At 38.9% G+C, this 123,183-nt stretch overlaps 2 protein-coding genes across 2 annotated transcripts; one reads left to right on the top strand and one right to left on the bottom strand.

Annotated features, from left to right (window-relative positions):
* The first annotated feature begins 1,036 nt into the window (after positions 1-1,036).
* On the top strand, positions 1,037-43,305 carry xpo5 (exportin 5). The gene is made up of 33 exons (XM_079855098.1): positions 1,037-1,288; positions 2,518-2,639; positions 4,154-4,226; positions 4,318-4,455; positions 6,626-6,808; positions 6,959-6,985; positions 10,395-10,580; positions 16,989-17,065; positions 17,358-17,387; positions 17,490-17,583; positions 17,675-17,758; positions 17,866-17,991; positions 18,081-18,171; positions 18,964-19,092; positions 22,965-23,035; positions 23,125-23,280; positions 25,149-25,190; positions 25,273-25,362; positions 25,604-25,803; positions 25,911-26,010; positions 28,394-28,575; positions 28,720-28,820; positions 30,501-30,597; positions 30,723-30,859; positions 32,208-32,305; positions 32,755-32,801; positions 34,344-34,447; positions 34,537-34,596; positions 37,292-37,392; positions 37,483-37,590; positions 37,983-38,120; positions 39,239-39,403; positions 42,927-43,305. The coding sequence occupies exons 1-33, from the start codon at positions 1,187-1,189 to the stop codon at positions 43,074-43,076; spliced, it is 3,609 nt and encodes a 1,202-aa protein (XP_079711224.1). The 5' UTR covers positions 1,037-1,186; the 3' UTR covers positions 43,077-43,305.
* A 21,367-nt stretch (positions 43,306-64,672) lies between these two features.
* LOC307149066 (exportin-5-like) lies at positions 64,673-122,924 on the bottom strand. Its single transcript, XM_079855099.1, has 33 exons — positions 122,737-122,924; positions 115,946-116,067; positions 115,124-115,196; positions 114,893-115,030; positions 112,777-112,965; positions 112,612-112,638; positions 109,982-110,167; positions 102,141-102,217; positions 101,003-101,032; positions 100,808-100,901; positions 100,645-100,716; positions 100,428-100,553; positions 100,248-100,338; positions 99,260-99,388; positions 97,129-97,199; positions 96,885-97,040; positions 94,460-94,501; positions 94,288-94,377; positions 93,857-94,056; positions 93,651-93,750; positions 87,223-87,404; positions 85,257-85,357; positions 84,709-84,799; positions 84,411-84,546; positions 81,518-81,616; positions 77,573-77,619; positions 69,501-69,604; positions 69,351-69,410; positions 67,558-67,640; positions 67,355-67,462; positions 66,709-66,846; positions 65,940-66,104; positions 64,673-65,174 (listed from the first exon to the last, which is right to left on the bottom strand). The coding sequence occupies exons 1-33, from the start codon at positions 122,848-122,850 to the stop codon at positions 65,103-65,105; spliced, it is 3,513 nt and encodes a 1,170-aa protein (XP_079711225.1). The 5' UTR covers positions 122,851-122,924; the 3' UTR covers positions 64,673-65,102.
* Positions 122,925-123,183: the final 259 nt, after the last annotated feature.

The raw sequence follows: 123,183 nt of genomic DNA, 5'->3' as shown, positions 1-123,183 counted from the left end.
TCCAGTGGACAACAAAAACTTTACCATACAACAAATGGCTCCTACACCAGTGCCATTCACCATGTAGAAAATAGTAGGCTACTTAGTAGGCTGTGAAAAAGTGACCGATTTTAACCGCAACTTCAGTGTCTATTTATAATGAAGGGGTCGGAACACTTCAGATTCTAGAGTATTTGATTGGACAGAAAATCTGCTGAGAAGCTGAAGTGCAGAGTGACGTTTTCAAAATCATTGATCCTTGGCGGAAGTGAGAGGTAAGTTTTTAATGCAAATTTTGTCATTGTTTTGGAGCACACTAGGGCTAACACACATTTCACATTTCATGGGGACTTTAATATTAACAAGAATGCAGCTAAACTTGTAGATTTGTGCCTTTAAAAACAAACCAAAAAAAAAAAAAAAAACAATATCAAATGTTTTTGCAAATATGACGTAACAAAGTATTTCTAAAATAAAATCAAGCGATCTGGCATGTTTGAAAACGAAGTGAGATGATTTTTTTTGACAGTCACACACATCCGAACATTCACTGGTATACCAGTGAATATATATATATATATATATATATATATATATGAAGAGTTCAGATGCAAAAGCCTCTAAGTGCCATCTGAAATTTTCTTCTATATTGATCATTTTTATCAAGCTCGTATATTTAAGTTCAATAATTTCACTTAAATGGCAATGCAAATGACCTATTAATTGTCATTTAAGTGAAATTACTGAACTTAAATATACGAGATTGATAAAAATGATCATTCTAGATGAAAATTTCAGATGGCACTTAGAGGCTTTTGCATCTTAAATCTTCATATACTTATATCACTTTATATAGGCCTAATGAATTACGATATACAATTGTTGAATATTATTTAAACTAACAGTGGTATTTATATATTTGTAAGAATGTCGCTTCAATAGAAAAGAGACAGAAAAACGCATATTCATGCGAATAGCCAATATAAAACTAACGTGGCGCTTGTCAATAACATTAAAAAACTACAATCCCCAGAGGGCACGGAACTTCCGCCATCTTGATTAAGGCGGTCCACAGACAGCAGAGACCTACCACGTTTTGTTTAATGCACATCCATAGAGGCTGAACTAAGTAGCGAGCGAAGCGTGCAGTAACATTTTACTAGTCGACTGGTGTTTTACATTCCGTCTGCTGGACGTGCTTAAAGCCATGGCCGAACCGATACGTGCTTTGTGCGATGAGCTTATAAAGGCTGTGAATGTGATGATGGAGGCAGAATCCAGTCAGACATACCGCCTGGAGGCCCTTAAGGTGAATTATCCTCTATCAAATACAATAAAAGGTTATTATGTATGTATTGATACGTAAATCCATATTGTGGAGGTCACATTTGAGTTTTTTTTTTTTGGGAAAATCCCGTTTTCATTTCATTCATGTTTATTCAAACGATCAAGTCGTAAACTTATTTTGTTTATGTTTATATTCTTATGTGTTGCTTTATAATGCTAACCTTATCGATATCAATCAAGAAGCATAAAGAAGGTTGCACTAGGCGACATTGTGTCAATGAGTATCTCTCATAGCATACATAAAATATTGGATGCACATTCACTTGATCATACATCAAGGGATGCAGCAGAACGGATACACACAATGACATGGATGAATATTATTGTCATTGCAAGACCAAAACTTATAAATAATTAAATAAAACAAACATTGCTGTCTGCGGATCAACACGTTACACTAGACCAGGGGTTCTCAACCAGGGAACCGGGACCCAATAGGGGGCCTCAGCAAACTTACAAGGTGGTCACAGGATCACTTAAACTTATTTAAATTGAAATATTATTATTATTAAAGAAGTTACTGATATTGATAGTATCCATATATTGAAATATTATAGTTAAAGGGTTAGTTCACCCAAAAATGAAAATTCTGTCATCGTTTACTCACCCTCATGTCGTTCCAAACCTGCAAGACTTTCGCTCATCTTCAGAACACAAATGAAGGTATTTTAATGAAATCTGTGAGATCTCTGTTCCTCCATTGACAGTTATGCAACTACCACTTTGATGCTTCAAAAGATGCTTCAAAGTTCTTAAATAGATCGCAAACCTAATCCATATATGAATTGAGCGGGTAAGTCCAAATTTTCTGAAGAGACTCGATCGTTTTATGTGATGAACAGATTTAATTTAGGCTAAGTGGTAGTTGCGTAGCTGCCAGTGGAGGGACAGAAATCACTCGGATTTCATCTAAAAGATCTTCATTTGTGTTTTGAAGATGATTGAAAGTCTTGCGGGTTTGGAACGACATGAGGGTGAGCAAATGATGACAGAATTTTCATTTTTGGGTGAAGTAGGCTAACCCTTTAATTGCATATGACTGTGCTAAGAACTTTGTTTATAAAACAAGTAATTTAAGGGAGATTTTCTGTTCTCTGCTGTATTGAACAGTCACCCCAAAACTGAGGTACATGCTTATCTACTAGATCTTGTTGTTAAATGTTTTAATCGTTTTTTTTGTTGTTGTTATAGTTTATTGAAGATTTCAAAGAGAAAAGTCCCTTCTGCGTTGAATGTGGACTTCAGTTAGCGGAGAAATCACAGACGGCAGTGGTCAGACACTTTGGGCTGCAGATACTGGAGCATGTAGTCAAGTAAGTGTCTAAAACACTTTTGTGTTTGTGTGTGTGTACATCAATAGCTAGCCTATGTTTCCATCCCAAGTTAAGAATTTAATTTTTGTGCAAAATTAATGTAGCATGTAAAACAATTGCGAATAAAGCACTATTTCTACCCCATGTGTGCAAGATAATAAAATCGTCACTTCCTGGGCAATCGGTGAAGCCGCTGTGGCTTTTTTTTGTATATCATAAATAACTTGCAGGCGAAATGCAATAAAGGCTGTCATGCTATCTTGCGGTCAGATGCTGTTTTTTGGAAACGCAATCGCGCGATACGCTCCTTGGCAGGAAATATAACCAAACCATTCCAGAGTTTCCCACAGGATTTTGTGAATCTGTTGTAGGTGTAGGCTACACCTCTGTCCCTCTAGTGGGGTCCAGGGTCATGCCTACCGTAAGAAAATTTTGTACATTTTAAAGTTAAATTCATCAATCTGGTGCACTTTGACAGTTCAAAATTAAGAGCTCCAACCCATATTCAGTGTGCAAATTGAACACAGAAAAAAGTCAGTGCATTGACTTATACCTGACTTTAAAGGGGACTCAAACCTCTTTTTAGTTGTGATATAGTGTCTGTCTACATTACACTACACAATAATAATAATGTTGTTATAATATTATTCCTATGACAGTAATAGCCATATATTGTAAAACAAATGCACTGAACAATAAATTGTCCTTATTTCTTTACATGCATGAGAGAAACCTGTGAGCTTTTAGTTTGACGGAAAATAAGTTTACAAAGTTTACAAACGCGAAAAGTTGAAGCGAAATTCTGTTTTCATCAACAATGCAAATGTGAAAGTAATGCATAACTGCGATCCCAAATGCACGCTAAACTCAGCACATGAACAGATAGAGTTCACTGCATTCATTCACTGTGAATTGAGATGCAGCGCAAACACAGTCCTTTGATTAAGGACACAAAGGCTTTCGATTTGGTTAGTTTGACAGCAATGGCGCAAAACACGGCATTAAAGACCTTTTATGATATTATGAGAAGTTAGATAATGAATGGGATATTACGCCACAGTCTAGTTAATGAATGGGAAGCACTAAAATCTGTTTGTGGCTGTCAATGTTGATATTGTGGCGGGGCGCCACAAATAAATCTATGTATGGGAAACACTGCATTCTGATGACTGACTTTTGCTCGGGTGTTTCAGAACCACCAAACCAACATTTGAGATGCTGCGCGATGTGATTGGTTCGCTGGTTAGTCCTGTTATCCAATCACATTCTCTGTTTAGGCAGTGTCACGCAAGTTAGTGTGTCAAGGGATTTAATCAGTAAATGTTTTTCCTTCATAGTTTATATACATGTCGTCTTATTAGATAAAAAAAAAAAACAACAACATCCGCCTCAGTTGAGTGTATGAGTTTTTTTTATGCACATTTTTTCCATTCAGGGTTTTTTTTAATGCGATATCCCAAAATGGGTGGATGTGAACATTGAACACTAAACTGAACACATTCTTCTATGAACAGGTTTCAGTGGAATAACATGGCACCACAAGAAAAGCTCCGGCTGAAGAACTGCACTATGGGCCTGTTGTCAGATGTGAGCATCTTGGAAGTGTCTACTTAATTATCTTATTGCATGCTTTATGAAGATTTCTTATTTTTTTATATGGCTTAATGTTCTGTTTTAGGGTACACATCCAATTCTGCAAGAGGAATGTCATGTTAAGGATGCGCTCTCACGCATAGTAGTTGAGATGATCAAGAGAGAGTGGCCGCAGCACTGGCCCGACATGCTGAATGAGATGGAGACCCTGGCTGCTATGGGGGTATCAAGAGTTTTGGCTTGATGTTGTAGGACAGGTCTGCTTCAATCCTGCTCCTGAAGTTATGCCTTCCTGTCAGAGTTTAGTTCCAAAAAATACAAAGTGTGCACATCCAAAACCCAGAATTGGGCTAATTTAATTGCCGGATAAAACAAGAAGAATGGATTTCCACACTGTCTACAAGATCTAGAAAGTTTATTAAAAAACAGAGTTTTTTTCTTTTGCACCTTGCTTTAAAATTCGGTAATTCGGAAGCAAAAGTAAATCTGAAAATTATGCAAATGTGAAAAAACATATGCAGAGATGGAGTTCACTACATTCATGCACTGTGTACACCGGAAAACACCGGAGCACGAGATGATCACATGAGCAAAGCGTGCACTTCGTTTTGAAACAATCAGCACAAAATGCCTATACTTATTTAATTAAATTGCTGTTGTTTGTGATTTGGTAAGGGCACAATGTCTTATTGTGCTTTCAATTTTACTTTGTTTGACTTTGCCAATGCAATGGTGCAAAACAACGTTAGAGACTCTTTTTGTTATTATGAGAATATTTCAAAGATTTTCGGTTCATTATGGAAATCTGGCAGCACAGATTAGACTATAGCGGCCCGCCAGGCTCTAGGTAATTAGGTGAATGTGATTTAACCAAGTACAGTGTGTTCGTGGATCAGCATCTTTGTTGATCCTGGAACAACATTCCAATCAGCCAATCAGATTTGAGGGACAAGTTTACAGTTTGTCAAGTTTAGACTTACAACCAGGGTTAGGTGCTTCTACATCAGTGTTATTCAACTATTATTTCCCTCTGATTTTAGGGTTATGGTTAGGTTTAGGGGTTGGGATAAGGTTAGGACTAGGCCTACATTTCAAAATGCCTCTACTTGATCCAGGAAAAGATATCTTACTTGACAAAATCACGGTGACCAGGCAGGTAATTAATAGGAAACACTGAGGTAGTAGTAATGCTACAGAAATTGAATAGTATTATATAAAAATAAAAGCTTGCATAGTCTTCACCGTATGCATTAAATGGACACTGATCCTTATAACCACTATGGATATTCAGTTAAGAGCAGTGAGTGATTCTCTCTTTTCTACTTCTATGAAGTCCCAGAAAATCAAAGAATAAATCAAGACCTACAATTTATTAGTCAGGTAAAACATGTATTATGCCAATTACATGATTAATCAATTTGAAAATAATAAATATTAGGGAACAGAAGGTCATTTGGATGAAAGACCCTGGGAAGGGAATCCCCTCTGTAGTGGGCAAAGTACGTCTAAACACTCAACTTTTATGATTGATTCTCGATCTGTAGGCATGAAACCATTGTACCAGTTGCTCTGAGACTTTTCAAATGATCCAACATCAGCGTGAAAATCCACTTGCTTTCACGTAGAACACTGTATTTTGTATATAACCATTTTGAGTGAATGGAGGAAAGGGAGGGAATGGGGAGAAGGAGCAATTGTGAAGGAAGGACAGGTGAGAAAGAAGCTTCAAGTGAATCAAAATAAATATTGTTTAGATTACACAATAAAAAAATAAACAATAGAAACAAAGGAAAATAAACGTACATTAGCACACATCTGCAATGATTGGTTAATTAACAGATGGCGTATACAAATCAATGAGCAGCTAATTGAAGAGAAACTAGGGCTGAGCAAATAGCATCTTATTAAGGCAAACCAGGAAAATAATTGTAAAAAATGTCACTAATAATAATAATAATCTTTAATTAACTTACAGTATTGGAGAACATGGAGAAAACATTGGAGAAAAAAGTCAGAATTGTGAGATAAAAGTTGCAATAAATTTTTTTATTTTTTATTCCATAAGCTCCCATTGACTATTGCACAGAATATGAAGAAAATTAAAAGCTTTGGGAATCAGATGGACACGACAGGCCTAATCCAGCCAACAAAATGTTCTTTAATTATTGTTATTGGCAAAATCTTATATTATTTGAGATATAATTTGTCAAATTTGACACACGTGGTTGAAACTAAACTCTACAGAAATCTTCAGGAGTCAGTGTGAGAACATTCTGTTGATCTGCTACTTGATGTGCATTTTGCGTGCAGATCAAGTAAAGATTAATTAAATAATGACAAGTAAAGTAATCATTGTCTATTTGAATAAACAATCACATTGTAATTCTCTTTAGGATGCTCAGACAGAACTTGTAATGCTTGTCCTGCTGCGGTTAGCTGAGGACGTGATCACATTTCAGACATTACCCACTCAAAGACGGCGAGATATCCAGCAAACCCTTACGCAGAATATGGACAGCATCTTCACCTTCCTGCTTGGCATTCTGCAGCTTCATGTTAATGAGTACAACAAGTTGGTGAGTTCTTCAAAAAATTCATGATCACGTGCAAAACATTTTTAAATGATTTGTGTGCTTTTTCGTGTGCACCTTTTTGTGTCTGGTGCATGTAACAGAATATTGCCACGTTCATATGATCTGAATGGATTTATTCATGTTGTTTTCTAGAAATGTGTTGCTGGTCTGGAATTGAAGGTGAGTTGGGCTATTCAACTTTATTTATCAGGTTTTTTTTTAAGGGATTAGTTAGGGTGATCGTACGTCCTCTTTTTCCCGGACATGTCCGGCCGGGATTTCGAGATCACCCAAAATGTCTGGGATTCGGCTTTTGCTTTCTACAGTCGCCATTCATTATGTTTACATTATTACATTATTTGACACTGACACGTACATGCCAGCTTTGCAGGTCATGCATTCTGCTTTTCATGGATCCCGACCGAGATGAAAACACAGGAATTTTCTTAGCAATGCTAAAACGCACATCAACCGATCACTTGTTTAGCGTTCATGTAAACACTACATTCAGAAGATTCACCTATCGGAATGAATTCAGTCCGATTGAAACAAAAGGTGTGCATGTAAACATAATGAATGGCGACTGTACTAAGCAAAAGCAGGAAAAAGAGGATGTATGGTCACCCTAGGTTAGTGCTGTTCTTATTAGAGGCGAAATATCTAGGGCTGGACCCGAATATTCGTTCGGTGGGTTGGTATTCGATTTGAAAATTTGACATTCGAATATTAGTTTTTTTTTTTTTTTGCACACCTGGGATCCCCCGAGAAACGGTTCTCATTCGCGCTTGAATAAGGCCGGCAACACACTGGCTGCGTGGCGTGAGCGTCTCAGCTGCGTGGCATGTCCGTTTTTATTTCGGCTCCCATGTTAACAGGTTGGAGTTTGCACACTGCCTGCGTGAGAAACGCGTGCATGCTAGAAATAGAACCGACGTGTACCAGCAACAGGAGTATTCTCTGGCTAGAGCGCAGAACAGCGGAGTTTGTGTTTTGGGTTAAGCTGCGTTGCTTTGACATTGTGGAAAATAGAATAATAGAAACAAAATGTATTAGCCTTTTTACCCGTTATTATCAATCTAAATTAATCTTGTTTTTAATTTAACGTAATTTCGTTTTTCTTTATTTAAATTTCGTTTTTTCTTTATTTAAATTTCATTTTTTCTTTATTTAAATTTCGTTTTTCTTTATTTAAATTTCGTTTTTCTTTATTTAAATCTACCCTTTACTGTGTCAGTTATTTGTTAATCAGAAAAATATTAGACTACCTTAAAAGTATTGCTTAATTTAACAGACCTGTGTGTGTGCATTTTATATCACTAGTGCAGTGTCCGTTCTCGGAGCATATAAGCCCTGCCCGCGTGAGGTGCGCCGCTTCCCGATCGCGCTGTTCTGTAGTTTACTAAAAGTTTATTAATTCTGAATGTGTTGCGTCTCGCGTGTCCATCTATATTGCACCAAATGCGACACTGCATGCACTCCCTTGTGAAGTCGATTGGATGAACGGTTCTCGAAATAATAAAAATGCAAACGGACAGACAAACACATAGAGATTCCTGCCTTTATTAGAGAGAAGAATATGTTCAGCACCCTCTCTCCGAAGCTTCGAATATTCGATGTTCATTACTACCGTAGCTTCAAAGCTCAAAAAATGGTATTCGGACCAGCCCTAGAAATATCAAAGGTTCATCTAAAGATGTACAGTGTGAAACATGGATAAAGATAACCCAGGGTTTAGACTGACCAAAGCTTAAATGAAAGTGCTTGAACACAGAGACCCTAAGTTTCAGTTTTCAAGAGGCAATTTCAAATGTAGTCTGTTGAAAATCTGAGATCTGGTCAACTCTTCTACATCTAACAGTGTTTGCACAGAGTTTGGAAAATGCTTTATTTCAACCTAGCCTGACTACGTCAGACTTCTTACTTCCGCTCAATTTCATTTCGCTTCTGTAGTCAGTCTGAGACAGCGTAATAGCTTTCCGTTTTCCTCCGGCCTGAAAACAGCCGGGCCAATCAACGAACAGAGGGCGGGCTGAGAGCCGTGACGTAGACACTGATTGTACTGTGGATGCGTAGATTTTTACTAGATTTTAGAAGTCGTTCACAGCCATGTTCACTCCGGTATTTCGCTCGATTGTTTTGTTTTCGCATCATACATGTGTTTACAGTGGAAGTTAGATGCGGCTGGGCATGCACATAACACACGCCATAACCAAACGTTATGTGATTGGCTTACGGGTAACCAATGATTTTAAACTTCAGACAAGCGAGAGAGAAAACACTTCTCTATTATGCCATTCCAGACTCTGTCTATGAAGCAAAGCAAAGTAGCAGAGTTTGGTATTACCAGGCTAATTTCAACCATTTTTATAACCGATATTCAAACCGTTAGGTTCATCATTGAAAACACGTTTTTTCCCTTTAAGAACGTCCAGTGTGATTTAAAAAAAGAAAAAATACATTATTAAAGGAGTCAAGATTTTACTCTTTTTTTTAAATAATTTTTTCTGATTTGAACTTTGAAACTGTCATAATTTAGAAATAAAAGGCCATTTCTACCCTGTATTTACCTTACCTAGGCAAGTATAATGTTAATGCTGAACATTTCAGTTTTCAGAATTTTTGTGTAAGGGGAAAGAATGTCTGTGTATATATTCAGTAGTCAGCATTTGAAGTGGATCAAAACCTTTCATCAAAGTTATACATGAATTTGGAACAATACCCGTTCTTGTCTTAGGACAACTTTGAACTTTTGTGATCCTCTTCAAATGTTGACTACTGTGTGTGTGTGTGTGTGTGTGTGTGTGTGTGTGTGTGTGTGTGTATATATATATATATATATATATATATATATATATATATATATATATATATATATATATATATATATATATAACATTTTTTTTATTCCCTTCAATTTGGTGTTGATTATCTCTGCTGAGGGGCCAGAGAGGAGCCTGTTATTTTCACAGATAGAAGTCCTCTATTGTAGCGTTCTGCTCTAAAAATTAGTTTTCGATTCTGTTGGTTACAGAGCTAGGGATAGTAGAATTTTCTTTTCATGCATTTTGAGAAATGAACATATGTAAAATAAGAATAACAAATTATAAAAAATAAACAGTATTGTACAGTAATTATGTTTATGATTGATGTGTTCTCAAATTCTTGGGTTACAGGAATAATTTATTTAACAGACAAAAGCCAAGTGGGGGAACTTGGCTTTTGTCCGATTTTGCAATATTACCATTTTGAATTGTTCTTGTGTTCGTCAGATATGAACCAAATTTGGCTCTGATGACCTTAAGACTGTAATTGCTAAAAGCTATTAAAAGCTTTTCAATATATCAAGCTGTTCTCATGTAATGCGTAAATCCTTTATGGCATCTTTCCATCAAATGTGTTTGAGACTCTCATGCTTGGCCCCATAATTGCTTTTTGCAGTTATTGTATTTAAGTTCTTTAAAACAAATTTTTTTCAACATTTGTAATGCTTTCTGAAAGTTTCTTAATGTAATCTATCTGCTCTACATTCACCATCTAGTAGTGTATTTGTCTGATGAAATTACCTCTGATTTTTGTCTTTTACTCCCAGACAAAAGCTCACTGGCGAGTTGGTGTGGCCACTCTCAACACTCTGGCTGGCTACATTGATTGGGTTGCTCTGAGCCACATCACCAATGAAAACTGCCGTCTTTTGGAGATCTTGTGCCTGTTGCTTAGCGAACCCGAGCTTCAGTTGGAGGCTGCAGAGTGTCTGCTAATTGCCATTAGTAGGAAAGTGAGTGACCGCTGCATTTACATTATACTACATTACCTTTTCAGCTGCTTTTCTGAAATAAAATTTTCCACATTTATTTATTCATTTATTTATTTACACCCCCAAATACAGAAAAATTGGGACATTTTGTAAAATCAAGAAACAGTGATGAGTTAATTTCTCTAAAACCTTTATTTAACTGACAAAAGTACAGAGAAATGATTTTCAAAGTTTGCACTGACCAATTTATGTGTTTTGTAAATAGGGTTAGGGTCATGCTTCCTCTGCTGTGGGACTCCACTGCACCTTTTCGGCCTGGCTTTTCTTTGTTTGGTCTGTGAGGGGAGAGGCCAAAGAGGAAAAGCCCAGTATAAAACAGCGATAGTACCCTGCCAACCCCAGAAATGCATGTCCCTGTTTCTTGGACATGGGCTAGGGTAATTCATGGATTGCTTTTTCTCCTCTTGTTCATCCTTCTCTGCTAACAGGGCCATGGCGTTGGGGGCTGCGTCCCAATGCTTCAAGAGGTCAACACGATAAATCCGCTCTGGCCTTAGTTTCCCAGGTTGGCGCAAACGGTAGTTTACAGGTCCGACCCGCTCCATGACAGTGTAGGGACTTGCAGGCAGGAACTTGCAGGCAGTGTCGGGGATCAAGACTCACGAGGTTGCCGTCCAAAGAGCAATTCAAAGGGGGTGAAACCAGTGGAAGCATGCTTTCCTGATTTCAAAAAGCACATACGGCAGCATCTGGTCCCAATCACGACCATCCTCTTCAGCATCTGCTTTAACATCCTATTAAACCGCTCCACTGAACCATCAGTCTGTGGATGGTAGGTTGGTAGGTACATCAGCTGTGGACTGAGGTTTGAAGATGTTTCACCTTTAGCAATTTGCAGTGGTCGGCCATTATCCAGGAGACGAAGTGAGTCCTTGGTCAGTTAGGATCTCTGTAGGAATCCCCAGCCGGCTACACAACAGGAAGAGTTCTTGGGCGATGACTGCTGCTGTTGCTCATCTGAGGGGGATGGCCTCCGGGTAGTTGGTAGCATTGTCAACAATAACGTGGAATATGCATGTGACCCCGAGCTGACTTGGGCAGCGGCCCTATGAGATCCATCCCAATATGCATGAACGGCACGTCAATAACAGGAAGCACTCGCCAGGCTCACCGGCTTGGGTTTGTCATCCACAACACGTTGCGCCCCTCCGGATAGACGGATCAGCTCTCCCCCCGGAATCTCTGGTGAAGGACCGCCTCTGACAGCTCTACTGCCTCCATGGTGCGGCGATGAGGGCGGGACAAAGCACGTAACAGCCGGTCCACAGGGACTCTCTATACCACTTCCTCAGCAGAGGCTTGGTCGGGCAGTAGCCAAAGTTTGACCAGTCGGGCAAGCTGGGCAGCCTGGACATGTACGGGGACCCTGGGTTCAAAGTTGCACTCGTGCACTTTCTGAGCCGCGAACACCAGAGATAGTCCTACCCGGGCGAGGATCTCCCTCTTCAGTGTGTCATGGTCTGCGCCATCCTCGAGGGGAGAGAATAATATACTCGCTGAGGCTCACCAGTCAACAGTAGGGCTGCAACAAACGATTATTTTGATAATCGATTAATCTAACGATTATTAGAACGATTAATCGACTAATCGTCGATTATTTCGCCGACTAATCAGTACGTTTGGAACGATTATTCAGCCTTTTCAATTAGTTAAAACACTGAGTTATACATATTCTAACTATAATATAAAAAAAGAAAATCACTTTAGCTTTTGAAATGGTTGTTTTGGTGAACTTTGAGCCAACTAAACAGGTCATTCTCTTTAAGTTTTCAGATTTCTGTCCAACTCAAATCACACACAAATGCTCTAAGCATTGGTTAAATATTCTGTTCTCTTTCAATAGAAAAAAAATTATCAGCTGCATTACAGATAAACTTAAACTGGAAACAATTATTATAAGAATAATTTTTTTTTTTTTAAATTGACATGACAATTGAGCTGAGCTGACAGAGACATTCTCATTCACCTTTTAATTTACAGTATAAAACATTAACTGACGTGATATTCTTCATAACATCTCCTTTTGTAAGTCTTCATAAATATGGAATAACATACAGGTAAGTGATAAGACTGTAATAACGTTACCTAATAGAGTTACAATAATAAAAACAGCCCTGACTCCTAAGCTCGATCAAGCTTTATTCTATGCAAAAATAAATCATCACATTACTGTAATTATATTATTATTGTTAATATTATTGCTATTATTAGTAGTATTGCATTATCTAATAAAGAGATTTACTGCTAGTTATTTAGCTCCAGCTGGAGAACATTCACCTCTCACCGGCTCATATTGTGCCGGTGTGTTTCTTCTTTAAGTGCTTTAACATGCATGTTGTGCTCCCGTGAAAAGCCAGTTCCGCCTTGCATGTATTGCACACGACAGTATTCTTGGTTTGAAGTTTTGTGAAACTTTCACACACCTTGCTAGTTCGGATTCATTTGCACTCCGTCATAATTCGCGCTGTGTTTTCTTCTACCGCAATAGCATTTGTAATGGCTGCATTACACTCTACCGCTACAGCGCCGTAGCGGTCAAATCGCGATATTGCAGGCCCTTACATTAGGTCACGTGAGATCAAACGACTACTCGACAACAAAGATATTTGTCGACAATTTTTTATTGTCGACGCTGTCGACAATGTCGACTAATCATTTCAGCCCTAGTCAACAGCGGGTCCAGCAGGCCCACTCACGGTGGCCCCATCGTTCTCAAAGCCGCAACAACCTCAAAAGCCGCGTCATCCTGGTCTGTCATTTTGCGAGAGAATTTGCAGTGCTGAAGCTCTTGGCTCGGGTGGTGTAATCCAGGCGGTGGTCTCTGTTCTTAGGCACACAAGCTCCCCAGCCACTTGATTTTGTCCAGCAACCAACTGTTCTTCTGCACAGAGACCTCAGCAAGGGGGCGGACTATTTCTCCCTCGCTGGGGAGGGAAGCTGCCTCTGGGGTGGCTTTTTGTCGCTGATCTGCTGCCCGCATTCTCCACCAGTGTGCGGGCCTTGGGGAAAAAGGAGAGCAAACATGTAAGTTGTTAAATGCGAAGGGGGTGTGTTTATTTCTTGAGCAACAGTGAGGATGAAAGGAGTGTTGATGCTCTTGTGCTTCTGTTGTGAGTGTGCTGGAGAAAGTGGAGCTAAGATAGCAAACTTCACCCAGGCAGCAGGGAGTTGGCTTGACCAGCAGAGAGTTCTCTCAAGGCTTCCAGGTTCCTTCTCAGTCATTCTCTGCAAGAGAAAAGGGTAAACGGAAGGCAAACAGAGTGGGTGTGGGGTGAGAGTCTGGACTTTTCAAACCTGCAGTAAAAATAATTCAAATCCTCAAGGCCCTGATATACTTCAACAAAATTGAAGAACAAACTGATGTGACATTTTGAACAAAATTTCCAGAAAAGTTTGCTTGGGCTGGTAAAAACCTTTGTACGACCATTGGTACGTGGCGATTACATAATAGGTAAGTGTGCGCAAAGCCTCAGCCTCCTTTCATGAGGAAATCTTTTCTGCTTCGTTTCTTCTTTTCAGTCTGTCATGGTCAGACTTGCTGTTTTCTTAATGTTGTTGTGTGTTTATTAGGGTTAGGTATCGAGTTTGATACTTTTTAGGCACCGACCGAATTGCCTCGATACCATCGGGTATCAAAAAATGTGTCGTTCGGTACCAAATTTTGATGCCTAAGGGGTTCATATTCATATTCTCTAAGCTTTTCACTTTTCATATGTGTCATGTCACTAGTTTGTGTATGTTGTGTCAGTGTAGTATGTTGTGCATGTGTAGACATATATTGGAGAAGTTTCTTACGGAGTTCTTCATAATTAGAAAACTTTCTATGTACCAGTGTCAGTTCTGGCCCTTCTAACATCACAGAGACAGTTACAGTGAATGGTTATTTTGACTCGACAGGATCATGTATTGGATAAGGTATTGGTGGGTGTGAGAGTTCTCAATTTTGGATGCATGTCTTTAAACTTAAGTGAATTTAAAACAGTACATGCTTGCTTAATATAATTCGCAGTCTCTTAATTAACAGTAATAACTGTTTGATCATAGCCTCAAGCTCATAGCCTCAGCCTCAAGCAAGGACTCACTTGACATGAAAGTTTCAGTGTACTCAAAGCATCCATCACTGTCCTCCAGATCCAGTTCCTATGTGTCTTTCACTGGTATCTGCCAGTTGACCTTGACAATGCAATAAAGTTCATCAGCAGGTAAGGTTACTAAGTCTTTCTTGATGTCCCACACCAGCCGCTTCCTAGCAGGATCCTCCATGATGTTGCTCTCTGACATCCCTCTGGACCCTGGATGCAGCCTCAACCTCTGGATGCAGATAGCCATTCGCAGATCGTCTTTCACTCGCCTCGTGTCTCGTCGCGCATTAACGCAGCAGCCACTAGCCCCAACGCCCCCTGGTCCCAACGGTTTTGAGATGCTTGGATCAGTCTCCTTGTGACGCGTGGAGCTGGTCCTGGAAGAGCCCCCACAAATCTGTTGAAGACCTCACTCTGGGGGTCAACTCAATAGATGAGACTGTTTTGTTTTTAGTAAATAAAGGAGAGTGAGGCAAATGCGTGTCTTCAGTAAACTCAGAGGACTGCTTGACTGATCACACACTATTGTCTCTCTCTCCTTTATCTACTTAAAGGCACATTATCGTCTGTTGAGTTGACCCCAGAGTGAGGTCTGCAACACTTGCATAAACTGAGATGCTCCTTTTACACTCTATCACGATACCCTCACATATGACCAATTCACCTGGTAATTGTGGACTGTTTCAAAGCAGTTTAACTTTGATATTATCTAAGCTTTTCACTTTTATTTGGCCTCTGTCCCACCTTTTTTTAGTGTGTAGCAGACATCAAAATCTAAATTTGTTTATATTTACAAGACACTTAAATTGATCAGTGAAAACTTTGATTTTTTTTTTTACTTTTGTCAGTTAAATGAAGGTTAAAGAGAATTAACAAAATCACAGATTCTTGTATTCTAGTACACTAACACTTTTCACTTGCATACATGACATTGGAAAGTGTGAAATGTAGCTTTTAATAAGCCCATATACCAAACAAGTCCACTTGCTTTTTTTCTGTTCTTACTTGAGTTTATATCTATTTATTGTATTTGAACTGATCTGCTAACTCTTTATTGTGATGCTCCCCCATTCTACTGAAAAGTAATTTTGCAAGTACATGTCAGCTTATTCTAACCCTAACCCTGCAGTGTACTAATACTCTACTAACACTCTAATGGGAGTTAGTAAACATGTAGGTGTAACGTTACTTATAGTGAACAGAATGTGTTAAAGGGACCATCAAAATAAAGTGAAACCGGACACTTTAGTTATGTGAGGTAACAATGTTATAATCAACCTTAACTGGAAAAAATCTTTTTAAATGTGTTGTAAAAGGCAAATATAGCTGTACTGATGTTTTTGGAAGAACTTGCTAATGGTGGAAAATGGACTGCTAATAACTAGCAGCAGGGCTTGAGATTAACAGTCATTAAACAAGGAATATTTTGATAGGAGACACCACCTATATGGGGCTTCATTAACTAGTTCTTCCATCAGGCATGCATAAAACAAAATACAATGCAAGATACATTATACAAGACATAACAATAATCATCATACACACAATGTACTGGGATGCACGTTCATTTACAGCTCAGTATGTTTATAAATGAATGCAGGAAAGTCTATTTTATGTGTCTTTCCTTTTGACCTGACTCAAAATGACTCTGCATACTTTTAAGTTGTAAAACCATGGCAATCAGAGGCCTGGTTCTATTATTTTGTGGTTTGTGCAGACACCTTAGCACCTTGTTTGGTGGTTGTTGAGGGTTTTTTAAAGATTATTTGTTCAATATAACAGACACTTGCGTCTAATTTGTCTCAGTCGTTACAGTGCTAATTTGAGTTATTTTTCGCTGCTTATTGTTCTTAAATAGTCAAATACACACAAAATAATGTGAAAAATGCCGGTCTTGGCGAGTATTCATGCAAACACCGTCAGTTATGTTTTAAGTGAACGTAAACAGTTGAGATAGAAAATGCATGCATAACAGCATAATAGGTCCATGTGTCTGGTCTTAAAGTGAAAGCAGTCTAATATACCTGCTGCCAAATTATGAGATGATATTAAAACATCTATATGGCAGTTTCTCCGCATTGTATCAATGTTGTGGCCAGAGAAAATGCTGAGAAGCAAGTAACTTTGGAAAACCACTAGCCACATTGGTTGGTGAGCAAAAAAGTTAATGTCAAGACCTGATTAACACCGCTATGTTATGTGAAGTTAATTGTAGTGCTATTTAGTGTCAAGAGTTTAAGTGATCAGTTGAAGTGTTTTTGATTGAGCAAATCCTTTACTTCCACAGGGGAAGTTAGAGGAGAGAAAGCCATTTATGTTACTCTTTGATGAAGTCGCCATGAACTACATCCTGTCTGCTGCACAGTAAGTAAACGTCTTAAGTTTATTCTAAATCAGGGTTCCTCAAATCTGGCCTTGGAGGGCCACTGTCTTGCAGAGTTTAGCTCAAACCCTGATCAAACTCACTTGCCTGCAATTTTCTAGCAGCTCTGAAGACCTTGATTAGGTTGTTCATGTGTGTTTGATTAAAGTTGAAACTAAACTCTGTAGGACAGTGGCCCTGCAGGAACAGATCTGAGGAACCCTGCTCTAAATGACTCTAAATGATACTGTTCGAATGACTGCATAATGCTGTTTGGATTTTATTTTACTATAGGTCGGCAGATGGTGCAGCTCTGTGTAACCAGTGAGTTTACATTTTTCTCTTAAAAACCAACACAGGCTTAATTTAGAACAACTGAGTTCACTCCTGTTAGTTTTAACCAAAACCGTCCGTCGTCCAATTCAGATCATCGGGTGCCGTCGTGGAAAGAAGATACACTTTTTTGAAGAGGCTGTGTCAGGTTCTCTGTGCCCTGGGTAGCCAAATCTGCTCTCTAGTGGTGAGGTGGTCACATGAGCATCACTGTTGTGTATCATTTATCATTTTTTCCTCTTATGAGAAATGCAGAATATTTTTATTTTTCTCTTCAGGGTTCAGATGTTGGAGTACAAGTTCCTGTTAACCTGAATAAATATATGGAGGCTCTTCTTGCCTTCACTACACATCCCAGCCAGGTTGAACTGCATTACAGCTACTCAGTGAAACTCATTGGTCAACCAAGAATTGTTACTAAATATTGCATTCCATATTTAATCATTTATTTGTGTATTATTCAAAACAGTTTCTGAGGTCGTCCACGCAAATGACCTGGGGAAACATATTCCGACATGAAGTTTTATCGAAGGATCCTATAATTTGCCAAATGACCATAAAATATTTAAGATCAGCAAGGATCAATCTTGTGAAAGTAAGTGCTGTATATCCCAGACACAGAGCAGTTTTGAGTAATTGCTATCATACTTAATCATACTTAATTGCTCTGTTTTCCTTTTACAGACTGGATTTCCCTCCAAGAATGATTGTCCAGGTTGTGAATTCTCCAGAGTGGACTTTGATAGTGATGAGGATTTCACCTGCTGCTTTAATTGTGAGTTATTATTGGTTAGTAACTAGTAATTTTCCCAATCCTTGCCAATCAAATGCACAGATGATATCATCAACCCAGCAGTTCATATGTCGATCTAAAAGTTACAGAAGCAACTTTTGACAACTTTTCACCTTTATTTTTATGGCTCTTTATACAATACGGATTGTTTCAAAGCAGCTTTACAGTGATCAATGGGAAAATGATTCAATGATGCAAACATTGCTCAAATTGGCTGTAAAGCAACTCTAAAAAGAAAGTGTGTCATTGTTCTGCTGAAGTCAGTTCAGTGTTGATTCAGTTTCTGTGTAAAGATCATCAATTATTAAATTAGTTCAATTCGGCTATAAATCAGCTCTTCAGTAAACAGTGAAGTCATCTTCCAGCTCAGTTCTCATCAAATAGTGTCAGTGCAGTCAGATCAATCTGTAGCTTGTTTCACCACAGGGAGTGTGTGTGTGTGTGTGTGTGTGTGTGTGTGTGTGTGTGTGTGTGTGTGTGTGTGTGTGTGTGTGTGTGAGAGATTAAAGGTTATTGATTTTGTACCTTCTGATGGTACCAGCTGGTTCTGCCCATTCACTGACTGTAGAGGACAGGAGAGAACATGAACTTGTAGGCGGATGATGAATATGATGTGATTGAATTTGATGTGGTTAGGAAAATGAATAACAAAAAATCCCACACCAACCAGTGCATGCCCTGTGTGATGTATAAAGATATGGCAGAAATAAAATGGCTTGAATCTCAAAATTATCATTTTTTTAAAGATTAATTTTTCTTTTTCGGTTTAAACAGCTTTCAGGGCTCATCAGGGGGAAGCAGTTCGTCTGGCTTGTAAAATTGTCCCTTTTGAGGCCTTTCAAATTGCAAGGGAGTGGGCGCAGTATCAGATCAACACACCTATAGATACTGGGAATACAACACGTGAGTATTGTTACTACACTTTCTTTATGGTAGGTACTCTTTAATCTGCCAGAAGTTTGTGCTGTTTTTATAAATGTGCTGCTGCTTTCTGATTTTTTTTTCTTTTCTTTTTTCTTTACTTTAAAAAAATTTGTAACAGAGTAGAGTCTAATGTAAGTCTGGTATTTGTTATCTAGTCATAGCCAATACAGCCTGTGCATAGCACTTCATCTTTTATAACAAAATATTTTGTCCAAATGTATTACACAACAGGAAAAAGTTGTTCTTTTTGTTGCTTTAAGTTGATGAAAACGTAATGTGTTGCACTTTTTGCTTCAGATGCGGCCGTTCTCTGACCATTTGCGTTTTTTGTTTTCGTTCCTTGAACCGATTCAGAGCCCTGCTTCATTGTATTGGAAACATTATTTTAAGGCAAAGATTACATAATGAGGTAGAATTCTGAATTTCTGACAAGAATTAGACCTGTTTTTCAGACACACAGCTATAATCATTTAACCTCAGGATATGCCAGGTTCCAAACGTTATTTAAAATTTATCCAAAGAATCACTGTAGATCAGAAAAACATTTCATAAACTATAGTCCATCACATTTCTTTTTGGTTTGTGAGGCCATCATACAAGTTATATACAATATACATCTGTGTCCTTTTGAACAAATTGTCAAAGAGTGTATCAAAAATATGTAAGCTTCTGCTTTATCAGAGTGGTCAGTCTTTTTTTTTTATCCAGTAAACTATGCACATTTGAACTCTTTGACCCATCACTAGGGCTGAACGATACATCGAACTTTCATCGTCATCGCGATATGAACTCGCGCGATGAACACATCGCAACAGACAGCCTGACACGATGAATAACGCCTGGTTCAGATTACAAGATTTTTGTGTCTGTTACGATAGTCACGGTGTCAGATTACACGATTTTGACTCCTAAAATCTTGTCGTGTCATTGACAAGAAACATGTCAGACTACACGTTGCTTTCCGACCAGTCATCGCGTGCCATCACACGCACACATTCACTCGCAAACATTCACTCGCACGCACGCACATAGACGCACACACACTGCTCGCTCGCTCACTCACTCACTCGTGCGCGCACACACACACACACACACACACACACACAAGCTCACTCGCGCGCGCATACATACACACACACACTCACTCACTGTCCCTCGCTCACTCACTCACTCACTCACTCGCGCGCGCACACACGCGCACACACACTCGCTCGCTCACTGGCGCACACACACACTCACTCACTCGCACATACTCAACCCGGCGTGGAGGACCGTTAAAAAATTTAACATGCTTTCTGTCGTGATGTCTTGAAGCATCGCAGACGCGACGTAGGTTGTCGCCCACTATGACACACTATACGAGATGAAACGATCGAATCTTGCATCCCGACGCCTGTTGTCGTTTACGAATCCCCACGACACCCTACATCAAACGGATCGTTCCAAAATCGCACTAAAATCATGTAATCTGAACCAGGCTGGTAATAAACGTTTGACCTATCACGCAAAGAACCTATTAGAGCACTAAGACATGGGAACAGTATAGCTAACATTCACATTTGAATATTTATCGCAAGGCATATCGTCATCGCAATATTAAACAATCTTATCGCACATCGCAGCTTTTCCTCATATCGTGCAGCCCTACCCATCACCCTTGCCTTGTCCTACACAATTTCAGTATGTGGTCAAATTTATAAATTTGGGATTATTCTATGTACATACACTGATCAGCCACAACATTAAAATCACAGACTGGTGAAGTGAATAACATTGATTATATTGTGTCAATGGCACCTGTCAAGTGGTGGGATATACGGTATTAGGCAGCAAGTGAACAGTCAGTTCTTGTATTTCATGTGTTGGAAGTGAGTGACTCTGACAAAGGCCCCACAGTGATGGGAAGATGACTGGGTCAGAGTATCTCCAAAACAGCAAGTCTTATCTCTGGTACACTTATTCCTCTTGTCCCTTATTTTGAGCTGTCCCCGACGAAAGATGACCAATCGTGGCGATTTTCTGTGGTCGTGGCTCCTAAACTGTGGTCCTACGTCATACAGTTAGAGAGGTTTAAAGACGCCCTTTTCCCTAGCCACAACTGCATCCATGTTCTTCTCTTTCGCTTCTTCCTATTTCTTTTAGCGCAAATAAAAAACACAATTGCCAAAGTGTGATTCATCTTGCTATATCTGCGACCTTTGTCTACCACTAGCACATGCTGATGACATTTTATTATTCTATACAAACTTGTAGCCTACGATTCAATAGGTGTCATCATCGTTAGGGCTGTTGGAACGAATTCCGAAATTCGAATATAATTTGAATATTTAAAAAATCAATACTATTCGAATGCTGAAGTTCCTATTCGAATATTGCTTTTTTATGTATATTTAAAAAAAAAATGGAATCTTGCCTTTCTCCACTTCTTGGCTTACACGCATGTAAAAATTAAATGCTTTTGTTTCGTCTGATGAACAATAAAGTTTTTGAATCGTAACGCAATTGTGCACGTTATCCACACTGTATCATCATAAATCGCGGAGAGCAATGTCTCCACGGAAACGGCAATTTGACTCTCAGTCCACACTACAACGCGAAGACGGCGTTTTCAAATGTATCCACTTTGGAGTGCGTTTTCACAGGTTTCATTAATAAAAACGCGGTCTCAGTGTGGACGGAAGGCCAAAACGGAGAGAAAAATATACGTGTTCAAGTGAAAATGAAATATCGAATGAAATATCACTCCTCAACTAGCAACCTGAGGGAACACCTGACAACGTTACACCCTGACAAGCTAGGCGATCTGTCCGAGGAACCGGCGCTAAAACAGGCAAGAATGAGTTATTTTCTGCCTCTCTCATCTCTCATCACGGCACGGGGCTTACCAGCTGTCCGCCAAAAGGCGTTAACAGACAAACTGACACGGTTTATCTGTGAAGATATGAGACCGATCAACATCACGCATTGGCGATCTATAAGACTGTGTCGTAAATATTAGCCTAATAATAGATTGAATTTGAACATTTAGTATTCGAATATTATTCGAATATTAAATAAAATAAGGAATGGAATTCGAATAGTATTATAGAGGAAGATTGACAGCCCTAATCATCGTACAGTCTACATACATGTCGTACAAAAGTTAATTATATCCATGCCATACAGTGTGTTTTGTGATGATCTTATAGGATTGCTGAATTATGCATTATGGGGTTTTCCCCAGTATTCAGTGGTTGGTACCTACCAAAATTGGTGCAACAAAGGACAACAGGTGAACTGGCATCAGGGTCATGGCTCATTGATGCACAAGGGGAGTGTCAGAACTGGTCAAACAATCCAGTCCATTGAGGCCCCACTTCGCAATTTGCAGGACTTAAAGCATCCGCTCCTAATATCTTGGTCCCAGATACCACAGGACACACTCAGATGTCTTGTGGAGTTCATGCCTTAACACATCAGAGCTGTTTTGGCTGCATATTGGTTTTAATGTTTTGTCTGATCAGTGTACCCATGTCATAATGCTTTGATTCCTTGTGGAATGAGATTGAGTTTGATTTACATTCTGAAATGAACAGATTCTCATTCATGAGGAGGCGCCTCATTTGTTTACAAATGTTCATGTTCATTCATTTAGTTCATAGACTTAAAACACAGATGTTCACAATTGAAACACCATTATACAAGTTGAGCTCCACTGATGTCGTTTGCCACACACAATAATCGACACTTCTAAATCGATACTTGTGTATTACCTTAGAATGTTCCTTTAACATGCCTACATTTGTGTCTTATTATTGTCTGTTGAAGCTAAGATAGAGAAGGTTCTCTGTTCTGCTCTGTCCCCTTCACAGTTCAGTGGGATGCCATGACTTTCTTCACTGAAAGTGTATTTGGACAGCTCTTCAAAATCCTCGAAAAAGAGGCAAGACCATCCAATTTCTTTCATGGTGCAGCAGTGAGGGATTTAAAGCAGATCTTATCATTGAGACTTTTTTTTTTCCACTCCTCTAGAAACTTCCCATAGATGAGGGCATGGAGCTGCTGCAGATGGTTGTAAACTATGAGACAAGAGATCCTCTCATTCTGTCCTGTGTTCTTACCATCATATCCACTCTCTTTCCCTTCGTCAAACACCAACCTCACTTCCTGCCTCAAGTACTCTATAAGGTAAGAGATATAATCTGGTGTTTCAAAATTGTAAATCTCTTAGGTCTGGTCATATTTACTGTTGCACAGCAATATTTTTGCTTACTTTAAGAGCTAATGCACCGACCCATTATACTGTTACTCGTGTTTCCGTCTCAATTTATGTTCACTTAAAAAAATAACTGACTATGTTTACGTGAATGCTGGCCCAGACCGGCATTTTTACAGTATTTTGTGTGTATTTGACTGTTTAAGTGCGACAAGCAGCGAACTTTAACTTTAACAATTTAGCACTAAGACTTAGTGCTTTATGTGTGTGCACTTTGGGTGTGAGAGCAAAATCTGCGGGAATGAGTAAAATTATGTGCAATACACCCAATCCCACACCGAAATTCAAGCCCTGTAACACCAACAATTTTCATCCGGAGTAAATTAAACTTTCATCCGGAGTGAGTTTGGGGAGACGGGTTTGTCTCAACTCGCTGTCGGAGAGGTGAGAGAGCTAGAAAGCACAGCTGGTTTCGTGTATCTATTCTGCATTTCAGATATTTCAGTGTATATATATATCGAAAAATCTATATTTTTGACAACACTACATTGCACTTAGTTTATTATTTCAGATGCCTTTTAAAAGACTACATTTGAAAAATGTATATATTATATATAAAATTCAACCTGGCTAGTAGGAGTTACTGCGTTACACGCCACTGCTGAAATCCACTAGCCTGACGTCGTCATACTCAGATTCTAGTCAGAATGTGAGTCTGATACTGCTCCATTGGGCTGTGATTAAGGGGCGTGTTTCAGCCGAACCAGGAAAGAAAATGCCTCTGCACTCAATTGGATAGACCAACAACCAATCAGTGCAGCGGAGTAAGTGACGTATGTTCTTCATTCATCTTTCCGATCGACAAATGCCTTGATCGCGGTTCTCTGTTCCTCTTTTAATTAATGCGCTGTCGATATCTTCTATAACAGACGTGATAGTGGAATCTACACATGATGTTTCATAAATAAAGTTCGGGTGGAGCACGTTCAAATAATCAATCCAATCAACTTGTCATCAAACAATTACCATGTCTACTTTATCAGCATGAGAGGAAGCATATATTTATTCACTCTGTCAACTCACCTAACATTCCTTGACAGTTTTCAGCATCCCTCCACTCACTTTTGGCTTGTTCTTCCACAACCTGGAATACGTGGGGAGTACTCTGGGTTCGGGCCGAATACCGAGCCTGGAGCCTCTCCTCGGACAGCACGCCAAATATGCATTTATTGTATCTGACTTATTTGGTATAAGTGTGAAATCGTGAAATATCAATTCTCCAGCGGCAGCCATTTTTGTTGTAAACGAATTCAACCCAAGCGCTCTTTGGTGACGTGGATGATTACGTTACAGTTGATCATCTGTCCATCATTGTATAAAGCCCGCCCTGACAATTTGATTGGTCCGAACAGCTTTGGTTCGAGCATAGTTGCTCCACAACGGATCAAGTCCAGACTGAACTTCCCGACCTAAAAATGTTGTGGGCGGGGCTAAGTTCGGCTGGCATCCAGGCTAGAAATCCACCTGCATTTGCCGGATTGGCTGGTGTTAATGTCAAGCACCCTGCCTGTGGTCCGGTTATACACTGCTTATGATCTAGAATCAATCAATCAGTAATATGTGAGTTTGAATCTTGTTCACAATGTTTTCTAACTCCCTGTATTCTCTCCCCTTCTCCCCAAGATTTTTTGTCTTCTCTCTGCTGTTGTATTTACATATTGTTTACCTAAGTCTTACCTAAAAAGTTATTTTTTATTATTAATAGCCTGTATGTGTTTTACTTAGTGCAATTATAGATACGTTAAAGACCTACCAACATCAATTTTGTTTCCTTTCTAAGATATTTCCTGCCATCACGTTTGAATTGGTTGAAGAACGCAAGGTAAGGTGCCCATACTTGTAAACATATCTGCATATCATTCTCTAATCAAACACTCTTGTTGACGTTCAGTGGATGTGTTCAGGCACCTCGAACGCGAGCTGAAAAGAACGTCAGAAGACATGCCTGTTCCTCCATCATTAGGATGTGTCGAGATTATTCGGACTTTATTCTGGTATGTTAAAGCATGCAGGTACAAAAAATTTTCCTCCACAATGCAAAACATGCTATTTAATAGTTGTTATGATTTGTTCTGCTCTTTGTTTTAATGCTGGAAAATGATTTCAAAACGGATAATTTTCAGTTTGATAACGCATGTCAGTCAGTTTGATGTCAGCCTTAAGTAATATTGATATATTAGCATTCTCTTTTGATATAAACGCTAACGATAATAGATTATTTTTCATGCATTGCAGCCATGCTTCGATATGATGTATGAGCATGTGAAGAGGTTGTTCTCAAATGAGATGCTGCTGACACAGATGGAGAAGTGTGCTCTTATGGAAGCCCTGATACTGATCAGCAATCAGTTTAAAGACTATAACAAGCAGAAAGCCTTCCTGGAGGAACTCATGGCACCTGTTACTGCCCAGTGGCTGTCAGAGGAGATGAGGAGGTATGAATGGATGCTGTTACCCAGACTGGCCTTTACTGAGTTTATTAAACAGATGTTGAAATTAATGAATTAATTTGTGATCCTTCTTTTATTTCTGTGTTGTGTAGTGTGTTATGGGATCCTGCTACCTTCTTGGCATATGTTGGTGCTGATCAGGTGATCAGTGACCCTGACACAGAGGACCAGATGGGTATCAACAGGTCACGGGTAGGTGTGCCCTAGGGATGCATGATATATTGAAATAAAATCAATATTGCTTAGTGTGATTATCAGATTGTTCAGGCTTCAATTTAATGAATTAAATATATGTGTTATCAGATTCAGAGTGAAACGCATAATTTACACATGTAGTTCATGATATGTATTTTTATATCCATGCATTTATATATGTATATCCATGTATTTTTGTGTCTCAGAGCATCTTCATTTACTGTGAATGAGACGCTTTGAGCATGTAAATGAACATACAGTGCCTTCACTCTGAAACCGGCATTTATTTATTTGCCAGCAACCCGTCAAAATGAAAGCTTGAAATCACTGAGCAGATTTCTTATCACTTTTGACCAATAGGTGGCGCTGTTACTGAGTAAATGTAGTATGGTCAGTGTGAGGAGACAATGACGCACAAAAAAGTTTGGTGTCAATATGCTAAAGTGTTGCGGAGTTAAAGCCTCAGAATCAGATTGGCACCATGCCTTCAAATTTGTTGATATTATTCAAGAACGATTTGGTAAATCAAAAAGCAGCTTTTTACCAGCATGGCCTGAAGATGATCTGAGCCCGTTTCGGTGAGAATTGGACTATATATTCAGCAGCTCGGGTTGTAATGGGCAGGTCATTCCATATCACCATATCACCCTGTAGCCCAAGACTGGTTTAACACTGAAGCTAAGCAGGGTTGAGCCTGGTCAGTACCTGGATAGGAGACCTCCTGGAAAAACTAGGTTGCTACTGGAAGAGGTGTTATTGAGGCCAGCAGGGGGCGCTCACCCTGTGGTCTGTGTGGGTCCTAATGCCCCAGTATAGTGATGGGGACACTATACTGTAACAAGCACCATCCTTCAGATGAGAAGTTAAACCGAGGTCCTGACTCTCTGTGGTCAAAATCCCATGGCACTTCTTGTAAAGAGTAGGGGTGTAACCACATTGTCCTGGCCAATTTCCTCTCCATTGGCCATTGCCAATCGTGGCCTGTTAATAATCCCCATCCATTGAATTGGCTCTATCACTTTCTCTCCTCTCCACCTGTAGCTGGTAAGTGGTGAGCACACTGGCGCCGTTGTACTGTGGCTCCTGTCACATCATCCAAGTGGATGCTGCACACTGGTGGTGGTTGAGGAGAGATCTCCTGATATGATTGTACAGCACTTTGGGTGTACAGTAGAACTTATGAAAGCACTATATAAATGTCTCGTTCATTCATTTACTCCACCAGCTTGAAACTGTCAAGGTAAAGGTCTGTGAAAGTGATTTTGTGCCTCTTTGGGATGGCACCTCAAAGTGCCATTCACTTGCAGAACGCAAGCTTCTGGAGGGCACGTAGTTCTGAAGTAATGAGTTTGGGTATAGGCCAGGGGTGTAGTGTCAGTAGTGGTTCTGTAGGGAAACATCAGAAACGTCAGTTTTATAGCATGCTCCTATAGGAAGGACCTGATCCTCCTAATGTTGTGTAAGGCAAATCTGCAGGCCCAGGTAATTCTAGTAATGTGGTCTGTGAAGTTTATCTGATTGTCAATCATAACTCCAAGGTTCCTGGCTGTCCTGGATGGAGTTATGGTTGACATACTAGCTGAATGGATGTAAGTTGTGATGAAGGCTTGGGTTGGCTTGGCTGAGACTACAAGCTGCTCTGTCTTCGCAAGGTTGAGTCCTTCATCCAGCAAGAAATCTCTGTCAGGCAGGCTGAGATGTGAGCAGCTACCATAGGATCATCTGGCTGGAATGAGAGATAGAGTTGTTTCATCAGTGTAGCAGTGATTTGAAAAAAAATATGTTTCTGAATGACAGATCCTAGTGGTGACATGTAAAATGAAGAAGAGTAGTGATCCCAGCACTGAGCCCCCAACTGAACTAGATGTTACATCTTAGACACTTCAACCCTCCAGAACACCCTAAAGGACCTATCTGAGAGGTAAGACTTGAACCATTGGAGTGTGGTTCCGGAGATGCCCTTCGTCTTGAGGGTTGACAGATGGGTCTGGTGGTTAACAGTGTCAAAAGCAGCAAACAGATCCGGCAGGATGAGTATTATTTGGAAGCTACGCTTTTGCCAGTCTCAGAGTTTCAATAACTGAGAGCAGGGCAGTCTAAGTTGATTGGCTTCTTTTGAAACTAGACTGGTTGTTGTCCAGGATGTTTATCTGTGTAAGAAAGGTAGAGACTTGGTTGACCACGACTCATTCAAATGTTTTAGAAATAAATGGAACACAGGTCTTGGAGACTCCGTGAGTTGAATCATGTGAGTTGAATAATATTAGGATGAGTTTGAAAATTAGTAGTGTTGGTGTGCTTCCAGGGACAGGGTTGGGAAACACTGGTCTAATAGATGTGAATATGAGTGGCTTTGATTGGCTTGTGTCTTTTATGGCAGATTAGTTTTTGTGTGTACACCATACTTGGAGTTGTGAAGCGTGCTCGGTGGCCTGCTGATCCTGAGGAGGCAAAAGCAGGCGGCTTTGTGATCAGCACTACCTCTGATGGGACCCCCATCTACAGAAACCCTTGTGCAGAGCCGGTGCAGGCCCTTCTGCCCAACCTTTTGGCCCTCATCAGGTACATTAGGTCATTTCTAGAAATGTTGCTTCCAAAATAAGACATTAGATAATGTGAAAATAATCATGTTAGCTTGTGTATATGTACTGTTTTTCTGCTATTGTAACAGTGCTTGAAGTAGTTTCATGTTCTTCATCCTTTCAGGACCCACAACAGCTTGTTCTTGCCAGAGAACGTCAACCGGCTTAGCAAGACCTTTACTAGAGTCTATGATATTATGGATATGGAGAAGAATTCCGTTTTAGGTAGGTTTCTAATTTGTCCTGTCCTGATACAAACACTATAATTCAGGTTTTGCTGTTACCGGTTAGGTCAAGTCACATTTATATTACACCTTATATTGCAGCTTCACAGTAATAAACAGGAAAAGAACAGTTACTGTTGCAGATTTCATCAATTATAAAACAAGTTCAATTCAGCTGTAAAGCAGCTCTACAGAAGACAAGTTAGTTATTCAGCTCAAGTCAGTTCAGTGTTAATTCAGTTCAGTAAAAGTGTTAGTGCTGCAAAGTTAAAGGGATCGTTCACCCAAAAATGAAAATTCTGTCATTAATTACTCAACCTCATGTTATTCCAAACCCATAAGACTTTTGTTAATCTTCGGAACACAAATAAAGATCTTTTTGATGAATCTGAAAAATTGACACATTGACTCTTCAAAAAGTTCATAAAAAATAATTAAAACTGATTCATATGAATTGAGCAGTTTAGTCCAAATTTTCAGAAGAGACACAATCACTTCATATGTTGAACAGATTTGAATTTAGGCTTTTATTCACATATAAACTCATACATCAGTTGTGGTAAATGGAAGCTCTAGCATGTTCGCTTGATGTGCGAGAACCAGTGAGGTTCATTCTTGTGTTACGCACTTTTGAGCTTCCGCAAGAACCAATGAGGTTTATTCTCGTGTGTCAAGCAGGTTCGGTTGATTTCACTGAAATGAAATTCTGTGAATTTCACTTCAGAAATTCAATTGTGAATTTAATTATGATTAAATTATAATCAAATTACAATGATTTCATTATATAATTTCACTATATGAAATATATATTTCATATATATGAAAAGTGAAATCATATATACTGTATTCATATATATATTTCACTTATATATTTCATATATGAAATATTCATGATTTATTTTTATGATTTAAAATAAATTATGATTTTTATGACTTCATCTTAAATTTATGATTTCACTTTCCTAACTTTAGTTGGTGTGTAATGTTGCTGTTTGAGCATAAACAACATTTGCAAAGTTACAACGCTCAAAGTTCAAAGCAAAGGAAGATATTTGCTTTTAAAGAAATAGTTTTTAAAGGACTACAACAAACGGCTGGTAGGGACTATTCCTCCTGGGTTAGTGACATCACCTAACCCAAAAATCTACATAAACCCCGCCCCGGGAACATGCAACACGGGGGTGAGTCAGTCCATGAGAAGAGGAAGAGTTGTTGTAGTACAGCACGTTTGGGAGTGTGCTCAAGCTGTCGCATTTGTCTTTTCACATGCAATACAATATGTAACACAAATGCAATAGCATGTCACTCTGTGGGCATCTTACAACAGTTCCCACACAAGCGATTTATAGATAATCATGACAGAATATGCTAATCAAAGACTTGAAGATAGTTAACTCCACATCAGCAACATAAATTCATCAACTAACCATTCAGAAATGTCCTGTTGCATTCTACATGTTGTCACGTCGTCTTGAGTCTCTTCATCATTGTCCGACTCCAGTTTAAACATAAAAGGCAGAACAGTATCATTATTCAGTTATTATGGAATATTATTATTCAGATTTTGTTCTCATCTACTAGTGTCAGTGCAGTTGAATTGATGGCATTACTGAATATTAATTGTCTTTTAAACACCAAACCCTGGTTATGTTAAAGAAATTACTCTTCTTGTTTCCTACAGGAATTCCTCAACAAGTTTTAGATTCCTACGACACTCCAGTGTACAGAAACATTGATGAGCGCATGCAAGGCTTCTTCTGCTCACTCTACGAAAACTGGTTGGAACAAAGTTCATTGATTCATTTTTTTTTTTTTTTGTTTGTTTAATATAAAAAAAATCTTCTCCAATGGTGTAATCTCACTTTTCTGGTCCTGTTTATTTTTTCTGTTTTTCTTTTTAAAGTTACCAACTGCTTGGGAATGTTGGTCCCTGCTTGCAACAAGACTTTTATGCAATAGAAGGCTTGGCAGAGCAGATTGTTGGTTCCGCCTTCATCCATCTAGACAGTGTTCCAGACCACAGGCTCCGTCCCCTAGTCCATATCCTTTGTATCATATTAATGTTTTTTTTTTTTTTTTTGCTATTAGTTATATATATTTCTACTAAAAAGTAGAGCTGCAGGGTTAATTAGTAAAAGATTGCGATCAAGATTCAAACACCCAAAAAATCTCATTCCTAACTGAAAGCGATTCGGCTCTATGTCTATCAAACCTTGTATAATCACAGCGAACAACAGATCTGCGTTGGCGGTGCCGCTGAACCAGAGTGAAAACAGTTGTCATGTATAGATATGAAAGTCTTTTCAACCACACAGTATAATTTTTCTGTGTTACAATAATCACAGAAGTACTGGGATAAAAGCTTATAGTTTGGATATGAACACTGATGTTTACTGTAGCCATCAAAATAGAGTAAATCACATTTTGAAAGTAATTGGCACTTCAAATGAAGATTGTATCATTTAAAAATGTATTTGTCTTTGAATCATTCATTCAAGAGATTCATTCAAAAATGGCAATTTATCCAGTAATGAAACAAGTTGAGTCTTTATGAGCGAGTCATTGAATCATTCATACTGATTTCGAAATTTGTCGGGAAAGGTCAGCAAGCTGGTATTCGAACCCGGGTCGCCCGAAGCTCAACATCGCTACATGTCAGTGTGCTGCCCACGAGGCTATCGGCGCTGACATTCAAACAGATTTTTTTAAAGTTATTCATTTAAATAAATTAAACCTAAAAAAAAAAAAAATAGACCACAGCAATTAACATTTTGTCAGAACCTCTAGTAAATTACATGTTATTTTGTTTAATTGTCTGATCAGCATTGTGGGAGAATCGCAATTTCTATTTCAAACAAAACAAATTGTGATTCTCAATTTATCCAGAATCGTGCAGCTCTATTAAAAATTCAGTAACATCTGCCGGTAACACTTAATAATAATGGTACCTAAATAATCATCTTAATAACTAAATTAATATATCACAATGAGCTTATGATCAAGAATGAATAAAGAACTAACCTTAACTACTGATTAGAGTCATTTTGATTCATACCTGAATAACGACCACCGTAACTACATGTTAGTACATGTTTAATAGTTAATGCACTAACTAACATCTAGGTATAAACTAAATCAAACATGCTCTATAAGAAAGAATGAGAAGTATTTGACGAATTAAACATGCATAGTTGCATATTATTGTCATGATTTAAACTCTTACCATTTGCAGCTTCATCATAAACATCACTGGATGGCACGGGATTAGTTCGCCATTATTTACACGGATCCTTTTTATCAAATGTAGATGATGCTAATTGTCATTGACTCATGAATGGAGTTCTGTAGGGTACAGTTTGTTTTTGTTGTTTTCCTTAATGTCTTTCACGTCTCTTCATGAAGCAGCTGGTCATGTCCTGTCCTCGTGAGTACTATGACAGCCTCCTCTGTCCTTTGCTGGGTCCATTATTTGCCTATCTACAGCAGGTAAACTTCACATCACACCCAATAAATGCCTCATTTAAATACTGATATTCTATGCCGCCTCTGCTGTGCAAAGATGTTTTGTTGATACTGATTTCATTTGATTGGTAATAACCCTATGTCTCTTTATTTATTAATTAAAAGTGAATTTATGTATACTTCTAATAAGGTTCAGAACAATTGCCTTTATAATGGTATAAAGGTGCTCCTGGAGAGAATTTAAGGGAGCAGAATCGTCCCTTAATAGAAAAGTTCATAATCCCATAAAATATTGAGATATCATTCTGTTTTCAATATTGCACAACCCTACTATGAAGTTTGAAGGTTGCACAGACACTTCACTGTTGTTTTATATCATTCAGTAATTTTGGGTATAGTGAAGCAACCAATATTGCTTGTAGCACAGGATTTGCCTAATGCTATCTCCTATTTATTTATTTCATTGAAAACAGAGACTGAGCTTTCGGTGGCAGATCGTCAACCAAAGGACCAGTCTGAGGTAAGATATTTTAGTGTTGGATAATGCAAAATTTTTGTGTGCAGTTCTGGCCATCGGTTCTTTTAACACCACTTTCTTCTCACACTTTTCGTGTGATACCCTTGCCTCGGGTGTGTGTAGTTTAGATTGAAAGAGAGGAGCTGCAGTTGCATAAGACTGACACAAGTTTTTATTCTCCGGATGACCTGACTGAAGCTCCATTAACACCACCAGTGACTTTGTAGCTGCATGTTGCTTGTCTCCGTACTTCAAGTCACTTGTGGCTGTTTGTTGTGCCGTCGCTTTAAAGTTTGTTTTTCATTGCTTTTGACCCATGTAACCTTCTAAAAACTGCAGTCTTCACTGCATAAATTATAAATTAAATATAAATTAATACTTTTTAAAACTACAAAAGTTATTCAGTCAAGAGCAGTGAGTGATTTTTCTTTTTCAGTTGTTCTTTGTATTGTCCTTAATGACAGACAGCAGCAGGTTTATTAAGCTGATGTCACTTTAAGCCCTGCCGCACATGCCGCGGATCTGACGCACATCCAATTTTCTCACAACTCTCTGTTCATTTAAGACTTTATTTAACTCATTTAAGACTGTGCTTGCGTGGATACTGGACAAAATGGGCATTTTGGCATACATTTTTTTTTTTGTCCATTCAAGCGCTGTCTGAAGGGGCACAAGTCGTGTGTGTCACACAGACAGGAGATTCACAGGTGCCCGCCAGTACACCACTGCGTTCTCTTTTGTGTCTTATCTTCGCTTGAATGGGTTAAAAGCATCTGCATGAATAGGAGTGTGGTCATATATTGTAACACTAGACAAAGGATGATGGGAAAAACAGATGCTGCATTAATTGTTAAATATTTTTTAACGCTTTAGACTGATATTTCTAATGCGTTCGTTTTGACAGCCCTAGTCAAAATACAGTGCCAAAAGGTTCCAAAACATCATGAAAATTTGACATATTCACTTTTCTTGACTGTTAAAATGTTCATTTTGCACGTTTCAAAATCCAATCAACAACAGAGGCACAGAAGCAAGTTTTTTTGAAACCCTTGTTTTTTCTTTCGGTAATCTGTTTCACACGGATGTGTGTCACAATACAGAAGATCTGTCACTACTTCTGTTTCATTGTGACTAAATAGTAGAATAGTATGTTTGCGTTGTCAAGCCAACATAATAATAATGTTTAAATGCAACATCAGTATGTTAGCTTTCCTAAGCCAACATAATATGTTTAAATACAGCATTAGTATGTTTTTTTTTTATCTCAAGCCAGCTTTGGTTACAGAAGTACAATCCAAAATTCACTGCAGTTAGACCTTCAAAGATTAAACTGGTCATGCATCATGCATCTGTTCAGTCAATATAATACGTTTTATTTAAATGTATTATGTTGGCTTAAGAAAGCTTTCTTGAGCCAACATAATACATTTAAATAAAACGTATTATATTGGCGTGAGAATGGAAACGTAAGTTTAAATAGAATATCTGTGTGTTGGCTTTGTCAAGTCAACATGATTATTAATAGTGTTGTTATTCATGTTTTAGTGCTCAGGAGGAGGAGGAGGCCTATGAGGAGAACCATGTGACTCAGGAAATGGTGGAGGAGCAGCTGTTACGGTTGGTCACGCGAGAGGTCATTGACCTTCTAAGTGAGTTTCCCTTATGCATGTGAAGCCTTTCAAGTTTGCTTCACTTTTTATACAAAATAATAACAAACACTTTGTAAATGTGTTTTCAGGTGTGACTTGCATTACAAGAAAATGTCCAGAGTTATCTGCAAACAAAGAGGACGCAGATGGTGAGTTAATGATCACATTCTCCCTGTATCTTGTGGTGGAAATTCAACAATTAAATTAAAGTCTGACCACTCATTGGTAAAAAAATAATAAAATGTATTTGTCTGAAATCACGATCCAGGGTAGTCGCTCTTACAACCAAAACACATCTCAGAGAGCTACAAAATGAGCTCTAAGCAAAACGAAGTAGCCTATTTATTCAGTAATTTGGTACTATAATGTGCTACAGAGTGAACAACACTGTGCATCACGTTGATGGTGGCTTCTGCTGCCTTTAGGAGACATCTGATTGTGAGCATTTGATTTTCAACTCGGATTACTGCACACTCACTCACGCTTATGTGTGTTTTGGAACTAATAATGTCTGCAACACAAGCGTAGGTTACTTTACTTTCTGAACACGTATGGACCAGAGTGTGAGTTGCTTTCATGTGCATCGTGCCACAGTTCCAGTGCAACCGACTCCAGCTCGGCTCGGCTCGGCTCGCTTTTCGCTCCGTTTTCCATTGCAGATAGTACCTCCACAATAGAACCTGGTCGTCATAGCGACGCCACAGGAAACTGCCGTGACTTAATCTTCTACGCGACACACACCCGCTACCCACACACACAGGACAATGGAGGAAATCGCGTCTGGCGCGTGCAATGACGACGCAGTGGATAGTGACGATTCTCTCTGACCAATCAGCAGTCTGCCGTGTTTTCACGTCACATTTTAGTATCGCCTCAGCTCGCTCAGAACCTCGGCGGAGGTGATACGAAAAAAAAGTATCTGGAAGCAGGTACAGGTACAACTTTTACACAGTGGAAAACCAAGCAAAGGTGAGTCGAGTTGAGGCGAGCTGGTACTGTGTAGTGGAAAAGCGCCATTAGATCGCCTCCTTCGGCTCCCTAGTCCACATGACAGCGGTCACATTACCATTTTTTTGTTTTTTTTCATATGAACCATGCACTGTTTCAGACTTAACTAGTAGTTTAAAAGCCTACTGATTACTGTGATGTGTTGGAAATTCATAAGCGAAGACCAGGAGACTTGGATGCATCTTAAACAGGATTCTTTATTGAGAATGTGCTGTTTCGTAGCTGCAGTCATCAAGGCCAACTAAGGCAGTGATACATTGTAGTTTAAATAGATTTTAGGGGGCAGTGCTTAGAAATGGATCCAGGTATAGGGATCTCCCAGTCACGTGACCCCTAGCCGTGTGTCAGCCATTTTGACGGTATACATCCGTCAGCTACTCACATTGGCTGTCTATGGACTGTCTAATGGCAATAGATCTATTATTAGGGGTGGGTAATATATTAGGGAGTATATTATTATACTAATAATATAATTATTAGTATAATTGTTTTATAATTAGCCTAAATATTGCAATACTTTGCGCTACAGTATTGATATAATTGCGTGCGCAAAATATCTCGATACTGAACAGAATCGAGTTTTCCTCCACCACTATTATTAGCTTCAGCTAACTCTTCACGTCATGTCATCGCACTTATTAGCATCACACAAATATATATCAAGTATACAAGAGGAAGATAGGAATCATAGATCCATATGAAGCACCGCAAGTTCTTTTTACAGGCATTTAATGTGTAGAAAAACTTCCTGACATTGAGTTCGGTGACATTTACAGCTGACGTTACCTTATTCACTTCCCATCACGCTACACCAGAGCTTCATTAAAAGCATACAAAAGCAGGCTATCGGTTGTCATGGACATGTTACAAAAACTGAATAGACGTAAAAAGTCAAGTAACCTTGTCTAATTTCATCTCAACTTTATTGTATATTTTACATGCACTTTTATTATTTGTTACATTTTTCTTCTTGTACCTTATATCACAAACAGTTGGAAGCCAAGCACCACCATCAGCGTTTTGCCTGTATATTGCCGCCAACACTTGTTTCTCCGTTTTGTTTCTTTCGGGATACGGTATAAAGATAGGCCTATTCCTTTAGTATGATCACGTATCTGATCGCATCCAACTGCACAGCATCGCTCGGGCATGATAGAATATCGCGACGAGCTGCAGGATCAATGTAGTTTATACCAGAGCCCGTCTCTGTTTATACTGTCTATGAGTATCACCGGCGGTTTAGCATTTTCTATTCCGTCAAAATGGCTGCTCCAAATGGCGTGACGTCACGCGGGATGTCCCTATAGGAACTTGCCCCAGACTCTAGAGCAGTGTTCTTCAACCCTGCTCCTGAAGGACCCCCAACACTGCACGTTTTCTTTGTCTCCCTAATCAAACACACCTGATTCAACTCATAAGATCGTTAACCCATGTGATGATGAGCTGATGAATTGAATCAGGTGTGTTTGATTAGGGAGACAACGAAAACGTGCAGTGTTGGGGGTCCTTCAGGAGCAGGGTTGAAGAACACTGCTCTAGAGTATAACCAGTCCTAATTCAATCAGCATAACTATTCAACGAATTCGACAGGGGCTCCAAGAGCCATTAAAGACAAAAGGTGAAAGTTTCATTAATCTGGCTCATTTGACTTGCAATAAAGCGAAGAGGAACTGGCAGAAACATCTTGCTAAAATCATTCCTTAACAGAATCATTCATCTGATGTCATCATCTTCACCTTAAATGCTAAATACAATGTTCTTCACCTTAGTTTTTCATGTGATGTTGTCAAGACATAGGATCAGCGGATCTTAAAAAGACTTTAATCTTCTGTTCAGGAGACGAGGAGATGGTGTCGATGGATTCCTCACAGGGGATTCAAATGAATACACCTACAGATGAGCTCTCAGAATTGGGCAAGTGCCTTCTCCGAAGTGAGGTAACTAAACATTTATTTGTGGGCTCCATCTGTTGACTTCTAGAGCTGACCTCTGAGATTAGAGTCATTTTTTTCTCCCCTTCTTTTCAGGATATTTATATGAACCTCCTGACTATATGTTTTAACTCCCTTTCCTGGAAGGACACTGTAAATTGTCAACGGACTGCTGGTTTGCTCTGCTGGACTTTGCTAAAACAGGTGCTGATTTTTCCTGTCTGTCTCTGTAAGGGATAGTTCATCCAAAAGTGAAAATTCTGTTATCATTTACTCACCCTCAAGTTGTTCCAAACCTGTATACATTTCTTTCTTCTGAAGATATTTTGAAGAATATGGGTAACCAAGTTTGGTGACACACATTCTTCAAAATATTTGTGTTCAGCATTCATACAGTTTTGGAACAAGGATGACAGAATTTTCATTTTTGGGTCAACTATCCCTTTAAAAACATTCATAATTCATCACAATATTTCTACAGTATCAGTCTGCAAATGAGGTTAGAATTGAATTCTAAAGATGCCAGCTATTTTAAATTTGAATCCTTTGCCTTATGAAAATACTATGTGTGTGTATGTGAATGAATTCTTGTGCAGGTGCTTGGTGGTAACCTGCTTCCGGAGGCTGTGACGTGGCTCTTCGCCAGTGTACTGAAGGGTCTGCAGATGCATGGGCAACACGAAGGCTGCAACGTTGCACTAACTCAGCTGGCCTTGCTCATCTACGAGGCTCTAGTGAGTCATTTCAGCTCAGCTATCATAGCTTGCATGTTTCTCAGTATGGGAAGCACATGTGTACATGTATTAATGCTGCACCACTGTAAAAAGTATACCTTTTTGCAAATGTTACCCAAAGCAGCTAACCTGCTGGAGATCAGTTGCATTCATCCACTGACTCGTACAGACTAGGAGTTGAATGACTTCATATTTTTTTAAGTTGGCATTTATGAGATTAAAGTTGAGTAGTCGCTGATGACGTCATTAATGAACAAATAAGCCTTGCGCTGAGACTCGAATGCGGGTTGCCTTGTGCACAGCTATGGCGTCTGACACAGTGCTGCCCACAAGGCTATTGCTCCTACACAACAGTTTATTTTTATCAGTTCTTTTGTCTTTGGGTCGTTATATTTCTCTTAGATTTCTGCTCGTTCTAAAACATATTATAGATAAAGTAGCACAGTAAATACATTACAGTACAAAACATTTCTGAGCTGCTGAATGTTTCTGTGTGCGCGATCTGTGTGTAATGTGTGGGCTACTGTCTGTATGTGTGCGCGTCACAATGCAGCAGTGCATTAGTTTAGAATGGTGATTAACTTGTGTGTACAATAAGCTGTTTAAAATGTGCATTCACCAATTTTGAGCATCCAGATGGTATAACCAAACATATCTTAAAAAAAAGTAAACATTACTTGTAATGTGAACAAATAGATACATTTGTATGATGATACATTTGTATGATGATGCTGTATTGAAGCGTCCATTGTAGCACATCTCAATCTCAATGTCCCATTCAAAAACAATAGTTTTTTTGTGAAGTATCATTCAAGCCTTAATTGTGTACACTCACATCCCCCTTTATCTCTCCATGTTAAAATGATGCTTCAACTCTCAGTGACACTCTCTATAACTATTATCAGTTTAATTTTCATAAAAGTCAGTGACGATCATGCTGATCCACGTAGATGGCATTGCAGCGTCTAACACCACTGTTTTATTGGTACTTCAAGTACACAAAGAACAGCGATGTTAACACTGAAGTACTACTGAATGCACCTTTAAATGACCATAGTAGTGACTGAATGCATCGGTAAGAAAATATAATTAATTTTCTTTCTGATATTTCTCTACAGAGGCCTCGATACGCTGAGCTGCGTCTTATCATGAATCAGATCCCTGATATCCAAGTTGATGCCCTGGAGCAGTTTGATCAGAAGGCCATCCAACCCGCTGTATCAAAGGCAGGAGAGAAGAAAAAGAAAGAGCAGTTTAAACGGCTCATTGCAGGCACTGTTGGGGTATGGATACTTTTAACATTTTTAAAAAATACATGCTCAATGTTAGAAAAAAATCATGGAATACACTTGTTTGATCACAAAGAATTTGATTTCAAGATGAATTCAAGTGATATATAATCTCTTGCCACTTTCATTATGGCTATTGCAGAAATGCTCAATTATATTCAAACTTAAATTAAACTAAGCACATAATTAATACCCGAGATTATCATTAGCCGCGTTTCCACTGTCGGGCCAGTGCGAGCCAGGGCTTTAATCGGGCCGTGCCGGGCTAATAGCCTCGGGCTAAAAGCACTAGGCCTGCGTTTCCACTGTCGGGCCAGAAGCTCCACAGCGCTTCATTAAAACACGCCCGTAACACGCCTCTCTGGAACAACGTCACACTAACCCATCATTTCACCAACAAATGGAAGTTTTATCAGAAAACTAATCAGAAATCACTGGAAACAGCGTTGAAAACAAACATGATAAAAGCGGCCGTTTGCTGGCATTTTTGTTGTTTACTTGAATATTTAAAACCCAAGCATCGATGTTTTACCTCAGGTTTACAATAAAAAGTGATACATTGATCATAATGAATTAATTTATGTCAAAACTGCACATTAGTCACTCAGAAATAAATTACCGTTAGATATATTTCACAAAAGAAAGAGGACACGCTTACTTCTTCAGTCGCGTCTGTTTCTGTTTATTTGGTAGTTACAGGACATAATACCGGTACATCACATTTAGAAAGAATGATAATTTCTACAAATATATGGCACCAAAAATACGACCTGAGGAGCTTTAGCACTCTCTCGACTCCCATACAGATATTTTCAGTCAGAGAAACAGAGGAAGCTCCCGAAAAAAAAAAGTTGCTTTATTTTATGATAGTCCGGTATAAAGAGACGAGACGTAATTTAGGCTACTGACAGATAAAATAAAAACATGATAGCCTTTATGATTGGTCTGATTTCTTCAAGCGTTCACTGTTTTTTTACTATGCGTATCTTCAAGCGTTTACTATGTTTACTATGGTAATGTTAGCGCACATAGTCTTTTGCATCACAAACAGAAGGCATTCAAACATGAACGCGAGTTAAATTATTTTAAAAGTCTTTAATGCTGACAGAATCATCCGTCGCTGCCGTCTCCAGACTCAGGTAAACTCCGCCTCTGTTCGTAACCACTCCTCTAGCCCGAGCTGGCCCGCTTTGGCCCAAGGTATTCGACGGGCCAGAAATCCTGGCCGTTGGCCCTGAGCAAGCCCCGATCAAGCCCCGGAAGTGACAGTGGAAACGCGACTGGCCCTGGCACGCACTAGCACGGCCCGGCCCTGGCCCGACAGTGGAAACGCGGCTATTGTCATTGGAAATACTGTCTGAATGTTCTTCTTCCCGGCCAAAACATCACAGAAATAGAAGAATTGAATCCCCTGTCATGGGAGTGGACGATCTTCACAAAATTTCATATCATGATCTTATAACAGACAATCACGATCTGATTCTCGATCTTACCAATTATGAGGTGTACTATGGAGAATATCCAGACTGCAACAACCCTATGGACTTACACATTTGCACAATTCAAAACACAGTATTGCATTAAACAATCAGTTGTCAAAATAGTTATTAAACTAGTGGTCGACCGATAAAGGTGGCTGATGGCCGATATAAAAATGAATTAAAAAAGAAATCTTTAAATTAAACACTTACTTTAGATTGACTTCTTGATTCTGGAATCATATTACAGTATTTTTCACAAGTAAAAAAATTGTTTGAAAAATATGAATATAAAGGACGTAAACACTGTAATCAACAGGGCACTCAGTAATCTAAGTTTGTGTGCACTGGGAATTATATTTTTTCTAATAAAAACAAGGTAACACAAATTTTACATACAGCACAGTGAAAATGACAAGAATATGACATAGCGACTAAATATACACTATATTGCCAAAGGTTTTGGGACGTCTGCCTTTACATGCACATGAACTTTAATGACATCCCATTCCTGATCCTTAGGATTTAATATAGAATTGGCCCTATATTAAACCTTTCCACAAGTTTTAGGAGTGTGTTTATGGGATTTTTTTTTACCAGTCTTCTAGAAAACGCATTTGTGAGGTCAGGCACTGATGTTGGACGTGAAGACTGGCTTGCAGTCTCCACTCTAATTCATCCCAAAGGTGTTCTATCGGGTTGAGGTCAGGACTCTGTGCAGTCCTTTTAAGTTCCTCCTCGTCAAACTACATCTATGTCTTTATGGACCTTACCTTGTGCAGTCATGTTGGAACTGGAAGCGGCCATCCCCAGGCTGTTCCCACAAAGTTGGGAGCATGATATTGTGCAAAATGTCTTGGTATGCTGAAGCATTAAGAGTTCCTTTCACTGGAAGTAAGGGGTCAAGCCCAAACCCTGAAAAACAACCCCACACCATTATCCCCCCTCCACCAAATTTACTCTTGGCACAATGCAGTCAGTCAAGTACCGTTCTCCTGGCAACTGCCAAACACAGACTCGCCCATCCAATTGCCAGACGGAGAAGAATTATTCGTCACTCCAGAGAACACTTCTCCACTGCTCTAGAGTCCAGTGACGGTGTGCTTTACACCACTGTATCCACCGCTTTGCATTGCACTTGGTGATCAGAAGTGGTTGAAAGTGATGAAAAGAGATGGATTAAAACATTGGGTGTAAACGGGAATGTGTCTCCCTCATCTACTTGTGATCCATTCGACCAAAATGCATCTTAATACCAGGTGTAAACAGGGCCAATGTGATCCAAAACAACATGAGGGTGGGAGTGGGCTGCTTTTACTTGGGCCTTTATGCAATCACCCAGAACACCCTAGCAACAATACAGCAATAAGCTAAAAACCCATAAAGTGCAACATTCCAGGTTCCAAAAGTAAAAACTCAATTCCTTTTCTCTGTAGGGAAATTGATTAACAATATCTTATCTAGAGACCCATCTGTTGTGAGCTCCAAAGGTTCTTAATCAATGGTTTTTGAATCCATTCAGTTTGCATCATTTCCACTAATAATTGTGTTTTACAGTGGAATTCATTGTGAAAAACTACATTACCCATGATGCTGTACTCAAAATTCCACAAATCAGAGTTGCAGAGAGCAAATCATGCCAAAAGAGCTCTGCGGAAAACGCCCACTCCCATGAAGCACCGCCAATCACATAATGGAAGTCGATCTCCCTACGCTCTCAAAATAATTAAATATTTTTTTTAAATCCCTATGGGAAAAATGAAAGGATCAGGTGATCATCCACTTGAACTCTGATGATATTAACCTGTATCGCTCAGCTCTAATCATTCATACAGTTCAACTCGCTAATAAAATAAATACAAAATATGAACACTTTTTTTATATTACAAAATTGGTCTTAAATTTGCATAGAAATGTTCCTGGTCTGCTGCAATGATAATAATATCTTAATTTAATCAAATGAAATTGCATATAATAAATCATTGTCAATCAAATGTCAACATTTTAATCAATTGGTCCATTTGTTTGTGTGCTGATAGAAACCCCTAGGACAGCAGTTCAAGAAGGAAGTACACATCCGAAACCTTCCATCTCTGTTTAAGAAGCCAAAGCCTACGAAAGATATCCTGGAGAACACTGATTCTGCAGGTCTGATCGCTCTGTTCTCTCCTGACCATGACCATTGCTGAGGGAACCACAGCTTTACAACACCCTCACTTCATGGAGCCTCTTGAGTGTAGTACAGTATCCAGTCTGAAAGGCCTTTTTAAGGCAATGCTGGTTTATTGAAATGAGGAAAGACAACAAGAACATTTGTTTCATTTAATTTGGGTGTACATTGTTTCTTTTGTATGGATCTATGTAATGGATCTGTATAATTGTTATTTAAAGAAAATTCAAATCTTGCTGTTGGAGCACCTCATAAAAAAAAAAAAAGTCTTGTTAATTATACAGTACCATATCTGTTCCGGGGATCTTATGTGCAAAACCAGCATCCAGCACTACATTCCAATAGGAGACAATGAGCTATTTTTAAATTAAATTACAAAATCAACACTAATTGGCATTTGACATGTCTGTGTACAGATTATGTAAAAAGTGTTGTGATTTATACTCTGCAGTTTTTAATAAATGTATACCTGGACAGTTTTCAGTGATTGTATAGACTCTTTCCTCAGTTGTTAAATATTTTATGCAGACTTCACATTTCACAATTGTGACAAGCTTGTTTATGAACATGTCGGTGCATCTGAGCATTTTAGTTTGCACAGCATAATAGATGGATAAAGACATTTTCCTCACATAGAATCCATGTAAAAAGGTAAATAATTAAATTGTATTTAAATTATAAATTAAAATTTAATTATTTTAACTTAATAAGGTTAGAATAAATTGCCCTTATCATTTTGTCATATTCTTAAATTAAATTAATAAATGTAGTTTATTGATAATAGATTGTAAGGATGACCCATTGGCCCAACGTCTGAATCCAATGGCATGGGTGAAGGTGCACTGCGTGTACTGCGTTTACTCGTGCTTCTGTTAAGTACACTTAATTTATTAGTTTAGTTTAGATTTTATTTTGTCTCTGTGCTTATGTGTCCTTAGAGAAATTGAAATTCTATTTTCTATCAGATGGTGCCATTTCTCAGGTTTGGCCTATGGAGAAAAATTCTCTTTTTTTCTGCTTTTGTTGCATTAGAGAGCACTGCAGGCTAGTTGAATACATGATACATCTCTAATTGTGTAGGTGTAGGGAGAAATGTAGTTTTATTTTAAATCTGACACTGCAGAAAAAAATAATACATCAAAGCTGATATTGTTGTTAGTCATTGACATATCTGAGACTGTAAGAATAGCCCCCAAATCTGCTTAGTATATGTCAAACAGGAAGAAAATACAGGTATTTGCGCTGGCTGAATTAACTTCATTTTTATTCATATCTTTCACATCTACTGCAGTCAGATTCACCCGTGTTAACTCTAAAGGAATCACTTACATGGCTGGGCACTTGTAATGACACATCAAGGATGTTAAGAGGCTAAAAGCAGGTTTAAAACTTGCCCCATTGAAGTCAACAGGGTGCAAATTTTAAAAAGAGGATAACATGATGTAGGCAACACCGATTTTTGTCGTTGTTCTCTGTACTGACAGCACTCCAAATTTACAAAAAAATGAGATCAATGTCTTAAGTCCATGTCCAACTCTAAATTGTAAGGAATTTATATCTTTGATTTCATAGTAACACTACAATAAGGTTCATTTGTTTATTATTCATGTATTAACTAACATGAACTAACCATGAGCAACACATTTGTTACTGTATTTGTTAATAATACACCTGTTAATTGTTTGTTCATGTTATGTCACAGTCAGTGCATTAACTAATGTTAACAAATACAACTTTTGATTTTAATAATGTTTTAGTAAATGCTGAAATTAAGATTAACTAAGATTAATAAATGCTCTAGAAGTGCAGTTCATTATTAGTTCATGTTAACAAATTTAACTAATGAAACCTTATTGTAAAGTGTTACTGATTTCATGATCGCTGTAACGACTGAGACAATCAGACACATAACTATTTGTTACATTTAACAAATAAGCTTCAAAGCCCACTCTTAGGAATGAAACATCCCCCCTAAAAGAGACAAGAGAGCAGGAAAGGTTTCAGTTGCCGGGGCGACGATCAGATAAGATGTTTTTATTGCTGTGAAAAATGTGGTCATGTGGTCAGGACCTCGGCCATAGGAACCTACAGACATTAAAACAGACTTTCTATCTATAAATGAGCATGCATCCCAGAACATTTTGTGAATGATTTACTGTCTTGTGCAATGTCTTTTAATACTATTATTTTGTTGATGCTGTCTATTTTACAATAGAATCAATGGTCACTAAAAAAAAATGTTTGGTCTCTATAAATTGGTACTTGAAGATCGAAATGATCGTGTATATGATATGTTGATAGTTGCACAACATATTAGTATTTCAAGAATCTTTCATAGTTTCTTCATCAGCTGCAAATGCAAAGGAGCACGCTTAAAACAAAGAGTCATAAATCCTACCAACAGAGGAATCTCCCGCTTGGAAATTCACCCTTTCTTATTGGTTGAGCCAACCCTGAAAGGTGGGACCTTTCTCAGGCTTTAAATGGTCGCTACCCAAGCTCTTCCTTCTTCCTCTTCTTCTGGCCTCTACTGCTGCTTCTTCGGGTTGATGTGGCAGGCCGTGACCCCAGCTTGCTATGCCTTCACTCTCCCAGGGGAGTCAGACTGTATTTTCTTCAATCCAACTCAGAAGAAAACTGCAACTTTACCATCACTGAATGGGCAACCATCAACTCTTCCGACTTCCTCACTCCTTGGTTGCCTGCGTGGCCTCTCCGGCCCAGGGCCGGCAGGTCACAATCTGCATGTACTCAGCCATGTGCTCATGGAGAGAGAGAAAACCTTCAACCAGAACAAAGTCAAACCAACCACTCAAGTTCACCAACTTTTCTTCATTCAACGGCGAAGAAATCGATCGAGGCTCATGGAACCATTAAATGTTTCCGCTGCAAAGGCCATGCAAGTATACATTTAATGAGGTACTCTGAAAATGATAAGCTGATGGTTCTTTTCATAGTTAAATGGATCTTTCCCATAGTTCCATTTCCAGCTTCCGGTTCCATTCTGTCACTCACCATTTTACCTATGCATCTATGTATGCGTTTAGTTTAGTTATATTTGTGATTTAGTTAATAAAACTTGTGCACAATATGTATTTGGTTCTGATTCTCTGCTTGCAACAAAGTTTATTTTACGATCTTTATCTTGTTACATGCTCTAAGCGCTGTACATGTTTGGAAAGAATTATTTTTCTGTGCCCATGAAAGATACGCTTTTCTATAATAAATAAATGAATAATCAAAAGAGTTTGTTGGACAAACTAATAAATTGGTTGTAATATTAATTTAGCTACATCAAGTTAATCCAATTAACTGACCCAAATATTCTTAATCATAACAAGTTATGAGTTCTATTAATATTTCCCCCTTGATCAAACTCATTACATAGCTAACACTTTAATGCATATTATACATACATAAAATTTACAACATAAACAAAATAAACATGAATTCCTCATAATTACCTTCTTGATTCTCACTGTTTTGTTTGGGAAAGTAAATAATATTTAGTAATATTATCATCATTTCCCTATTTTAGTTTGATGTGTTATTTTGATTTTGAAAAGTTAGGTTTATGTTGACAGTGTTAAACTCAATCCCATGGCAACTGACATCAGACAATTGCAATTAATGTCCTAATGTTTAGACACTGTCACACGCGAATGCCACAGCATGTCTACGTTCAGTAGCTTCTGTCGTCGTCAAAGTTGTGTTACTCGTTCAGATGTGGTGTGTAGCAAATTAGCTCAAACAGGAAATATGAATAATTATAATTAATTATAAATATGTGGATCAGTTAATCGAATTATCTTCATGTAACTGAATTAATATTAAATATTGCAAACTCTTCAGAAAGGATATTTTCCATGGCCACAGAAAAATAACTCCTCCTTAGCATGCAGCTGTGATCATATCGATAAATAGACATTGTTTTATAAGCAGACCAGAATCACTCGCATGAATGTGAACAGTTTTATTTAACTAAATCACGAACACATAACTAATTTAACAAATACATACAAACAATCATGCATATATAGGTAAAATGGAAAGTGAAAATGACTGAAAAACCGAAACAGAACAGGGGAATGAAGATGAGGATAGTCATTTAGCCTCCTGGAAGAACCATCAGTCATTTACTACAAAGCTCATTTGACTAACTAAACAGCGATATAGTATATTGTGCGTTCCTTGCATCTGACTTAGCTGTTGAAGAGTGTTCAGATACAGTCTCAAGAAGAAAGTTGTGTTAGCGCTGCAAAGTTCGATCCGATAGTGCTGAAGTTGTAATCGATTTCTTCCGTGTTGAATGAAGAAGCGATGGTGAACCTGTTAGTTGACTCTGAGCCACGTGTATGTCACAGGTCGGAGTGGGCCAAGCCAGACTGCACCCACCCCTGGAACCCGGGAACCACCTCGAGGAACGTGTCAAGGACCAAACAGACAAGGAAGTAAAGGAATAACAGTTTTCTTTATTAAGTAAAAAACAGTAAATTGGAAAAGTCCTAATTAAAATCTTCTTTCTTGCCGCCAGAGGGGGTTCGGTGGTCTTCTGGACCTTGGAGGGGGGAACAATCGTGGCGGGCCTGCGGCTCGTTGAAGGGAGATCAGAGGGATACTCGCGCCGTTTAGGTAGGTCACTGGGTAAGTTCTCTTTACAGGACTCAAGAGGAGGTTGTGGTTATACGGACCCCATTCGGGCTGGAACCAGGTAGGTATTCAGGTACGAGGGTGAAGCGAGTCACTGATGCTGCTCCAGAGGTAGGTACTCAGGGAACGGTTACCTCAGACTCCGACAGGACGCAGGTGAACATGTGACGAGCGGGCCGGGCCAGGAGAGGAAACGGTAAGTATACCCCGGTAGGCGTCTTCTACGCCGGGCAAGAGTAGAACGGGGGTTTTTAGCCAGGGCGTGAGGGGACCTTTAGACAGCAGGAGGACACTTCGATCTAGGTACGTACCACGGCTATTCCCTGGAACGACACAGTTAGCTGCCACCAACAGGTAAGGATACTCGGGTGGGGTTACCCCTTCCTCAAGGGGGAGGCGGAACTTAAGTGAGGCCCGTAGGAACCACCAGGCGGGAGTAGCCCTTTTGGACGGGAGCTCCCCTTAGGCTGTGCACTGCTACAATACAGCAGACTTGAACTGTTAGCAGTACATGAGGCGTTCAGATATATTACCTTCCTCTCCGAACAGGGGCAGAGGCTTGCAGCGAGGGCATGTGGAGACCACCGGCAGGACGAACACTTCAAGCAAGATGCTCTACTTCAACTGCACACTGTGACGATACAGCAAGGATTTAACTGTTCAACAGTATATGAAACATTCAGCTGAAATACCTTCTCTCTTTCTGAACAGGGCAGAGGCTTCCAATTAGGGCGTATGGAGACCCCCAGGCGGGGAGGACACTTTGGACGAGACGCTCCACTTCGGCGGTACACTGTAACGATGTAACAGGGTTTAACTGTTCAACAGTATATGGAATATTCAGCTGAAATACCTTCTCTCTTTCTGAACAGGGCAGAGGCTTCCAATTAGGACGTGTGGAGACCACCAGACGGGGAGGACACTTTGAACGAGACGCTCCACTTCGGCTGTACACTGTAACAATGTAGCAAGGTTTAACTGTTCAACAGTATATGGAATATTCAGCTGATATACCTTCTTTCTTCCTGAACAGGGCGGGGGCTTTCGATTAGGGCGTGTGGAGACCACCAAGCGGGGAGGACACTTTGAGCGAGACGCTCCACTTCGACTGTACACTGTAACAGTGCAACAGGGTTTAACTGTTCAACAGCATATAAAACATTCAGCTGACAGAGCCGGGTTGTCTCGAAGTAGTAAGTTGGACGCTTGATGTATCAAAAGCTCTTCCTTGGAGACAGCGGGTGAAAGACTATAGAGGGAGAGTGCACAGCAGACTACTTTTACTTCTTCACACAATAAACTTTTACACCATAACACAAACCGTGTGAGTCGTCACTTCAGGCACCACATCTCCACTCGCACGCCGTGCATTCGGGCCAGCACCCACCCACCGGTCTTTCTCCCACCGGATCAAATCTCGTCTTTTGCGAGGGCTCAACTTCTCTCCGAAAAAGCAGAAGACGGGTGCAGCTGTTGTCACATTCGGCAAAGGGGAGGACAAAAGTTGGAGACAGATCAACAATTCACTCGGTGTACCAGTTCACTCGTGCCACACACTTTCCAAACTCTCAACACCACTTCAGTGTTAGTGCATATAAACAACGAATCCAATACTCATCACTTTGCGTCCTTCCCACTGCTGACGATATTCCTTGGGTTTTCGCTGACAAATCCTTCACTCTCTTCTTTCTACTTTTCAGCTACGATCTTCGCCCGTTCTACAGCCCAGCCTCAATAGAAAGACAACCCGTCGACAAACACAGTATCTCACGGGAGGAGAACCACACTCACTGTCTGCTTCCTCTCTATTTTAAAGCCCCATCAAGATACGTGTCCCTCTCACAGCGCTCCCTGTAATCACCCCACACCTGCTGTCAATCGGGCAATTGGCCTTGCTGCCATGGCAACAGATTCGCAGTGCATAGAGACGGGTGTTCGCTGGAGATCTCTAAATAACACTGCATTCACAAGGACTTCTAGTCCCGTTCTGATTTTTGTCACACAGTGACATGTACCTTCCTCAACCATAACAATGTGTGTGGAGCCTGTCGACGCGAGTGCGGATGAGGTCTCATGTGAGCAGCAATCAGGAGCAGAAGCCAGCTTGCGCATACAAAAAGAGGAAACTTTGTGTTGGCTTTTAAAGTTCCACAGAGGTCATGATTTTGAATTTTGGCTTAACCAATGAGAAAGGTGCAATTCTCAAGTTCTTTTGTTTGAAAAGCTGACTTATTTGCATGACTGGAGTAAGCTGTCAGTTTGGGTCCATTTATACTCTGAAAAATATAACAAACACACACTGCATTCTATGAGAAGGTGATGTCCACCAAAGTGCGAGTCATTAAGAGAGCAGCCAAGAAAATGGAGTGCAACTAGAAGAAAACAAAATTAGAGGTATTTCGGATTTCATGGAAGGAGAGCTCGATTACTTACAGAGAGGCTTTAAAAGGCTGCTAGATCTGCTTATTTTTCAACCCTATTAGAAGAAAATAAACATAATCCTAGGTATTTATTTGAAACAGTGGCTAAACTAACTAAAAAGAAAGCTTCAAGCCCAGAAGTTTCCAAGCAATACAGCAGTAATGTCTTTATGAATTTCTTCACTTATAAGATTGATAATATCAGGGACAAAATTATAACTATGCAACCGTCTACTACAGTATCGCATCAGGCAGTGCATTTTAGTCTCCCTGAGGAAAAATTTGATTCATTTATTGCTATAGGAGAGGAAGAATTTTGCAAACTCGTTAATTCATCTAAATCGACAACATGTATGTTAGACACTATACCGACTAAGCTGCTGAAAGAGATGCTCCCAGAGGTCATAGATCCTCTTCTTACTATCATTAATTCGTCTTTGTCTCTAGGATACGTACCAAAAACCTTTAAGCTGGCTATGATTACCGCAACTTGATCCTACAGAATTAGTCAATTACAGGCCGATCTGTCTTTTCTGTCAAAGATATTAGAAAAAAGAGTATCCTCACAACTGTGTTCCTTTCTTGAAAGAAATGATATCTGCAAGGATTTTCAGTCTGGATTTAGACCGTACCATAGTACCGAGACAGCTCTCGTTAAGAGTCACAAATGATTTGCTCTTATCATCCAATCGTGGTTGTATCTCTCTATTAGTGTTACTTGATCTTAGTGCTGCATTTGACACCATTGACCACAACATTCTTTTAAATAGACTGGAACATTATGTTGGCATTAGTGGAATTGCATTAGCATGGTTTAAATCATACTTATCTGACCATTATCAGTTTGTAGCAGTAAATGAAGAGATGTCTTATCGATCACAAGTTCAGTACGGTGTACCACAAGGCTCAGTACTAGGATCGTTGCTGTTCACTCTGTACATGCTACCCTTAGGAGATATCATTAGGAAACATGGGATTAGCTTCCACTGTTATGCTGACGATACTCAGCTGTATATTTCTTCAAAACCTAACGAAACTTACCAATTCACAAAATTAACGGAATGCATAGCTGATATAAAAAAGTGGATGACTAGTAATTTCCTACTTCTAAATTCTGAAAAAACAGAGATTCTAATTATTGGACAAAAAACTTCCTCACGTAATAACCTAGAATACTGTCTAACACTTGATGGCTGCTCTGTTAAAGGTTGTATCAGCGATTTCAGGCCCAAACATAAATGATCACATTCATCTAATCTTTCCTAACGATCCGCTAGCTACCCGCCCCATAAGCAAGCCGTCAAAAAAACGCGTCTCTGTAGGCAGCCTAGGCTCTGAGATCTGCACACAAAAACAATTGGTTTCACCAACCACTCAAAACCAAAATAAATAGTGTTCCTTCCAATCACCGACAGGGGTGGGTGTTGTGGGGTTTTGCGCTCGTGCATGGCTGCCTATGACGGCTGCACGCGAAAACCTCACAACACCCACCCCTCGGTTAGGAACCTGGGTGTGCTCTTTGATACCAATCTTTCATTTGAAAGTCACGTGTGTAGTATCTGTAAAACCGCATTTTTCCATCTTAAAATATATCTACATTACGCCATATGCTCTCATTGACAAATGTGGAACAATTAGTTCATGCGTTCATGACATCAAGGCTATATTATTGTAATGCTCTACTGGGTGGTTGCCCTGCATGCTTAATAAACAAACTACAGCTGGTTCAAAACACAGCAGCTCGAGTTCTTACCAGAACCAGGAAGCATGACCATATTAGCCTGGTTCTGTCAACACTGCACTGGCTCCCTATTAAACATCGTATACATTTTAAAATATTGCTAATTACTTACAAAGTAATAAATGGTTTAGCTCCGCAGTACTTGAGCGAGCTCTTAGCGCATTATAGTCCTTCACGTCTATTGCGATCTCAAAATTCCGGCCAGTTGATAATACCTAGAATATCAAAATCGACTGCTGGCGGTAGATCCTTCTCCTATTTAGCACCAAAACTTTGGAACAGTCTTCCTACCATTGTCCGGGAAGCAGACACACTCTGTCAGTTCAAAGCTAGATTAAAGACACATCTCTTTGACCTAGCATTCACATAATACATTATAGACTTCTATAATTCAGTGTTAGGCTGCATAGATTAGGTCAGCCGGAACTGGGAACACTTCCCATAAATCCTGATGTACTCGTTACATCATAAGAAGAATGGAATCTACGCTAATTTTAGTGTCTTTGTTTATCCCGAGGTTTTCCCGCAGCCTGCCAGATCCAGGCCGTATCCAGATCTGACAAAGGACTTTCGCCTGGACCCGATGACAATGCAGTGCTGAAGTGCCAACTAGTCTCTCCCTATGGAGGATACCTTTACCACTCCAGATAAAGCGTTGACGGGAAAATTCGTTTTGCGTACCTACCCCGAAGTGACAAAATAAAATTCTGTATCAAAATTTATAAGGAAAGACCAGTACTTTGTTTGTAGGGAATTACAAACCTGCGCACATATATTCAAGCGCACATAACTATAGAACCAATTCTTAATGCGCATGTGAACGCCATCAGCGTTTCTCACAGGTTTGCGTTTAAAGTCTGTGTAGAGAGAATGGTGTCGTCTTAGCGGCCCCTAATTTAATAACAAATGATCGTTGCGACGGAAGCGAATCAATCAAAACTAACTTTAGCTGGAAAATAACTTTATTAAGGGCCTGAGTGTGCTCGTTGTACCACGGCGTTGGACTATTTTCTTTAATCTTCTTTAAGCGCAACGGAGCAACTGTGTCTAAAGTTCTGGAAAAGAGAGAGTTAAAAGTTTCTGTTGCAATATCAAGTTCTTCTAAGCTATCTGGGATGCTGAGATGATGAAACTGATTAGGAAGAATATTGATAAAGCAATCTTTAGTAGCAGAAGTGATAGGTCTAACATATTTATAACACGGAGTCGGCTTTGCAGCCTTGGCTAAATGTAATTTACATGAGACTAGATAATGGTCTGAGATGTCATCGCTCTGCTGCAGAATTTCAACGGCATCAACATCTATTCCATGTGATAATATTAGATCTAGAGTATGATTACGAGAATGAGTAGGTCCTGACACGTGTTGTCTAACTCCAATTGAGTTTACAATGTCTTTAAATGCCAATCCCAATGCATCTTTTTCATTATCTACATGTATATTAAAATCACCAACAATTAGTGCTTTATCTGCAGTCAATATTAATTCTGATAGAAAGTCCGCAAATTCTTTGATAAAATCTTTATGGTGCCCTGGTGGCCTGTATACAGTAGCCAACACAAATCTCAAACGTGATTTATCGTTTGCACTATATATTTTTACATTAAGCACCAACACTTCAAAAGAAGTATATTTAAAACTAGATTTCTTAGTGGTTTTGAAAATATTACTATAAATTACAGCAACACCTCCCCGCGTTTCAGACGAGGTTCATGTTTAGAACAGTAATCTTGCAAGGTGGACTCATTTAAAGTAATATAATTGTCTGGTTTTAGCCAGGTTTCTGTCAAACACAGCATATCTAGGTTATTATCTGAAATCATATCATTAACAATGAGTGCTTTTGAAGTAAGCGATCGAATATTCAGCAACCCAAGCTTTAGCATTTGCTCATCTGTATTATATCTGTTTTTTATTTGTTGAACATCAATTAAATTTTTAACCTTAGATGGGTTTGGACGTTTTTTAGATTTCCAAATTCGGGGAACAGACACAGTCTCTATATGATGATAGCTAGGTGAAAGAGGCTCTATGTGATGGGATTTATCTGACCTTGGTGATGCGAGGCCGCTAGCAGACAGTCGCTTAAGCCAGTCTGTCTGCTTCCTGACCTGGTGCCCAATTTGTCATTTTTTATCTCAAAGACTATGAGCCAAATTACTAGAGAGAAGAGCAGCACCATCCCAGGAGGGATGAATACCATCTCTTTTCAACAGGTCAGGTCTGCCCCAAAAACTTTTCCTATTGTCTATGAATTCTATATTATTACGCGGACACCACCTTGACACCGTCACAGGGTCCCGTGATGAGACGCATACGTCCGTTTCGGGACAATCGGACCATTCTGTCCACCGTCCATGAAACACCTATGAAAATAAATGGTACAACCCCAATTGCAAAAAAGTGGGGACAGTATAGAAAATGCAAAAAAACAAACAAAAATAGTAATTTGAAAATTAAATTCACCCTGTACTATATTGAAAACACATTATTAATGTTTATTGTTTGATGATTTACTTTGTGAATTTAATTTATATTTGAAAATATACACTCATTTCAAATCTGATGACTGCAACACGTTCCAAAAAAAAAAGTTTGGACAGTCGACAAAACACAATGTAATGCAATAGGCCTACAATGATAACTGAGAGATGGACAAATTAGCTTTCCTCAAAAGCTTGTTGTATCATATTTGATACATAATATTTACAAAATTGACTGAAACCTTTAAATCTACTGGGGGAGCATCCTTCAGAGGATCTGACAACCATCACCCCATAGTCTAGTGGAAAACACTGCAATAAAACATTTTTATTTATTTATCTTAATTTGGTGTTACATTTGAAGTAAAATGTTGAAATGATATTTTTAAGTTATTATCAGTGTTTTTCTTTTAGAAATTACAGAGCCCAATGTCCAGAAAAGTAATAAAAATGTTAGATTCTCCCTGAAAAACTACACAAGAAATGCCGCAAATATTGCCGCAATTTTTGAGAAAAGCCGCAGTCGTTTTAGGCTGCAAAAATCAGAAAAAAGCCCTGCGAAATCCTGGAGGGACTGCTTGACTATATAGCCTTGCACACCCTTAGGGCCCTATCTTGCACCCAGCGTAATTGACTTTGTACACCGACACATGTATCATTCCTATTTTGCACCCGACGCACAGCGGACTTTTCCCTCCACAGACGCACGTCGGTAAATTAGGGAATGAACTTGCGCTCACGGGGGCAGTTCAGCGAAAAGAGGAGGCGTGTCCCGGCGCAAATGTTCCCTAGTGCTATTTTGCAGTTCCAGAAAACAATTCCGCCACAGACCAGGAAAAACCTAGTCTAAAGTCAGTGGCGCGTTTTCAGTGGTGTGTTTTAAGGGCGCATGCTTGACCATAATGTAGCGTGTGCACAACGCGCATACACTTTGCTTCTCGCATCTACAACGCAGCAGTTGCGAGAAGCAAACCATACAAAATTACAAGGAAAAATATTCCACACGAGGGAAATTATTGTGGTGTCCATGAAGATGTGAAAAAATAGGCATAAATCTAGCTTACACATTTACCCAAATTATTATACGCCTGTTTAACCGAAGCTTATTTGGGTGTGTTTCTCCATCCCCATACAATGTCACTTCTCTGTCTTTTACGGCCCTGGCGAGAACGTGGCGTGCGCCTGGCAAATCCGCCATTATAATAGCAATCCGCCATGGAACAAACGCTCCTGGTTTTAAAGGGAATGTGAGATGATGCTCTGATTGGTTTATTTCACGTTACGCCCAAACCACACCTATGAGTAATGTAGCTACTTCAGACCAACACATTTTATATTTTCGTCGGGTGCAAGAGTCATTTATCCCACCACTATAATAGCAAGAGATCCGCCCACAAAGTTACTTGCGTTTCGCGTTTGATGCTTGCGTTTAAGTTCGTTAAAATAGGGCCCCTTGTATGCAAGGGGAAAGGGAAAAACGTCCAATGGACAATAGCTAAATCACGAAACGGGTGTCCATTTGGAGCTAGTGATGACACACACAAACTATGCGTACAGTGGCAATAAATGAATGGGAAAATGTCCATGAACTGCCTAGATTCCCTTACACTTTAGTTAGGGAAGTGCCTTACACAGGAGTGTCGAACATCCTAAATGACACGCGGCAGACGACAGTTCGTGGATGCTGTGCCAACCCCAAACATTTATTTAGGGGCAAGGGGATGCCCCAGGGCTCATCAGGGGACTCCTCATCCAGGTACTCCCCCAACCCACACGTAAAATGCCTGTGTTCCTAGATACCCCAGAGGGCCCTGCAAAGAGGGTCCAAATCCTTGTGGATTTCTATTTTCAAAAGTGTTTTAGTTAGCCTGGAAATCCAGACCGAAATCTGAAAGATTAATGGTCTTGCATCGACTAATGAAAATCGGCCAGCTTGAGGGGCGGCACCTAGCATGCATTTGAAAATCTCACTGCACGCAATTGGATAACACTACGACCAATCACAACAATAAGCCCCATACGCTTAGCTACCAGCGGAGCTAACTGGTAGATTAGACTCTTGCCGTATCAGGTCAGCAAAACAGCAAAAAAGCCCTTCTTGCAAAGGAATGATTCGAGTGCCGTCTTCTGTTCTTCTTTTAGATAAAAAGCCAAGTCTAACTCGTTCATTGTAGCGGCCAAAGCTGTTTCAAACAACTGGTGTTCATCCATAGCCATCTTGCAATGTTTACTAATGACTTCGACGTCACAGCACTGTCATCATCTGTTTAGCTCGCTTCTGGCCCGCCTATATCAGATAACCCGATGTGATTGGTGCAGCTCGGGGCATATTACAAGGGCATATTTAATGAGTATCATTACTCGACGCCAGAGTAAACTCTCTGAGCAAATTCAACTTGTGCTCTCGCGAGAACTCTGGATTTCCAGGGTAGGTTACAGTGGTCCACTAAGAGCCTATTTGTCACCTTCCAGCCAATCTCATGGGTACACCACCCCTCAACCCAGCTTCTATTGTCCGATTCCCCTGAAGCGTCTGGGGCCATCCACAAAGCTACAATACATGTCAGAGGCTCTGTCAGATAAGTCACAGTTGGTCCCGGCTGTAACTTATTTGACAGGGTCCCTGTAGGCTGTCTGTGGACAATCAATTTATGGGTTATATTTCATAAATACAGTGGTTTTGTTAGGTAAAACCTACAGTACATCTCACAGGAGACACAATATAACACACTGAAGGACTTCTCACCACCCGGAGGGCCGAGCCACTGTGACCTTCCCTTCTTGAGATATAGCCTGTTTTCTCCAAAAGTATCTTACATATAACCGAGTGTAGATCAAGAAGGAAGCCAACTTGGGGCTTGGGACTCTAGCCATGGAGAGGTCCCAGAGGGACTCTACTTACCCGAGAGTCCTGAGCCCCGGAGACCTTCTGGTCCCGAGATACCTCCACTTCCTGTCCAGGTTTCATCGGGATTAACTTGGAGAGGAAGCCGTTTTGGGGCTCCTGTGGATGTTTGACAGGGCGTAATTCGGGAATCAAGCCAACTTAAAGAGGTGGTATAATGCCCCTTTTCACAAGATGTAAAATAAGTCTCTGATGTCCCCAGAGTGTGTATTTGAAGTTTCAGTTAAAAATACCCAAAACATTATTTTTAACTGCATGTTAAAATAGTCTCTTTTTGAGGGTAAGCAAAAACCTGTCGTTTTGTATGTGTCCCTTTAAATGCAAATGCACTGCTGCTCCTGGCACAGAGGGCAGAGGTTCAAGAGCTTGTGTGTTAGCAGCTCTGATTACCTCACGCAGACAAGCACTAAAAAAAGAGTCAGACAATGATGGAGAGACCCAAGAAGTGACTACATGTAGAATGCAACAGGACGTTTCTGAATGGTTAGTTGATTAATTTATGTTGCTGATGTGGAGTTAATATCTTCAAATCTTTGATTAGCATATTCTGTCATGATAATCTATAAAATCGCTCGTGTGGGAACTGTTGTAAGATGCCTAAAGAGTGACATGCTATTGCATTTGTGTTATGTACTGTATTGTATGTGAAAAGATGGATGCGACAGCTTGAGCGGACTCACAAATGTGCTGTACTACAACAACTCTTTTCCTCTTCTCAACATGGACTGCGTGTTCCCGGGGGCAGGATTTATGTAAATTTTAGGGTTTGTGATGTCACTAACCCGGGAGGAATCTTGTTGAGTCCCTACCAGCCATTTGTTGTAGTCCTTAAAAACGGTTTCTTTAAAAGAAACCACGTTTCTTTAGAACTTTGAGCGTTGTAACTTTGCAGATGTTGTTTATGCTCAAACAGCAACATTACACACTAACTAAAGTTAGAAAAGTGAAATCATTATCAATCACTCCTTTAAGGCTCCAGACTCCCTGCTTTGAAATTAATTGTGCCTATCATCCACAAGATGGAAAAATAGTGAGTATGCAAATCAGATGATACAACCCAAAATGTATTGTATTGATGGCAATGGAAGTATGAGAGCCCAAAAAGAGCCAGGACAGCCCTCAACCCACATGCAATTTCCAGAAGGTCACACCAAAAAGGACAACCAGGTAAGCAGATGAGTTAATATATGTTGTCACTAACAAAAGTACTTAATCACAGGTGATAGCAGCCAGGAAATGGTTCACTCCACCATAAGGACCAGTGGGTGCGGTTTGTGATCTTAGGGAAAATCTTGCAATGATCAGCAAAATGGTTGGAGAGTGTGACATCTGGGTTCAAGCCTCTCACCTTAAACTACACCAACCAGCCTCAGCAACCCCACACAACATCAAGTGAGGGATCAAGTGCACGTGCTAGTAACAGCCCTACCTTGCCAACAAGGGAAAGCCCATTGCAACGTCTTGTAATAAAGCACCCGGAAAAAGATGTGGACTTAAGGTTTAAGCTTAACAGAAGAATCTATTTGTGTGATGTTTTTGTTTTTTATTCATGGTCAATCAAACTATAGGGCTGAGTATTGATATTGATATCATGATTTGATTAGATACTGATTCATTTGAAAACATTTAAAGTACATGTAAACTGAAAAGAGGAAAATCTCTTAATGCTGTAACCCAGGGGTCGGCAACAGGCGGCCCGCCAGCAATAATATATGGCCCGCGCCCGCAGCCAGATTATATTGATCACGGCTGGTTCTGAAATAGATCTGTCATGACAGCAACAGTTACTCACAGTCACTTTAATGATTTTGCCTTCAAAATAAAAGTACGAGAATGTTTCTGCAGCAATGTTTTATTTTGAAATGAATTGTGAGCTTTTAATTCAAAAAGTTCTGAAAGACATTCGGCCTGTGGATTGCTTCGTTGCAGTTGCAGATAAGATCGACACATCAGCGTTGCATTCACAAAACTAAGTAGGATGAATGCATAGTTGTCTTTAATCTTCTTTGTATGCCCTATTTTCGATGTCAATTTTTGTCTTTAGACTCTTTGATAGTGCCATTTTCTCTCACCAGCATCAACAGCATCACTCTGCACATGACATAATAGTGTAATTTACCTCCAGCACGCAAAAAAAAAAAAAAATGCAGTTTAGTACGTGAGGATGCCAAGGAATAATTCTGAGTGTAAAAGTAGGGTACGTCAAATAATTATTACAATAAGTTAGGCACCATTGTGTAACAAGGAAATTAAAATGATACACATTTATTATTCACAATATGGAAAGAGAAATAAAACATGACTCAAACATGCCATTAATGGGCTTATTCAAGTCCTATTTTTATTTTTAAACATTCCACATCTCCCACATGTGTGTTTTAGCAAGGCGGACTATGTTACAAGTTGGTGAATGAAGATACTTGCCAATGCCAGGTTACGTGTCACTACTGTAAAACCCGGACACCGCCACACAAATGTGGCTTTTTGTTAATGACTGTCCTACTACAGAGTAACAGCTCACTACCAGTTACAAAAGACACTGTAACAGTCTAAGATGTTGCCTGTAACACAGGCAATTCTAGTTGCAGTTTTCATAAATTAATTTCTTAAATTATCCTTTTTTTTATCCTTCTTACAATTTTTTTTGGCCCGGTGCCAAACTTGCCGACCCCTGCTGTAACCTACAGGGACTCTCATTAGGTACATTATTGCAAAAATAATAATCTAGGTATTATTATTATTGAAGAAACTTGAGGATTATCCTCAATCTTAATGCAAACGTTACAACTTTAGGTGCAGCAATAACTCTGAATAAAAGATAATGTATGATAATTTGCTTCCCCGGACCAGGTCCAAATATTCTTGTGCAATCTGATTTAAATACCTGGCAAAAATACTCGCAATACATGTCAAAAATAAAATCTGACTCATCCTGTAAATCTGTGAAGTCTGCTATTGGTCACAGGAAAGACAACCTGTGTTTGTAGGAACTCTTTAGAGATCATAATGCAACCTTCAAATTGACATAGAAGATTGATTTGTAAGGGGAAAGACATTTTAATTATATTTTATTATTAGTTTTTATTATTATTTAATTAATTGTATTATTTACAATTTATTTGTACTGGTAAATAATACAATGTATTATTTACAACTTATTTATTATTACAATTAGTTATGGTCATATAGCATAACCAAATATCCAACACATTGCTGAAGTTATAAGTTAAATCAAGTTATGTAGGGGGCACAAAGCTAAAACCTAGACCAAGAAAATTGTGACCAAAGCATGTATCTGATCAGTTTGGACATTCACAATGTAGTTAGATATTCGATGATGTGGATAAATAGATCCATTATGAACTATTCAACTTCTCCAAATGACCTAAAATGGCTCTGAGTTAGTTTAAGATTTAATGCCATGTCAGCAGCTGAGGCTATTCATGGCAAGAGCTGGTTATACAGAGTTAATTTTAAACAATTACACTATAAACCCTAATAAGTTAAAGGCAGGGTCGGCAGTTTTTTCTAAAAAAAAAAAAAAAAAAAATCAATTTTTTTTTACACTTTATTTATATACCAATACATAATTAAAATGTAAGTACTCTGAAAAAGAGAGTATAAAATCAAGTGTCTGTAGTCCTCTCAGGACTGCAATAAACACAGCTACTTATTCCATTCACTCTCACCCCCTCCCTTCTGGGCTCCTTCCAAAGCCACGTCCCCAGAACACATGAACGCGCGATGCCGACCGCTCAGCTGGTTTGCTAGCGCCGAGCGGAGAGGAACGCAGTGCATGTAGTGACATCATGTCAGAATCACATGTAATAAAATACCTAACTTTATCATTATGAATATAAACAACTAACATGGCTGTTAGTACTCACTATCAAGCTAGCATATCGATACTGGTAAAGTTTAAAATATATTGAGTTTGATTCGGTAACGAGCTAGTAACATAAGGCAAAGCTAAAAACAGGTTGCATTGATACACGTTTTACCATTACCATCAGTTACACTGTGATGAAGGTGAATTTCATGTAAGATTCATAACATATACGGTGTTTTGCATGTAAGAGCTTCCACGATGAAAGCACTGTTGGCTCTGATGAGGACTAACATTACACTCCAGAGACAAGTAACCTACCTTTCTACCTTACTAATTCCTTTTTTTGCCTTGTTTGCCTTCGCTGATTGTATATGCAGGTACTGGGAATTTTGACTACTCTTTCTCTGCCATAATTGTGATTCTTCCTAGCTTCCGTGCCTCTTCCTCTCCTCGAGTCAAACGGGCGCGCGCATGTGGGCAGCTCCTGTAGCAGCAGGGGTGGTAGCCATGGTAGCGAGGGAGAGTGACAGTCGCCCAGCCAATCATTTCATTCGTTCCGATTCCGAATGGAAATAAGTAGCTGTGTTTATTGCGCCCTGAGAGGACTACAGACACTCGATTTTTATACTCTCTTTTTCAGAGTACTTACATTTTAATTGTGTATTGGTATATAAAGAAAGTTTAAACAAATTTGGAAAAAATTTTTTTAGAAAAAAACTGCCGACCCTGCCTTTAAGTAATGGGGAAATTGACAACTAAATTTAATTGAGTTGACCTAATGTGGTCTTATGATAACTTGATTTCTTTATTAATAACAACATTGGGGTTTACAGTGTACTGTTTAAAACAATAGATTACAATTATATTAAAAACAATTAGTTAATGGTAAAAAATATTAAAATTCTAAAACCTTTTCTGGTTAGATCATATTACACTGGTCCTTGAATAGAGCTTACTAAGTAAAACCATTGCCTGCTTGCATTAAAAAAACTAACAAAATATGCGTAAGAAAATGGTTAAGGTCATGCAGAACACACATAAAGCTGAATCTTCGTTTTCAAAAGAAATGTATGGGGATGTCCTAAATGACATAGATGTTGTAATTTGTTGTTAGTGCAAGGGTCCCATTCTTCTTGCCACTTATTTAATATGTAAGAATTCAGAGAAGGGGATTTGACAATCTGTACGCAAATTAGTAACTTACTTTGCAGCAATATTGGTCTGCTCATTTCCTAATAGATCAATGTGACCCGAAAAAGATGTTACTAAAATTGACTCAGTCTACTAAAGTTAAAAGTCAATGTACTATGGAGTGTTTGGTTTTGTACTCTTTCATTGTTTGAAGATAGAATGTTGGGATAAGATGGTGTGTATCTGGTAACATTGGTAAAATTGGTTGTATTTTCATTCCAGCTTAGGATGATGATGGTAGGAATATCTTTGTACTATTGGCTGAAAATTCTGAAACATGAAAATTGATGTAAAACTTATGTTACATGAGAGATATCAGGTGGCATTAAATCACAATTTATCAGTAACTTTTAATTAGATTCGGTAAAGAGTAGGGTGAAAAGCTGTCTCGCGATATCGCCATGACGAGTGTGAGGGTGAATTAGCATAGAATATGCCACCACTACATTCACATTACATCACGGTGCCCACCTTGACTGTCGTTTTGCTGTTAAAAAAAAAAAAAAAAGTAAACTATCGTAAACGTCTGCTCTGCTTATCCAGCACGAGTTGCCGTCGCACAGTGCAGCAGGAATCACAGTTCACTGCGTCATCGTGTGACGATGGCGGAGGATTCGTTGCGTAACAGAGCCTAAGTGTCTGATAAATGTTGTATCTTGTAGAATGCGCGCTCAGCACCGCGGCTCCCTATACACGGAGTACATGCGATTGTGAATCCGAAAGTGAAAGTAAAACGAGAGCTCCCTGATTTTAATTTTTATGTTCAATTTGTGGAAGAGTTCAATTAGGACGTCACACACAGCCTCAATCAGAAGTTCATAATTCATACACAGTAAGGTCTGAAAAGACTCATGTGAAATTATACAGGAGAGAAGCCAGTCAGTTGAGTTTGTGGCAAAACCTTTTACAGTGCTTGTATATTGTTGTCTTTCAATGCTTTGATAGTTCATACTCAAAGTAGAACTGAAATGACACTCATTACAAGATTATTAGTTAAAACATTTAAAAATGCACCTGCAGACTATTTTTAAAGGTCATGAATTTTTCATTGAGTATTTCTATAAAATATTGTCTCGTGAACAAAAACAAACAAACAAAAAAAATCAAATATCAAAATGGAAAATAAAACTAGACAGTTGTCTAAGTATATAAACTCAGGACATTGAATAACAAGATGAAGTAATCAAGAAATCTAGATTTGCTTTTATCTAGTAAAGGGTTTGCTGAATTATACATATAAAGAAAAATCATGGAATGAATCATGTCACCTTTGCCATGCTCCTATTCTATAAAAACTGTTGTATTCTTTTTGCTGGTGGGATTCTCTCTGAAATTGGTCTGAGATCCTCCAGGCTGTGATTAAAAATATTCTAAGGTATTGTGTGGAGTCTGTCTGGTTACTGCTCCGCAGCAGGTTAGTGGAACACAAGACACCTTATTCCCAAGTGATAGTGTTAATAGGGGGCGAGATGTCATCTGACTGAACGTGAGGCTCTTAGGCATCTGGTGTTATCGATGTGGTCAGATAGCTATAATTCTTAGGCATCTTAGGCGGTCAGAATACTAGTATTTCTAATCTTAGGTAGCCTAGAAATCTAGACCCACCCCAGCGGCAGCAAAATGTATTTTGCAGCCAGGGTAGTCTAGCAACTCTCCGTTGACTTTCGGAGCTGTAAAAACCTAAATTAGATCAGGCCAATCACATCGTGTATAGAGTAGACGGGGCGGGCTTAACATAATGACGACAGAGTTGCGACGGTTCCCTGCTACTTGAAAACAAAGAATGGCTGCTGCTGGAGAACAGTCTTTCGAATCGGCTTTGGCCGCGACTCTGGAGGACTTGGAGTTAGTTTTTTCTTTGAGAAAAGAGCAAAGAACGGCACTTAAGTCATTCTTAAAAAAGGAAGATGTGTTTGTAGTTTTGCCGGCCAGATTCAAAAGTTGAATCTATCAACTAACGTTAGCTCCGCTGTTGGGAAAACGCTCTGGTTGGTTGAAGCGCTGTCCTATTGCGTGCAGAGGGAATTTGAAAGACAGCCGTTTATCCCGCCCCTCGTATTGAGCCGTGTCTATGGTGAGTTGCCAGACCTAACATCTTGATGTAGGTCTGGCTTGCCAGGCTAAGTCTTAGGCATTTGGTTTTCCAATGCGGTCAGATTAGCTATTCTTAGGCGTCAGGGGTTATCAACACGGCCAGAGAGGGAGTCACCTGAGGATAATATTGCAGGTGTTGGGGACACCTGGTTTAAATTAAGTAAGGTGCGTAGGAGAATTTCTAACACAATATATAGGCTTGTCACTGTAATAAAATATTTTACTACAGTATTTATAATATTTTATAAATGTAAAGACTTTACATTTCACAACTGAGGAAAGAGTTAATTAAATCACTGAAAACTGTCCAGGTATACATTTATTAAAAACTGAAGAGTATAAATGAACACTTTGTACATAATCTGGTATGGTACTGTATAATTAACAAAACTTCTTAATCTTTTTCAAAAAATGTCTTTCAATAAGGAACTCTGACAGAAAGATTTTAATATTCTTTAAACAATTATACAGATCCAGTACATAAATCCATAAAAAAACAAAAAAAAACAAAACAATGAACACCCAAATTACATTCTTCTTGTCTTTCCTCATTTCAATAAACCAGCACTGCCTTAAAAAGGCCTTTCAGACTGGATACTGTACTACACTCAAGAGGCTCCATGAAGTGAGGGTGTTGTAAAGCTGTGGTGCCCTCAGCAATGGTCATGGTCAGGAGAGAACAGAGCGATCAGACCTGCAGAATCAGTGTTCTCCAGCATATCTTTCGTAGGCTATGGCTTCTTAAACAGAGATGGAAGGTTTCGGATGTGTACTTCCTTCTTGAACTGCTGTCCTAGGGGTTTCTATCAGCACACACACATATGGACCAATTGATTAAAGGTTTTCAATCAAATGTCAACATTTTAATGAAATGAAATTGCATATAATAAATCAAAGATATTACATCATTTTAGAAGACCAGGACATTTTTTAATGCAAATTTAAGACCAATTTTGTATTAAAAAAATAAAGCTTTCATATTTTGTTTTCATATATCTAAGTTCAACTGTGTGAATGATTAGGGCTGAGCGATACAGGTTAACATCATCAGGGTCCAAGCCCCAATGGTCCATGTGGATGATTAGGTGATCCTTATTTTTTTTTAACATCTAACATCGCCCTCTTAGACACCATGTCATCAGGGAACCTAAAACCAAGATGTTCCCTGTTCACTCAACGCTGCATCAGGAGTCACACACCCAATTTATAAAACCTGATAAAAGTGTTAGAATTTTCAGTACAGCACCATGGGTAATGTAGTTTTTCAGAATTAATTCCACTGTAAAACACAATTATTAGAGGGAATATTGTAAACTGAATGGATTCAAAAAGCATAAACCATTGATTAAGAACCTTTGGATACAAGAACCATCAGATCTGTCTTTAAAGTTTTGTAAGTTATTGTTAACAATCAATTTTCCTATGGAGCAACCTGAATGTTGCACACTGGGTTTTTAGCTTATTGCTGCATTGTTGCTAGGATGTTTTGGGTGATTTCTAGGACGTTGCTCTGTTAAAAAAAATGTACATTCAGTACGTATGTTTAATAATGTTAAACGTGGCCATACCCCAACAATGCCTGCAATGAGCCGTTTAAACTGCTCTTTCTTTTTCTTCTCTTCTGCCTTTGATACAGCGGGTTGGATGCCCTTCTGATCAAACTGCTCCAGGGCATCAACTTGGATATCAGGGATCTGATTCATGATGAGACGCAGCTCAGCGTATCGAGGCCTCTGTAGAGAAATATCAGAATGAATACATTTTCATTTTCTCACCGATCCATTCAGTCACTACTATGGTCATTTAAAGGTGCATTCAGTAGTACTTCAGTGTTAACATCACTGTTCTTTGTGTACTTGAAGTACCAATAATACAGTGGTGTTAGACGCTGCACTGCCATCTACGTGGATCAGCATGATCGTCACTGACTTTTATGAAAATTAAACTGATAATAGTTATAGAGAGTGTTACTGAGAGTTGAAGAGAGTTCTCCATCATTTCAACATGGAGAAATAAAGGGAGGTGTGAGTGTACACAATTAAGACCTGGATGAGACTTCACAAAAACACAATTTACTTCTTAAGCTGTATTTTTAAATTAGCACCAAACTACTGAATGCAACTTTACTGATGGAAGTTGTTACCGGATACTACTTGCAGCCAAGACCTATAATTTACTAGTTTATTGTTCACCGACTACTATTAGTATGCCATTGTACTAATAGTAACATTGGCAAAAAGTATACTTTTTACAGTGGTGCAGCATTAATATATGTACAAATGTGCTTCCCATACTAAGGAACATGCAAGCTATGATAGCTGAGCTGAAATGACGCACTAGAGCCTCGTAGATGAGCAAGGCCAGCTGAGTTAGTGCAATGTTGCTGCCTTCGTGTTGCCCATGCATCTGCAGACCCTTCAGTACACTGGCGAAGAGCCACGTCACAGCCTCCGGAAGCAGGTTACCACCAAGCACCTGCACAAGAATTCATTCACATACACACACATAGTATTTTCATAAGGCAAAGGATTCAAATTTAAAATAGCTGGCATCTTTAGAATTCAATTCTAACCTCATTTGCAGACTGATAGAAATATTGTGACGAATTATGAATGTTTGAACATTTAATTAAAAGGATAGTTCATCAAAAAATGAAAATTCTGTCATCATTTAGTCACCCTCGAGTTGTTCCAAAACTGTATGAATGCTGAACACAAAAGAATATATTTTGAAGAATATGTGTAACCAAACAGGCCTAGGTCCCTATTGACTTCCATAGTATTTTTTTTCCGCCATTCTATAGAAATCAATAGGGCCCTGGGCCTGTTTGGCTACCATATTCTTCAAAATATCAAAAATATCTATCTATAGCAGAAGAACTTAATTTATACAGGTTTAACAACTTGAGGGTGTTTAAATGATGACATGATTTTCACTTTTGGGTGAACTATCCCTTACAGAGACAGACAGGAAAAATCAGCACCTGTTTTAGCAAAGTCCAGCAGAGCAAACCAGCAGTCTGTTGACAGTTTACAGTCTCCTTCCAGGAAAGGGAGTTAAAACATATAGTCAGGAGGTTCATATAAATATCCTGAAAAGGAGGGGAGAAAAAAATTACTCTGATCACAGAGCTCAGCTATAGATGCCAACAGATGGAACTTCAAAAAACTACATTTGTTTAGTTACCTCACTTCGGAGAAGGTGCTTGCCCAATTCTGAGAGCTCATGAATCCCCTTTGAGGAATTCATCCACACCATCCCCTTGCCTCCTGAACAGAAGATGGAAAAAGGGAAAAAGAAGTGCATCACAGTAATCAGTAGGCTTTCAAACTACCAGTTAAAGGAGAACTCCGGTCAATTTTAACATTGAGCTCATTTTTTGGTAAATTTGGAGTGCTGTCAGTACAGAGAACAACGACACAAATCGGTGTTGCCTACATCATGTTATCCTCTTTTTAAAATTTGCACCCTGTTGACTTCAATGGGGCAAGTTTTAAACCTGCTTTTAGCCTCTTAACATCCTTGATGTGTCATTACAAGTGCACAGCCAATGTGAGTGATTCCTTCAGAGTGAACACGGTGAATCTGACTGCAGTAGATGTGAAAGATATGGATAAAAATGATGTTAATTCAGCCAGCGCTCATACCTGTATTTACATCCTGTTTTCGGTCAAAGTCCATAGTAATCGATTGTCGAGTTCACGCGCGTGGGAGGAATCACTCACATTGGCTGGGCACTTGTAATGACACATCAAGGATGTTAAGAGGCTAAAAGCAGGTTTAAAACTTGCCCCATTGAAGTCAACAGGGTGCAAATTTTAAAAAGAGGATAACACGGTGTAGGCAACACCGATTTTTGTCGTTGTTCTCTGTATTGACAGCACTCCAAATTTACAAAAAAATGAGCTCAATGTTAAAATTGACCGGAGTTCTCCTTTAAGTCTGAAACAGTACATGCTTCATATGAAAAAAAAAAAAAAAGGTAATGTGACCGCTGTCATGAGGACTAGGGAGCCGAAGGAGGCGATCTAAGTTCGGTTCGGTTGCACATAAAAGCAACTCACACTCTGGTCCATACGTGTTCAGAAAGTAAAGTAACTAACTTGCGCATGTGTTTTAGCCGATGATGACATTATTAGTTCCAAAACACATATACAATTGTGAGTGTGCAGTAATCAGAGTTGCAAATCAAATGCTCGCAATCAGATGTCTCCCAAAGGCAGCAGAAGCCACCTTCAACGTGATGCAGTGTTGTTCACTCTGTAGCACATTATAGTACCAAATCAATTAAAAACACAAAGGCATGGAGAACTGCATTGTGATCTCCATCACTTAAACTGTGCATATTTGTGATGGCGCAAGATTAGCATAAATGGACCGGTTTTTGACAGAATCAAGTGAATCTAAAACTAGTTCAACATTTCGGGAACTAGTGAACACAAGGTGCTTCTTATCAGCAAAGTCTCCACAGGCATAACATTGAGGCAGGCAGGGGTTTCCAGAAGTGCTGTCCAAGCTCAGTAACACTTTAGTTTAGGGTCCAATTCTCACTATTAACTAGTTGCTTATTATCATGCATAATATTACTAGGATATTGGCTGTTTATTAGTACTCATAAAGCACATATTAATGCCTTATTCTGCATGACCTTATTCTACATCCCTTAATCCTAACCCAATACCTAAACTTAAGAACTATCTTATAACTATTAATAAGCAGTAATTAGGAGTTTATTGAGGCAACAGTCATAGTCCCTTCATAATCGGAAAACGTCTAGCAGAATAATCAGATCAGACCTGACATAAATTTATCCATTATGATACACCATGAGGGAAAAGTCTGATGTCTAGAACAAACATTGTCTCAAACACATTCGGAACAATGCAGTTTATTTAATTTTTACCATTAAGTGGTCAGACTTTAATTTCATTGGTGAATTTCCACCACAAGATACAGGGAGAATGTGATCATTAACTCACCATCTGCGTCCTCTTTGTTTGCAGATAACTTTGGACATTTTCTTGTAATGCAAGTCACACCTGAAAACACATTTACAAAGTTTTTCTTCTTTTGTATATGTAAAAAGTGAAGAAAACTTGAAATGCTTCACATGCATCAGGGAAACTCACTTATAAGGTCAATGACCTCTCGCGTGACCAACCGCAACAGCTGCTCCTCCACCATTTCCGGAGTCACATGGTTCTCCTCATAGGCCTCCTCCTCCTCCTGAGCACTAAAACATGAATAACACCATTATTAATAATAATATCAACTTGAGAACATACAGACATTCTATTTAAACATACATTAGTATGTTGCCATTCTCACGCCAATATCTAGTTCTGGCATGAAACTCTAGATGGTGCAGTTATCTACATAGCGCATCTGATTGGTTGCTGTTGTATCAGCGACTAATGAGCTGCGGCTCAAAATTCAGTATGCAGCGCGTTTTCAGAACGCATCTGGATTGAACATCTAAAATAAGTGATTTACATTTTATTCAACATCTCTATGCATATAGAGGGGTCCGGTTATTAATTCCCACATGGAGCAATCTTTACAAGTTTTAACTAGCTTTATGAATCACTGAAGGATATAGCAGGAGTGTTTACTGCATGCAGCAGCATTGTATGTTATTATGTTTTATATGCTGTTAGCGTGGAAAGGAAAGCAGTTATAAACATTTGCGATTTAAACGGTGTTCAATATCATAAATATGGTTAAATATCACCATATTTAGCGGTATAACTCTAATGACGCATCATTTTATTTGTTTTCATTAGCTATGCTAAATGTGTGAGGTTGATTCAGATGCTCGTTTTGCCTGAGTCACGCTAAAAGAAAAATCAATACAGTTAAACTAGCGTCATGTTTATAGTCTTGTGGAGTGATTTATTAAGCATAAGCTTGAGCGTTATGCAGTTGTGTCTGTGCAAAAGAAAATGGTCTATTGTTTGTATCTCTGTGAGTATATGCAGTCTAAACTATGTACGAGAAGGTTAAAGTAAAATAGCATTCACATTCAATGGGATTACATGTAAAAAAACATTCTTTTATTTTAAGGGTAATGTTTTCATTAGCTATGCTTAAGGTGGATGATGGCAATTTTCTTCTAGAAACAAACTTTGTTGTATTATTTTCATGTTATCACTGTGAAGCTGCTTTGATACAATCTGTATTGTAAAAAGCGCTATATATAAATAAAGTTGACTTGACTAAGTTAATAACTAATGATCTTTGCAACGGAAGTGAATCAATCAAAACTAACTTTAGCTGGACAATAACTTTATTCTAGAGCTGCTGTACAGCCCAAACAATCTCTGTTACTTTAATTTTCTTATTTTCAATGTAAAGCTGCTTTGAAACAATCTATATTGTTAAAAGCGCTATATAAACAAAGGTGACTTGACTCACAGCAATGTCTGTGAATGTATTCGCAGTAGCAAGTAGGGCTGTCAAAAAATAATTAAGTGTGCTTGCTGAAAGCAGCACACTTATTGTTCTTCTTAAGTTTTCTTCTTCTTCTTATTATTATTATTAAGTGTGCTTGCTGAAAGCAGCACACTTATTGTTCTTCTTAAGTTTTCTTCTTCTTCTTCTTCTTCTTCTTATTATTCCCGGTAGAGAAATTTTGGCCAGCTCCTGCGCCTAGGCCCTTTGAGACAGAGACACCGTTCCAACTTTAAAACGTCCGGTCAGTACTGGTGTAAGTTGCTAGCGAAGATGACATCACAAGTCTATGTCGTTCGTCCGCCATATTGGATTGAACAGAAAGCGAAACTAAAGTTTCACAGGTCACAAATTTGGTCCGATCTTCACGAAACTGGACGTACATGATCCTTGGACCAAGCCTCACAAAAGTTACTAGAAGGATTTTTGATTTTCGGAAGTGTTTGCCCATCACAGCCAAACGAAATCAGCGGCGTAGTCGCCAAAACAGGAAGTAGTTCATATTTCAGGAACGCTGTCACGTATCGAAACCAAACTTTGTACATTAACTCGAGACTCCAATGTGAGGATGCACAAGATCTGATTTTTTTTTAATTTTTTTTTATTTCAGGCTAATTGACAAACCCATTTACTTATGTCTATGCAAAAGATTTTCACCTCACACTTTTAATGTTAATGCATTTGGACAGTAGGTGGCACTGTTGTATTACATTTCACAGAGCTGCCAAGTCAGTGTATAGACTGCATTTATTTTTACTAGGTTTGTCTTAACAAATGCCTGAATTTCGTTTTTTAACTGTGTTTGTGCGCGCGGGAAATATGCTGCGCATAACAATAGAAAACAAGGAGAAACGCGCAGTCACATGCTCAAACAATCAACAACGTCGCTCTAGAGGTGCGTTTCATTTGACTGTAAGTGGACTTCACAGGTATTCCGCCATCTTAAGAGAGATTCCAATCCGAAGGTAGCGAACATGTTCAGTTCGAAGGGTACTGCGCACGGCATAGGGAATAAGGGAACATCAATACATCACTTCACAGAAAGTGGAGAGCGATGATCACCCAACTGTCATTTCGTGCACCACGTCATCACCAGTAAGAACGGACATAACTAACGTGTGTGTAAGTATTCATACATTTCACCATTGTTAAATGACAGTATTTTTAACGGTTATTGTTGTGAATATTACATATACTATTTTTGATGATTATAATTTACCTCAGTGAATGCAGCCAGCTTAGCTAGTTTGTGAAGTAAAGTGATTTTATTTTAGGTAGTTGTAAAATAGTGCAATATAATTGTAAATATATAATATAATAATACAAATTAAAATATGTAGTCCTATATTTATGTTATAATAATCTGCGCGACCCCGTAGTTTGATGACGTTTGCAGGGCGTTTCAAATGAGCGGTTATTGTCAGTGAAGTCCACTTCAACTGATATACCGTGCTCAGGGAGTAGGGGAGCAGTGAACACTGCGTATGGACCCTGTCGAATGCAATGCACCTTAGATGTGTAAAAACAAGTGGAAAGCGCGGGCGCGCCGCTGTCTCCTTTCGTGCTTGCTCTGCCGTGGCGTCTGTCGTTGCTATGCAAGTTATGCAACCATGAACTGCGCTCTCCATGATGACAAGGAAGTATCAGCAAAAGATTAATTGATTTCTAGCCCTTGCATTAGCTTTACTACTAGATATATTTATGGAGATGAAAAATAATAAGGCGCCCTGTACAGCTATGATCAGCTGTTCGGCCGAGCATTCAATGTTGTTACGCTGCGAGCTGATCAGTTGGTTCGTTGCTCTATCACTCGCACACCTTAAAGAGTAAATTGTTTTTTAGTGTTTCAATTTCGTGATTAAAATGACATAATTTGGAAGCGGATAATTTCTTCACAAACAGCTCATTATGACTCAATGTTAGAATGCTGCACCTACACTCGATAGTGTGAATAAGATCAGCGCAACGCAGACCACTGCATTGACAGCGTGAAACATATGATCTGTCTACAGCCAGGGATCAGCGGAAGACAGAAAATGCCGGTCCTGCGCTGATTGAGGAATTAAATTCGAAAATAAAAGACAGTTTAACATCTTTTTTCTCGCATCTCACATTTTTTCTCGCATCTATCCACTACCTGCTAAAGTTAGTGCACTGCACCCGAGCAAGCACACTTTGCAGTTCCTCCGGAAATGCATTTTTCTAGTTAGAATTTAGAATTTTCGTCAAAAACAAAACAAAAAAACAACAACACGCATTCGAATGCAAAAACTGCATTCGAATTTTTGGTGTGTCAAGAGGTGTGTGAGACATGATGATGACGTAACTGAAGCAGGTTTTTTTATGTTAACTTGTACAGTATACAGCGTGGTGCGGCTACCTTGTTTTTTTGATAAATGGTGGAAAAAGGCTTCCTGCTGACGAAACCCTCTCGGTTGGTGGCAAAAATCGTGCGGTATGTATTCACATATTGCGTGGCTGGCAAAGACATACTTGACCGTACCTGGCAGGCACATTGGTCAGAGCTGAGCGTGTGTTTTCATCAGCTGGATCAGTTTTATGCACTGTTGTAGCCTAATTTTCATTGCCTGCACATTGTCATTAAGGAAATTATATTTTATTTAAGAACAATTGTTTGAAAAGTTAATGCACTTTATAAAGTGAATGTCATTTAATTTCAATAAAATATGCAATGCTTGATTTGGTTTATATTTGTTTATTGTGCACGCTTGCGTCAACTTGTGGGCGTAGGAGACAATTCAGTACTTTTTTCCTTTAACATTACGTATTTCCTTTAGAATTTTAATATAATTTTATATTTAAGAAAGAAATTCAAATTGAGCTTTTCAGCCATTTTTACAGCCCTAGTAGCAAGTATCGGTACTTGCTCTGCAGCAGCTGGAGCGTAGCAGATCTATTCCCCTAAGACCAAATACATTAACATTGCCATATCCATTACCATGCCAATATCTACTAACATACCAATCTCCTGAGAGCTGTCATGACAGCTTGTCCTGGAGTACCACCAGCCCTGCACATTTTGTATGTCTCCTTATATCTGACACAGCCATTTCAGGTCTTGCAGTCTCGACTAATGAGCTCATGAGTTGAATCAGGTGTGATAGATGACGGAGACATACAAAATGTGCAGGGCTGGTGGTACTCTAGGACAGGTTTGAGAACCACTGCCTTATCGGCACTTTCTTAACATCTTGAGTGGGGGGTAGGGCTAATCACTTCATTGGGGTCATCAGGTGGGCACCCTCCTTCCTTGGTGTTTCGTTAATAGGCCCACGACACCTCCAAAGGGCTCAACAGCGACACCTGGCTTCCCAGGTGAGCTAACCCTCTGCTTTTACCCCTCTTGGTAGTTTTGTAGCCCATTTGGGATCCTTCCAATTTAGCCACAGCCAGTTGCTGCTTTGCTCAGCAGCCTCTGGCAGTGACCTAACAGCTTGTTGGAAGGCCTGTCATCTGGCTCCCAACCTCTTCCTTAGCCTGGTTGTTGCTGTTGCTACAAAACCTCTGCAACGAACCTCTACTGGGAGAAACTGGGTCCGCCTGCCCCGTTGTACTGCTTTGGCTGCAATGTCTGAGTACTTTAGCCTTTTACGTTCATTCGCTTCACCAATTGTAGCCTCCCATGGCATGCACTCCACAATAAACTGACTTTTGCCAGGTTGACCACAGGATCAGGTCCAGCCTTAGGTTAGTTGTGATTATCTCAGGTGGAAAACTGAGCTTCCAGTCAAGATCAACTTGTATTTTCCAGTTGTATTGCATTTTTGTAGTTGGCTTCACTGAAAGTTGTCCTGCACTTATGAAGGCGGTGGATTTTGAGAATCCATGCTTTGGAAAGAGGAAGGGTATTGGTGGTGGTTCTCCTACCTTTCAGGATAATCGCCAGTTATCTCAGTACCTGATTGTGCCCACAGGTGTAACGACCTTGGGAAAGACTGGTTTTGCAGCTGACGAGGATGTGCCTTAGTGTTGCAGGGGTTTGAAAGAGAGGACATAATGGATCTTCTCCAGTCCACTGGTTTAGATTCTTGGGTGTGGGAAGAACATTGTAGGCAGCTCTGATGTTGTAGCTCAGTCTGCATTTCCTTCCATCTCCCTAAGATCCTTACAGGTGAGCTTACGTTTCTCCAGGTTTTCCCAGTTAGTCCACTGTCCCTGTTTGAGACTGCCTTTGTGCATCTCTCTGCCTCTTCTTGCTGCTGGACCTTGGCTACTACCAGCTTTCTTCTCTGGGGAGATGTTGCCTTGTACCATTTGGGTCGACTTGTCCCGAGTCCAAAACCCCCTCTTCCCTGCTGCACCAGTCTTACAATGTCTCCATACCTGAGAGCAGATTTTGCTTGCTGTATGGCCTCAGTTGGGGTCCACTTCCTCCCAGTTGCCAGTCTGGGAGCAGTCGCTTGTATTATAGCATCTTGAGACTCGGTCAGTGTCATGTCCAGTCTCACTTTGGTGCATTTATATTCTTCAGAGATTATTATCCCATTAAGGCCGACATTACTGAGGCAACGTGGGATTCCAAGCCACTTCTTAATATAAGAACCGACTGTTCTCTCCAGCTTCTCGATTTTGGTAATAGGGACCTCGTTGACTGTTAGAGGCCACATCAGAAGGGGGAGCAATCCCCAAAATTGCAGGCACTACAGTTTCATCTTACCAGGAAGCAAGGTATTATTTATGCTTATAAGGCCTTTGATAGTTTCTTCCCTCAGTTGGTCACTCTGGTCAGAGTCCTTGAGAAAGCTAAAATACTGAACAGGTGCCCGTTTAATTTTTAAGGCCTAAATGCAGTGAATTTTGGATTGTACTTCAGTAACCGAAGCTGGCATGAGATAAACAACATACAGTGGGGAGAACAAGTATTTGATACACTGCCGATTTTGGAGGTTTTCCCACTTACAAAGCATGTAGAAGTCTGTAATTTTTATCATAGGTACTCTTCAACTGTGAGTGACGGAATCTAAAACAAAAATCCAGAAAATCACATTGTATGATTTTTAAGTAATTAATTTGCATTTTATTGCATGACATAAGTATTTGATACATCAGAAAAGCAGAACTTAATATTTGGTACAGAAACCTTTGTTTGCAATTACAGAGATCATATGTTTCCTGTAGTTCTTGACCAGGTTTGCACACACAGCAGCAGGGATTTTAGCCCACTCCTCCATACAGACCTTCTCCAGATCCTTCAGGTTTCGGGGCTGTCGCTGGGCAATACGGACTTTCACAGCTCCCTCCAAAGATTTTCTATTGGGTTCAGGTCTGGAGACTGGCTAGGCCACTCCAGGACCTTGAGATGCTTCTTACGGAGCCACTCCTTAGTTGCCCTGGCTGTGTGTTTCGGGTCGTTGTCATGCTGGAAGACCCAGCCACGACCCATCTTCAATGCTTTTACTGAGGAAAGTAGGTTGTTGGCCAAGATCTTGCGATACATGGCCCCATCCATCCTCCCCTCAATACGGTACAGTCGTCCTGTCCCCTTTGCAGAAAAGCATCCCCAAAGAATGATGTTTCCACCTCCATGCTTCACGGTTGGGATGGTGTTCTTGGGGTTGTACTCATCCTTCTTCTTCCTCCAAACACGGCGAGTGGAGTTTAGACCAAAAAGCTCTATTTTTGTCTCATCAGACCACATGACCTTCTCCCATTCCTCCTCTGGATCATCCAGATGGTCATTGGCAAACTTCAGACGGGCCTGGATATACGCTGGCTTGAGCAGGGGGACCTTGCGTGCGCTGCAGGATTTTAATTCATGACGGCGTAGTGTGTTACTAATGGTTTTCTTTGAGACTGTGGTGCCAGCTCTCTTCAGGTCATTGACCAGGTGCTGCCGTGTAGTTCTGGGCTGATCCCTCACCTTCCTCATGATCATTGATGCCCCACGAGGTGAGATCTTGCATGGTGCCCCAGACCGAGGGAGACTGACCGTCATCTTGAACTTCTTCCATTTTCTAATAATTGCGCCAACAGTTGTTGCCTTCTCACCAAGCTGCTTGCCTATTGTCCTGTAGCCCATCCCAGCCTTGTGCATGTCTACAATTTTATCCCTGATGTCCTTACACAGCTCTCTGGTCTTGGTCATTGTGGAGAGGTTGGAGTCTGTTTGATTGAGTGTGTGGACAGGTGTCTTTTATACAGGTAACGAGTTCAAACAGGTGCAGCTAATACAGGTAATGAGTGGAGAACAGGAGGGCTTCTAAAGAAAAACTAACAGGTCTGTGAGAGCCGGAATTCTTACTGGTTGGTAGGTGATCGAATACTTATGTCATGCAATAAAATGCTAATTAATTACTTAAAAATCATACAATGTGATTTTCTGGATTTTTGTTTTAGATTCCGTCACTCACAGTTGAAGAGTACCTATGATAAAAATGACAGACTTCTACACGCTTTGTAAGTGAGAAAACCTGCAAAATCAGCAGTGTATCAAATACTTGTTCTCCCCACTGTAAGTAACATGAAGTACGGAGACAAGCGACATGCAGCTACAAAGTCAAACACTGGTGATGTTAATGGATCTTCAGTCAGGTCTTCGGGAGAATAGAAAACTCATGTCAGTCTTATGCAACTGCAGCTTCTCTCTTTCAATCTCAACCACACACACCCGAGGCAGGGGTATCGCACAAAAAGTGTGAGAAGAAAGCGGTGTTAAAAGAACTGTAAAAGAACCGGTGGCCAGAACTGTACACAAATATTCATAGTATTATGCAACACTAAAATATCTTACCTCAGACTGGTCGTTTGGTTGATGATCTGCCACCGAAAGCTCAGTCTCTGTTTTCAAAAAATATGAGAGATAGCATTAGGCAAATCCTGTGCTACAAGCAATATTGGTTGTTTCAATTCATCCAAAATTACTAAAGGACGTAAAATAACAGTGAAGTGTCTGTGCAACCTTCAAACTTCATAGTAGGGGTGTGCAATATTGAAAACTATGTGCTAGAACCTTGGCCTATCATGGAAAGCTGATTCCTAAAAATGTGCATATTTTTTCTAGCAATTGTTAGTTTCACAGCAGCGCCAAATTAATTTTTCCATTAAGGGATGATTCTGCTCCCTTAAATTCTTTCCAGGAGCACCTTTATAAAGCAATTGTTCTTAACCTCATTAGAAGTATACATAATGTTTTATTTGAAATTCACTTTTAATTAATAAATTAAATTAGAAAACAAATGGCGCTTTTCCACTGCATGGTACGGCTCGGTACGGCTCACTTTTAGGGGGTTTTCCAGTGTGTACAGTACCTAGTACCTGGTACTTTATTTAGGACCACATTTGGATTTAGCGCAACTCATGATCAGTCTATAATCCCACCCACTTTGAAGCAGTATTAAACTGCAGTGGAAAAGCAAACCGAGCCAAAGTAAAGCGAGCAGAGTCGTATCATGAAGTAAAAAAGAGCCATAAGACACTATAGGGCTGTTACCAATCAAATTAAATCAGTATCAACAAAACATCTGTGCACAGCAGAGGAAGCACAGAAGCTGCATCTGAAGTGACATTTCGTTGTATTTTATACAGACTGTGGCACACAGAATGTAGCTTAGTGGTGGAATAAATGCATTTACACTGCAGTTACAATTGCAGATTTTTTTTTTGTATTGAAATATGAAACCATGAAATATGAAACTCCTTTCCTCTGAGAATAAGGAAGCCTGATTGAATCACGTATGTGCAACTGCACAAACCTATGGTGCTTCAGCCCGTCTTTTATAAGCGGGCTGAGAATTCCATTTTCTCATCATCTTTCTCCTTCAGCGCAAAAATGTTCTCTTTGCTGACTCCGAAGAAGACAAGATAAGAAGCCTTTCTGCTCACTGTCAAATCAAGCCCCAGCAGCGGATTAGCAGTGTTGACAGCTTGGTAAATGAGAACAGCGCTGACGGCACTGCAGCTGAGAACAGCACTGACAACTCAGCAGCTAAGAATGCCACTTCTCCCCTGCGGCTATCCGATGAGACTAATAGAGCATATTTCACTCTAAAAGAGCCGCGCCAAGAGTGTGGCACAATGAGCACTCTTGAATGAGCACTCAGGAGCCTGAGAGGAAGACACAATGGAGTCACAGGGCTGAGTGGACGGGACTAAGTGAGCTCATGCTGGTCCATATACTGCGTCCCTCACTCCCTGCAGCGAGGGGATTTCCCAGTGTTCTTCTCCCAGGAAGACCAGTGCCCTTGTCTGGTATGAGCGTTTTGGTCTCTAATAAGGGTTCCAGGGTGGAATTTGCCAATGACAATGGCAGCTTTAAATACAGAGGAGTGTTCGGACTTCATGAAGGACTCTGCTCCCTAACCCCTAAGGAGCCAGGTGATGTTAAGGGCCTGGCCTGAACTTGTTGGAAAATTTGGATTGGAGTGGTCGCCCTGGAAGTGCCTGCCCACAGCCACTTTGAGTAATGGGTCCTGCAGCCGAGGTGCCATCAGCCCAGCTCCCCGCCAGGAACCTACCCCATTTGTTCATGATGAACTTACCAGTTGTGATGCGCCCCCTACTCGGCCTGCGTCCACTCTTCTGCTTCACCCTTCCTCACTATTGTTGACAGCGTCGAAAGCTTACCCGCCTCCTCCGTCGCAGAACCTACTCTGTGGCCTGTCAAGCTGGCCTGTCTGTGGCTCTCCATGCGATGAGAGTCCTTCAAGTATTTCAAGCCAAACTCCTCCATGCTATTGATGAGTCATGCCCAGACCCTGCAGCTTTCAAGGAGCTGCGCAGCGCAACCAACTTCGCTATGTGCGCTACTAAGACAACAGCTCAGGCGATTAGCTGTGTGATGGCCTTTTTAGTGGTGCTCAAAGCGCCAGCTATGGTTAAACTTGGAGATCAAGGACTCCGCCAAGACAGCCCTTTTTGACTCCCCTGTCTTTCCCTCAGGCCTATTCGGTTCTGCACAGCTTTGCTGAGCGTTTCATGGTGGCTCGGAAGTTGTCTCAGGCTGTGCGCCATTTTTTACTGAAGCAGGCTATTCGCCCTAAGTCGTCATCGACTCAAGAGCACACCATCAAGCTCCCGCTTAGCATCAGCCCAATGTGGAACCCGAGGTGAAGCAGTGCTTCCACCCAGCTAAGTGCTACCCATTTAGAGCTGACCAAGTAGTCCTGATGTTTTGGGCAAAAGCAGGAGGGGGCTAAGTCCTGTCAAGGCCGGACTACCCCCCAAAGCGACCATGTTCACCTCCCAACCCCTGTTCAGTTCCGGGCATTGGAGACTGTGTGTTTGTTGTAAGCACTGGGCCAGGTTCCACTGAATCTTCACACACCCATGCAACCCGCCGCTGTTATTGCATACAAAATAAAAAACAAACACTTTTTAAAAAAAAGCACTTCTCTTCTCAATGAGTGAGAGTCAGCCCCGTGCCTCAGTGAAGTGATTTGCCGTCCTCATGCTTGGGAAGCCATCCCCGGTGTGTCAAGTTGGGTTCTGAATGTAATCAAATGAGGTTACTTGCTTCAATTCTATCGCAGACCTCCCTGCTTAGAGAGCTTGGTCCTCCGGTCCAAAGTAGAGAGCTTACTGGCAAAGGGGGCCATAGAGACAGTCCCACCAGCTCACAAAAGTGTGTGGATGCGGCCTTCTCCACACTGAGACAGAGGGGAGTGCGCATCCTGGATTACCTCTACGACTGGTTCGTTTTAGCCCAGTCGGAAGACAAGTTGAATACGCACAGGGTCCCTGCTCCTCAGTCATTTGGAATGCATGGGGTTCTCCTTTCCCAGGTGAAGGGAATGATTTGGCACCTCCAATCTAAGTTGTGGAGCCTCCATGTGTGGCCCCTCCACAGGAGCCTGTGTGCCTTCCTGCAAGGGTTTAGAGCATGATCTCAGAGGCTAGAGTCTGTCTACTAAATGTCTCTTAAGTGGTCTGTCTTCTCTGACTGGTGCACAATCTGGAATGAAGACCCCTCGTCTTATGGCATTTCTCTAGTGTTATCCTTCCTGCAGGAGCTGCTGGATAAGGGGCACACCCCTTCCACGCTCAAGGTCTATGTGGCTTCCATCGCAGTGAACCACGCTCTAGTGGCCGGTTGTAATACGGTTCTTGAAGGGGGGCATAAGGCTGAATCAAACCGCTTCGTCCCGTTACTATTCCGACATGGGACCTTTCCACAGTCCTCAGGGCTCTCTGAGGCCTGCCCTTAGAGCCGGTACAGTCGGCCGAGCTGCGGCCACTTTCGCTTAAGAATACCCTTTTGCAGGCTTTATCAACAGTCAAGCAAGTGAATGACTTGCAGGTGCACTCAGTGAGTGCAATTCAACAACAATTTTACAGTTTTTAGACACAATGAGAAAAGCAACATAAAATAATAATAATATAGACAAAGTCACAGTTGTGATATATAACAAAAAAACTATTTAAATGGCTCATTTAGCTATTTAAATATTGCTTTTTGTTTTGTTTTTTAGTTTCCAAAGAAAATTGTGTACAGCTAATACCAATGCAAATTTATAATATAGCCTATATAAAATAAATAAATATATATATATATTTCTTTTTTTTTTGTGGGTGGGTACCTGAAATATTTAAAATGAATCAATATCTAATCAAAAGCTTATGAATCGAATAGTAAAATCTGTATCAATACCAAGCCCTAATGCACACACACAAGTTTATGACAATAACAACAACGCCTGTATTTAAATGAGGCATTTATTGGGTGTGATGTGAAGTTTACCTGCAGTAGAAAGGCAAAAAATGGACCCAGCAAGGGACAGAGGAGGCTTTCATAGTACTCATGAGGACAGGACATGACCAGCTGCTTCATGAAGAGGCGTGAAAGACATTAAGGAAAACAAAAACAAACTGTACTTTGACAACAGTCAATGAGTCAGAGTCAATGACAACAGGAATCCAAATCTATTGACATTATTGATGCCACTTACATAATCCAAGGTTAGTATAAGTCTGAGAATGACAGATGGGTAACACTTTATAACAAGGGCACCTAAATAATCACCTACTAATACCTAAATGGATACTTAAAAATGAATCAAGACTGAAAAAGAGCTAACCCTAACTATGACCAGAGTCATATAGATTCATGCCCGAATAACGATTACCTTAGTACATATTTGAAAGTTTGAAAGTCACTTTTGCCATCTGGTGCTTTGTGACATGATTGTTTTGCATTAACCCTTAGGGGTCGACAAACGCACCAGCGCGTTTTGCTGGATTTCCTTCACATAGTAGCAAAATAGACTTAAAATACTCTGTAATTTATAGTCACACAGATAAAAGAAATATGAGTAAATATACTGTAAAAGGTCTAATTTTGTATGTGTACACTTACAATCAAAACAAAACATTGTGCTTTTTTTAAAATAAAGAAACTAAACAGGGTGTGCTTTCTGCTTCTACATCTCCGTGAACTTTTTTCCTGGAGCACGTCTCTAAACTGAAACAAAACTCAGCGAATAATTGTCACACAGACATGAGCAATATATCTTTACTTTCAGTGTCTACTTTTAAATGATCTAATTCAAACGAAAACAAATATTCTCTGTTTAAGTAATCCATATGAAACCAATGAGAGGTAGAGTTTTTCAAGCCTATGCTCATTATCTCTAATGTGACCACACCCACGTGCGCACAAGCGATTCACATGCTAATCGTCCACGTGAAGGAAAGCGGACCCGTTAATGCCTCAAAACACAGCATCAAACATCATTCCTCTGCTTTTCATCGAGTTTGGAGTACACGCTGTGAGTTTACCTTGGATTTACCTATCTTTTAAGAAAGATTTTTAAGGTAAGAAATGTATTCTCACTTATATTAGTTAGCGTGTTAATATTGCATAAACTTCACATTGTAGAACTGGTGCCAGACTAAAATTTATGAAATCGAAGGAAACGTTGAATATGAAATATAGACAGGTACACAACCTTTAAATGCTAAATAAATATACATGTACCACAAAAGGATGAAATAAAGCATGATATAAAAGTAGGCTAGTATAAGTGTTTACATTAACATGATGAATATTATAATGTTTAGACCAGTGTTTACTATGAAATACAGTGTTCGTGGATATCTGCTCAAACGTAGATGTTTATAATGTGCTAACAATAATGTTTCAATGTGAGGAGCGGCTCGATTGCTTCAGTATATTCCTCTGTAAGCGCTGTGAGTTCAAGCCAGGTTAATGCATTATTGTGTCATGACTTTACTTGAGGGTGCTAATAGTTAATTCACTATTAACTAAACATGTACTATCTACATTATGTACAATGTACATTAAACATGTACTAACATGTAGTTACGGTGGTCGTTATTCAGGTATGAATCAAAATGACACCAGTCAGTAGTTAAGGTTAGTTCTTTATTCATTCTTGATTAGAAGCTCATGGTGATATGTTAATTTAGGAAATAATAGATGATTATTTAGGTACCATTATTATTGTGTTACCGACAAAATTTACTTTTTAATATAGCTGCACGATTCTGGATAAATTGAGAATCACAATTTTTTTGTTTGAAATAGAGATCACGATTCTCCCACGATTCTGAAACAGACAATTAAACAAAATAACATGTCATTTATTAGTGGTTTTGACAAAATGTTAATTGCTGCAGTCTATTTAAAAAAAAAATTAATTAATTTGAATTAATATTTTTTTAACAATCAGTTTGAATTGATCCAATGATTCATTACTGGATGAATAAGCGTTTTGAATGAATGATTCAATGACAAATACATTGATACGATATTTATTAAAAAGTGTCAAGTTACTTTTGAAGAATAACAAATTTTAAGAATCTATTTAAGAATATGTTTAAGATCTGCTGATCCTACATGCTTTATAATATCACATGAAAAATTAAGGTGAACTACACTGTATTGGGCATTCAAGGTGAACATGATGGCATCAATTCACTGATTAGGAGTCAGCTGCAAGTCAGCAGTTGGTCTTTGACCTTCCTACTAAGAGTCAAACCAGGTGTGAATGTTTACATAACTTTAGTTCTTGTGACCATGTGATGTGGATACAACTCTGGAGTACCATTTGTTTTTGACTCAATCACATTATCACAGTCGGGGGTAATTATCTCTATTGTGTTTAGATGATTAAATTTAGTGGTCATCTCTAAGACTGTGTCTAAGGTCAACATTTTAAGAACTGCCCACTGAAATACCTATAAAGAAACCATGTAAAGTTCCGTTAGTTAGATTTTGGAAGAACTACAGCCACGTCAACGCGAAGTCCTCAATAAAGAATAACTTTGTTTGAACGTGATCCCAACTGTCTCCTGGTCTTGCGTTGATGAAAGAAAACTTTACAACACTTTCAAGTGGTGATTTAGAGCTCTATTTACTCTATTTAGACATCTGTGTTCATATCCAAACTATTAACTTAGTATTTCTGCGATTATTGTAACACAGAAATAATGATACTGTCTGCACTTAATCGTGCAGCTCTACTTTTTAGCATATTTACAGTAACTAATAGCAAAAAAAAAAAAAGAATTATATATATATATATATATATATATATATATATATATATATATATATATATATATATATATATATATATATATATATATATATATTTGATACAAAGGATATGGACTATGGGACGGAGCCTGTGGTCTGGAACACTGTCTAGATGGATGAAGATGGAACCAACAATCTGCTCTGCCAAGCCTTCTATTGCATAAAAGTCTTGTTGCAAGCAGGAGCCAACATTCCCAAGCAGTTGGTAACTAAAAAGAAAATGAGAAAAAGAGAAAAGGGTAAACAGGATTGGGAAAGTAGATTACACCATTTGAGAAGAGTTATTCTTTTATTGTTATTGGAGGAGAAATATTCTATTAAACAAAAAAAGAAAAAAAGAAAAATCAATCATTGAACTTGATTGTTCCAACCAGTTTCTGTAGAGTGAGGAGAAGAAGCCTAGCTCAACAATGTTTCTGTACAATGGAGCGTCATAGGAATCTAAAACTGGTTGAGGAATTCCTGTAGGAAACAACAGGAGTCATTTCTTTAAGATAACCAGGGTTTGGCTTTTAAAAGACAATTAATATTCAGTAATACCATCGATTCAATTGCACTGACACTAGCGGATGAGAACACAATTTGAATAATAATATTAAATAATAACTGAATAAATGACACTTTTCTTGTGTAGAGCTGCTTATACCTGAATTGAAATTGTTTCATAATTGATTAACTGCAACACTGACACCTTTACTGAACTAAACTGAATTAACACTGATGAGCTGAATAAATTACACTATTGTCTTTTGTAAAGCTGCTTTACAGCTCAACTGATGAAATCTGCAAAAGTAACTGTTATTTTCCTGTTTATTACTGTGAAGCTGCTATATAAAGTGTAATATAACTTGACTTAACCAGTAAAAGTAAAACCTAAATTATGGTGTTTGTATCAGGACAGGACAAAATAGAAACCTACCTAATTCAGAATTCTTCTCTATATCCATATCATCATAGAATCTAGTAAAGGTCTTGCTAAGCCGGTTGACGTTCTCTGGCAAGAACAAGCTGTTTTGGGTCCTGAAAGGATGAAGAACATGCAATTACTTACACTGTTATGACAGCTGAAAAACAGTACATATACACCAGGGTTTCTGCAGGTTTCAGTAACTCAAATTTAAGACCTTTTTAAGACATTTTAAGACCATAAAGATTGAAATTTAAGACCTACACAACGCATTATCCAAGTTAGATAGATAGTTACCTCGGGATCATTAGAGTATCTACTGTATCTATCTATCTAGGATTATCTGATGTGTGTGTGTGAGAGAGAGGGAGAGGTAGATATTTTTTTAATAGAAAATTGTACTTTTGCATATTATACTGTAAAAACACAATTCAAGATTCAAGAAGATTCAAGAACTTTATTTGCCATTTGTGCTTGCACACATAGGAACTCTTGTGCGGTTATTGCTCAAGAGTCAAGTCAGTTTAAAAAAACACACAAGGAAAACATAAATCTATCTATAAAACATATACATTGAAAATTGCACAAAACCCATTTAAAAAGTGTACATTTGCATTGTGAAATTACACCAGTATGTTGCATATTGCACAAGCCCCAGAGACAACATAATATAATACAATATGATATATTATACTACAAAGTTGCGTTATAAATAATTAAATAAATAAAATAAAATGCACAGGTATATTGCACAGACCCTGGATACAGTAATTCATTTTGTTTTGGCCAAGAGTCTCACTGTGGCTGGGAAAAAGCTGTTATAAAATCGTGTTCTATTTGTGATAATGCTGTCCGCTCGTCTGTGCCTGAGATTATATATACAGTTTTTGTGTGTGAGCAGGGAGTGAGCTGGATGTAGTGTGTTGATTATTATTATTGATATACAATTATTGTTGATTTTAGTTTATCATAGTTGATCATAACTAGAGAGGAAATGATGAGATGATTAAAGTGACCAAAATTATCACGGTTATCACAGAATCCTGTTCAAAAAGTACTAATACTACAGAATGAAGTCAATTCAACAAGTTTTATGTGGAAAAACAGCAAATAACAAATTGATTAGCATCAATATGCACTTTTTGTTTACGTAAACATTAAAATACCATTAAAAATGATGGCCAGATTTTAAAAGAGTGTCTTGCAACGTTATCTACTAACATGTACAAGTTCAAATAAAGTTTTGACAAAAAAGGTTTTATACAAAGATAAACCTCATATTTCAGCCTTTAAATAATTTTTTATAAAAAGAATGAGTCAAAAAAGATAAATTACTGACATTTACACATTAGCTTATATTTATTAGTAGTGTTTGGGTGCACCCCCATCCTTCATGTTGACTGAGCTTTCAATGTTGTTATGGAAAGGGGTGATTGGTTGGTTCCTGTCACATGACCTGAATGTTTGCGGCATTCTGAAAAGTTTAGATTTTTTTCATCTCGTTGCGCCTGGTAAAAAAATTAGCGCGTCGCTTCAATTATGAGCGTGCTTGCCACGCGCCTACATTTGAACAAACTTGAGCGCGCAAAAGACGCGATATGTGAACGGCCTCTGGCGAGCTAGCTCATATCAAGCCACGAGCTATTGGTAGCACGCGAGCGACGTGTTGGAGACCCCTGCTCTAGGGCTCCGCTTTGTAGGCTACAGCTCGATACTTTTTTGCTACTTTGTAATAACTTTCTGCGGCCAGCGTTTCTGGAAATAAACGAGGGTAAACACTTTTTTTAGACCTGACTAAATTAAATTTAAGACCTAGGATGAAAATCTGGCCGTTTTTAAGACTTTTTAAGGCCTTAAATTTCAGAATTTTAGACTTTTTAAGACCCCGCGGAAACCCTGATACACAAGCTAACATGATTATTTTCACATATCTAATGTCTTATTTGGAAGCAAAATTTCTAGAAATGACCTAATGTACCTGATGAGGGCCAAAAGGTTGGGCAGAAGGGCCTGCACCGGCTCTGCACAAGGGTTTCTGTAGATGGGGGTCCCATCAGAGGTAGTGCTGATCACAAAGCCGCCTGCTTTTGCCTCCTCAGGATCAGCAGGCCACCGAGCACGCTTCACAACTCCAAGCATGGTGTACACACAAAAACTAATCTGCCATAAAAGACACAAGCCAATCAAAGCCACTCATATCCACATCTATTAGACCAGTGTTTCCCAACCCTGTCCCTGGAAGCACACCAACACTACTCATTTTTAAACACATCTGTTTGAACTCATCAGTTCATTAGAAGAGTCTCCAAGACCAGAAATTAATGGGTAAGATTAAGCGTACTCCAATCAGGATTTTTGGGGTCGATCACCGACCTGGAAGCAGAATTGGCCGATATGATTACCGATACTGCTCACTGAAATAAAAAAATTCTATTCTATACAATTCTACTATTCCTAACAAAGTTTTTTAATTATAAAAAAAAAGAGATGAAGAGATGAGAAAGTATCATGAATTGACAACTCCTTATTTATTGGCAAGCAACATGTGCAACATATTCCATTCGTTCTCTAACAGGTGATTAGGAACAGCTTAGAGATGAACAAATACAGCATTATAGCAATAAATAATAACAATAAAAACCAGAAACTTTTTTATCAACAGAAAATAATCATATATAAAACATATCTTTACTGTATAAATTAAATATTGATTAATCCTACCAAATCTACTGAAGAGCAATGAGTGATTTTCTCTGTCTTTTGTTGTTTGATTTACATTATCAATTGACAGACAGCAGCAGATTTGCAGTCACTTTAAGACAGAATACACTGATCCAATATACTGTTACACATGCAACTTATTTACCAACAGTTTACGTACACTTAAAAGGGACCTATTATGCAAAATTCACTTGTACATGGTGTTTGAACATAAATGTGTCGGCAGTGTGTGTAAACAAACCACCCTATAATGGTAACAATCCACCCTCTCCTATTATAGGCAGTGTCTCAGAACAAGCTGTTTGCAGATTCTAGCATGTGAAGTCGCAAATGCGTAGGCCCCGCCCATGACTACTGACGGACTATAGTGAGCTGTACACAGTCAGCCATGTTTAGCTCCTCCCAGAGAATTTAACAGCAGCATTCAATTAAGAAATGTTTTCTTATTAAAGCTACTAAAGTAATTCAATCAAGAGCAGTGAGTGATTTTCTGTTTTTCTTTTGTTGTTTGATTTTTATTAAGAGAATATAGCAGTAGGTACTGTATATTACGCGGCTTTCAGTTTAAAGGAGACATATCATGCTTTTAAATCGTTCCTTTTTACATATAAATCATACATTTGTAGTCTATATAAAGCGGAACTGCAATGCTTGGGTCTGAATTCCTCATTATTATAGCTCCACAAGCCCCTCTTCTACCCCTTTTCTGATGTGCGTCTGAGAGCAACTCGTTTTGGTGCGGTCTCTTTAAATACAATTGAGTCACTTCATACCCCGCCCCCTCCCCAGGTTGTAGAGGTGACACTCGGTTCAACTCCACCCTGTTCGGCCATTTTTGTAGTTTGATAGCAGAGATACGATTATCTAGCGGCACAGAAACTTTTTATTCACACGTTATTAACAAAATGTCAACAACGGAAGACTTGTCCAGCCAGCCTTACATGTTCGAGCCAGAGTCGGAGCCGGAGCGAGATGAAAATGAAGACGACGAACCTGCAGAACAACGTCTTCATATGGATGTATCGCAATGGTGTGTTACTGTATTTACACATGAAACTTTGGTCTTCCGACCTTTTACCACCGTGTCGATTTATTTTGATTAATATGTGCGAGGGAGAGAGAGCAAGACAGCGTCTAAGTTAGTTTGGAGACGGTGTCTTGTTTACATTTTCGCCTGGCTCCGAAGAGAGAGAGAGAGTGCGTGCGCGCGACCGGGTCTCTCTCTCTCTGCTCGTTCTTTCAGTTAAACATACGCCCTGTCACAAGCGCAGCAGTTCATCAACATTAGACGGTGTAATGAAGCGTGTGGGTTACTACATCCAACAACCGAACATTTTAACTTACCCTCTCGTAACTTCTGCATCCTTTAGCTTGGACTACAAAATTGCAGCGAGAAATAAAAATGGCGGATTGCTGGAAGTGTTGGGCCGGGAGTCGATGTCCTTATTTGGCAGTTCCGCTACAAATACTGTGACGTAATAGTTCACAAAACGTCATAGATAACAGAAAAATTGGACCAGGTTGAAAAATAAGGCCAAAACAGAATATAAAGATATCAACGAAGCACCTGAAGAGAATAATTTCAACTTTTCTGTACTTCTAAACACTCCAAATATACAACAAAATGCATTTAAGGGCTAAAAAAGTGGATTTAGCATGATATGTCCCCTTTAATACACATATCTAATATACACGTTATCTCTTTATATGCTGTTTACGTTCACAGACATAACCGACTGTTTCTGTGAACTTTGTGTTTTTTACATAATCTTGTGTGTATTTTACAGTTAAAGCGCAATAAGACGTGAAAGAGAAATTAGTTTAATGCACACGGGATGCGCCGTATGACATCCAGCTCTCTCTGTGCCTGCTTCGGATGTGTGCGCTCAGAAAACCATATATCAGAAGTTTAGACTGATATGGCTTTAAAATGCATACAGATAATACACTTTCATGATGATAAATAACTGCAATGTCACATGAGCGTGACCACGAAAGAGATAATTAAAACCAAACTGATTTTTTAGTTTTTGGCAGAGACTAGTAATCCGAGGCAAGAGCTGCAAAGGCTCCGCCCTCTTCTGGAAAGCGGTGTTGGATGAGTCTGGAAAAACTTGAATTTTTGTTTTGTTTTTTGAAACTTGGGTTTACTCTTTACAAGAAACAATTCAAACTAAAAAAAGATTTTCACCAAAATTGGCTCACATCATCTTCAGACTATGGTGGCAAAAAGGTATTAAACGTACAGCATGTAATTTTTTTCGCCGCTAGGGGTTGCTAACCTCTTACAATAACAAAGGCGTAGTTTGATGATGCAACATTTGCTAAGAATTATCGATCTTGTCGTCAACGTCAAGCCAACCGATCTAATAATGTTTATGGATGAGTAAATACATTGATGTTTTTATCATGACTGTGATATGAAGCAGTTCGGGATTGCTAAGAGACAGCTATCAGCTCCACACGCAACGCGAGTCCCGCGGATATAAAAGGAATATGGACATTTCATTCTACCGAACTCCACGCAAGTGCAGAATTACAACTCACAGGTCAGTTTATTAGACAAATTAAACTTGTGAGGTAACGCAGCGCTGTTTCACTTGGTCTAACATTACACTATCACCAGTGGCGGCTGCTGGTCTTTCAAAGAGGGGAAGCTCATTTTCGGCCTACATCATAAAAATTGTCCATTTATTTATACGTAAATTCTGGCCAACGTTCCTTTTCAAGAAAATGCTCTGTGACCCTATATCGTTCCAACTAGGCGTCTTTTCCAGTGACTTGACCAGTGTCCTCTCGATGGCCAGCAGAGTTAGGTATAATTGTATAAATGTAATAATATAATAAAGGTATAAATAATAATATAATAAAGTATAAGAATAATACTACTAATAATATATAGGCTATTTTTAATTATTTTAATAATTGTTGTTTTAATTATTACTAATAATATTATAAAAAATATAATAGGATAAGTAATAATATAATAAAGGTATAAATGTATAATTGTGTGAAATGTATTATGAAAAATGGCTAGCAATTTCGACAAGCAAATACCAAGAAAGAGGTAGCAGCAGTTTGTCTTTTGACTATCACTTGAAAAATCCGCGATGGGACTGAGCTCGAATAGCTTCAGCGGCAGCGACTTTTTATTGTATGAAATCGCTGTCAATCAAAAGGAGATGCAGCCCCTCCAATCATCACGCGGAAGCCCGGCGTCCGGGCCAGCCCACTCCTCATTCACCCCCAGAGACGCTGAGCGTCCGTGGGTGGGACATAATCGCAGCATTTATCCAATGACCGTCTAGTTTCGAAGCGCTGAAAAAAACTGTTCAAAGACGCCCCATTGAAGTCACTGGACGCTGGGCTTCAACAGGGAAATGCACTGTCTGTGACGCTACGGGAATGTATGAGAAGGAGATCGAGTCAGCCGACCTGCTGTATGTAGCTGATTCTGAACGAACTCGTCTTTGAGATGAACGTTTTCTAACGCATTTTTAGTCAATAAAATGTTAACACAATAGTACATATTTGACCATAAATTTTTTTGACATTATAGGGGAAGCCGAGCTTCCCTTGCAGTCTTAAAGAAATCCCCACTGACTATCACACTAAACTGCATTTGAATGTATGCGTTTCTGTACAATACAATACAATACAATACTGTGTTTGTCTGTATGAGACTAGCAGTAAGCTAGATCAACATTAGAATAACATACAGATCATATTCTAACATTTTATCATTGTTGAACTATATAACATTGATTAGTTTTATGTAAATGTGCTCACCTGTTTAATAAAGTACATGTAGGAGCGGTGGAAGTCTCGGACGTGGAGCTCTCGGCATCTCGAAAACACCGCGCTGATATTGATTCTCGTTTTAGTTCTCATTTTTTATCCAAAGTCTGCTTGCCATGGTCCATAATGTTTTTACGAAACAACAACAGCGTGCAGATAGACCTTATGAACTACACAGTTGTCCACGTCTGTCACCTTGGTTACTATCAGAGGGCTCTGGTTGCTATGGCAGTACGAGCGGAAACCAGGGAGAACGCGGATATGATGCCACTGACGGCGACAAAACGGAAATAAAGAAACGGGACGTGTCTTCGAATTAAATTACAAATTTCTCCTGATTTGAAAGTTGTTGGAAACAGTCGGGATAATGTAAGTACACAACTAAAAAATATATATAACATAGATATAGTGATTTTTGCTATTTTTAAAGCAAAAAAGTTACATATTGTACCTTTAAAAGCTTTATGATAAACCCAACCATTCTAAACCCAAAAGCGGAAAACGAATTTGACGAAGAGCATGCCAAAATGGATGCGAGGCTATTTCTCTGCAACGCTTTAGCGTATCACGATGAGCCTTGGTACATGTCATCATAAGCATGAACTGAGGCTACATGCAGCATGTCATTTTTTTCCTAACTTCTGAAAAGTTTGCCCAACACTCTTTTGATTCAGTGCAGCATAATAAGTCGAATGATATGCAGTTTTCTCATATAAGCCAATTTGAATTTTGTCGTAAAATGCAGAATTTTACGAACACATTAACGTATTGTAAAAAAAATTAAAAAATCTGTATGTGTCATTAAGACCTTATGGTCAAAATTTATAATGAAATTCAAAAACTCTTGATTAATTTAGCCTATTTTAATGATTCCTTGAGTCATACCAAGAACAATGATACCAATAATGCCAAATTTGCTTTCACCAAGAATCGGCTCAGATCATCTTAAATAAGTTGATTCTCTCTCTCTCTCTCTCTCTCTCTCTCTCTCTCTCTCTCTCTCTCTCTCTCTCTCTCTCTCTCTCTCTCTCTCATCTTCAGACCATGCTGGCAAAAAGATATCAAAAGCTTTTTCCAAACCGTTCTTGAATAACGCATCAACAAAGTTGATGGCATGGTGCCAAGGTGATTCTGAGGCTGTAACTTTTTGCATATTGGCACCAAACTTTTTGTGTCATTGGCTCCTCACACTGACCATATAACATTCATTAGGTAACAGCGTCACCTACTGGTTGAAAGTGATAAGCAATTTGTTCATATTACAAGTGGTTGTATTTATGATTTTTTTCAGCCATTTTGACTAAAATAATATAGACATTTTTTAATCACTCATTGCTCTGAAGCTCCCAGACATGCTTGCATGACTTCTTTGTGCCCATTCATTTGAGCTGCTTGCAAATATATTTATTAATAGAATTTTATTGTGATTATTATGAAATACTTTTAAGAAAATAAGCTAAATATTATAATAATATTATACTATAAAAAATAAAAAGAGTAATAAAATGAATCATATTTTACTCTGAAATTACAACACTAATATTTATGTCTTGATTTCTTCATTATCAAACGGTAAACCATCAAGCTTTCATTTTGATGGGTTGCCGGCAAATAAATAAATGCGCTGCCGTTTTCAGAGTAAAGGCACTGTATGTTCATTTACATGCTCAAAGTGTCTCATTCACGGTAAATGAAGCAAGCTGCTCTGAGACACAAAAATACAGTGTATCATGAACTACATGTGTAAATGATGCGTTTCACTCTGAATCTGATAGCACATATATTTACTTAATTAAATTGAAGCCTGAGCAATATGATAATCACACTAAGCCATATAGCGATATTCATCTTATTTCAATATATCATGCAACCCTAGGGCACACCTACCCGTGACCTGTTGATACCCATCTGGTCCTCTGTGTCAGGGTCACTGATCACCTGATCAGCACCAACATATGCCAAGAAGGTAGCAGGATCCCATAACACACTACACAACACGAAAATAAAAGAAGGATCACACATCACTCATTCATTTCAACATCTGTTTAATAAACTCAGTAAAGGCCAGTCTGGGTAACAATGTCCATTCATACCTCCTCATCTCCTCTGACAGCCACTGGGCAGTAACAGGTGCCATGAGTTCCTCCAGGAAGGCTTTCTGCTTGTTATAGTCTTTAAACTGATTGCTGATCAGTATCAGGGCTTCCATTAAAGCACACTTCTCTATTGGTGTCAGCAGCATCTCATTTGAGAACAACCTCTTCACATGCTCATACATCATATCGAAGCATGGCTGCAAATGCATGAAAAATAATCTATTATAGTTAGCGTTTATATCAAAAGAGAATGCTAATATATCACATCATTTCTTAAGGCTGATATCAAATCCTTTATCAAACTGAAAAGTATCTATTTTGAAATCCTTTTCCAGCATTAAAACGAGCAGAACAAAACATAACTACAATTAAATAGCATGTTTTGCATTGTGGAGAACTGTTTTTTGTACCTGGATGCTTTAACTTACCAGAATAAGGTCAGAATAATCTTGACACATCCTAATGATGGAGGAACAGGCATGTCTTCTGACGTTCTTTTCAGCTCGCGTTTGAGGTTCCTGAACACATCCACTGAACGTCAACAAGAGTGTTTGATTAGAGAATGATATGCAGATATGTTTACAAGTATGGGCACCTTACCTTGCGTTCATCAACCCATTCAAACGTGATGGCAGTAAATATCTTAGAAGGAAAAAAAGATATGTTGGTCTTTAACAAATCTATAATGCACTAAATAAAACATAATACAGGCTGTTAATACATAAAAACTATAGGTAAACAATATGTAAATGCATGACTTTTTATAAATACAACAGCAGAGAGAGGACAAAAAAATTATGGGGAGAAGGGGAGAGAATATAGGGGGTTAGAAAACATTGTTAACCAGATTCAAACTCACATATTACTGATTGATTGATTCTAGATCATAAGCCGTATATAACTGCACCACAGGCAAGATAGATGCCATTTTTCGCAGATAGATACAATAGATACATGATACCAGCTGCGCTTTCTCGCTCTCCCATCTCTCCGACAGCGAGTTACACACAAACCCGCCTCCCCTCACTCACTCGTTTCATTTACTCCGGATGAATATTGTTGGTGTAACGGCTTGAATTTCAGTGTGGGATTGTGCGTATTGCACATAATTTTACTCATTCCCGCAAATTTTGTGCTCACACCCAAAGTGCACGAACATAAAGCCGCCTCTCAGTGCTAAATTGAGTTATTTATTGCTGCTTATCGCACTTAAACAGTCAAAATACACACAAAATAATGTCAAAATGTCGTTCTTGGCGATTATTCACATAAACACAGTCAGATGTGTTAAATAAACGTAAACAGTTGAGAAAGAAAATACATGTGTAACAGTATGAGTGGATGCATTAGCTCCTAAAGTGACAGCAGCCTAATATGCCTGCTGCCAAATTATGAGATAACATTAAAAATATCTATATCCTCCTGGGACCCAGAAAAAAAAAGTTTTTTGAATTTAGTTTTTTTCCATGTCATCACACTGTTTAGATCACAATAAACAAATGGTAAAAAAACATTTTTGCAAAATAATATTTTATTCATAAGTTATGCTATGTCCTCTGTAGTGGACGCCAGGACTAAGTTGTTTAAAAAATAAAATTACATGAAATTATATGTATAGGCAAAAACAATGGGATTTTTTTTTCAATCACCAATAAATTTGGGGGTTTCAGGATTTTTTCAACCAAAATTTGTATAAAGATTATTCTCAACTATGTTATGAAAGAAATAACGGAATGAATTGATACACCATTTTACATTATGCAATATGTGGGTAAAATGTCCATAAATTAATATTCCCATTCAATGCAATGTATATATAAACTGTATCTAATTTGCACCTTAATGTGTTCTTGGAGCAACATTTAATGAAAAAAGAAGTGTAATAATTGGAGTAATAATTGGCAACATTTTAATAATAATATCTAATATTTCATAGGAATATTGATGTATAATTTATTTCCATATTCACTTGTTGTGTCTCCCGAAATGCCTGATAAACATGATTTAAGTCCTGGTGTCCTCTACAGTGGACACGTTTGAAATCAATGCCCTGTTCTGTAACAGAAAATATTTTTTTTTATTTGAAACCCCTTAACATTTTCCTGAGATGTTGTTTTATGAAATACAATTTGAAAAGTAGTCCAATTTAAATAATAATTACAATATATTATCATATTTCCATAAGAATGCTACATTTGATCACTAAATTAATGTCAGACATTTTTAAAGACCAAGGAGTAGTTGTTTTCATGGTGAAACCTCCAAACATTTGGTATCTCTGAAAAGTCCTGAATGTGCTCTTTACAGGACACCCAGGTTGTGTCATGTGACATGTATGACGTCAGAGAAATTCACTAAAATATAATGTCCACTACAGTGGACAAAAGTCTATTCTTGGGTCCCAGGAGGATATGGCAGTTTTTCCCAGTGGCCAGTGAAAATTCTGAGTGGCTAGTAACTTTGGAAAACCACTAGCCACAGGGGCTGGTGAGCAAAAACATTAATGTCAAGCCACAGGTATATAAAAAAAAAATAAATAATAATAATAATTTGACCCAAACAACGAAACATCCTAAAACGACAATTTGTTCAACACCCACCCCTAAATGAGGGGTAAAGATGGTGTTTTAGTGTGTGCAAAGCACTTTGCTGTCATCTCAGGCACGAAAAAATGCTTATACCTAAAGGTGAACCGCTTTTCACCTTGTTAGTTTTTCATTTTGCTTTTATTTCAGCGTTTCAAATCAATAAAAGTGTGATCACATTAGCAAAACCGGGCGAAAAAAAAAAGCCCTTTTTCAATAGTTTAGAGATACTGTATATACAGCATTCTCACACAGAAGCTCAAACCAAGCAGCTTCCTGTTGGTCAGTGTGGTGAATTCAAAATTTGCATTTGGAACTTTTTCGCTCTTAAGCAAAACGTCTGATCGTGCAGATTCCTGTGCAAAATGTTGCCGTCCAACAGTAAATATGACCGAACCTTAGTGCTTTACAATTTTGAAACACCAGATTATATCTCTTACCTTATAGAGTACTTGAGGCAGGAAGTGAGGTTGGTGTTTGACGAAGGGAAAGAGAGTGGATATGATGGTAAGAACACAGGACAGAATGAGAGGATCTCTTGTCTCATAGTTTACAACCATCTGCAGCAGCTCCATGCCCTCGTCTATGGGAAGTTTCTACAGGAGTGGAAAAAAAAAGTCTCAATGATAAGATCTGCTTTAAATCCCTCACTGCTGCACCATTAAAGAAATTGGATGGTCTTGCCTCTTTTTCGAGGATTTGGAAGAGCTGTCCACATACACTTTCAGTGAAGAAAGTCATGGCATCCCACTGAACTGTGAAGGGGACAGAGCAGAACAGAGAACCTTCTCTATCTTAGCTTCAACAGACAACAATAAGACACAAATGTAGGCATGTTAAAAGAACATTCTAAGGTAATACACAAGTACCAGCGATATACATCAATCGATTATTGTCTGTGGTAACCAACATTGTGGAACTTAATTTGTATTATGGTGTTTCAATTGTGAACATCTGTGTTTTAAGTCTATGAACTAAATTAATGAACATGAACATTTGTAAACAAATGAGGCGCCTCCTCATGAATGAGAATCTGGATACATTTAAGTGGATACATTTATGTAACTTAGTTGTTGTGAAATTACATTTATTCATCTCATCGACTAGCCTGTACCATCATGTTAATCTATAAACTGTTGTATAGGTGCTCGTGTGGGAACTGTATTAGGATGCCCGCAGATCGTCACCAGTCTTGGGCAAGGTTTCCTACTCTTATGTAGGAGTGGGGGAAAATTTGACACAGTTTGTACCGAGAGATTGATAATGATATATGGGGATTATAAAAAAAGTATTTGGGTGGATTCTCACCATTATAGGCTGGTTGTTTACACACACTATGGACACACATCTATGTTCAAGCACCTTATAAAAGTGAATTTTGCATAATAGGTCCCCTTTAAGTCCTGCAAGTTGCGAAGTGGGGCCTCAATGGACTGGATTGTTTGACCAGTTCTGACGCTCCCCTTGTGCATCAATGAGCCATGACCCTGATGCCAGTTCACCGGTTGTCCTTTGTTGCACCAATTTTGGTAGGTACCAACCACTGAATACTGGGGAAAACCCCATAATGCCTGCTACAGACTGTGCGATTTCGGCAATCCTATAATATCATTACAAAACACACTGTACGACATGGATATAATAAACTTGTGTACGACATGTATGTAGACTGTACGATGACGACACCTATTGAATCATAGGCTATGACGCAAGTTTGTAAAGAAGAATAAAATGTCATCAGCATGTGCTAATGGTAAACATAGGTCGCAGATATAGCAAGATGAATCACACTTTGGCAATTGTGGTTTTTATGTGCGCTGAAAAAAATAGGAGGAAGCAAAAGAGTAGAATATGGACACATTCGTGACTACGGAAAAGGGCGTCTTTAAACCTCTCTCACTGTGTGATGTAGGACCACCGTTTAGGAGCCACGACCACAGAAAATCGCCACGATTGGTCATCTTTCGTCAGGGACAGCTCAAAATAATACAAAGTGTACCAGGGATAAGACTTGCTGTTTTGGAGATGCTCTGACCCAGTCATCTTGCCATCACTGTAGGGCCATTGTCAGAGTCACTCAGATATTTTTGCTTGACCATTTTTTCTTCCAACACATGAAATACAAGAACTGACTGTCCACTTGCTGCCTAATACCGTATATCCCACCACTTGACAGGTGCCATTGACCCAATATAATCAATGTTATCCACTTCACCAGTCTGTGATTTTAATGTTGTGGCTGATCAGTGTATGTACATAGAATAATCCCAAATATATAAATTTGACCACATAGTGAAATTGTGTAGGACAAGGCAAGGGTGATGGGTCAAAGTAAGAGTTCATTAAAAAACCGACCACTCTGATAAAGCAAAAGCTTACATATTTTTGATGCACTCAATTTGTTCAAAAGGACAGATTTTGTATATAACTTGTATGATGGCCTCACAAACCAAAAAGAAATGTGATGGACTATTGTTTATGAAATGTTTTTCTGTTCTACGGTGATTCTTTGGAGAAATTTAAAAAAACGTTTGGAACCTGGCATATCCTGAGGTTAAATGATTATAGCTGTGTGTCTGAAAAACAGGTCTAATTCTTGTCAGAATTCTACCTCATTATGTAATCTCTGCATTAAAATAATGTTTCCAATGCAATGAACCAGGGCTCTGAACTGGTTATGAAGAATCTGTCACACTAGCATAGTTGTGACCAAAAGAAAAAAAAGCAGAAAGCAGCAGCACATTTACAAAAACAGCACAAACTTTTGGCAGATGCAAAAGTACCTACCATAAGAAAATGTAGCAACAATACTCACGTGTTGTATTCCCAGTATCTATAGGTGTGTTGATCTGATACTGCGCCCACTCCCTTGCAATTTGAAAGGCCTCAAAAGGGACAATTTTACAAGCCAGACGAACTGCTTCCCCCTGCTGAGCCCTGAAAGCTGTTTAACAAATATTGTTAAGGGGTAAACCGAACAATTGCACATTTTTATAGAAAGAGAAAGAAAAAAATACCAATAATCTTTAAAAATACAATATTCATTTTCTTTCTTTGTGATCATTTTCAAACCATATTTATTTCTGCCATAACTTTACACATCACACAGGGCATGCACTGGTTGGTGGGGGATTTTTCTTCTTCTGTTATTAATTTTCCTAACCACATCAAATTCAATCACATCATATTCATCATCCGCCCTCAAGTCCATGTTCTCTCCTGTCCTCTACAGTCAGTGAATGGGCAGAACCAGCTGGTACCATCAGAAGGTACAAAATCAATAACTGGAACCTTTAATCTCTCTCTCACACACACACACTCCCTGTGGTGAAACAAGCTACAGATTGATCTGACTGCACTGACACTATTTGATGAGAACTGAGCTGGAAGATGACTTCACTGTTTACTGAAGAGCTGCTTTATAGCCGAATTGAGCTAATTTAGTAATTGATGATCTTTACACAGAAACTGAATTCACTTCAGCTGAAAAAAGGATTTGGAAAATTATAATCAGATAATTACAGGATTGTATATGTTTAGTTTATGCTCAGTACAAGAGTGAAACAATGTATTGTTAAAACAAAGTGAAAACTTGAAAAAAAAAAAAAATTTAAATCAGCAATGTTGTCAGTAACTGGGTTTCTGTGTTGTCACGTTGTCATCAGCTAAATAAGATTCTTGCTGTTAATCAACATGAATTGCTCTGCAATGCATTGATTTACTTTTAAAAGTGTGCATAACCTTTAAAACTGATGTGATAACAGTACGTTTAACTTACTAGTTACTAACCAACAATAACTCACAATTAAAGAAGCAGTTGAAATCTTCATCACTATCAAAGTCCACTCTGGAGAATTCACAAGCTGGACAATCATTCTTGGAGGGAAATCCAGTCTGTAAAAGGCAAACAGAGCAATTAAGTATGATTAAGTATGATAGCAATTACTCAAAACTGCTCTGTGTCTGGGATATACAGCACTTACTTTCACAAGATTGATCCTTGCTGATCTTAAATATTTTATGGCCACTGGGCCAATTACAGGATCTCTCGAAATAATTTCATGTCGGAATAAGTTTCCCCAGGTCATTTGCGTGGACGACCTCAGAAACTGTTTAGAGTAATATATAAATACATGATTAAATATGAAATGCAAGATTTAGTAAAAAATCTTAAAGGTTGACCACTGAATGCAGTTCAACCTGGCTGGGATGAGTAGTGAAGGCAAGAAGAGATTCCATGTATTTATTCAGGTTAACAGGAACTCTAAAACACTAAAAAGAAACATAAAAATATTCTGCATTTCTCATAAGAGGAAAAAAGTATAAATGATACACAACAGTGATGCTCATGTGACCACCTCACCACTAGAGAGCAGATTTGTCTACCCAGGGCACAGAGAACCTGACACAGCATCTTCAAAAAAGTGTATCTTCTTTCCACGACGGCACCCGATGATCTGAATTTGGACGATGGACAGTTTTGGTAAAACTAACAGAAGTGAACTCAGTTGTTCTAAACTAAGCTTGAGTTGGTTTCAATAGAAAAATGTAAACTCACTGGTTACAAAGAGCTGCACCATCTGCCGACCTATAGTAAAATAAAATCCAAACAGCATTATGCAGTCATTCGAACAGTATCATTTAGAGTATAAGTCATTTAGATCAGGGTTCCTCAAATCTGTTCCTGGAGGGCCACTGTCCTACAGAGTTAAGTTTTAACTCTTATCAAACACACATGAACAACCTAATCAAGGTCTTCAGAAGTCTTTTCACACTTGACATAGTTAACCCTGGGTCATTCTATAACCCCAGGTAAACGGAATCCTGGGTTATCATGCTTCACGTTTCACACTGCTCATAATTTACCCGGAATTAACAATTAATCCTGGGTATTCATAAGGAAACGTTTCACATTGTACATTCCTAAACCATGGGCTAACGTCATACTCGTTAGTATGCGTACTAACTTTTTGCATACTCGCGGTGCCAGTGTCACTGACTGGACAAAAGCAGCACGTGACCTGTTTACTTAAAGGCTCTAGCTGTCACATTCACGTTAGTTTGGACTCGTTATGTTTTGTCATCATCTGCATTTGTCCTCATTTGTTGTCACGGACACTAATCATGTTCAGCTCATCAGTCACCATCATTACCACCTGTATATAGGTTCAGTGTTCGGTGGTGTCGATGTATAGTGTGTGTTGCTACTGCCTGTTTGCCCATCCTGTGGAATATTTAGTGTTATTAAACTTGTTGGAACTTTATTCATCGCCTGTTTGCCTGCAACCACCCGTGACACTAGCATTGTGCATCCTGATATTTGATGACTGTAATAGCAAGTTTTTTCTGAGTGAATGTTTCGAACTACAAAAGGTAAGAATGAAACGGTCTCTTCTTCACTCCAATTGTCGCGTACAAAAAATGGGTCCAGAACAGGGTTTTCTATCCAAGAGTAAAAAGCGGTCCTAACCTGCATCTAAATTACAAGTGTGAAACACTCTTTTACCTGGGGTTAAAAGCAGTGTTTAGAACGACGATAACTCATGGTTAAGTGCAGTGTGAAAAGTCTTAGAGATACTAGAAAATTGCTGGTAGGCGAGTTTGATCACGTTTTAAGTTAAACTCTGCAGGACAGTGGCCCTCCAAGGCCAGGTTTGAGGAACCCTGATTTAGAATAAGCTTAAACGTTTACTTACTGTGCAGCAGACAGGATATAGTTCATGATGACTTCATCAAAGAGTACCGAAAATGGCTTTCTCTCCTCTAACTTCCCCTGTGGAAGAAAAGAATTTGCTCAGTCAAAAACACTTCAACTGATCACTCAAACATAAACTCTTGACACTAAATAGCACTAAAATTAACTTCACACAACATAGTGCTGCTAGTCGAGGCTTGACAGTAAAGGGATAGTTCACCCAAACATGAAAATTAGCCCATGATTTACTCGCCCTCTATCCATCCTAGGTGTATATGACATTCTTCTGTTAGACGAATACAATCAGAGTTATATAAAAAAATGTCCTTGCTCTTCCAAGCTTTATAATGGCCATGAATGGACGGTTCTGTTTTGAAGTCCATAAAAGTGCATCTATCCATGATAAAAGTGCATCTATCCATCATAAAAGTGCATCTATCCATGATAAAAGTGCATCTATCCATGATAAAAGTGCATAAAAGTGCATCTATCCATGATAAAAGTGCATCTATCCATCATAAAAGTGCATCTATCCATCATAAAAGTGCATCTATCCATCATAAAAGTGCTCCACACGGCTCCGGGGGCCTTCTGAAGTGAAGCGTTGCGTTTGTGTAAGAAAAATATCCATATTTAAAACTTTATCAACTAAAATAACTACTGTAGCTTCCGACAGACGGCCGTACGTATCGATTTACGGCGGAAGAGCATAACCCTTGACTTGATGCACTGATGAACGCGGAAGTGCAGAGGATAGAGCAAAACAAAACACCAATCATGAATTAGAAGTCTAAAATGAGAATTTTTAAAGATTAATGTCAGAGGCGCTTGAGTTTGTTGCCCAGCCCTGTTTGTTTGAACTGCTCCTACATCCTACGTCATACATCGTAGTGTTACTCTTTTGGCGTACAGTAAGTCGACTTGCGTAGGCCGTCTGCCGTAAGATAGTTATATTTTTCTTACACGAACGCATCGCTTCACTTCAGATGGCCTTTTTTAACCCCCCAGAGCAGTGTGGATTACTTTTATCATGGATGAATCCATTTTTATGGACTTCACAAGAAACGGCCATTCACTGCCATTATAAAGCTTGGAAGAGCCAGGACATTTATGTTTGTCTCTTACTCAATTCTCAGTGCCACTTGAGTTGGAAAAATAGAATACAGTGCAATCAGTCGGACGTACAGTGACATTACAAAATAATTAAAATAGTAAAAAGATGACACATAGATAAACTTCTCATCTGGTAAAACACCGCTGTATCATATTTTGCACAGCTGCTGAAGTAATCTATTGGAGATTGGAAAAGACCTTTCAGTTGACATTTCAATTAAAGATTGACACCAGATTGCGACACCTCTATAGCTCTTGCTCTCTCCCTTCGTTTTGCTTGAGTGTAATAATGTAATAATTGGCTGAATATCCTCAGTTGTCTGACGCTGCCGTGAAATTACTTCTTCCTTTCGCCTCTACTTATCTGTGCGAGGCCGGATATATTGACTGCCTTAATCAAATTACAGAAATCAGCCCTGGGTGAAGGAAGACATCAGGCTTGCCCTGTCCAACATTGAACCGCAAATTGCGCTTCTTTGTAAAAGGAAGCAAAAATCACCTGCTGATTCCTACAATCAAGATGCTATTTTATTCAGAATGGTGGAACTTACATAGAACATACAAATACAAACTCAATTAGTAAGTACAGAAAAAAGCAAGTGGACTTGGTATATAGGCTTATTATTAGAGTCTTATTGTACATTTCCTGAATGGCTACATTTCAAACTTTCCAATGTCATGTATGCAAGGGAAAGGTACGGTGGCCAAGAGAGCTCAACGCGCTGCAAATAAAGAAAACACATGCAAATAGAAAAACACCCACAAATTAAGAAAACATCTTCATCAGTTTCACAACACATGTGTGCTCCAAATACTCACAACACATCCAAATACAGAAACACGCTGCAAAAGTTCACAACACAACCAAAAACAGAAACTTGCTGCAGACCACAACGGAAATATTTCCAGGGGACCCCAAGTCAAGTCAAGTCATCTTCATTTATATAGCGCTTTTAACAATGTAGATTGTTTCAAAGCAGCTTTACAGAGATAAGCGTATAATTTAAGGTAACAGAGATTGTTTCGGCTTTACAGCAGAGTTAAGTTATTTCCATCTAAAGTTAGTTTTGATTGATTTGCTTCCGTCGCAATGATCATTTGTTATTAAATTAGGGGCCGCTAAGACGACACCATTCCCTCTACACAGACTTTAAACGCGAACCTGTGAGAAACACTGATGGCGTTCACATGAGCATTTAGAATGAGTTCTATAGTTATGTGCGTTTGAATATATGCAGGTTTGGAATTCCCTACAAGCCAAGCCTAAACAAAGTACTTGTCTTTCCCTATAAATTTTGATAAAGAATTTTATTTTATTTTGTTGCTTTGGGGTAGGAACGCGAAACGGATTTTCCCGACAACGCCTTATCTGTAGAGTGGTAGTGGGATCCTCCATAGGGAGAGACTAGTTGGCACTTCAGCACTGCGTTGTCATCGGTCCAGGCGAAGGTCCTTCATCAGATCTGGATACGGCCTGGATCTGGCAGGCTGCAGGAAAACCTCGGGATAAACACAGACACTAAAATTAGCGTAGATGCCATTCTTCTCATGATGTAACGAGTACATCAGGATTTTTGGGAAGTGTTCCCGGTTCCGGCTGACCTAATCTATGCAGCCTAACATTAAATTATAGAAGTCTATAATGTATTATGTGAATGCTAGGTCAAAGAGATGTGTCTTTAATCTGGCTTTGAACTGACAGAGTGTGTCTGCTTCCCGGACAATGGTAGGAAGACTGTTCCAGAGTTTTGGTGCTAAATAGGAAAAGGATCTACCGCCAGCAGTCGATTTTGATATTCTAGGTATTATCAACTGGCCGGAATTTTGAGATCGCAATAGACGTGACGGACTATAATGCGTTAAGAGCTCGCTCAAGTACTGCGGAGCTAAACCATTTAGTGCTTTGTAAGTGATCAGCAATATTTTAAAATTGATGCGATGTTTAATAGGGAGCCAGTGCAGTTTTGACAGAACTGGGCTAATATGGTCATGCTTCCTGGTTCTGGTAAGAACTCGAGCTGCTGCGTTTTGAACCAGCTGTAGTTTGTTTATTAAGCGTGCAGGGCAACCACCCAGTAGAGCATTACAATAATCTAGCATTGAGGTCATGAACGCATGAACTAATTGTTCCGCATTTGTCAATGAGAGCATATGGCGTAATTTAGATATATTTTTAAGATGGAAAAATGCAGTTTTACAGATACTAGACACGTGACTTTCAAATGAAAGATTGGTATCAAAGAGCACACCCAGGTTCCTAACCGACGACGAAGACTTAACAGAGCAGCCATCGAGTGTTAGACAGTATTCTAGATTATTACGTGAGGAAGTTTTTTGTCCAATAATTAGAAACTCTGTTTTTTCAGAATTTAGAAGTAGGAAATTACAAGTCATCCAATTTTTTATATCCGCTATGCATTCCGTTAATTTTGTGAATTGATAAGTTTCGTTAGGTTTTGAAGAAATATAGAGCTGAGTATCATCGGCATAACAGTGAAAGCTAATGCCATGTTTCCTAATGATATCTCCTAAGGGTAGCATGTACAGAGTGAACAGCAACGGTCCTAATACTGAGCCTTGTGGTACGCCATACTGAACTTGTGATCGATGAGACATCTCATCATTTACTGCTACAAACTGATAACGGTCAGATAAGTATGATTTAAACCATGCTAGTGCAATTCCCGTAATGCCAACATAATGGTCTAATCTATTTAAAAGAACGTTGTGGTCAATGGTGTCAAATGCAGCACTAAGATTGAGTAACACTAATAGAGAGATACAACCACGATCGGATGATAAGAGCAAATCATTTGTGACTCTAATGAGAGCTGTCTCGGTACTATGGTACGGTCTAAATCCTGACTGGAAATCCTCGCAGATATCATTTCTTTCAAGAAAGGAACACAGTTGTGAGGATACTGCCTTTTCTAATATCTTTGACAGAAAAGGTAGATTCGAGATCGGCCTGTAATTGACTAATTCTGTAGGATCAAGTTGCGTTTTTTTAACAAGCGGTTTAATCATAGCCAGCTTAAAGTTTTTTGGTATGTATCCTAGAGACAAAGACGAATTAATGATATTAAGAAGAGGATCTATGACCTCTGGAAGTATTTCTTTCAGTAGCTTAGTCGGTATAGGGTCTAACATACATGTTGTAGATTTAGATGATTTAATGAGTTTAGTAAATTCTTCCTCTCCTATAGCAACGAATGAATCAAATTTTTCCTCAGGGAGACTACAATGCACTGCCTGATGCGATACTGTAGAAGATGGTTGCATAGTTATAATTTTGTCCCTGATATTATCAATCTTATAATTGAAGACGTTCATAAAGTCATTACTGCTGTGTTGCTTGGAAACTTCTGGGCTTGAAGCTTTATTTTTCGTTAGTTTAGCCACCGTTTCAAATAAATACCTAGGATTATGTTTATTTTCTTCTAATAGGGTTGAAAAATAAGCAGATCTAGCAGCTTTTAAAGCCTCTCTGTAAGCAATAGAGCTCTCCTTCCATGAAATGCGAAATACCTCTAGTTTTGTTTTCTTCCAGTTGCGCTCCATTTTTCTGGCTGCTCTCTTAAGGGCCCGAGTGTGCTCATTGTACCACGGCGTTGGACTATTTTCTTTAATCTTCTTTAAGCGCAACGGAGCAACTGTGTCTAAAGTGCTGGAAAAGAGAGAGTTAAACGTTTCTGTTGTAATATCTAGTTCTTCTAAGCTATCTGAGATGCTGAGATGATGAAACTGATTAGGAAGATTATTAATAAAGCAATCTTTAGTAGCAGAAGTGATAGGTCTCACATATTTGAAACACGGAGTCGGCTTTGCAGCCTTGGCTAAATGCAAATTACACGAGACTAGATAATGATCTGAGATGTCATCGCTCTGCTGCAGAATTTCAACGGCATCAACATCTATTCCGTGTGATAATATTAGATCTAGAGTATGATTACGACGATGAGTAGGTCCTGACACGTGTTGTCTAACTCCAATTGAATTTACAATGTCTTTAAATGCCAATCCCAATGCATCTTTTTCATTATCGATGTGTATATTAAAATCACCAACAATTAGTACTTTATCTGCAGTCAATATTAATTCTGATAGAAAGTCCGCAAATTCTTTGATAAAGTCTGTATGGTGCCCTGGTGGCCTGTATACAGTAGCCAACACAAATCTCAAACGTGATTTATCGTTTACACTATATATTTTTACATTAAGCACCAATGCTTCAAAATAATTATATTTAAAACTTGATTTCTTAGTGGTTTTGAAACTATTACTATAAATTACAGCAACACCACCCCCTTTGCGTTTCAGACGAGGCTCATGTTTATAACAGTAATCTTGCGGGGTTGATTCATTTAAAGTAATGTAATCGTTTGGTTTTAGCCAGGTTTCTGTCAAACACAGCACATCTAGGTTATTATCTGAAATCATATCGTTAACAACGAGTGCTTTTGAAGTAAGCGATCGAATATTCAGCAACCCAAGCTTTAGCATTTGCTCATCTGTAATATAGCTGTTTTTTATTTGTTGAACATCAATTAAATTTTTAACCTTAGATGGGTTTAAACGTTTTTTGGATTTCCAAATTCGGGGAACAGACACAGTCTCTATATGATGATAGCTAGGTGAAAGAGGCTCTATGTGATAGGATTTATCTGACCTTGGTGACGCGAGGCCGCTAGCAGACGGTCGGTTTAGCCAGTCTGTCTGCTTCCTGACCTGAGCCCCAGATTGTCATGTTTGAGCTCTAAGACTATGAGCCATATTACTAGAGAGAAGAGCAGCACCATCCCAGGAGGGATGAATACCATCTCTTTTCAACAGGTCAGGTTTGCCCCAAAAACTTTTCCAATTGTCTATGAATTCTATATTATTAAGCGGACACCACCTAGACAGCCAACCGTTAAGCGAACACAATCTACTAACTATCTCATCACTCCTGCGAACAGGAAGGGGGCCAGAGCAAATTACAGTCCTTGACATCGTACTTGCAAGTTCACACACCTCTTTAATATTAATTTTGGTGATCTCCGACTGGCGGAGTCGAACATCATTAGTGCCGACATGAATAATGATCTTAGAGAATTTACGATTAGCATTAGCCAGCACTTTTAAATTTGCTTTGATGTCAGGCGCTCTGGCTCCCGGCAAACATGTGACTATGGTGGTTGGTGTCTCTATTTTCACGTTCCGTGTGATAGAATCGCCAATAACTAGGGCACAATCATTCTCAGTGGGTGTTTCACTGAGCGGGGCAAATCGATTTGTTATGGTAATCGGAACGGAAGAGTGGTTTTTAGATCCGCGACTAGAGCGATCCCTCACTGTCACCCATTTGCCCGGCTGCACGGGCTCTACTTCAGCCGGAACCACGCCATGTAAAGTGTTCACTATTCTATGCGCATCCAAAACATCTAAAGCACTAGCACTCTTACTATCCTCAATTAAAGTTTGGATGCGTGTTTCTAATTCTGAAATCTTCTCTGTCAACCTAACTGTCTCCTTACATTTATCACATATAAATCCTATATTGTCGACAGAGAAGGCTATACTAAACATGTGACATGAAGTGCAAGTGACAATAACAGGACAAGACATTACTCACCGTGTTTGTTGACTGATTCTTACTCACCTGAGCTTTTTATGAACTCAAAGGCGCGGACGCGCGAGAGAAAAATAAATAAGTGACGAACCCGGCTGGGACATGCTTATTGCTCAATGTCTACTTTTTTTGGTTTTTTTGTAATGTTTTTTTTCTTGCAAAACAAACAGAGATGACATGTTTATGACATACAATTTTGTATACAATATGCAAAATGTATTAAGAGTTAACAAAGAGCTGAAAACAACAACAACAACAAAAAAAGATAGAGAAAAAGAAAATGAGGGTAAGATATTAATCTATACATCAGTAACATCGTAAACATTTTTGGAATTGTATGTTTAAGTAAGTTTCATAGGTAAGAAATGTAAGGTAATGTAGGGTCCAAAGATGAGACAGCAATTCTTAAAGTTGAGACACTCACACACAGATAAATAAAGCATATTATAAAAACTTTTTTGTATAAAATGTATTTATTTGCAACAGTTTTGTTAACAGCAATAATAAGAAATTTCTATCCCAAGAACAGCTATTCAGCTGATGGACACCGTGCTGCATTGTCATGGGAAAATCCCAGGTGAAAATAATGAGGAAATTACTTTGGCTAAATCCGAAATCGCCCCCTAAACACTCATTCACTATTCCCTATGTTAGTCCACTTATTCAGTTAACTTGAAGGAGTGAATGAAAACGAGTGAATGAATTCGGACAGCCAATGATCGTACATCGGCTGTACACAGCCGGGTTCGTCATTTATTGGGGTCCCACGAAAACATTTCCTTTGTATTCTGTGCTATTTGCAGCACGTTTCTTTATTTGTTTGTGTTGTGAACTTTTGCAGCGCGTTTCTGTATTTGGTTGTGTTGTGAGTATTTGGAGCACATGTGTGTTGTAAAACTGATGAAGATGTTTTAATTTGTTGTTGTTTTTTCTATTTGCATGTGGTTTCTTAAGTTGCAGCGCGTTGAGCTCTCTCAGCCACCGTAGAAAAGTGTTAGTGTACTAGACTCCAATGACAGCAATGCGTTGCAGCAAAAATAAACTAATGTGGAACATTTTATTTCAGAAAAGCAGCTGAAAAGGTAAAGTAGTATAATGTAAATGCAGCAGTCACTCACTCTCCTACTAATGGCAATTAGCAGACACTCTGCAGCTTCCAACTGAAGCTCGGGTTCGCTAAGCAACAGGCACAAGATCTCCAAAAGACGGCAGTTTTCATTGGTGATGTGGCTCAAATCAACCCAATTAATGTAGCCAGCCAGAGTGTTGAGAGTGGCCACACCAACTCGCCAGTGAGCTTTTGTCTGGGAGTAAAAGACAAAAAACACAGCTAATTTCATGTGACAAATACGCTACTAGTTGGTGAATGTAGAGCAGATAGATTGCATTAAGAAACTGTAAGAAAGCATTTAAAAATTAAAACAAATATTTTTTTACAGAACTTAATTACAATTACTCAGCCTCAAATCCATTGTGGCATCCTTCCATCAAATGTGTTTAAGCATTACCCGAGAACGGATTGAATTAGCAATTATGGTATAAAGATCATCAGAGCCAAATTTGGTGCATAATCTGATGAACAAAAACAATTCAAAATGCCTGACAGGTAATATTGAAAAATTGGATAAAAGCTAAGTTCCTCCACTTGGCTTTTGTCCGTTTACATTTACATTTATCAGGAGCTTTTATCCAAAGCGACTTGCATTGCATTTCAAGGAACACATTTTACATTCTTATCAGTTCTTGTTTTCCCTGGAAATTGAACCCATGACCTTGGCGTTGCAAGCCCCAACGCTCTACTGTTTGGGCTACAGGAAAGCTCAAATACATTACTGTGAGAATTTGAGAATATATCAATCATAAACAATTACTGTACAATGCTGTTAATTTTTATAATTTGCTTTGCTTATTTTACATCTGTCCATTTCTCAAAATGCATGAAAAGAAAATTCTACTAGGCCAAGCTCTGTAACCAACAGAATCTCAAATTAATTTTTACAGCAGAATGCTACCATAGAGGACTTCTATCTGTGAAAATAACAGGCTCCTCTCTGGCCCCTCAGTAGAGATAATCAACGCCAAATTGAAGGGAATAAAAACTAAAATAAAAAAATTATTCACACATATTGTTACGGCAAGTATACACAAGAGAGGAAAGATGGGTTGTGAATAGTGAGTTTATTTAACAATAGATCAGTGATGAGGTGAGCAGGTGAGGGAGAGTCCAAACGAAGATCTTGGTGGAGGAAGATGCTGGAGACAGGGTGGAGCCCTGGAGGCTGACGAGGACGTGGCCTATTTGGAGCAGGAAGCCTCCAGGGCGATGCTGGTTTAGGTGGCTAGGGTGGAGCCAATAGCTCAGGAGACCTGTTCAGAGCCGGCAGTAAGGGTATATGGCCCCCACAAAAAAAAATCTTGGGGAGCTCCAGGTGTCGCTGGGATGAACTCTGGACGGGGACAGAAACTTGAGCTCCCATTGGACCTTGGGCAAGGACGGAGACTGGAACACCCAAGGGACTCTGGACGAGGGCGGTGACTGAAGTCACTTCTGGGCTCTGGGTGAGGATGAAAACTGGAGTCACTTCTGGACTTAGGACGAGGACGGAGACTGGAGATCCAGGTGCGGCGGCGGCCATCTTGGACGGGGGCTCAAGTGCGACGGCGGCAGCCATCTTGGCAGAGGGCTCTGGTATGGCGGTGGCCATCTTGTAAGAGGCCTCGGGAACGCGGCGGCCATCTTGGGACAAGGCTCTGGAACGGCAGCCATGGCCGGACGAGACTCTAGAATGGCGGCGGCCATCTTGGGATGAGGCTCTGAAATGGACACAAGTTCACCATCGTTTGAAAGGCCGATGGTGAACTGGGACTCACAGCTGGCCAACACCCACTCCACAAAAGCCTTGAAGTTCTCTCGAGGTCCCACACCGGGCAGACGTGCCTTCGTCTCCGCATTGAGGCTAGTATGGAAAAAGACACTCAATGATCGGTCGGGGAAAGAGGTAAGGCACGCCAGGTCGAGGAACGCCACAGTGTGGGCCTCGAGAGAATGCTGGTCTGGGTCCATGCATAGTAGAAGCACAGCAGGATCAAAAAATAAATAAAAAATACATGACTTCTTTAATATTTTCACAGTGGACATTCTTAAAGAAAAAATACGTGTTTTCAATTATGACATTCAAGCACATTTCAAACCTAACGGTTCTAATATCGGATATAAATAACCAATATAAAATCAAGCATTTTCCAAACTCTGTACAAACCCTGTTAGATGTAGGAGAGTTGACCAGATCTCAGACTTTCAACAGACTTCATTTGAAATTTACTCAGATGCTAACAAATCCATTCTCATTACCGTGTTTAAGCTATTTGCATGCATGCAACCAGGTTCGATCTGTGCCAGATATCAGCAAAAAAAAAAAAAAAAAAAAGATTTTGACAATTACTCGACAGTGTAAATGCTGCCTATAAAGTTAGTTGTGTCTGGAATTTACATTCAAGCTAATTGGGGTCTCCGGGTTCTAGCACTTTCATTTAAGCTTTGGTCAGTCAAAATCATGGGTTAACAAAATCCTGGGTTATCTTTATCTATGTTTCACGCTGTTCATTTGTTACCCTGGGTAATTAATGAATCCCAGAAATTCAAGTTATGTTTCACACTAAATTAACCTTTTTTGGCCCCTAATAAGAACAGCACTAACCCCCTCCAAAAAATTATACCCGATAAATAAAAATAAATAATCCGACTCACCTTCAAATCCAGACCAGCAGCACATTTCTAGAAAACAACATGAATAAATCTATTCAAATCATATGAACATGACAATATTCTGTTGCATGCACCAGACTGTAGAAACAGCACACAAATCATTTAAAAAATGTTTTGCATATGATCATGAATGTCTGAAGAACTCACCAATTTGTTGTACTCATTCATATGAAGCTGCAGAATCAAAATGCCACGCAGGAAGGTGAAGATGCTGTCCATATTCTCCGTAAGGTTGTGCTGGATATCTAGCCGTCTTTCAGTGGGTAATGTCTGAAATGTGATCACGTCCTCAGCTAACCGCAGCAGGACAAGCATTACAAGTTCCGTCTGAGCATCCTAAAGAGAATTAGATAGTTTATTCAAATAGACAATGATTATTTTACATGCCATTATTTACTAGGGCTGCCCTTGAATAAAAAAATTTCCAGTCGACTAGTAGTCGTTCATTTAAGCGATTAGTCGACTAATCGCACGTGTATATTAATAAGTCATGTCATAACAATGAGCCTTTAATTGCCTTATATATATATCACATAGCCTAATCAGTGCTCAAGCGCACGCATAAAGCTTGCCACAGCGCACTGCAAAAGTAACAATTATGTGTCGTGAAAAAAAACCCAGCAAGGATACGGTCTAAACATTTTAATAATTTATTGATAATGTTTTCTGTGTTTTCGGCTGCAGAGATTAAGTCGACGATGCTGACTCGTCACCTTCGCATTAGTGGACATTCCTATATGCACGTTTCATACGGATTAATCTGAGAATATTTGTTTTCCACTTGAATTGGTTGACAATCATTTGATATTTCAAGCTTTCTATGGATATATTTCTCATGTCTGTGAGGCAAGCATCCTATATTCAGAGTTTTGGTTCATTTATGTGACGCGCTGCAGTTCAGGGAAACAGAGACGTCAGAAAGCGCATTGTATTTGTTTTCAATATTTTACAAAAATACAAAGTTGTTATTGTGAGTTTACACAAATAAAAGTAGATTATTTCCAGTTTGGAATAATGTATTACTCTTTTCTGTATGACCAAAAAAGACGGAGTATTTTAAGAAATGCAAGTGATCGTCACATCCGTCATGCATTAAGTGTGCTATACTTTAGCTTCCACACTCCACACAAACACTGCGCCTAATAATAGCACACATTTAATCAAGGTTAACGTTAGAGTGAGCAGCCATGTAAAGTTTATACTACTTACATGTTTCAAATGATAAGCCATATATGAGGTTGATGGATGAAATGCGAACGTTTGGATTTTCTGCCCGACAGACTGTAATTAACACATGACCTGCCGTTAACGATCGGTCCCTGACGGACTGCGTGACTTCGCCATTTCCTGTGGAGTTTTTTTTTCTGCGACTTACCGACTAACAAAATCTTGGTCGACTAAGCCTGTTAGTCAACTATTAGTGAGCAGCCCTATTATTTACTAAATCTGAATGCAAAATGCTTAGATCAACAGAGTGTTCTCACACTGACTCCTGAAGATTCCTGTAGAGTTTAGTTCCAACCAGGTGTGTCAAATTATATCTCAAGATTTTGCCAATTACAATAATAATACAACATTTTTTGTGTGCGTGTTGGTGTCTTGGCTAGTTTGGGCTTGTCGTGTCCAGCTAAATCCCAAAGCTTTTAATTTTCTTCATATTCTGTGCAGTACTCTATGGAAGTTTACGTCAAAGCATACTCTCTCTGCTGTCAAGATGTTGCAGACACCCAGAACTCTACCACAGAACCCATCATTTCCAAATCCCTAATCGTGGCCCCGGTCCAGTGGGACCGCAAGACTGAGACACTATGGCCCTGTTTACACGTGGTATTAAGATGCGTTTTGGTTGATCGGATCACAAGTAGACGAGGGAGACACATTCCCGTTTACACCTGGTGTTTTAATCCATCTTTTTCAACCATTTCTGTCCTGATTTCTTTGAAGGGAGGGTAAATGTATGGGATTTTGCAGATCTTTCGATCTAATGCACGAATCAAGTTCAAGCTATTTACATATGAACGAGCCCAGAGATGATGAAAAAACATATGGAGATTAGGTATATTAGAAAGCAGGAAAAAAAACAGACCCTTTTTTTTAATGAAGTTCTAGACCTTCTTTTTTCTGCACCAGAGTCTTATTCTGGGTTTTGGATGTGCACACCTACTTTTGTATTTTTTGGAACTAAACTCTGACAGGAAGGCATAACTTCATGAGCAGGATGAAGCAGACCTGTCCTACAACATCAAGCCAAAACTCTTGATACCCCCATAGCAGCCAGGGTCTCCATCTCATCCAGCATGTCGGGCCAGTGCTGCGGCCACTCTTTCTTGATCATCTCAACTACTATGCGTGAGAGTGCATCCTTAACATGACATTCCTCTTGCAGAATTGGATGTGTACCCTAAAACAGAACATTAAGTCATATGAATATATAAGAAATCTTCATAAAGCATGCAATAAGATAACTGAGTAGAGACACTTCCAAGATGCTCACATCTGACAACAGGCCCATAGTGCAGTTCTTCATCCAGAGCTTTGCATGTGGTGCCATGTTATCCCACCGAAACCTGTTCAGAGAAGAATGTGTTCAGTTTAGTGTTCAATGTTCACTATACCTATGTTTCCATCCACCCAATTTGGGAAAAAACTAATTCGCTCAACTGAGGTGGATATTTTTTATATCAAATAAGAAGACATGCATATAAACTATGAAGGAAAATCATTTACAGAATAAACTCCTTGATGCATTAACTCGCGTGACTTCGTCCCAACAGAGGATTTGTGACTGGATAACTGGACTAACCAGCAGACCAATTTACACCTGGTATTAAGACGCGTTTTGGTCGATTGGATCACAATTAGACGAGGCAGACACATTCTCGTTTACACCGGATATTTCTAATCTGTCTCTTTTGTCCACTCTCAATCACTTCTGTCCGGATTTCTTTGAGGGGAGGGTCTATGGGTGGATAAATGGGCCGCAAGACCACGCCGAACGCTGTAAGTGTGTGTTAGATATTAGGAATGGTGAGAGAACATTGTGCTTTGTATGCTTTCGTCTTCAAACCAAACTTGGGTCTCCAGTCGACACATTTTAAATCCCGTCTGGCTAGCGCGCTTCTCATAATGTTTCCCAGGAGGTGACGATTTTAGTCTCTTGATCACGTGGGGTGGAAACAGTGCTTTATTCGCAAATGCTTTACGCGCTATTTGAATTTTGCACACAAGTTAAATTCTCAACTTAGGATGGAAACATACAGTAGCTATTGATGTACACACACACACACACACACACAAAGGTGTTTTAGACACTTACTTGACTACATGCTCCAGTATCTGCAGCCCAAAGTGTCTGACCACTGCCGTCTGTGATTTCTCCGCTAACTGAAGTCCACATTCAACGCAGAAGGGACATTTCTGTTTGAAATCTTCAATAAACTATAACAACAAAGAAACCTATTAAAACATTTAACAACTTAACATCTAGTAGGGCTGCAACACAAAATTCATGGATCAGTATACCTCAGTTTTGGGGTGACTGTGTGAGTGTTCGATACAGAGACCAGAAAATCTCCCTTAAATTACTTGTTTTATAAACAAAGTTCTTAGCACAGTCATATGCAATTAAAGGGTTAGCCTACTTCACCCAAAAATGAAAATTCTGTCATCATTTACTCACCCTCATGCCGTTCCAAACCCGCAAGACTTTCGTTCATCTTCAGAACACAAATGATGATATTTTAATGAAATCGGAGTGATTTCTGTACCTCCACTGGCAGCTACGCAACTACCACTTAGCCTAAATTAAATCTGTTCATCATATAAAGCGATCGAGTCTCTTCAGAAAATTTGGACTGAACTGCTCGATTCACATGGTTTAGCTTTTCGATCTCTTTACGAACTTTTTGAAGCGTCAAAGTGATAGTTGCGTAACTGTCAATGGAGGAACAGAAATCTCTCAGATTTCATCAAAATAATCTTCATTTGTGTTCTGAAGATTAACAAAAGTCCATGGGTTTGGAACAATGAGGGTGAGTAGATGACAGAAAATTCATTTTTGGGTGAACTGACCCTTTAATTATAATATTTCAATATATGGATAATATCAATATAACTTTTTTTTTTTTTAAATAAATTTTTTATTTAAATAACTTTAAGTCATCCTGCAACCCCCTTGTAAGTTTGCTGAGGCCCCCTATTGGGCCCCGGTCCCCTGGTTGAGAATCACTGGTCTAGTTTGATATGTTTATTTAATTTTTTGTATTTTTGTATATTTTTTTGTACATTTTGGTCTTGTAATTCCAATAATATTCATGTAGCCTATCTGTATCCATTCGGCAGCATCCCTTGAGTAAGTATATTATCATTGCATACAATATTTTATGTATGAGAGATACTCATTAACACAATGTCGCCTAGTGCAACCTTCTTTATGCTTCCGGATTGATATCGATAAGGTTATTAGGCCTATAAAGCAACACATAAGAACATAAACATAACCAAAATAAGATTATGATTTGATCATTTGAATAAACATGAAATAAATAAAAAAGGGAGTTTCCAAAACAATGTTTTTCTAATGTCCTGCACGAAAATGTAATTTTCCTGCACGCTTAATAAACAAACTACAGTCAGCAGTTCTTACCAGAACCAGAAAGTATGACCATATTAGCCCGGTTCTGTCAAAACTGCACTGGCTCCCTATTAAACATCGCATCAATTTTAAAATATTGCTGATCACTTACAAAGCACTAAATGGTTTAGCTCCGCAGTACTTGAGCGAGCTCTTAACGCATTATACTCCTTCACGTCTACTGCGATCTCAAAATTCCGGCCAGTTGATAATACTTAGAATATCAAAATCGACTGCTGGCGGTAGATCCTTCTCCTATTTAGCACCAAAACTTTGGAACAGTCTTCCTACCATTGTCCGGGAAGCAGACACACTCTGTCAGTTCAAAGCCAGATTAAAGACACATCTCTTTGACCTAGCATTCACATGATACATTATAGACTCCTATAATTCAGTGTTAGGCTGCATAGATTAGGTCAGCTGGAACCGGGAACACTTCCCATAAATCCTGATGTACTCGTTAGATCATAAGAAGAATGGCATCTACGCTAATTTGTGTCTTTTGTTTATCCCGAGGTTTTCCCGCAGCCTACCGGATCCAGGCCGTATCCAGATCTGATGAAGGACCTTCGCCTGGACCCGATCCAACGCAGTGCTGAAGTGCCAACTAGTCTCTCCCTATGGAGGATCCCTTTCCCACTCTACAGATAAAGCATCGTCGGGAAACTCAATTCGCATATCTACCCCGAACTGATAAAATAAAATAAAATTCTGTATCAAAAACTATAAGGAAACACCAGTACTTTGTTTAGGCTTGGTTTGTAGGGAATTCCAAACCTGCATATATTCAAACGCACATAACTATAGAACCAGTTCTTAATGCGCATGTGAACGCCATCAGCGTTTCTCACAGGTTCGTGTTTAAAGTCTGTGTAGAGAGAATGGTGTCGTCTTAGCGGCCCCTAATTTAATAACAAATGATTGTTGTGACGGAAGCGAATCAATCAAAACTAACTTTAGCTGGAAAATAACTTTATTAAAGAACCGCTGTAAAAAGCCAAAACAATCTCTGTTACCTTAAATTATACGTTTATCTCTGTAAAGCTGCTTTGAAACAATCTACATTGTTAAAAGCGCTATATAAATGAAGATGACTTGACTTAATGTGACGTCCATAATATGGATGTACGTATCAATACATACATAATTAAAGCTGCAAGAAGCGATGAAAGGGCCCTCGCACCAGCGCCACACCACTTGTGGTTTTAGGAAAACAGAGCATGTTGGGCAATATGCATTTAAGTAGGTAAATATAGGAGGACTACGTCAAAGTCATTTGTATTTGCCACAGTTCCTGCTGCCAGCTGGTGGCGCTATGACCTTTGCTAAATTTTAGCATGTAGATGCGTTCAGGCCAGGACTCTCATCAAAAATGTTAAGTTTGGGGCAGATTGGATATTGCATGTTTCTGTAACAACAACTTCCTGTTTCATGGCATTAATAACCTGCATAACACTTAGCTAAGTGTTGCTAGCATGTTTTAACATGTTTTTAGCATGTTTATCACTCGCTGTCAATTTTTATCATGTTGCTAGGAGTGCATCACAGTGTTAAACATGTCACTTCCTGTTGCCAGCAAGTGGTGCCATGACTAACTGAATATGGGCAATCAGATTCAGTGTTCAGGCAGGACTCTTATCAAACATGTTAAGTTTGGGGCAGATGGGCATTGCATGCCAGATTTACAATAACTTCCTGTTTCATGGCATTAATATCATGCTTTAGCACTTAGCTAAGTGTTGCTAGCATGTCTTAGCAGGTTTCTAACATGTTACATATTAAGTTTGGGGCAGATTGGACATTGTATGCGTGAGTTACAACAACTTCCTGTTTCATGGCATTAATAGCATGCTTTAACACTCAGCTAAGTGTTGCTAGCATGTTTTAACATCTTTCTAACCTGTTTAACACTTGCTGGCACTTTTTAATGTTGCTAGGAGTGCATCACAGTGTTAAACACTATGACTATAACTGAAAATGGGCATTCAGTGTTCAGGGCAGGACTCTTATCAAACATATTAAGTTTGGGGCAGAATAGACATTGTTTGCCTGAGTTACAGCAACTTCCTGTTTCATGGCGAAACAAACATTTTGTTCCTTTTGACGAAAACTCAAGATCTTCGCAATTTAGCATCACAAAGGCCTTATGATTAAACTCACCAAATATGAACATAATCCGATTAAAACTCTAGGAGAACTTTGTTAAAGTTGTTTTTATTGCATTAAAAAGAATATTAACACACACTTACAGATGATCACAATGTTTTCAACTGTGACATTCATAATAGCACCATGGAAACAACAAAAAGATTAAAAAAAGAGAAAAAAAATATAAAGGGGATAATGTACAAGGAATTACCAAGAGAAAAGTGTGTATATATGTATATATATATATATATATATATATAGGAAATATAGGAAACATTACTATTTTTAATGTTTTTGAAAGAAGTCTCTTATGCTCATCAAGCCTGCAGTTAAAAAAAATATATTATTAAATATTATGAAATATTATTACAATTTAAAATAATGGTTCTCTTTTTTAATATACTTTAAAATGTAATTTATTTTTGTGATGCAAAGCTGAATTTTCATCAGCAAGTACTCCAGTCTTTGGTGTCTTATGATCCTTCAGAAATCATTCTAATATGCTGATTTATGATCAATGTTGGAAACAGTTGTGCTGCTTAATATTTTTTTTATAACCTGAGATACTTTTTTCAGGATTATTTGATGAATAAAAAGTTAAAAAGAACTGTATTTATTTAGAATAGAAATCTTTTGTAACAATATACACTACCGTTCAAAAGTTTGGGAACAATAACTATTTTTTTTAAAAGAAATTAGTACTTTAATTCAGCAAGGATGCGTTAAATTGATAAAAGGTGATGGTAACGATTTATATTGTTAGAAATGTTTTTATTTTGAATAAATGCTGTTTTTATGAATAAATGCTGTTAACGTTTTACTCATCAATGAATCCTGAAAAAAGTATTCCAAAAAAATATATTAAACAGCACAACTGTTTCCATCATTGATAATAACTGAGTATCAAATCATCATATTAGAATGATTTCTGAAGGATCATAAGACACCAAAGACTGGAGTACTTGCTGATGAAAATTCAGCTTTGCATCACAAAAATAAATTACATTTTAAAGTATATTAAAAAAGAGAACCATTATTTTAAATTGTAATAATATTTCATAATATTACTGTTTTTTTGTTGTTGTTGTTTTTTAACTGCAGGCTTGATGAGCATAAGAGACTTCTTTCAAAAACATTAAAAATAGTAATGTTTCCAAACTTCTGACTGGTACTGTATATATATATATATATATATAAAATTAAAAAAATATACATCTGTTTTGCTTTTCCATTTCTTGCATCTTTCAGGGCCTCAATATAATACAGAAGTTCAGTTTTAAATAATATGACGTTAGGTTTATTAAAAGAACAGCAAAGCAAACGCACACCTTATGGGGTACAAAAAGCTCATTATTGTGCCGAAAGGTTGGTAATAAATGTGCTTAAAGGTTGTATCAGTGATTTCAGGCCCCCCCCCAAAAAATGATCACATTCATCTAATCTTTCCTAACGATCCGCTAGCTGCCCGCCCCATAAGCAGGCCGTCAAAAAAACGCGTCTCGTGGGCAGCCTAGGGGCTCTGAGATCTGCACACAAAAACAAATGGTTTCACCAACCACTCAGAACCAAAACAAATAGTGTTCCAACCAATCACCGACAGGGGGAGGGTGTTGTGAGGTTTTGTGCTCGTGCACGGCTGCATGTGAAGTCGGAGAACACGAGCGCAAAACCTCACAACACCCACCCCCTGTCGGTGATTGGTTGGAACACTATTTGTTTTGGTTTTGAGTGGTTGGTGAAACCATTTGTTTTTGTGTGCAGATCTCAGAGCCTAGGCTGCCCACGAGACGCGTTTTTTTGACGGCCTGCTTATGGGGCGGGCAGCTAGCGGATCGTTAGGAAAGATTAGATGAATGTGATCATTTTTTTGGGGCCTGAAATCACTGATACAACCTTTAATTATTTCCCCGCCATTTACAGAATTTTCCGGCTTTCAGTGTTTTCACTGTTATATGCTAGGGGGCGTGACTCCACATCTTCTGAAAGAGTACAGATTCTCCTGATCAAAAAAACAGGTGAACAAGAAGCAGAAACAAGCGATAGCATATGTAAAATAACGCGATCATCAACACTAATCAGCATATAATTCAAAACTGTCTAATGTTACTGAATGAAATGTCGACCCAGGATGAGTTTTAGGACTTTGAATGTGGGGGTGGTGATGGACTCGATCTACTCCATCTGTGTTTTGATCATTGTTCTGAATCCGATCTGGATGTAGTCTTTGACAAAAACTGGATTTTTGGTGGCGACATTACAAAATGTAGCTTTAAAAAAATTAAATTAAATGAAATTAAAAAAAATTATATATATATATATATATATATATATATATATATATATATATATATATATATATACATACAAATACATACATATTCATATTATATATATATAATATGAAACTTACCTACATTCAAGTGTTGATACAAAAAAATGCATGAAGCTAGAATAAAACTTTTTTTTTTTTTTAAAGCAGAGGGTCTTCTTTCTTTTGACATATTGAATGTTCAGATATATTCATACAACAAAATAATTCTGGGGGGCCACGAAAGAGTGTGCAGTTTTCTTTGCATAAGGTTTATTATTTGTTCATTTTTTTTTGTGTAGGCTGTATAGTATTTCCCATTCATAATTATTAAATTAATCACCAAATTTTGCTCCAAACTCTTTTACACAATAAGAATCTTAACCAGATAGCCGGATCTTCAAATTGTGAGTTTAAATATTAGGTATTCAATGTAAATCCCCAAAATTCCAATGAAAAATCTTGAGAAATCAAATGAATAACTTTATATCATATAACTTTAACTTTATTGTTGAGACAGTTGGTAAACTCCAGACCTCTTTCCATTCAATCTGGTTATTGAACTCCAACATGCATTTGATGTATTTCTGCATGTTTTAGGAGTTCGTTAAAGTACGACACCTGGAAATGGCAAAAACTGCAGAAGAAATTCAAAACGGATGACTTCCTGTTGCGTTTAGGGGTTTGCTCCAATATACTTTTTTGAAGGTATTAGTAGGACATTACATGTACCGAATTTCGTAGACCTACGTGAAAGTAGCGGGAGGGGCGCTTCGTTGAAATTTTGTAGGTGGCGCTATAGAGCCATTTTGCCACACCTAATTCTGAAACCCACACGTTTAATACATTTTCGACAATTCTGACTCATGTGCAAAGTTTCATGAGTTTTCGAGCATGTTTATGCCATAAAAAATGCGATTCATTTTATACTAATTACAAAATAATTATAATAAACCAAGCAACTCCAAGACGGAATTCCTAATACCCGTTTAATCATATTTGATAGAGGATAATTCACCTGAAGGGCCTCCAGGCGGTATATTTGACTGGATTCTGCCTCCATCGTCACATTCACAGCCTTTATAAGCTCATGGCACAAAGCACTTATCGGTTCGGCCATGGCTTTATGCATGTCCAGCGGCTAGGATGTGAAACACCAGCACGCTTCACTCCTAGTTCACCTCTATGGATGTGCAATAAAACAAACACACGGGTCTCTGCTGTCTGTGGACAGCCTTAATCAAGATGGCGGAAGTTCCGTGCCCTCTGGGGATTGTAGTTTTTTTAATGTTATAAGCGTCACGTTAGTTTTACATTCGCTATTCGCTGAATATGCGCTTTTTTGTCTCTGTTCTATTTAAGTTTGGCATTATACCTGTGCACCTGTGAATATTCGGATGTGTGTGTGTGTGTGTGACCGTCTAAAACTCCTCCCACTTCGTTTTCAAACATGCCAGATCGTTTG

The sequence above is a fragment of the Squalius cephalus genome (assembly GCF_949319135.1).
Source record: "Squalius cephalus genome assembly, chromosome: 21".
Classification (NCBI taxonomy): domain Eukaryota; kingdom Metazoa; phylum Chordata; class Actinopteri; order Cypriniformes; family Leuciscidae; genus Squalius; species Squalius cephalus.
Note: the sequence above shows the minus strand (reverse complement) of the source record. Positions and strands in the feature narration are given on the sequence as shown.

What these genes read in the sequence shown, in the direction of transcription:
- xpo5 (XM_079855098.1), top strand. Translation starts at nt 1,187, where the DNA reads ATGGCCGAACCGATACGTGCTTTGTGCGATGAGCTTATAAAGGCTGTG. An exon ending in TCAAAATCCTCGAAAAAGAG is followed by an intron (nt 23,036 to 23,124) that starts GCAAGACCATCC and finishes CCACTCCTCTAG; the next exon opens with AAACTTCCCATAGATGAGGG. An exon ending in AACCTTTTGGCCCTCATCAG is followed by an intron (nt 28,576 to 28,719) that starts GTACATTAGGTC and finishes TCATCCTTTCAG; the next exon opens with GACCCACAACAGCTTGTTCT.
- LOC307149066 (XM_079855099.1), bottom strand. Translation starts at nt 122,850, where the DNA reads ATGCATAAAGCCATGGCCGAACCGATAAGTGCTTTGTGCCATGAGCTT. An exon ending in ACCGCCTGGAGGCCCTTCAG is followed by an intron (nt 116,068 to 122,736) that starts GTGAATTATCCT and finishes TTGTTGTTATAG; the next exon opens with TTTATTGAAGATTTCAAACA. An exon ending in TTTTTGCCTTTCTACTGCAG is followed by an intron (nt 77,620 to 81,517) that starts GTAAACTTCACA and finishes TTTTGAAAACAG; the next exon opens with AGACTGAGCTTTCGGTGGCA.